At 40.8% G+C, this 144,179-nt stretch overlaps 2 protein-coding genes across 5 annotated transcripts in view; one reads left to right on the plus strand and one right to left on the minus strand.

Annotated features, from left to right (window-relative positions):
* The window catches only part of cdin1 (CDAN1 interacting nuclease 1), a gene marked incomplete at its 3' end in the record, with an annotated part of 53,950 nt that extends 32,021 nt beyond the window's left edge, over positions 1 to 21,929 (plus strand). Inside the window, exon 12 of the mRNA XM_079262625.1 lies at positions 21,761 to 21,929. Within this exon, the coding sequence (XP_079118751.1) occupies positions 21,761 to 21,929 (169 nt within the window). The remainder of the gene's footprint in view (positions 1 to 21,760) is intronic.
* A 14,912-nt stretch (positions 21,930 to 36,841) lies between these two features.
* meis2a (Meis homeobox 2a) lies at positions 36,842 to 111,482 on the minus strand. 4 transcript variants are annotated; one of them, XM_079262739.1, is made up of 13 exons: positions 110,887 to 111,482; positions 110,176 to 110,402; positions 108,593 to 108,734; positions 108,262 to 108,312; positions 107,881 to 107,931; positions 107,186 to 107,335; positions 99,259 to 99,373; positions 79,694 to 79,836; positions 59,523 to 59,599; positions 42,822 to 42,880; positions 41,013 to 41,123; positions 40,440 to 40,531; positions 37,210 to 37,349 (listed from the first exon to the last, which is right to left on the minus strand). In XM_079262739.1, exons 1-12 carry the CDS (start codon positions 110,896 to 110,898, stop codon positions 40,473 to 40,475), a joined length of 1,197 nt encoding a protein of 398 aa, XP_079118865.1. In that variant the 5' UTR covers positions 110,899 to 111,482; the 3' UTR covers positions 37,210 to 37,349; positions 40,440 to 40,472. The 4 variants fall into 4 exon arrangements, with proteins under 4 accessions (XP_079118867.1, XP_079118865.1, XP_079118866.1 ...); XM_079262740.1 differs by having other exon boundaries at positions 41,013 to 41,102; positions 79,694 to 79,839; XM_079262738.1 differs by having other exon boundaries at positions 79,694 to 79,839.
* Between the last annotated feature and the right edge of the window lie 32,697 nt (positions 111,483 to 144,179).

Raw genomic sequence — 144,179 nt, forward strand, 5'->3', positions numbered from 1 at the left:
AATGCAGTATCAATAAGGAAATCATAATTCTAAAGCCTCATCAGAATGTTCATGCAGCATCACTATGCTGCTTTCTGACAGATTGTCTAATAAATGGACAGAAATGAGACTTATGTGCTGTTTTTATATTAGTTGACACCATTGTAATTAGACATCCTCAGTTCTTTGTCAACTTTTTCCAATTATATCCAGAACTGTGTGCTGTAGATTTTACAGATGAAATTGCAGGGTAATTCTGTTGTAGTCTCAGGGTGTCAATCAGGTTTCAACATCAAATTAATTTTTTGATTCAAGATATTGTACATGGCTGTCCCTTTTTTTTTTTTTTAAATAGATGTGTCTATCACTTTTATTGAACCTTACAACAAAGCAATGACAGAAATATTTAATTAGAAGAGCATAATGATACAATGTGTTGAGGACGTCCCTTGTTGGATTAACATGACTGTACTTCTATAGTACGTTTGAGGAAAGAGCTAAACATTTAGTTTTCTTATTTCATCTCCAAGGGGCAGTTACTTTTCTGTCATTTGACCAATCAGAAGTTCCTGATTTCTTTCTTTATGTCAATATAACATTCCTATTGTGTGTCTGAGTGCTTGAAAATTGTCAGTTTATGGGGTTACATGTCATGCAGTGGCAGAATAAAAGTATTAAAAGCCTCAGCAGCAAAGACATCACAGAGCTGAAGCAGATAGGAGATGTCACCTGAGAGAGGGTGCCCACAGGCCGTGGCTGCTGCTGATACAATGTGGCTGGACATTACAGGGCCATCCCTGAGGACAGGTGCTGGCGCTTCTGGGATGACAGTGTGACACCTCCTAGACCTGTGCCCTACCTTGCTTTACCTCAGGTTCCTGTCAGAGATGTCCACAACAAAGAAAATTTCCATAAAACTACTTGCCTATAGAGAAGAGCTTGTGCTCACAAAAATCATGGTGACCTCATATTTGCTTAGTTGTGTACTTACAACTTACATATTTGATTTCTCAAAGTGAGTTGCTTCCTTCTGCCATTTGATGAGGTGTTCATTACAATAATTATTTAGTATTTTTTTTCTTTGTCTTATATACTTAAATCTATGCTGATTCCTTCCTTTTTAAAACCCAATATAATCTTTTTCCTGATAAAACATAAGTGCTTCTGACACAGTTTGCTGCCTATTTATAGTAATAGATGCCCCATGCAGTGTAGGAACGTGGCTTCTTTTATTGTTTCCTTTGTTATGACATCCTCCCATAGAATATTCCTCAACTAGAAAAATAGCTATGCACAGTGGTGGCTCCTTTAGGGCTTTGCAAGTGTTTGTTTTAGGGCACAGCAGCATACAGAAGTGCAATGCTGGCCCCCAAAGCACAAGCAACTTGGAATATTAATGGCAAATGACAAGCCAGCTCTGATGCTTCAAGGATTTCATGCTTTTAAGGATGCACATTTGGGTGCATTGTTTAAGGCGTCTGGGGTGTAATCCCCACTCTCAGGTCTGCAGCAGCCTCGGGATTCAGCTCAGGTTAAGCCTTCATGTCTCCTATTTATTTTAGTCGGATTGTATGTGTGCATTATCCAAATTTGTTATTTACCATTGAGTGTAAGAGCAGCTTTGACATGGCAGCTGTGTGTATAAGCGAGGAGCAGGACAGACGGCGGCACCCCAGCGATATATACCCCTCCTCCTGCCTCTCTGTTGCCTGTGACATTGTGAGATGGAGAGGAAAGCCTCAAGTAAAATGAGGTGCAAGCATGTCTACTTTGTGAATTCCTGCTTTGCCATGGAACTTTTTAAAGATGAACATACATTTTTTTGTCAGCTTTCATGATGTATGCCATCAGTGTTGCAGAGACCCCCCCCTTTCATTTTCTCAGTCTTGCTGCCTTTCCCCCTTTTTTTTCCCTCAACATTGACCTTCTGAGTTTTATTCCAGAGAGAAGTCGGCAGCATTTATCAAAAGCATGGCGAGGAATGGGCATGGAATAGAAAGACTTTTTGTTGGAGGCAGTCCAACAGAAGAATTTCAATGGTTCTCTGACCTCTAAAAGACATTCTGGTCTATAGTAACCTCAATGTGGTGTTAAACTTGCAGTAATATTTCCTTGACTTGGAGACAAATAGCTTTTGAACTCATTGCTGTGCATCAGACAATGGCCTGTATCTGTTGCTGAAATCTATTGCTGATTATCCCCATGGACACAATGAGAAATTGGTAATTAGAATTTTGTTCATTTATATCAAATATCATATATGAATTTACCTACTTATTTCAGGACAGAATGTGTTACATTTGTACCGTGCAAAATGTTTCACTATTAATACTTGTATAATGACCAAGGTTCCTAAATATGCTATCCTTTAGAAACAAAGAAAGCATCTCCTACAGCATCCTATCACATTTAGTTACTGGTCCCCTGTATCTTATATGATGATGTCCATGTTTAACATCTGACTAAATGCATAATTACATCCGGTGCATGTCTGAACTTTCAACGCTGTTTTTGTTTTTTCTACAATTGTCGTAAGGACTGGGGGATAACAATGCTTTACTACATCAGCTGCCATGTGAGGCCACAATTTTGAGAATATGTTGCAAAATGTTTGATACAGACCTTTGTCTTTTGTACTGCCCTCTCATTTTTATGCATCAGTTCTGTATATAAAGCTTACTAGAAAATAGTTAGATTCAACATAAAATTCATGGCTACAGTAAAAAAAAAAAAAGTTAAGTACTTAATTTCATGCAACTCCACACTTCTTCAAAAAGATCTTGATGCTATCTGCCCTGAAGGGCTTATTCGTGTCTTAACTTTACTGCTAAGGTTGATGATGGGGGCCAGGAGTTATTGGGCGATTCCTCTGATGTTTTCCAAAGGTCTCAGAAAAGCATTCAGACATGATTACAGTGTCTTGTGAAAGAGAATTAATACATTTAGTTGCAAAAATTACATTTGTTTTCCTGTGGAAGATAAAATCTGATAAACTAAATTAAGGAAGCATGGTCTTGACATTTGGAATGGTATTTTGTGCAGAAAAGGGCTTTGATTTTAATGTGTTACATATGTATAAGGTTATAAAATGCAGTTTAGTTCTGGATGTGTGACTTCATGACACAAGTGTTAAATATCCTTTTCCTGCTTTATTTTTTGTTTTGGATGAGGGTCTGAATTACTGATTTAACTTGTCTTTCTGTGAGTAACATTGGCCATTATATGCTGTAGGCCATGGATCCTCAATCTTATTCCACAAGGGCCGATATCCTGCAGGTTTTCCAAGTGTTCCTGCTGCAACACACCTGATTCATGTGTATTCAGCAGACACATTCAAAGCTTGTCTGAGTCAGGTGTGTTTCAGTAGGATCCCTGCTGTGGGTTATTCTGAATTAATATAGTTTGGCAATTAAATGTAAGCACTGCTTTGTTTTAAACCCCTGGAATATTTTCTATAACCTAGAATTTAATGAATCAGTCCAGGCAGTTTATCTTAGCTTCGGTTTATATGTCAGCAATGTCTGTGTGCTTGTGGGCACAAAAAGCAGTAAACTGTATTTCAGACCAAAAATAAATATTTTTACTGAAGCCAAGGAAACAATGCTTCATATTTCTGGCTTTGTCTTTAAAGAGCAGCTCTGTGTGTACCAGATAATGTGCTGCTACTCATGCTCTGTGGAGGCCCATCAGTCACAATGTGGAGCTGGTCGCTTGTGATAAGTGGCTCCTTACAGATAACTGAGACAGTAGGCTTCTTTTTATAGGTCCACTGTCCCGGTCACATAACCCTTTTTCTTTTGTTTGTTGTTGTTGTTTTTTTCCCCCTACTGATGCTTACTTCCTTTTCTTCCAATGCTTTTAGCTTTTGTTAAGATTTTCACCTTTTTGTTTGGCATCTAATGTTCTTTTAGTTTTGTTTTTGCAAATATTAATTTGATCAAACTGTACTGATCTGTTTATTTTTCCTCCGTTAATATAGGAAATATATTAATCCACACCTTTAAGAAAGTGTGGATGAATGCAAATATACTTTATGGCAAAAGCAGTAATGTGTATTTGTGTCTATTTCTTAAAATTGAAACCCATCATTCTTAGTGATGATGAGTGTGTCTGTATTTTTGTGCTTGAAATATGAAATCAAAACCTAGTTATATTAATCCTGAATTTTTAGTTTTGGTTTTAAATACTTGCATGATGCCACTGAGCAGTTGTTTTAATCCAAGTACTATAACTAATGTAAATACTGATGAATGAGTATCGGTTTCAGTAAAGTTTGTTTCATTTAACCATTTTAAATCACTAAACTACATTATTGCCAGAAACAGTGAATGAGATGGAAGCACATCTCAGTTTTTACCTGGCTTGGCATTTATTTAAGAGCTCGTCAGGACCCCCCCCAAAAAGCATCTTTGTTCCCAGGAAGGCCTCTCCCTCTCCTGTCTCTGGTTTGAGTTTCACGTCTTTCTGCAGTCTGATTGCCTGATAGCTTAAACATATCTGCCCGCCTGTCCTTTAATGGGACTGTGTAATCAAAGACACGTGAGGAGCCTGTGTCCAAGTAGTGACCTTCTGATTTTGCTCATCAGTTCTGGGGGTTAATTAAGACCCATTAGGTCAAGAGATTTGTCTCCTCAGGCTGTCAGCTTTCTAAACTATTAGAAGAAAAAATGCATTGAATCCCTTGAGCACTATTAAAGATTTACTGAGAGTAAATCTTTTTTCTACTTTTTTTTGTTTGATAAACTTGATTCATTTGTTTCTTATGTTTTTATTGACCTTTGGGGAGCAAACTTTGTGACAAGAGTTGAAAGAGTTAATGAAGTCATTAAATGATCCAAATTCCAACTGTGTTTGCGGTGGATGTAGCATTTCATCATGAGCATGACGTTTAAACAAACCCAAACCAACACTTTTCCTTTGGAATGATGAAAGATAACAGACACATACTGGTACATTTCATCAAGCAAAATATAAACTTTTCTGAATTCAAGGCTTTGACTGCTCCCTTTGAGTAGCCGACTAAGAGATGCCAGAGAAATGTTTTTCTCATTTTGAGTGACATCTGTATCAGCTGGCACATTTGCACCATGAATCCTCTGCCACATTAAAACCCAGAAACTGTCTCTTCAATGATGGTTGTGCACTTTAAATGACCACTCTTATTTTTTGTAAGGGGTGTGTATGTGTCATGAAGGTTACAAGGGAATGGGCAAGATAGAGCTGTCTGGTCAAAGGCCTCTGATAAAAAGTGCCACTTCCATTTGGGCGCAGCTGCAACTAAGCCTGGGCTGGCTCACTGTCTGATCCGACACTTCACATTCTCTTCTCCTGTCACTGGAATGGATGTGAAATCTATATTAGTTTCAGACAGAGTATTGGCCTGACTGTTCCTGCTCCCGCTTGGGTTATCTGGAATGATGACTTTCTAAGTCACAGTTTGCGTATTGTTTTTGTATTTTATGAAATTATTTGGGTGAAGGTAAGCACACCATTATGCACTTGCAACAAGTACTGGATATTTGTACACACGTGTAATATTAAATGAAATATGTACCTTTGGTATAATTTCTCCATCAAACATTTTGAGCTAGACAGACTAGACCTTTCCTAATGTGGGGAAATGTTGATGTCAGAACTGCAGAAAATCTTCAACCCTTTGAGTCTCTGCTAAGAACGGTGGTTAGAAAATATACTACTGGCTCTGTTTTAGATATTGGCTGTGGTTTTGAGTTAGAAAGGGGGGTGAATACTCTGAATAATGATCAGAAAACATTTAGCTTCAACTGCCTGGGTGAAACAAAACACACTTGAGAAAAACTTTGAACTAATCCCCCTTGGTCGCTTTATTTTCAAATTGGAGTACAGAGTTCATGGGAAACTCACTCTGAGGTTACCTGCGCCTCTGCAGAGTGATGGAAAAAAGGGATTACGTCTATAAGAATGTTTTTGCAGTTAGTTGAAATATTGCTAACCTTGTCAAATGTCATTTTGAATGCAAAAGCAAACCTATTTTAATCAGACTTTTAAAGGCAGGGCTTTTCAGACTGTGACTCTTAAAAGAAAGGGGTCAGCTAATTGCAACATTTGATGTCATGTTTTGTCTCTCTTCATTTTGACTGCCTGGAAGCACACTCTTCTTGAGCCATGCTCTTTGTGTTTCTCTCCCAGTGACACTCTCACACTTTGTCATATATAGTCAAATGAAAAACTATGAAAAGTTCTTAAGTTGTCAGTGCTGCAATCTTTATAAAGTTTTTGCCTCTACTTCCTGTCAGCCCCTCTTTCAACTTCAACCTCTGACCTCATTCTGTGTGCATCACTGAAAGTTTGGCCACTCCACACTGACTTGGCAGTCTGGAAGTTTAAAGATTTTATTTGGACTTTTTAACTGAATGTGTACACCATAGCAAAACCAGTTCCGTCTCAGTTCTTGGTCTCTGAATCTTCTTGATAAAATATGAGTTCCATTTGGACGATGAAAATTAGAAAAGCACTTCCTCTAATCTGTAACAGGTTAATCTCCCAAACTTGTTGTGCAAATTCTGTTTGGTTCTAATAATTACGATTTAACAGCAGCAGAGGGGGATGGGTTATACGTTGTAAATCATGTTTGACACGGTGGGGTTAGTGGTTTTGTTGTAGCTTGTCTTTAGTTATTACGCATACTTCCTCCTGCCATAGATAAGGTCTGCTGGTGAACATACCAAGGTAAACGCCGGCACAGGGTCCTTATCGCCAGCGTTGATTTAGTGCAAGAACTTAGTGACAGAGGTCATTGTGTAGTAAAGTTATCCATCATTCAAGTTTGATTTCTGCTCAGACTTGTCTCCAGGTTGTCTACAAAAGTTGGCAGCAGAAGGAGGCCAAAGGGTTTGACAGTGTTCAGTGGTTAAATATGGACGGTGGCTTTGAGAAGCTCTAGGAAAGGCTTATTGTGTACTTAGAAGATTCAAGAGTTAAATTTATTTATTTTTTAAAAATCTCTGTTGATGGGTTACTCTTTATGATCTTCTTTACTGGATTTGAATGTTTTTCCTTAAATATTTAGTTTATTTTGGTATCAAACTGGAGACTTCTTACCTCCAAATACACACTTGAACTCCTAGAGTACAACAAAGGTTCTCCTGAAGTTATTGTATGTTAGACTTTTGAAATTGTATGCGCTGAAACCTTAGAAAAAATGTACTTCTGTTGAACTGAAAGGTGTCTTAAGTTATGCTAAAATATCTAGAAAAGAATAGTGGTGATGTTCACCACCAAATCTGCCAGAGGATACCTTAAGTAGCTAATTACGCTTCCGTCTGTAATCAAACCTATGTCAGGTTGTCTGAGAACTTGGATTTGTATGGTGGATTTCAGTTTAATACGGGAGCAGCTTAAACATTTTATGGTTCTCTCCTCAAATTAAACTTTTTTCCCCCTCACAATCCCCTCTAAAATATGTCATATCCCATTACACAAATTTGGATATGGTAAATTAGTGAGAAGAGTGCTTAAGCTATGAATATGTTTGCTTTTTCATGTGGTGTGCAGGGGGTTAGTTTGCTGGGGGTTGGAAGCATACATACCTCTAAAAAGTTGTCTTAAATTTTTTCCCTTTGGAAAATGATGTATTTTTGCAATTCAAATATTTGCTCACTCTCCTTTCCATTGCAAAGCTTCCTTTGAAGCGGAAGAGTTCTATCAGGACCAATGACAGTGTGAGTGTGCAGCGTGACAGCGCAAGAGGCAGAGCTGGACTATTTCTAACTGCATATTTAAATAGCAAAGAAATCCAGAATCAGAAATATATGCAAATGATGGGATGTTTTGCATGCTGATGTTTTTACATTTTTGGGCTTGCATATTCAGGTGGTGCTCAGTATGTGCCCAGCTTTAGCAACATTAATCAAAATTACTTCATGTCTTCACTCCATCCTTGATCTTCTTCTCCACAAACATTTCTGGGGGTATGATGCCTGCAATGTGGTAGATCTACTTTAAATCAAAGCTTTGCTTAATGTTTTTCCCGACGGTTTTTGGTGGAAAGATTCACTAACGACTTTACAGGAAATTGTGTAACCATGAAATGCTCAACATTTAATTTTTAATAGGATTTCTCTGTTGTGCAGTATTGAAGTGCTAACAACTAGAATACCCTTTGATTCCTGCATATTTATAGATACAGTTCTATGTATAAATATATAGATAAGTGTATAGATATTTAGATGAAACATAGATATTTTTCTCCCCTTTTTTGGGAATGTAAACCACAAGACTATGTAGGTGCTTTGAAATGTAGCTGTTCATAAAATAAGTTACATATCAAGACTGTTACAAAATGGCCTGAGACCTGTCTGCAAAGGTAAAGAAAATACAGTGTATCATAATTAATTGAATTGTCATCTGTATGAACAGTTTTTGCTCTCTGCACCCTATAATTCCAACCTCTCTCCCACATCCCCTTGCCACATTTTTCAGTCTTTTTTTTTTCTAAACAGCAATTAATCTCATTTTTAGTCCAATTTCCAGCCCTCTGCTAGTGTCAGAGCGAGTCCCCTGTTTTGTTCCTATTTGGCTTGGTTCCTCTGCATAGTCATTAAGGGCCCAATTAATGTCACCCTTTAGCTGAAGAGTGCTCATTTTTATTGGGGAGCTGACAGTCACCGCCATGAGTGCCGCAGTGTAATATGCATTAATTGCCCCGTAACACTGGTAATTACCAGTTCTTCAAGCCTCTCAGTAAACTGTCATGCCCAGACACGACTGCTTTGAAATAGATTACTCATTAGGGGGACCTGCCCTGTTTTCCAATGGGGGCTCGCTGGGTTGGCATGAAGACTAAAAAAAAAAAATCTGGTGCTTGAACAAATAGTTGCCAAGAGCAATTTCCTATTACAACTTCCCTGTGACGGCTTTTCTTTTTTGTGTCTTCTTTTTTTCTTTTTTTTTTTTTCTTTTTGTTTCCTTAGATGGTTTTCTTGCCATCACTTGAGGTAAGGATCATAAGTACTGTTCGAGGTCCATCACAGATCTTGCTGATAGCAGTTGGCTTGTCTTTTTGTCCCAGTTTGACTCCTTGAATGAAACCATGCTTTGGGATTTCACCATTTAAAACGTAGCCTTGGCTTTAACTTTTTCTTCTGCGTTAAATGTATTTTGTTCATTTTATGTTGCCTTTATGATTATGAAGCAATGCTCTGGAGACCTTAGTGAAACTGTTACTTGAAGTGGGGCTTTCCAAGGCCTCTGTACATAAAATTGAGACTATGTCAGTAAGAAATTCTTATTCAAATATTGATGCTAAAGTTGTTTGTCCCTTGTAGTTGCGTATTGTACTGTAGTAACTTTGCTCTAAACATTTGCTTGTGATTACAATTTTCTAAAACGTGCTCTGCTTTCTAGATGAAATTGAAAGTAGTATCAAATGCAAAAGAAGGATTTTAAAGATGCATCTGGGTACAAGTGTCACCTTCGTTTTGTGATTGGATATTATAAACAGTAAAACAGAATAAAACTGTAGCAAATTATTGTGCACACAAAGGTGTCGGCCTGCTTAGTCACTTTCAAAATATTTAGATTTCTACAGCTTAGTAAATGCTCCAAGTGCATGCATGGCTGATAGCTTTCCAGTCCCTTTTAGCTTATCTTCCTTTTGTTTCTTCCAAAAGCGCTTTTGTGTCATTATCCATTTACCATAGAAAGGAGATGAACAGAATGTGAAGACCAGGGAAAATTCTCTCTTTCACAAAAGCGCACAAAAAGAAATAACATACATCTATGTGCACACTGAGATTCACAAAGGTGCTGCTTTTGTTTTATCTTCCTTATAGCACCTGCTTCAGGCAATCTGCTCCCGCTCGTCTCAAATGAATTTTGTCATGGCCTTTCAAATTCTCAGCCAGCAATGTGCTAATGAAAGGAGATGGTACAATTTGAACTGACCAGGTAGCAGCCAGCAGTGCACAGCTGAGAGCAAGGGATGGGGACACACCCCTCGTAGAAACGAAAGACAAGTCAACCGTCCACTGATATACCCATTACCCTTCTCATTAGTACCCTGCAGAGCTCAGTGTGTGATTGTGTGTCTCTGTGCTCTTGTGTAAGCATTTATCTGTTTGTGTTGGTTGAACACTTATTGAATTGTTTATGACAGGCCTAATTGGACTAATTGGAGACATTAAGATTACCTGTCAGCTGTGTGTATTCAGACTCGATGTCTGTCTGACAACTTCTGACAAGTGAGGGACCCCGTAGCATCCGTCATGATGGAGCATTCCCGGGCCATAATCGGGACGATAGGGGCCACTCTAATTTAATGTGGACAGCCTTTGCTGTGACTATCAGCCTTTGTGTATGTTTGATTGTGTGAGTGGGGGTGTATATGTTTGTTAAGTAAAAGTGAGAGTCAGCCAGGCTAATGGAGTCCCCTTTGGCAATGTGACAAAGCGATGAGGTAGTCTTAGGGGAAGAGTGAAAGAGGTCTTCAAGTGTTTATAGACATGAGAGGGAAGGTGCTCGAGGGTGACGGGCTTCACAAACTGAGTGACAAGAGAAGAGCACTGACATCTGTGTATCTGTGGGGGTTGTGGACAATTACAAGTAGTGCTTTGTCAGAGAGGCATTATATCTACATTATAATTGAAAGAACAAACACATATGTAGTCTTAATTTTCAGTTAAGGCAGGTTAGGCCTCACGTGACACCACTGAAATCAAAGGCAATGTAAGTGCTGTGTTTAATAAAATATTGAATTGTTTTAGCAAAACAAGTAAACAGGTTTAATCAAATGGTCCTTTTATCCTCTTGAATATTTTAAAGCAGCATGCAGGGCTATCTTTCTGAGCTTAAAGAATGTGCCTCTGCATATCTGTATCAGTTTACCCTCCCTCCTTTTCCCTTCCCTCTTGCCTCTCCTGTGTGGGCATTGTGTGGGGCTTTGCAGTGTCATCGCTATGACAGATCAACGCTGTCAGCCCAGGAGATCCCTCTGTTTGTTTGTTCTACTCCAAAAGGGGTTAAACTGTCAAGTTGACAACTCACGAGACCCTTAGACTCTGCCCTACTGCCTCTCCATGGCTCCTTCCCTCCCACCCACCTTCATCCCCAAACAAGTGAAAATCAATACCAGATTGCCTGAGGACCACTGTTTGGTGTGGGGCTGACCCCTGAATGTCCCCCACTCTGCTTCTTTCATTACATGTAGCCAAGTATTTAACTTCTATCCTGATCCCTCGCCTAATTAGTTTCGATAAGCTCTGACTCGTTTTCTCCTTCCCTCCATCTCTATCTCTGCGTCTCTCTTCTTCTCTGTTACACGTGTTCACACACACGAGCACCGCAAACACAAAGGACATTTTGCTTCCCTGCCCTTTGAAGAGATACTCTGGGCGGTGAGTAATAAGGAGACAAATCCCACCACACATCCACATAAGCCCTCAGTTAGTCTTGGGCAAGGATTATTGTTTTGTTTGTTTAGCAAATTTTTAAAAACTACAATGAAATTAGATTTGCACCCCAGATTGTAAGTGAAAACACTGGGGATATCCTGTGTTGTCCAAAACGAATTGTGCTCAGTGGTGGGCCTGTTAGTAAGGCTACACCCTTACATCTGTTGGGCCTTGTCGCTGTGTGTCTGTTTGGTTATTCAGTTACAGACAAAATAGCCTATTGGTATTATCTGTAAAACGTTAGTCTGACTCTAACGTTTCTGAATCTAAACTCAAGGTAAAAATTTTCTTACAAATTCTGATTACGCATAGATTCCAGCACTCTCGTTCCTGCAGGAGTTTCATGTTTATGTGTCAGTAATTGTGTATTTACCTACCACCCAGATGTCCAGGTGCCGCCACTGCGCCGGCTAGCCCGTCGAACACTGAAAAGCCACAACGACATGTCACCCCCCCTCCCCTGCTCTGCTCCGCTCAAGGGGCTAAAATTACCCTCAGGAATGTAAACAGACTGCCGAGTAAGCACAAAGATTTCTGCGGACCTTCGCCTTCGTCCGCCTCAAAACCTACCCCTTAAATTGGGGCAGTTTTACACCCAGAGGTTGATGGTGGTGGTGCTTTAACCAGCTCTGGCTGACTTGATGTAGTTGTGTTCAAGGAATTGAGTTAATACAGCTTGTCTGTTGACAATAACCAGATTTCTAAAAAAAAAAACAAAAAAAAAAAAAAAACCAAAATCCTTTTGATGTTCTTTATCTTTTAATTCTCTTATCTGCATTCTTTGTTTAGTTTTAGTAGACAGATATGCATTCACACCAATTCATTAGGTGTGCAAGGTAGCCCAAAGCAATGGAGTCTGGGTGAAGAAGTTCACTGTTCCGAGGCGCTGACATGTTGATTTAGTGGTGGTAACACGACTGCACTTCCAAAGGTGCTGACTTGGACGAAAGCCAGGCCTCTTTTTCTTTCAGCCAGACATTAGTGACCACACTCTAATTTTGGGGCAGAGTTGTTCTCATGGATGCAAGGGTCAGGAGGCCTACACAACAAACATTCACACCTGCCCTTCCAATGCTTTTGATTCAGACCTCACTGAGGTGGTTGCAGGATTTACAATGTGAGACTGAGTCCTGAAGCTCTTAGAAACATGAAACTAGTGAATAAAAGGTTGTTTTTTTTTGTTTGTTTGTTTTTTTTTTAATGAATGAACAGTTGAAGTACCTTAGAAAATTCACAACAGCAATCATTATTTTGTAAAAGCAGCATTTCATATTAAGCAGTTTATCTTTCAAACAATTCTTAAAAATATGAAATAAGAATATAATACTACACTTCTTTAACTTAATCATTTCTAAGTGTTTTTGGAAAAGATGGGCAAAAAACATTGAAACCATCCATTTTTCAAGAGAAATCATATTTGACTTTCATGAATTCTACTAGGGTTTTTGTTCAGTTAAGACATGTAAATTTGTATTTTAACTACACTTTGGAAACAGACAAAAGTATAAGGGACCCATCTTGTGACCTCATATACAAACATGATATCTATACATATACACTCTTACTCTGCTGGACACATCAGATTTGCAGGCGCCCGGTCAGGCTGATGCTGCCCCAGCAAGGCCAGATAGGGTTACAGTACAAACTGTTGTTGATTAGGGCCATGCCTGTAGTGGGGGGCCATCCTAAATTGAAAACACATTAGACACCAGGGTTAAGGGCAGGATTAGGACCAGGACTGTGCAGAAGCGGATACAAAATGGCCGTCCCTCTGCCTGCCTTTGACTATGTTTCCCCAGAGACAGGTGGCAATTATCAGCCAGGGCTGCTGGGAGTTCACAATAACAGGTTAAAGGAGCATGTATCCCCTTGACAATGTAGTCCTCCTCATCTGAACAACCTCTCAGCCCCCAGTCTGCAGGCTGTGGGGAGCTTCCTGTTTTGACACAGAACACATATAGGGCTTTTCGACCAAAGAACCGGTGCTGGTGCTAGCAAAGAACTGGTTTTGGTTTCAACCGAAAGAGTCTGGTCGGTGCTGCGTCATTGCCGGCCGGTCACCAAGAACAGAAATCAGGATCTGGAAATGTGGGTTTCTTTTGGGTCGTCCGATGCTGCTGCGCCCCAGCTCCTTTTTCTGGTCCCCAGAAATCTTCTGTAAAATTTGTTAAGCTAATTTGTTGTAATATTATTATTGTTATCATTACTGCATTACTCCATCACTGTACTTGATAAAATTATGACATATTGAGGATATTATTTTTATACAGGTATCACGAATATACTGGGTTGTTATTTTCATTGCATTGCTAATGGATTGCTATTGTTGTTGTTGATATCGCTTCATCACTGGGTGGGATTATGTATAAACGTATGCTTCTACCCACTCCTTTTGAAAGATTTGTCATATGTTTAATTTTCCTTTTTTTTTTTCTTTTCTTTTTTTTTCTTTTTTTTTTTTTGATTCATCATTATGTTTAAATGAACTTTCTTAACCAAAAAAAAAAACCTTCAAATCTCATATCTTGGCCAGGTAACTCCGCGACCAGCTGCTGACACACACAATGTTTGTTTGTTTGTTTATTCATTTGTTTCAAACCAAATTCACAATTTGCAAAAACAATTTTACAAAAACAATTTTACAAAAATTTTTTTACAATTTTGGTTTGAAAAGTGAAATGTGAAGCAGTTCCAAACTCTGGCCCAGCAAAGAGTTGGTACCAGGATAGAACCGGTTTTCAGAATCAGGAGCCGGTGCTTAGGCAGTCGAAAGCCAAAGAACCGGTGCTAATTCTGGCTCTGGCTCCGAACCAGCTCTGGAACCAGCTCGGTCGAAAAGCCCCCTTAGATATTGGTACTCATCAAAGCCAAATGAGACTATGTGGTCAGACGTCCAAATTATCAGTCAGCTATGTTTGAAAAGACACTTCTAAATCGCCTTTTTTATTACATTCAAAGTATCCAGGAATTATATTTTCTCATTTTTCTTTTCAATATCAAGTATAATTAAGGTCTTCCTAATGCACTACCTTATCTAAACTTGAAATGTATTTACACACATCCTAATTCACAGACTCAGTTGTTGCCTGCTCTCTATATTCAGAGCAGTACTTGGAGGGGAGAAACCATTTGCCGCCATCATAATAGAATTTAATAATATCAGCATCGAGTGTTAATGAATACCCACTCAGTGTGTCATAACTGAAGAGATCAAGCCACTTTCATGATCTAGAGGATCATTACAGAGAATGGGAAGTCAATATCTGAGAAAAGATCAGGTGTTCTCTGTCTGAAGGTTAACCTTTATTCAGCCAGGGCATTACTTTGGTTGTCTCCATATGAGAAATAAAAGCTCTACTGTTTTGTTTTTTTTTTTTGTTTTTAAGTAATGGTCACAAAGTTTTGGCTAAAAAAAAGCAAGTTTCCATAATTCCAAGCCAGCTTTATAATGAACTGTTTTGCTCATCACAGTTGTCATTGAAAGAATTGGTTGTGGCCCTTTTATTGCTTAGACAAACTTTTGAACACTGAAAAGACAAAGCCACACCACACCTTGTTTGGTTTCGCTCCACATCTAACACAGACCAAAGTGTGTCACAGCTTGTTTTACCATATTGCTGCAGATCTGAGGGGGCCAGCACATATTATGCACACACACTTGTCCTTCAGAGATAAGTGTGGTTAATGTGTTAGGCAACACGCTTAGTTAAAAGGCTGAACAAGTTCCAAACACTGATTAAGACACTCTTCTTCAGGAAGTTTGAGAGGAATGGTATCATACAACCAGTTCCTAATTTAAACTAAATGAGGCCATAATGTGATATTTTTAAGTTAACTATTTTGTTTCCAAAAAGAAAATAATCGGAATGTTTTTCAGCTCAATCACACTATCATGTATAACTCTAGTTATCAGAAAGCTGTCAGATTCTGTGTGTGTGTAAGGTGATAAGCTTTTGGTGAATGTCAGGGTGGTCGAGGTTTCGGAGGGGAGGTAAGGGTTGGAGAAAGTAATGCTGGCAGTTGGAGATAAAAAACTGATAAGTGATGTGTTAGAATGTGATGTTATCAATAAATTAGCTTGATAACTAGTCCCAATTTGGTCATGTGTAGTTGTTGTTTCTGTTACTGTACCAAAATTAAAGCTTTGATTAATTGGTAGTTGGTAGAAAGCTGGTTATAGATAATTTAACGGTTTCAAAGTGATTAAACCGAAAAAGCATATACTGGTATAACAGTTCCTAGTGCGGGAAGTTGGCGCATCTAAACACCTAAAAACACATGTTTGTTGTATGTTTGTTTGTTTTTTAACCTTAGTCCAATTACTAAAAGTTGTATTCATTAAGGCGACATTGACACAATAAAAACATTTTATAGGTTTTTGGTTTTTTGTTTTACTATCTTTGTACGACTATTTGTTTTTCTATAATCATCATGTTGTGCTTAGTTTGAATACATAATTTTAACTTCTTTTTTTTTATTTGAGTTTCATCTCATCAAAACAGGGGGAAAAATGTGTGTCTATCCACATTTGTCAATTATTATTCTTAATAATGTAAGAATAATATGGAGGGGGCTGTTGCTGTTTTTGGTTCTGAGATCTTTCAAATGGGAACATACTGTACATTAAATTAGCTCCTACTGTGACATATGGGTTACCACACACTCATGCTGCCACACCTATATATTGAACACAGTACCATGTAAACATAGATGTGTACTGTATAACCGACTCTGTAGTGGCAATAAATGTCTACTAAGTTTAGCACTCTGTTCAACTTAATTGCAATGCTTGTGCAAGCTAATGTAATGATAATGCACAAGTGTTCTTTTGTTGCCTGTGGTTTTTGTTTTTTCATATCTGAGCTAAACTGAAGTTGCTCAGAGAAACCAAGCAGGGGGTGGGACATGATAGGATAAAGGTGTTCTATTCTTTGCTCTAGTCACATTTATCTGCATGTAGGAGGTTAAATCTTATATTAATTTCCTGTTATCTATATCTATCATATTTTGCACAAAGACATATTTACTCCTTTTTGTAGGATGCTCCTCTCAGCAGTCAGCCTTTAAATATCTGATTTGTGCACTTCAGCTTTTTTTTTTCCCCAGAGGTGTCAATGTCAGATGGTCTGACTTTCTGCAAAGAGTGACTGCAAGGCCATTAAACTACACATGCTGGTGGATTTAAAGTAATCAGCTGCAAGGACGCATCACCTGGCATTCATTCCTTTTGTCATTGTATATTGTAACACATTCTATAATAATTGTCTGACCTTGTGATTAAACCTGCACTGGCTGAACTATAAGGCATTTGTCACTAATGCACATTTTTTCTGTCTTCAGCTAAGTACACAGTTATTTTGTCCTCAGCACAGAGACCTTTATTCATCTTTTTTTTTTTTCCTCCCAAGCCGTCTCAATGGTGTCTGTTTTAAAAGAAATTGAGCAGCTTCCATACCTGCATTTCAGAGAGAAGAGAAAAGACTGACTAAAGCTAATGTTTGGCAGTGCTTTAGTGGCCTTACCTCATGACCTCATGTATGGATGCCGAAAACAAAGAAGTCTTTATGTAAAGACCTCAGAGACTTAGAGTTCACCCTCAGGTGGAGGCTTGCACTGTCTAAACCGTTGCTGGGGCATTTGTTTAAAATGGCTCTGCGTGGTATGTAAAATGCAGTGAGGTTATTTTACAGTTGTAAATACATCTTTATTTTATTGATAATTCATCATGCTGTGTAATGTATTTGGCAGAGCTGTTGGCTCTCAGATTTAGTCATTTTTCTCACCAAATGTTAAAGATCAAATTAATCTTGATTTGTGATGCAGTTTAGAGAAAACACAAACAAATTTCTTCAGATGTTTTCTGCCTGACCTCTAGTGTCTTTTTCAGAAAGCAAAAGCACAATTTAGCAATAAAAATTCATCTTAAAGACACACTACAGATCTTTTGCCATTTTCTCCATCACGTGCGCCCTATCAACAGCTAATCCAGCATCCATCTTGCATCCTACTTGACCTGTTAGCTCTCTCCAGCCAGAAAAAGACGATCTTACGATAACTTTTTTTTGGTCCCGTTTTCTGTTTTAATTTTATTATGTTTCTTTGTTGAATCAGCAACGTTGCGTGTTCAAAACAGTTCCGTACTGTACCACAAAGCTAAACATCACATCGTATCCCAGATGTAGAAGTTCTATCGTACAATTTCTCAGCGTCAGGTTGCAGCAGTCTGGAACACAGAGATTTTCAGGTCAAAAAGTTACAGAATGTGTCTTTAACATATCATATAGAATTGTAAATGGACTTGTATTTATATAACGCTTTTCTAGTCATGTCAATCACTCAAACTGTTTTGAACTACATGTCAGTCACCTATTCACACACATACCCCGATGGAGGGTTCAGTGCCTTGCCCAAAGACACTTAGGCAAGTAGACAGGTGATTCCTGGAAATGATCCACCGAGTCAAGATTGTGTTGCACTGATTTTGGCCTTTGGAAATACAGCAAGATATTTAATCATCAAAAAAATGCAGATTCCTTATTGGGATTTATGATTGATGTAGAGCGATTTAGGGTTAAAAATGACAGGAGCCATCCAGTTGTCAATGGAAGCATGTTTTACTGCATGTGACATGAGCAATCTGCATATTTAGGCTGACACTATTATTAATAAATGGTCATATATCTGTTGTAGATCAACATTCACAGCAATCCAGTATTTTTCAGGAAGGAATTTTTCTGCAAAATGATGCCAAAACACATTTTGCACACATTACCTCACGATTGCTCTGGAAAGGAAGAGTTAAGGTGCTAATCTGGCCCACCTGCTGTCAATGCCTCTACTCTATTAAAGACATTTAGCTGTCTACTCTTCTTTTTATGATTGGAAGATTTTTGTTTTCAAAGCTAAATGTAGTAACCACTGGCTTTTTTTTTCTTCTTCTCCTTGTGTTTGAGCTGCATTTTTGTCCTGTGACAGGACTAGAAATGACTTTGCAGTAGTTGCAAGTATTTAATAGTTTTGACTTAAATCAACATTGAGGGGACCTCAAAATCTGAGTGCACAACTTGTGGAAGGAAACGGACAACATTGATTGATTTTTAGCTGACTGAAAGACAGCTTGCAGCTAATTCTCAATCATGTAGTGTGGACTGATTCTGTGATCCCGTCAAAAAATATAACTATCATTATTAACTCAAGCAGTAGTACTTATCACAAATAGCAGTCCACTTTTCTGCAGTAATGCTATTTCTCTGTGTTGTAATAGTGTATAAGTTTGTCTTCTGGGAGGCAAAATGTCACTGGATATAACTCCAGTTCTGTTTACTTTGCAACTTTCAGCACACTGAGGGTAAAAACACCACTACTGCTAAAGTGAAAGGATAAGTTGGCTTGATTTAGTGGGTGTAAAACAATTGATAAGGCACAATTATAAATATGTTTCTTATCCAAATTTTCTTCAACATGTTGCTGGCAACCAAATTTTAAATGAAGATGTATGTGTTGAAAAAAAAAATGGTGAAAATTCTCAGTTTTGATATATTGTCTTTGTTCTGTTCTTACTTACACATGGGGTTTAATTCATGTGAAAATCATTGAATTAAGTTTTATTTTGAATTTCATAAAGCGACATACTGTTTGGGAAAGCGATTGCAACAGCTTTAGTATTTATTTTTTCCATTTAAAGCCCAGTTCTGTATGGGGCATGTTTGTATCTGATGGGTTATGCATCTGAATGCTGACATTTGTGCTTAGCTCTGTGTGAGGTTTGGCGGCATGGTGCGCTGTGTGTGTACTGGCGGCTAATAACACTCCCTCTTCTCCATTCAGGGTTTTTTTTTTTGTTCCTTAGTGCCTTGTACTCATTAAGCTGCAGTAGTAAGCTGCTTGGCACCTGCTTAAAATGCAACCACCAGCCGCTCATTAACACTAACGAAAGTATGGTTGGCAGCCGCAATCCACGCCCAGGCTTGTCAAGTGGCCCTCTTACTGAAATTAGCTGCATTTCACAAACAATTTCACCAACTCGTTACGTAGTTAGGTGTTTATTGGAAGATGGCTGACTCTGACTTTGAGGTGGTGTGTGTAATAAGCTCATGCAAGGTTAATATGAGCCAGACAGCATAATAGGGCATTTGACTACAAATACAAAGTGAACCTCCATTTACTTTTCATGCACTACAACCAATGAACGTCAGCGGGGCTATATGCAGTAGTATTATATATATATATATAGCTACATACTTTTATAATTGCTTTTTGCAGTGCTTGGGTACTGGTTGGAACTTTTTCTCAGGAATCTCCTGCTGTAACCATCAGGTTAAATCTTCGCCCTCTGCCCTCCCTCTCTGTTATTGTTTCTATTCCCAGTCTTAGATTTTTACCTCAAGGTCCCTGTAGTATTGACTTGTATTAATGCTGAGTAGGTTTCAAAGTCCATTTATTTTCTTTACGGTATGGAAAGGCCTTGGTGACATGGCTCCCCAGTGTTTATAATTTTGCTAGTTTCAATTTGTACTTGGCCTTCCCTGACAGACCTGGGACATGATGTATAGTGCATCGCTGCCTTATCTGTTGATGTACAGTTTTAACCTTTTCAGAGAGTTGCCCCTCTTCACTTTGTGCAGACCAGCCAGCCTCCTCTCCCCATCCGGAGCACAGGAAATGCACACAACATGGCGGCTAAATGAAAAAAAGAGCTTAACCCCTCTTCCGAACTCATCTAATGTAAATGTTTAGGTTGAGTCGCCATAACATTTCCATATTAAGGATTGGACCATGGAAATGATGAGGGTTTTGGGTCTTGAGATTTGAGCAGTACTGAGAGGGTGAGCTTTGTGTTTGACACTGTGGTGAACTTGCAGTGTGCAGGCGTTCTGCTGGGCTCTTAACTTTGGCCTGCTTGCTCATGGATAGAGAACAGTAAATCACACACAGTACAGTGTAGAATGCAGCAGCATGTACTGCTGAAAGGGAGAGACACATAGCCACATATTTTCTTGTAAACGTGTCTCTCCATAGAAGTGCTGTGTGTTAAACATGCACCACCTCAAGGCCCAGTTAACACAGCACAGCAAAGGTTTAGCTAGCTACAATATGACACATCAGTGATTCATTCTTATTTCTAATTAATGTCACAAAACATTGTTTACAGTCTGCTGTTTTGACATTTATAAAAATCTGATCATTCTAGTACACAAAATGGTAAAGATTCACATCAAGACAATCAAAATAATAATGCAGTGTGTCAAAGTTTTATTAGGGAATGATTGATTACAGGTTCAACTTTTTATGTACTTTACCTTGGAACTGAACTTCCACTGCTCTCCATGGCCTTTTGGCTAGCTTCCTGTCTAGCTCTCCAGAGGCCCCGCAACATTGTTAACTGTCTGAGGATGGAGTATCTGGGACTGGAGCACTTTCGGCCTCCTGAATCTGGTCTTGCATTTGGGGGCTGAAGTACTCTCCAGTCAGAGTTCAACTGTGACATGTCTTTATGCATGGCAGCTAATGTTCAAAGAATAGGCATGATCTATATGAGCCAGAGAGGGGCCATAGGTGGCTCTTTGGGGCTTAATAAATAGCTTGACGGATGATTTATTCCCGTGCTGACGAGAAGTAGTGAAATAACGTTGCACATTCTCAGTGAAGATCGCAGATCCCAGCAAACTTTAAGTGGAATCAGTGTCTACAACATATGTAGTTATAGTTTTAAACTTATCATGACAGAACAGATTGCATAAATACAGAAGAAGAAGTAAATAATAAGAGTTGAGAACTTGCCAATTAAGACAAAATTGCTTCACTTTTTAAGTGCTTGTGAATCAAACAGCTGGACACAACTGCACTGGGAGACATTAACCACCAGATGCAGTGTTTAAGTCTCAGATTTTGTGTTGACCTCTGTGTGCTCTGTTTTGTGCCAAAGGCTTCTGATGACAGGATCCAGGGGCCTTGGTGCAGAGCTTTGTTATTTCTTAGATTATTGTTATTCCACTGCCATTGTAATGTGATCGAGTGTGTCAGCCTGTCAAAAAGATCTTTATCTTCCAAGTGGTGTTTGAGTTTGATTCAGTGCAAGTTTCCTGGATGGTGATCAAAGGAACATACCTTTGCAGCCTTATCTCTTATAGATTCATCTCACTTATGGCCCATTTTTCAATCTTTTTACTAATTAACCCGTTTTTTTTTTTTGGTTTTTTTTTTGGTTGATATTTGCTTTCCAAAGTCAACAGCCAAACAGATTTTGCAGACATGAATGTGAAAACATCTGTAAAACTCATTGTGAGCTACTCAATGACAGTGGTGATGTAGTGACAAAACACCAATTTTGTTTCTTTTGTTTTGTGCTGCAGGTTTGGTCCAGGACTTGTGATCTACTGGTATGGTTTCATAGGAGAGCTGGACTGCCAGAGGGACAGAGGTATACTACTAAAGGACTGCTTTCCTACAGACATAGTCATCCTGTGCCATACTGCCCAGCAGAATCAGTCACCAGAGAGCCAGACAAAAGACAAAGAGTGATAAAATATCAAAAGTGAAATTGAAATAGTTGAAAAGAAAATTAAAGATGAGGGGTTGAATGGGAGGAAAAGGGGAGGGCTGCTAGGAGGTGGGAAGGGTAGGAATACTGAACTATGCAGGGGCGGATACTTGGATCCGGGAGCAATTTGGGTTTCCTGCAGTGTAAATCTGCCCTGAACTCTAGCTGACCCTCTTTCTCTGTCTGTGTCTCTCCATCTTCCTCTCATTCACTGCTCCAAAGTAGCAGCATGTAAACACAACACAGCATTCTGTACATCTGACAGTACACGGCCAAATTATGCATGTGGTCAACACCTGGCCCTTGGATGGCCTCTCGCAGTGAACGACCATGGTGCTGGCCAGGGCCAAAGCAGGACGCAAGACCCTTCCTTATCACACCCAAAGCCCTGGCCTTTCTCACTCCTTCCTGCTCCTTTCCATAGGCAGATAAGTGAGGTCAGTCTAGATGCTGGGTGGACGTCTGTCTCACCTGCGTCACTCACTGCCCTCTCAGTCACTCTGAGGGGATAAACAGGATCATTTCTGATTAAGGATGACCCCGCAGTGACATTTAAAATCTGTCAGTTCATGCTGCAGCTGTTTCATGTCCAATTTTTATTTTTTGTAAAGTGGGCATTATTTTTTACATTGATTTAAAAATTCCAAGAATAAAATAATTACAAATATCAACATGTCTCAGCTTTCCACAAGGGTCTTGCTAATCTTGTATGTAAACTACAGGGTATATATTTATATTAATGTTTGGTATTAGATAACAATTATGTACTTCAAAGCTGTAAACTTGTTGTGATTACTTGATTAAACATTTGGTCTATAAAAGTAAGATCTTGGACACTGGCCACACCAGTTTGCCCTGAGGCCCTGACACCTTAAAATTATTTACAGCATGTGACAGCAGCCAAAGATATTTAGTGTTTTATGATTTTAAAAAAAAATGTTGCATCCCTGTGATTCATGACATGATTAGTTTTGCTTTTGCCAATGTATTGGATGCTGAGTCAGGTATTAAATTCGTAATTAATGCTCTGTTAACTCATGGCCCACTCATTGTTTAGTTCTTGCATATGTTCTCTGCATATTGTTTTTTTAAAGGCGGTCCATAGGGTGGGAAAAATAAGACGGGAAAGTAATAACAAACAAAAACAAAACAATGGTGTCATAAAAGGCTTACAAAAGACTTCATGATGTCTGAGGCCAAACAAGAAGAAAATCTTTTCTCCCACTGGAGTCAAACTTGGGTCTCCTTAACAAAGGTTCAATGATTTATGATGTTTTTCAATTACATGATTTAGAAAGGTATTGTTTCCTTTATTATTTTTTATTAATTATTTACATATTTATGTATAATTAGTTTTGCACTATAAGGTAGTAATGTAATTGATACCACCTGGTACTTTTTTTTTTCTTTTTTTTTTTCTTTTTTTTTTATAATATCTTTCCAAGCAAGCTGTACAGTGGCGTGGAAACAGGGCAAACCAACTGACCATGCAGTCAGCGATCTCTGCTCTGTCATCACATGGGGGCATTTTAACACATCTTTGCCAACACAAAGACTTACATCCTTGTTTATTGAAGCTGTTAGGAAGTCTGGCTTAAAATTTATAATGTAAATCGTGTATATTTAGTATGGGTTGCCAGTTGTGTGCATGACTAAAGAGTGCATGAGCGTGTTTATCAGTTCTGTAAATTTACAATCTATCTTTCTCTGCTGACAAAAGTGAACCTGTAGCTGTCAGCCATACCAAGTTCTACCGTACCATGTCATGGGAAATCACCATTTCCTCAACCTGGTATCCAAAATGAAATACAATTTTTTTGTTTCCTTCATGAAAATAGTAAAATAAATAAATAAAGCATTTTCAATCACATTTTAACTTCAACTGACTCCACCCCCCTCAAATATCTGTGTGAATAATCCCTCTTGTACTACATGACTTTGTACATCTGTCAACAAATAAAACTGTCATGAATGTTCTTGTCATGAGTATTAACACCATGCACTCATACTGCACTTCCTTGACCATTTGTGTGCCTACAGGTACATGGAAACACCTGATAACCATGGAAAGGTGTATCAGTACTTAGTGGTTGTCTGTTGCACATCTTTATAACCCCAGTCCATTTTATGAGCAGTTTCTAATGGAAGAAACACAGCTGAGCTCAGGGAACTAGAGGTGAACATAAAGTTGAGTGATGCTTTTAGAGGTAGATATGCACTGCCTATAGGGGGTCTCTGTCCTGTCCCCTTCTTTATGGCACACAAAATGATAAGAGGAAAGAAAGTGAAAGGGTGAAGAACCCCCTGTCACCTCTGAGACTGCATCTTGTAAAAGGAGAAACGTTTTATAACCGGCACAACTGGAACAAAGTGCTGAAAATTAGTTATTGTTTCCTGATGTAACTGTGGCTTCATGTCTGCAACGAATCTTACCTGTTGCAAGTGAAGCAAAACCCCTTGCACTTATTTCAGAGTAATAATCACTTAGTTTCTTGCCCTTTTTCTGTAACTGAAGAAAACTTCCCATGCAGGTCAAAAAGCAGTGTTTTTCGTTTTATTTTGCTAGTTTTTCTTTCTTTCTTTACTGCAGCCATGTACTGTTCATGCAGTTAGAGAGATATGGTATGTGGGGGTTAAATACCACTAAAGTGTTGCTTGATTTGTTACCCTTAAACCTCTAACCCTCAGCCGGCTCCCTCCTAGGCCTTGATCCCTCCATGAGGAGGCCACTGGGTCACAAAGAGGTCGCCAGGCGGCAATGGCTTCCTCTGTCAGCCCCCCCCCCACCTCCCTCCATGTGGTACAAAACAACTGTCCCCATGTGTCCTGTTAAACTGAACCTATTGCCTGGCCATGGTATGCCTAGGCATCAGTTTATGGCTCCTGTTGGACACAAAAAAGCAGAACTATTTTACTCTGTGAAGGAAAATTCTGCACTGAACAAGAGCAGAAAAAATGGAAAACAGCAGATTCAGTTCCTCTCAAGTTTCAAGCCTTCCTGCCATTGTTTTCCAAGATGGCTGTTGCACAAAAGAGGAGCCAGGGTCAACTCCTATAAATTTGGTTGTGCACACAATGTGGGCTAAATAGAGCTTTTTTTTAAATCCTACTTCAAAGGCTGGTGTTGGCATCACAGTCAGCTGACAAGATTTCCATGATGCAAATATTGAATAAAAATAGATTCTAGCTGATAAGCTTTTGGAGTCAGGGATATTTAGTTTGTGTTTTCCTAACCCCCGCCTCCCACCCCTTCTAGATTCATTGTTCTTGTCAAAACAATAACAATAACGTTCTTGACTGGTCTCCAAATAAGGCCAGTTTGAAGAGTCCACTTACTGGAGCCTGCAACGCCCATGATCAAGAGAAATTTGATTCTTAAAAGCAGGGTTACTCCTTCTGGTCCGACTAGAGCCGCAATCCAGCAGATCAGTAAGTCAGAACTTGATAGGCTGTCATCCCTTTTAATTTGCTTCAGGTGTGTTGAAGGAGGAATACAGTGAAAACCAGAATGAGTAACCCTGCTTAAGATGCATCCAGCAAAAACAAGTTACATAACTCAATCATCTGAGTGTGACAAAAACAATTAATGTTAATGTTCTTTCTGCTGCAATAAAACCAAGAAATGGCTCATACACACACACACACACACACACACACACACACACACACACACACACACACACACACACACACACACACACACACAGCAACATAGTCTCACATTTGGTTACAGTTCTTAAATCTGGGACTCCCGTGTCTCAGATTAGTTTGATCCTGTTCATAGTATCTACTCTGTCTGGCCGGGACCTGCAGGCTATTGAAAGTCTGCTATCCACTCAGATGTACATCTTGGCCCAGTCTCCTCCAGATCCTGCTGTTTTATACCTCTATGGCCAAGCTGTTAGATGGACCTCTGAGACACGGAATGAGAAAAGAAGGACAGAACCACAAACTGAAGGGTTGGTTCTATCCCTCCAGCAGACCACCAAATGGACTTCCTCCACGCTCCTGTGTTATTTATGTGAAGAGAGCTCTGGCCTGTTTCTGCCTCAGGCAGCATAGTGCTTTTAGTAAGGATCCTCTCACCCAGCAAGACATCACAGGGTGGGAATAAATAAAGGTCCTCCTGGAAGAGTCTGTGCAGCCAGATTTAATTCTTTTTTCCTTTTCTTTTCCTTTCCTTTTCTTTTAGAAACTTGGAGAATTAAATAACAGCGCTGGGAAAGATACGTGTCTTCTCTCTAGAGCATATATGAAAAAAATGCCATGTCAACTAATCAAATGGTTTTATGTAAAAACAGCAGTGGATCATGAGAAAAATGGTCAGAGGAGTTGGGATTGGAGATATCTAAGGAGCAGAAGTTGACTGACAGGATGAGGTACAGATGATATGTCAGGATGGCATAAATACTTTGAAAGGGGCAGCTGGATAGAGAAAGAATTTAGCTCATCTTTCCGTGACTTTTTTTTTTGGTTTTTTTTTTTTTTTGTATGAAATGAGCAGAGACATGGGCAAAAGCCTCAAAAATATAATAAAAATCAGTTTTGAACACCATGTAAAAAATGTCTAGTGACACTGATATGACATTGGACCACAAGCATCCAGGGTCTGGCAATTGAAATGACCCCTTTTGACAGCTTTAAATCAACAAACTGCTTTCTGAAATGAACTCCTTTGCAATGGAATCATGTTGGTACACTATGCTAAAGAGGAAGTTGTCTGCTTCTGGCTAACTGAGGTATCTTGTTTAGAGCCAACCCCCACATTTGTGAAAACAGTGGTGCTTTCCACATAACCCTACATTCATTAAAGATCCACAAAGACATATGTGGAGTCCTTTGGTGAGACTTGATGCCATGTCCGTGAAAGGCTGTCATTAAAAAACTTTATTTTACAGTGGCTACATTTGCCCAGGTTATATCCACTGCCATTTCTCTCAACATGTCATGAGGATGGAGGCAGAAAGTACTGCAAAAGGTGCATTTGTGGTTGGAACCACAGGGGTGACAACCCATGAGGCGGCTGCCTGCTTTAGCATTGGCTACCGGAAAGGTCAGCCCCATTGCATGGCATTTGGTCAGTGACAGAGGTGACCCAGAAACCTTGGCGTCTCCTGCTCACAGCAAGGTTTCAGAGGAGGCCTGGTAACGTCTACAAAATCAGGTACAGGCCAGCATACTGATGGGCTAGGGGGGGTGCGCGGAAACAGCAGGGTAGGAGAGGAAGAGACAGCAGAGGCAGCGGTGTTCACCAGTGACATTCTAAAGGATTATAAGTGTGTGGTAGGAAAATATGACTGAAGGTAGGGAGGGTGGGGAAAAGGTTGGTTGCAAGTGGCGGGAGACTCCATTGGACTCAGTAGAAACAAAGCGAGGCGTACCCTTTCCCCTGACCGCTACTGCAGAGCATGACGGCCTGTTGTGAATTTTCACAAGCTTGTCATTATGAAATAAGTGCACTAAGGAGGAAGTCGGGCTGCTGAACATGAAGAATGGTAGCCATGGAGATGAGCATAGCTGTTATGGGATGGATAGACCACACGCTCTGATTGGCTCTGAATGCGGAGCTTATATTTAGTCACTAATCCAGATGATAACAGTGGGCCTGGTCCTATGTACTGTGCCAACCCTGCTCTCATTCAGAAACACCCTAAACATTTGTCCAAACAAGTCTTCTGATCATTTATCATGCTGCAATAAATCCTGACTTGAAGTGCCGACGCACAGATGAGACCACTGTATGACGGCTTCTCCATTATGTACAGACTCTTCTTAATTTTGGGAAATTTGGAAAGAACAGATGCGAGTGGGTATTTTATTGACTTGTTGCTGTTGGCAACATAATATTTTTGCGCTGGGATATTGTGAATCTTGCAAGTTTGTTTCGCCAGTCTCGGGGAAAAAAACAAGCATCTGAGAGAGAGAGAAGAAACTGACTGGACTTAACTTTGTGTGTGTGTGTTTGATGTTTTCTGAGCATTTTTGTGCACCTAAGCAATTAACTTTTTGGAGTAAAGCTTTGTGCCAGCTCCTGAGAAATGTGGGCCATTTGTCATTTTTACAACTCATTTTCACACCAGAACTCCTGACTATGATGCTGGATACATCCTTGCTGCTGCCATGTCCTTGACTTCCTGGTGACAGGTAAATATACACTTCCATCCAAACATGTCCCACATCACCGACGTGTGACTTATGGGAGGTCAGCCTGCAAGGGATCGATGCTGCAGTTCATTTTTACAGGCCTGATGATGTCATGCCGCTGTGTGCCGGTTATGGTCCCACAAACCTGTTGCTGCAAGAAGGCAGCAATCACCGCAACTATTAAACACTGTGAAAATAGATGTGCTTGTGAGTTTTACACACACTTTGAGAGACATCTGAATGGACTGAATTCTGGTCCACTGTAACTTCAGCATATCACTCTACTGACAGCATCCCAATCCCGCAGGGATCATCATCAGGTCGCACAAGAGGAAAGAATGAATGGAGCGATGTGATGTTGTCATTCAAATGCAATGGATCACTTGAACTCCATTGCGTGCTTGTAATGACCCTGTGTAGGGACCTGTGATGTGGTTTTCCCATTGGGTTTGAGAGAAACTCAATGCCTGGCTATTCAGGTGCGCAATAAAGTGCTTTTCACTTTCTGAGGACTTCCTGTCTCCAGTGGCATTCTCCATTAACTCCTCACAGCCGGACAAGAGACATTCTATTGGCCCAGGCGCTGTTTATCGCGGCAGTTATTCCCCCCAGGTATGGCTACCTGGCCCTTAGATAAGATAGGAAGCCGGCTGCCTGTCATTATTAGCAGATGAAGGCTATCTGAATATTGACAAAGGTTTACACTCCTTGTTGAGAAACAAAGTTCGACTTGTGAGACTGTTGCAGACAGGGCTTTTCATTGTGTAGAGATATGAAAGCCCAGGTTCCCAGTGATCACACACCCAAATAGTCTTATGTCACAGCTTGCACCTCTCCCCTTCCCCCTCCTCCTCCTCCTCTTCAGCTGGCTACTATTTGTTCTATTTATTCTCACCAGCTGTAGTGACATGCTAAAAAAAAAAAAGTTCTTAACACCAGCTATTGCTTTTCATCACTGGAGCTTCGGACTGTTAACAGGAACCGAGCTGGCTTTTCCTGCCTCTCCCTTCTTGTAGCGGAATTCATCAGAGAAGGATGCTGCGCATGAGACCTTTCTAAGCTACAAATCTTCACATCATCAGTCCTTGACTTGGGCTTCTGGGATGTCAAACCGAAACCAGAGTAAATAAATAAATGATTCGGAATGGTTTAAAGAAGTATAGACCTTTCCCTGTTAAAATGCGAAATGTTTGTTTACAAAATAACGTCACGTTGGTCGGTACAAAAAATAAATAAGTAAACAGAACAAGTCGGGTTTTTTTTTTCTTTTATGTCTTTAAATAAAAGCTGATTTCTACTGCAGACTGTTAGTTTTAGTTGGCTTAAAAAAAGAAAGAAAAAAAAATCGTGTAAAAAATGAAGCGGTTGTATTTCAGAGAAACGTCGGACGTGTTTTTCTGAAAAAAAAAAAATGTAGCCAACAACGCTTTCATTTTTTTTAAATTATTATTGAAATGGAAAAAATAACGTGATTAATTTAACTCCAAACGAAAACTGGGATTATTATTGGATTAATTTTAACAAAAATGCAAGACAGATGGGCGTAGCTATAATAACTAAATATTATGGATATTAAAATAATCAAATGTGATGTTTTTATTATTATTATTATTATTATTATTAAAAACCGAATTATGCATGTTTGTTCTATTTATAATTATCGTTTCATTATGATGTTAATGCAGCTGAGATATGTGTCACCTCATTCCCTTCTTGAAATGTTAGTGTTGAACTCCAGTTACAACCGTCTCCTCTCCTCCACTCCCCTTCCCTTCTCCCTTTTTTCTTTTTTCGTATGCCATTACATTGTTTTGAAAAATAAGGAGAGGTTTTAACTGCCACCCGAGACGATAATGGTTACCGGTTCTATACTTTCAGTCATAATCTTCAAGTGGGTCGTGATTAATGATGGCAGTGTTAGCCGGGGTCCTTCAGGCCCCTGGCTGGATGACTTCAGTCCTGATGCCCAGCTCTTCAAACCCCCACTCACGTCTTTTACTTTTTTTTTTTTTAAAGCACAAACACAGAACATAGACCAGGCGCACGCCGCACTTGCAGAGATGTTGCGGTGCATATTATTAATTGCTCTTTCTGTATGTGTGTCACTTACACACACACACACACACACAGGAAGGAGGGAATCCGGCAACAAGTCCCCAGGTGCAAAGCATGATATTGACCCTCCAATCCATCTTTATAGATTTTACTATCAACGTGGCCTCCTAATACATGCATAAGAAGCTTTATACTTGTGAGTAAATATGAGATGAGGGTCTCTGGAGGTCATATTTACAGCAGCAGATTTTTGTGGCAGTCGTGGTAAAAACTGGGGGAAAAAAGTACAAATACTCTGCTTGAACTAGTAAAACAAAATATTTATAATAATCATAAACAAAGAATGGGATATCTGGCCAGAGATGATGGCGCTGTACAGGACAATGAAAGCAAAAGCTCCTCCGGAGCTGCTGTAAACACAAAGACAGGCCAGCCTCTCCCTGCTCTTCTGTTTCCATAAACAGATTTACTCTGGCCTCCAGAAGGGGTCGCCATCATGTAATAACAGTGCGCCCAAGGGTGTGGTGGTGGTGGTGGTGGTGATGGTGGGGGGTGGAGGGGTCTCCGGCGTTTTCTCTCTCTCGCTTCACCAACATCTACATTATAGGAGTTATTAATGAATGGATTTGAAACGCGCATCGTGCCAGTAGAAATGAGCACATTAATCAATAGCCCGGAGAATTTTCATATTTTAGGAAACTCACCGAGTGCGTCCATCTCTCTTTCTCTCTCTTTCTTCCTCCCTCCCTCTCTCTTTTTCTCTTAGTCCTCTTCTGTTATTTACAGTTCTTGTGAAATGTCTCACTTTGCTGCCCTCGGCTGCCCGCAAGATATGTCTAGGCTTTTCGGTTATTTTTTTTTTTTTTTTTTGGTTTTTTTTTAATCTTCCAAAATAACCCAAAGAAAATTAAGGGAAAAAAATCAACTCATAATGATAACCATTAAATGAAAGAAAGTGATATTTTGGAAGCTTACAGTAAAGGCCTCCGTCTCATAATGGAATATGGGCGGATTTATGTGTGAATCTTGAGGGTTCTCCAGCCATAAAGCGGGATTATTTCACCGGAAAAAGCGGTCAAATGTTGACAACCTTCAGGCCATTGTAACACAGCGCTGGATGAAGCAGTATAATGAGGAAAAACGGAGGCCTGAGGCTCGCCTAATTAAATCTTAACTGATTGAAATAAAGGTTTGAGTACCTCAAGGCTTGACTAAATTCCGGCTATTTCCCTTTTTATTGCGCTTTATTTATTCCGCCCTCTTCTCTGTATCTACAGCAGCTTCAGGACTGGCCACTGCAATTTTCAGCTTCTGCAAATTCCAACGCCCCGTAGCTATGTTATTTGACTCATTTTAATTGTATTTTTTTACATCATTAGGAATTATTTTTGTGGCGTGAGAGCGTGGAAGGGAGGGGTCACGGAGGGTGACAGTCACTCATTTTAAGAGGACAAGCTCAACTGAAGTGTGAAAAAAAAGCCAAATATTAGAGGCCGAATACAAACTTTCCTTAAAATCAATTAACATTTTGTAAAATAAATAAATAACAGTGCGCATTTTACATGACATTTACGAAACTTTTACATGTAAAAATTCTTATTGACATAGATATTGTGAGATGTTTGACTTCACATTTAGATCGTTTTCTGCTCAAATCTGAAGCGTTTGTTAAAGGCCATGCAGGAGTCAGCATGGAGAGCATCTGTAGGCGCGTTTCTCCCTCTTTTGTCTGAGGAAATACTATCATAAATGATAAATAGATAATGGAGCTGTCTCTTCCACGCGCGTTCATCAGCGGTAAATGGGAGCTGGCGCGGAGCACCACGGAGAATTAAGGCGAGAGAGTTTGCAACATTCCTGCAGGGGATAAGTTGTTGACAATTAAAGAACACACACACACACACACACACACACACACACACACACACACACACACACACACGCAAGGAAGCGAGGCAAAGAGAGCCTATAGGGGAGGGAAGAGAGGTCAAAAATACTTTTACTTGTCGTCTTTTTTGTGTTATTTATCTATTTTTTCCTATTCTTTTTATGTGTGATTTTTAAGACACTGGGATGATGTAACTTATTTCAATGTTTCATATTTTCCTTGTTTTCTCCATCAACATAAAAAGAATATGTCACAAAAAACTATCTCCAGGTTGCATTTTATCTTTTTTTTTTCATGTAAAATTAGCAACATGTGAATTTATTCTCCTTTTTTCTTTTTTTTTTTTTTATCATATTCGCAACATCCAAAATACGTCCAGACCAAGTTTTGCCTCACATGATTGTCTCTGCCTGTTTGGATCAACCCTGCCTCCTATTAAAAGAAAAAGAAAAGAAAAAAAAGTGAGAGAGAGAAAAAAAAACAACCCCTTCTTCCAGAAAGCCTTTTCGGTGGTGCTATAATAAACCATTTTCCCTGGGCTTTATTGATCAGTCACTCTGAGCTAATGTAATTATCCTCATCAATAGGGGGACTGCAGGGAGAATCATTATGCAGTTGACATTGATAAATGATCAGCCAAATGCGGCCCTTTTCTCCCAGGGACCCCCGCCTCTGACCCTCTCACACAGGCCTACATAACGTAGTCATAGAAACACCTTATGGCAAGAAGAGCGAAAACTGCTGAAATGTTTAAAAAAGAAAGGAGGGCAACACGCACACACACGCACACGCTAGCTGCAAACACAAAACCTACAAACTGTCCCCCTGAGCAAGCCATTTTGGGGAGAACCAGCTGCACAGCGAAGGACACTCAGCCCTTGCGTGAGCGCACATTTTATGACCACAATCCAAATCAGCACTGAAACAAAACACAAAGACAAAAGTTTGGTTTTCTCCCCCCTGCTGTGCGCAGATACGCGTCCGTATCTGCACATATATGTTTGCAGCTCCCTCTCACACATCATAAACTTTACTTAATTCTCTGCAAAAGAAAAAAAAAAAAGAAAGAAAGCTGGGAATGGAGAGACAATAACACATTATTGACGTTTTGCCTCTTTATAACAGACGCAACTGTTTTGTGTTTCCAGCAAGCAAACTGTGTGCGGACTTTTAATATCGCTGTGCGGGAGAAGAGGGTCTTCCTGAGGAACGGGCTGCATTGTGCAGCGGAGCAGAGGGAATATATTCCTTATTTTATTCCTGCAGCAGCAGCCCGGACTCGCTTTGACAGGGAGGAGATGAAGGGGAGGAGTTGTTTAGCTCGGCTGGATCATCCATCATCCCTGTCACACCGAATCGGCAAAAGGAAAGCAGCAGAGGCAATCTACCTTCTGTCTCATCGGGGAGGAGGTGGAGAGGGAGGGAGGGAGGGAGAGATGGAGGGGGGAGGGGGGGTTAAGAGAAAAAAACTATTAATATTAAAATCCTCTCCATCCACAGTAATCCTCGCGTTTTCTCTCGTTTTCATCTGATAATCTCCGCACAAAACGACGGGCTTCTTCCTTCCGTTTTACCCACTGAATGAAAGCCCAGAAGAAAAAAAAACAAAACAAAAGAGTCTTTAAGGTTATAAATAAAAGAAAAAAAAAGATACACGATTAACTAAACTCTGGGGTAAAACGAGGAGGAAACATTTCCCCCCGCTTGTTTAAGGCCTAACACCCCCTGTGTATGTCTATATGGAAAATGTATTAAAGTTACCCGTTAAAGTACTGGATCATGCAGTTTTTATAAAACAGTCGTTAACAGTCAACCTGCGACATACCATCACAATAATAATAAAATAAAACCATGGATGATATTGAGCAGCCTGACCTCATGAAATCTTAAAAAGATAAATTCTAAATTAACATTATTTTTTAGATTGTAAACAGACATCTCCAGCCGGAGATTTGTGGACGTTTTCCACGTGAAGTGGTCAGTTAAGAACCCTTTGTACAAAGAGGAAAACACAAAAACACATGAATAAAGCTGCAGCTGTTTACACACCTTTCGTTTTTTTTGTTTTTTTCTTGTTTTTTTTTTTTTTTTTAAGAAAAAAGAACATTTGATGATTGTTAGAAAAATATTGCAATTAATAAATATTAAAGACTTCGATCAGATCAAAATAATACAAACATAAAAAGCAGGAAGATCCACACAAGAATAATAATTAACTAAAATATTAAATTGTCATTATTACTTAAATTATTATTATTACTTTTATTATTATTATTATTACATATTAGTTTTATTAATAGAATTATTACTAGTAGTAGTATTGCTCATTTTTTACAAAGGCAGAGGCCAGTGATAAATTTAGGATTTAAAATTATAAGTAATAAAAGAAAGAAAAAAGAGGGGAAAATATCTAAAGATGAGACAGAATTCAGCTAATAGAAGATTAAACTTCTCTGCGAAGGACGAACAATATTTCAGCCAGAGTGATGCCGTCATTTGTGGTTTTAGGCTATGACTTGGATGGCCGCGGGCAAACACAGAAAGAAGAGAGATGGAGAAAAGATAGGAGATGGCCTATCAAAGCCCATCTGTGGAGTCCCTGTGTGACAGTTCCGGATTAGGCCGACAGGCGGCGCTGCAAAACGGCAGAAAGGAGCGAAGCACACATGGAGCGGCCCCATCCAAAGCTCAATTACTCTGGGCGCAAATACTTTCTCTGTTGTCTGAATGACCAGCGGAAGCTGTGATGCAGGAACCCTGATAAACTTGTTGAAAATGTTATTATGAATTTTACAGAGGTATGAATAATATATATTTTTTAAAGACATCTTTCTTTAGTACAAGCTGCAATGTGGTGAATAAAATGTCTTTAAAATAAATAAACTTTCAGTTTGTTTATTTTTGTATTTTTGCCTCTGAGGTTCATGATGCATTTGCAACATTCAGCCATTTACATATATCTTTATGTCACATCCGATAGTTTATCTTTTGGTTTAAAACTAAAATGGCTGGGTGGCAAATTTGCTGTGTAATTTGTACCCCTAATTTGCATTAGACAATTATTTATCATTGGGTGGGTACATTTGTGTGCCTAAATCAATTGCCACGGTGAGCTGTGTTTCCACTACATTTTCTTGTTGTCATTTTAAGAGGGCACTCCAAGATTAAATGGTTAGTCTCTTTAAAAAAAAAAAAAAGAAAAAGAAAAGCTATAGCAAACAGAGTGCAAGAAGAGAGAACTCATGTATTTTTATGGTCATGTGCAAAAATAAATTTAACATGCAACAATTTACCCAAACAATATTTAACCAATAACATGAGTTCGACTTAAATGGGGGGGGGGGGGGGGGGGGGGGGGGGGGGGGATTACGACTTTGTATGTAACAGTTAATCACACAAAAATCTAACAAAAATCAAAAATGAAATATTTATTACAGCATTTGTGACTGAACACCTTTTAAACATTACGTCACAGTCCTCTTACAAGTATTTAATGTATTTTTGACAAAGCTTAAGGGAGACGGCATTTTATCATCTAGTGAGGAACACGTGCTGAAAAAGGAAGGAATTCATGGACATACAATATCAATGCCACAGCAGATCTGAAACTAGCAAAAACATTCTTTTTCAATTGAGGTAAACACATAGAATATCTAACATGAAACAATTAATAGACTGAACTCTGTACGAAGTTTGTTACAATATTCTCTCAGCTTTTTTTTTTCTCCCAAAAGCATTGAGTTCATAATTTAAGTTTTTTTTTCTTTTTGCTTTTCTTTTTTTTTTTTTTTTTTTTTTTTTTCCTGGTTTAGGTTTTTTTTTTTCTTTTTTTTGGCGCATCAACCATCAAATGCTTCTCCAGTGCCACAGAATCAACCTTTGTTTTTAGTACTGTCCTTATGGCAAGTGTGTTGATCTGCAGATAGAGAAGCGCTGCAGGATGTTGCTTTTCCACAATTAAGCTTCCTTCAATCGGCTCTTGCCAATGAGAGTCCAGGGTACAAAAAGAAAAAAAGAAAAATGTATAAAACCAACACAATCCAGTGCTTGGGCAATTCAAAACAAGGAACTTTTTTTTCTCCTTTAAAACCTACAGGGCAAACATTCATTCATGAACCAAAAAAAAACAAAAAAAAAACGAGAGAGAACAGGAGGGGCATGACAAATGTTCAAACTGAATCTTCTGGAGAGATCCGGTGTCATTTAGCAGCCTTTTCCCATCATGCCCTGTTCTTACGGGGGGGGACAGGACCTGATTGCCCTCTGTGGTTTGAAGCCTTTTTGAGATGTTCCATCTTCTTATTGTTTTTTCTTTCTTTTTTTTTTCTTTATAGTGCTGTGCTGCGAGACAGTTTCTCCTCCAGGAAGGAGCACACACAGTGTGAGAAAAAAAGGTTTACCTTTAAATCTAAAACTAGCTCGGGAAACATAAACCATGTGATCCAAAAAAAAAAGAAAAATGCACAAGTTTTAACTTATTTATCTATACTTTTTATACTACAGTAGTTATAACTCTTGGAGTCTTTCTGTTGTTTCTTCTTCTTTTTCTTTTTTTTTTTTTTTTTTAAATCTTCCAGAGTGATATTACTTTAGAAGAGTGTGTCACATGAAAGTGTACTGAACATGTTCACGATGGAGTGTTGAGTGAGTGCGTAAAAAGTGTTTCATTGAGTGTACATCTGTCCATTCTTTGCAGATGTGTATGTCAAAGCATCCTCTGTTGATCTTTACCAAAAGCCCAAGACTTTACAAAGTGTTCTTGTCAGCTTGGTCCTCCGATTGGATGAAAGTAACAAAATTGACAAGTTTTAAAAAAAAAAGTATCACAGCTCACCTGGAATTCTATATCTTTAGTGTCAAATTCTGGTCAAAAGGTTTTGTTTGTATTCTTAAAAATAGTCTCAAAATAGGTGGGCTGCTTTTTTCTTTTCCATTTTTTGAACTTTTTTTTCCTTTTTTTTCTTTTTTTCTTTTTTTTGTCATAGCTGCTGTTGTCTTGGTAGCAAAGTTCCCTTATACTATTGGGCATGGATGTCCAGGCCTTGTCCTCCAGTACTGGGGTCAATGGGAGTGAGCAAAGGGGGTCTCTGTGCAGACATGGTCATTCCTGGGTGCGACGAAGGTCCTCCGTGCATCAGCATGGCGTGGTGAGGATGGTGGGGATGATCAGGTAGGTAAGTGTGAAAGGGAGGTCCATATCGGAGCTGAGAGGGGTGAGAGGTCATCTGATGAGGGTTGGCGTAAGTGTGTGGGGCCATGCTCATGCCCACAGGACTGCTCTGAGGTACATACTCCCCTGGCGTGCCTGGCAGACCTAAGAGAAAGACATAAACAGAGAGATGTATTCATTCAGTCTATAAAACAGCTCTGGCTGCAGCTTTGACATGCTCCTTCTCCATTAACAAGCCTTAATTCAATTTAAATTCAACTTCACCAACAAAGAGCTTAGCAGATTTTATGACATTGTGTGTGTGACTACAGAGCTTTTAGCTTCTGCAAGTAAAGAGAGACATTATTGCAGCAGGCTATTTTAGGCTATGGTGAGTGGTTTACAATGCCCAGTAGCGTTGTGGTCAGGTCTCAGGTTGGAAAATGATCCTCAGTCATCCACAGACACTGTAGTCCTGGAGGATATGAGGAAAACCAAGCAGGCGTATTGATGTGGAGAAGTGCTAATACTTTTACAAGTGGAACAGTCAATTCCCCAGCTGAGTTTAGTGACAAACCGAACAGGCATTCTCTCCCGGGGACGTGCTTCTGTGAACATATTTGATTTAGAATCCCTTTAAGAAGTTGTTAAATAATTGAGGACTCGGTTAGTTGTATCAGCAAGACGGTGAACATTAAAGGCTCATTTCCACCCCTGAATGAGAGCATTTTTAGCTCACTCTTAGATGCCTAGAGTGTGGGTTCTGGAAGAGGAGTAGGAAACAGCATCTAGATGGAGCAGCAAAGATAAAAGGAAGTCGAGAGAAAAAGAAGAAAAGGAAGGAGGTGGGGTATGGTGATGTTTCTTAAGATGGACTCCAATTCATATGTGTGGAAACTGCAGCATGCTGGCATCTCTCCTGCTGTGACAGCACCCAGGACACAGAGCTGCCTCAGCAGTGCCACTGTTTGGCTTTTCACATGACTGTTTGTTGTAATCAAAGAGAAAAAGAGTAAGATGTGGTGGGGGTCTTTTTCTGGAGCCTGGGACTAGAGTATGAGAATCTGGCTGGTTTAGAGGCCTGGACCTTGGGGAGAGACAAGTGAGCAGGAGGTCCCGCTGGAGCCAGGGGGCCTGGGTCTGGGATTGGGTCTGGGCTGGCCTGCTTTGTAATGTGAACCCCAGGGGGATTAGAAGCTGTAATAGGAGGTGGAGAGGTCGCTCTGAGGTCGCTAGGCATACTCACTCTCTGCATTCCTCCACCTTGGTACACTGCAATTAAGAAATTACACTGCAGGGCCTTGGTAAGAGGAAGAGGAGGAGGACAGAAAGGAGAGAGGGACAGCAAAGGCCAAGATTAATGACTAGTGTCACTAGTCGAAAGCTGTGCCATTTTCTAATACTCCCTCTCCACGTCAGTTCATTTGAAATGCAAGTGTTTGTCAGAGCAGGTCTCTTAAAATCTCACTACTGGGGTCATAAAATGAATAAATCATTCAGGGTGTTAGGGTATGATGGGTGCCCTCGCCTCCATATAACCTGGAGCAGCTCCTTTTAAAAAGCCCAGCAGATGTTTTTGACACTGTAAGCTGGTAATCTCTGGTCTTGTAAGCTGCAGTCATTCCATTAAGTAGATCTAAGAGCCTCTTCCCTTTCTTCTTTATTAACAAGAGTGGTAAAACCATCTGAAGACAATAACTGAGGACAGACTGGGCCTCTCTCCTGCCATCTCTGCATGCCTGCCTCCCTAGCTAGCTTTGCATTTCTGTTATGGCACAGTAGTCCTGCTCAATGGCTGGCCATAATTAAGTACCAAATATACCATATTGTGAGGCTGTGTAATCAAATCAAGAGAGGATAATATTCCTCTGTATTAAGCTATTAATGTAATTGGTCATGAAGCATAAAGTATGTTACATAATTAAATAGTCTCAAAATTATATAGCCCTATATTAAGAATTAGCCAACCTGAGCAAATGTTGTCTCTGTGTGGCTGTTTTAGGGAACATTGCTTCCTGATTTTCCTTTTTTTTTCTACTGCCATTAGGAGAGACAGGAGGGGATGAGAGCAAATGTGCGGGAGACAAAAAGTAAGGACTAGAGAGGTGAAATGATCTCTGTCAGAAGAATTGCCATTGTGACCCTTTGGAAAATTCAGTCTCCATTTACATATAAAGGGTTCTTTTAATCAAGGTAAGTGTTATTATACTGTGCGTCATTGGGCAAGGGAGTTTAGGTGTTAAATAAAATCTCCTCTGCCCTGCCGCCTTTAGGATGTGATATGTCTTGATTTTTCAAATGTCAGCACTGTGGCTCAATGGCCGGCTTAATCAGACTGCTGCCATTTAGCTGTATAGGTGGTTGTGTGTGGGTATGTATGTGTATGTGAGGCAGCAAAAACTGTGACACACGGAGACTTCATCTGTATGTGTGAAAGAGATCCCCTCCTTTTGGTCCCACCATGCATGCTTGTCTCTACAAGCTTATAAATTTATCTCAGTGTCTCCTGTCTGTTTGTCCCAGGTCAGGCTTGTCACTGGCCTCCACCCGCCTTTAAATCGTCTCCCTCCAGTAAAAAATAATCAAAACACACAGCCCCCCCATACACTAACCCAAACCCCCAGTGAGGGATCGGCCATGTCACCCACGGCCCGTATATCTAGCTCAGGGACCGTAATGTACTGCGGTGTTCCCGTCTTTGCATATAAGATAATTTGGGCATCAATCCTTCCCCAGACAGATTTATGTCACTCGGAGGACAGTTTCACTTCTCCTTCTTTATCGCTTCACTGGAGCCTGCTTAATTTCCCCCCTGTCAGCCCCTTCCCCAGGAGATGTTATTTTTTCCCTAAATGTCCAACATTTGCATTGGCTGTCCAGGATGGGGAGAGTGATGGCGCTGTTGTGATAAATAAATTTGTGCTTGCCATGCTAGCTTGTTTCTTCTCCCCCTCTATTTTCTGTTGTTGCTGTTGTCTGGCGCCACAAGTCGGGTCCTTTCTGTCCCAGGATGGTTCCCCATTTTCTCAAGTCTCCAATTCATCCTTGGCCCTCCCACCTCTACCCCTTAAAGCATCTTGCTCCAACAGCCCTGCAGGCTGTTGTTGCTGGGGGTTAGAACTTGCTGTAAAATTATTGCCAGAGTAAGAAAAGATTATACTACTGCAGTGTGAAAGGGAATTGAGGATGGAAAGGGTAAACACCTTAGCCCCAATGTAAAAAAAAAAAAAATCAAGGAAAGAGCCCAGTACTTACTTCCCCCTTTTTCTTTGCGTTACAAGATGGAGGTTACATGTAGTGCCATTGCCCATCCATGCCCATATTCATCCCCATTCCACTCATAGGCCCTAAAGAAAGGAGATAAATGCCAGAGAAGAGCAGGTCAGCAATAGTTAGAAATATAGCAAGGTTGGAGAAGACCCACTGACAGAAAAGGAGGAGTTTGTTAGCTTTAGATGGAAAACAAAGATGGAAGAGAAAAGAAGACATACAAATTTCACTAAGAATTTTTATTTTGCAATGCATCCCATAAGTCCTGCTGTTATGATTCCTGAGAAGTTTATCCAGATGTATTAGATTAGGTTTAAAAAATAAAGAAAGGGGGGGGGGGGGGGGGGGGTTTAAGGAGAAGTGTTATTGCGGTGCACTGTTAAGTCTGGATTTACGTGAGTGACTTTGGGTACTGCTCCATGCTGAGGTGACTTAATATCATGCCACAGACAAGAGGATCACTGCTGATCAGCTCCTTGATAACCAGCGGTGAAACTGGTAAAGCAAGCATAATAAAGGGAAGAGGGATGAAGAAAGACAGGAGGTGGTCAGACTTACCAGCTGGTCGGATCCCCATGTGCTGCTGACCATCCAGCACGAAGCTGCCCATTGGCTGGCCCTCTGGACTGTATGCTGCTCCTTGGCTCACTGAAGGATCAAGAAGAAAACCTGATTGTAGTCAAAACGTGGACATGAAAAAGGGAGTGGGGAGGGGGAGAAGAAGAGAGAACACACCAGACAATCAGCAATTGTCCCAGCTCCAGCCCAAACATACTGTAAGACATTGTGCTCATGTTTGTGGACCGCAATGGCTGACGCGTGGCATGCAAACACGCATACAGTAGGTCCTTATGCATGCAAGCGCACACACACTTGTGCGTACATGAAGCCTGTGTCATTCAAAACCACGCTCACAGGAGATACATTGTTCTCTAACCGCAGAAGAAAGCATGCAGTTTGACAGGATGAGAAGAATTTATGCCATAGCAGGCAATCATTACTCATGTAAGGAACCATAAACTGTATGTAGTATACAACTCTTCTCTTAAAGAAACAAAACATGCAATTAGGAAATAAGAATAAAATTCAAATTGCTAAATCATTTCTTATTAAGACTGATTTAATTGATTATCATGATACACAAGACAACAGCAATCAGTTTGATAAATTGCATGTATTTTTTCTTGTTATCAGGATTAACAAACTAATACGAACTGAAATCTGTAGAAAGCAGTGCATTCTAGTAGCACAACCGTATTATCTTGGATAATCTGTAATTCTTTAAGATTAGGGGGAGATGTTAGTCATTCCAGGTTTCTACAAATGGCCGATTGGCACACATTAACAGTTTATTGTCAAATATTCCCCCCAAAATGTGCAATAACTACAGAGAGTCCTCCACGTTTGCTAGTGCATCTCCTGTTAATCATGGCTCATGTGTCTTTGAATGATATCCATCCCACCCCAGAAGCAGAGATCATTTTAAGACGACAAGCTTGCTAATCAACAAAAAAAAACAACAACTTTTCCTTCCCTGAGACAAATTACTTGGCTTTGTTTTGGTAATGCCAAATAATAAGTAAAGCTTATGGTGACTGAATTATTCCACAAAATAACACAAGTATGTAGTTTTCTTATAAGAAATATCTAAGAGACAGACGTCAGGTTTTATTTAATCAATTAATCATATTAAACTCCGTCTAACCCAAAGGCTTTGTATTCACAACTGAAATAGGTTTCAGTTAAGTCAAAATTTTATTGAGCAGCCTTTTACATTACTTGATTCTTGAAATTTGCAGGATGCCTACTTCACATGAAAATTCAGAGTGATTCTTGATGGAGTGGAATAAAACTGCAGCAGAAAACATGGGGGCAATCCCCTCTTTAGCCCTAGACTGGGGGGAAAAAAAATCATTGAAAACAAAACAGAATTAAAAAGGAGATAACTCATAAATTGCTGCTAGCATTTCAGGCACTCCTCTTGTGTCCAATTAGTAATTCTGGTAATTCACAGAGAAAGTGCTAATACACTGTTCTCCCCACTTAGACTGGGAAATCTCCAATTAAAGTCAATCAGCAAACAGCTTGCAACACTGCTAAACATATCTCACAGAGAAAAGGAAAAAAGGGAATGAACGGCAGGAGAAAAAGGAAGGAGCAGAAGGTAATTTTTTACTGAAGTAGGCGTAGTGGCACCCTGTTAAAGAAAAAAAAAAGGTTCCAGGCATATTGTGTTTGCCAGTAAAGGATTCCGTGTCTTCACATAGGAAAAGGAGAAAAGGAAGCAACATATCTGTAGATTAAATGGATTTTTCTGTTTTTTTTCTATTCTTTTTTTTTTTTTCATATATATCATTATTATTTTACCTGCTCGATTTGACTGGTCGATCATGGGTTGTACTATTCTTCTCCTGGCATTAATAAACCTGGCAGAGAGGAAAAAAGAAAAAACAGAAAGAAGAGAAAAACAAACTTTAAATCACTCTGCATTCACACGCAGAAAGATTCATCACAAGGCTCCACAAAGACAAACAGTTTTGCATGACTTAATGGCAACATTTACCACTGAGTCCTTGAGAGGCACACACAACAAAACAGTAACAAACAAAAGGGCAATTGTGTGCTGACTTGGGAACCCAGTGAAGGATACATTTAATGTTCCATATGATCTATTCACCCCTCTTTTAATAAAGCTTTTGATTACGTTTGGTTGCTATGGGCACCAGGGAGACATTCCTCAAGTATTAAGTGCAGCTTGGGCACAGAAGCTTGGGCACATCCCTTTTTTCTTCCCTATTTCTCAATGAGTCCTGATGCCAGCTGCATAAAACACACAGTAACTCCATACATACACAGTTCTGCAATGTTATCATTCAATTCAATATTAAAGTGAGCTTTAAGTTAGAAAATGCAGGATACAATTGGTTCCTTTCATTGCACCATGCCACTCCACCCCCACCTCCACCGTCCCCCTGTATGGGACCCCCACTCTGCATGCATTGTAGGGGGTTTTGCTCCCCTTCCAGCTGTCTAGAAATGAGGACCAGGCATGGGCCACTCCATGCTTTCACAAGGTATTGTTATGTCAGTGAGCCCATCAATTAGGCTGTCTGAAGTTTTATCACCACCACAGCAGCGAATAAGTGCAGCTCCACAAAGCCTCCCCAGCCAGGCTTGCTCCTGCGGTTTTTCCAGTGTAGAGCCGGAGGTCACCAGGAGGTGAGTACCAGCCAGGGGCAACCTTTTTAACTTCGAATGGGGTGCCTTGGGCTGTGTCAAATGCAAGCTGACCACTTGGGCCAACCAAGTTCTCCACCTTTCTCTGTCTTTTATTTCCTCCTCCACCTTTTTTTTTTTCTAATTTTGCCTCTCTTTTATTCACTTCCAAAAACCTACAATCACAGCGCTACAGGTACTACCATATGGTTGATATTAAAGAGAGGTTTCAAATCGCCTTTGGAGCTGTCCAGCATGCAAGTTCCAAAAGGAGGAGAAAGGGTGAAAAAGAAAAAAAAAGACTTCATCTCCCTTTTCTAACATACGAGCCCACGGCACCATCAATACAACTAAAGAACTGGTCATTAGAAGGAAGGGAGAGCTGGAACCAATTTGGGCTCCTAATCCCCCATGAAGCCCTGATACCTGCCCTTACCTTCTCCAATGAACTTAAACGCCTGTAATCTGCCGAGCTCAAAGTGACATGGTTAAACGTACAAAATGCACGGCTGGGAAAAGAGAGGCGCGGTACTCATTTGCCAGGGGGCATCCAGAGTGCAGGTGCGCAAGGGTGCTGTGGGCCCCTGATAGAAAAAGATGAAACACAATCGTGGAAGAATAAGGGAGAATAAAAGAGGAGGATGAGAGGTAAATCAGAGTTGGATTGGAAATCGTATGATTGTTACACATGATTTGTGATTTAAAGGTAGATTGAGAATTGCATTCTATTACATGGAAAATAGTTTTTTTTTCTTTTTTTATTGTAAGAAGAAAGAGGAAAAAGTATTTCTAAGATAGTTGCGTTGTAAGAAATGGCTGCAAAGCTTAAGAGAGAAAGACCTTTCCAGCATCCAAACCAGCTGAGCAAGTAAACAGTAAGACATTCCTGGTACTGCACTCTCTTCAAGCAAAGAACATTGCCTGCCAAAATATATGTCTTGCATTCTCCCTTTCTAGATGCACCAAGGGGCTCAAAATCACAACCATGTGCATTCTTACCTATTGTGGGTCATAACCATAAACACATAATATTAGGAATGTTCTTCCCAGGTGCTAAATTTGACCATACGGTTTCCAGTGACGGCAGAGAGAATACTCTGGAGAGCATGTTCTGAGATGAAAAAGCCATTTTCAAGTTCTTTTTCTCTCTCTCTTTCACTGTTCATTTAAAAACTGTGTTTTCCATCCTCTGTTTTGAGCTTCTTAGAGGAAATGTTTAACTTAAAAGTGTACAGGAAAAGCTTACATGTTGCTCCCACTGAAGTGGTCATTTTTTCAAAGAAAACAAGAATGACATATGGATATTCAAATATATTTATCCAACATCCTGTTTATGAGATAAATCCGTTTTTTTTTTTACCATATCACACCACAAAGTCACAAAGACGCTCTTTTGTGCACTAAACAAGTTGCCACAGTAACCAACAGGCAATGAGGTGCACCGGAGTGAGCTTGGAGAGCGGGCGGGGGAACCAAGGGCCCCTCTCGTGGCCTCAGAGCACCTTTTATCAGTCTGAGTAAAGCCAATTGAGATTATCAGTGCCAGGCCTGATAAGAGTGTTTTCCCTCGACCCGTGAGCTGCTAATGGAGTGTGCTTAGAACAACAAAACCAGGAATCCTCCAGAGATGGAGCCCAGTCAGCTTGCATGGACAGTCAGATGGATGAACCCAAAATCCCAAGAGAGACACAGAGGTTGACCACAGGGACTGAGAATTCCTAAACCACTTGCTAAAACATACGTGAATGCAGTAAATCTACACATCACCACCGTGGACATGACCACAACCACCACCAGAGTGTCCGAAGGCTAACCAGAACACAGGAGGCTCACAGGGGACGCTAGCTAAAAACCTCTAACCCAAAGCCCATGTTTTATTATCTACATCTGGTGGTCTAGCTTATTATGGCCTGCCTCTGCTCAGTGTTAGTGCACAGAGAGACCAACACACACGCATACACAGTACACAGAGTACCTCTCAGCATGGGAACTCCATGCTGTCTTCAAACAAATAATTAAAGCCAGGGTTAGGGGGTCACGAGGAGGTCATTCATTGGGATATGGGCCAGAATGTGTACAATACCCCAGGAGAAAGCGTGTTGGTGTGGGTAGGGTGTAGGAAGCAGTCTACTGCTGTTTAATGAGAGCAGCTAATGTCATCCAACCAATAAGCCTTAAACACATTTTCATGTTTCATATCAAAAGCTACACATGCAGCACCAAGTGCACTTTAGATCATGCATGTGCAAGTATATGCACATGTCTGTCAGTGTGTGTGTGTATTGTGCATGTCAGCACATTCTTTACAGACTACTGCCAACTGGCTCACAGTAGCACTTCCAGCTGACATGCCCTGAAACGGTGTAAGGGATGCATGTGTGCAAACACACATTTGAGCAGATACAATATGCAACAACTGAGACTCTAGAGCCTTGATAATAATAAAGTGGTAGGTTTACGAGAGCTCTGACTCTTGAGGCTTTGCAGATCACAAAGGAAAATAACAGACAGATATGAATGATGGAGCCAGGGCAGCAGGAGTCCACTTGACACAGGGTCTCCACAAGGCTGGATCAACATAGCATCCATGGTTAATAATATCTGTCCTCACACAAGGGGGGGAGCTTTAGAGAGAGCCTCTTTAGGTGTTAAATACCCTGTCTAGCAAACAGCGCTATGTTATGAGCGTGTCAGAAGGATTGAAAGGTTAAAAATGTACATAATCTTAAACCACAATTTTATGTGACTCCTATTTAATGCAATAAACTGTAACTGCACTTTCATTTTTAAGTTGACAAATTCTATGAGAAGTTTGCAGATGTAATCACTGCAAACCAGTTAGTCTGAGTCAGGGCTTGTCTTTATTCTATTTTCACACTTCCTCATCTCAATCTGTCAGAAGGGCCTTGTTTCTGGTTAACTGACTTGCAGCCACACCTGGTAACTCGCTCCTGTTGTCAGCATTCCTTCCCTGAGAAATTGTCATGCCAAACCACCCTACCCTGGAGCACAGCCAAGAGACAGGGTGGGTGAGGGAGGGAGACGAGACAGAGAGAGCCTCGCTGCTTAGCTGGCCAATTGCTGTGAAGATCAGAGGAAACACGGCCAATCAGGAGTGGGGTCATTCGTTTGACGAGTTTGTGATGAAAGAAAGAAACTGACCCATAGCCAGAGTTAGTCCAAAGACAGTCAGAGAACCACCAAACATGTCTTTTCATAGAAACAGACCTTAGACTGCTCAAAAAATACAGTATATGAGCAAAAAGGGTAACTTTGAAATTGTTGACAGTTTATTACCTTTACTTCTGAATAGCATTTGTCCATTTTGAAAGCTCATATGCCAAGAAGAGGGAGGGGCAAGTTTCCATTCATCGTTCAAATGCCTGGGGCCCCTGTCTGTCTGCCTTTGTAGGAAGATTACATGCAACACAATCTGAACAAGAACGTGCTGATCTCAATCCATGATCACTGCTTGCAAACATGACTGTCCTCTGGTTCCTATTAAAGCTCATTGCTTCCATACTTCCGCTTCAGACAGAAATAAAGATTCCAAACCCCCAGCAATTGAGTCACAACTCACTGGAATTAAAAGATGGAATTTTTGGGGGTTTGATCTTCTCTCCCAAAAACAAAGAAAGAAAAGAATGAAATCACTCTCTGCACTTTGACCAGGAAGTGCATGCAAATCAAGCCCATGAGGTGGGTGTGTTTAGTATAAGCAAATACTAATTATGGTCTGGTCTGACAGTGGGGCAGTCTAAGGCAACTGAACCTCCAACACTGATCTATTGTGGTGTTGGCAACAGTGATTTAATCAGCTCAACCGGTCTAGCAAGGTCCCCTGTAATAGTTTATACATACAGTAGTTTGCCACCAGACTGAATCTACAATATCTGTAGATTTATTGTAAACTATCACAAAGGAGCCTTTCACAGGCTCCACTCTTCCAGGATGGAAATAAAGGACAGTGAGATAGGAAAAGAACGGGGAAGCTTCCTCAAACTCATCCTATCAGAGACAAAATTTCCCCTGCTTTTTTTTTTTTTTTTTAATCCCCACTTTCCGTCTCTAAGTCAAAACAGGAGTCAGGAGACATACGCTGGGCGAACATTACCTCACCCCCATGTTTGATTTAGTGCAGATGTGAAGCAGAGCAAGGCAGGATCGTTTTTTAGGAACGTCAGAGAGGGCCCACGTTTAGGGCAGCCACCGTGTTTACATAGTTTTACCTCTTTCTATCTCTCCCTCTTTCTCTCATCCAGAGTGCCTCCATACCCCCCCCCCACACACACTCTTTTGTCTGCCTCTGAAAGGGGGACTGTTTCACCTCTCCTCCATGGACTTTCACTGACCTGTTTTTCTTTCCCTTTTTATTACTCCATTCATTGCCCATTTGTGGCATCCCCCCTTCAACCCTATATGACTAACATTTGCATTGCTCTGTCAGTCTGGCTGCCGAAGTCATTTCTCTCTGAAACCCGGGGAGTACGTCATTAAGACTCCAGTGGAAAATCAGATGAAGAATTATATATTTGTGTTTCAAACTGACAAGATTTAACGAGGAGCTAATTAAAATAAATCAATAGCACTGCGGCATGCTTGCTGCCTGTCTCTGTTCTCTGTTGAGTACTGCAGTGTGATGTGCAATGCTAGGCTAATTATAATGGTTGAGCTGAGATTTGGCTTCCACTGTTACCTGCACAGATTATAATGAATGAATAAGAAATCACGAAGTCATCATAGTTAAAAACAAAACAGCTGGTAAACTTAGACATCTCCCCTGCTATTTACCCTCCCATCTAACACCTTCTCCCCACTACCCCCTGTCCAGCGAGGGCATGTCACCTCTGGGCCTTGCAGTCCAGCAGCCTGACCCCTACAGGGCGGGCTGTGCGGCCCCAGCTGCTGACTGTCCGTCAAACACCTCCAGAGCAACATCGGGCCAGGAAGACCACGCTTGTTGCCCCTTTGATCCGGCAAGCAGCAGCTGCTGCTCCACACAGCAGCACTTTGTTCCTCTGTCTCCTCACCACACTGTCCTACGGCACAAAAACACTGAATCCGGTACAGAAGTGGAGGGGGAGAAAGGAGAAGGGAGGAAAAAAATGTGGGGGTTAAGGGGGGGTGGGGGTTAAAAAAAAACAATTTTTTCCTTACTACAACACCAACAAGCTCTGACAACATCAGCAGGGGTTTTTCTTGGCCTCAACACAGCTTTCAGGCATCTCCTGCTTGACGCTTCACCCTCCCTTCTCTTTTAAGAGATATGATAGTTATTGTTCAAATCAGCCAGGGTGAATGGAATGGACTGAGGCCAAGCCTGCCCCAGGCGTCAACACACCTGTATGAAAGAGGCCTTATTGTAGCAACCCAGCATGGCTAATCTGCCTAGCTCTACCAGTTTTCTGATGCAAGGGAGGATATGATAATCTCTTCTTTCTCTTTCTGCAAGACAGCCTCTAATATTTCCTCAATTAACCTCCCTTTCCTCAGAGGTTGGCATCTCTACTCTGAAATATTTGCTTATTGCAATATTATTTCTAAGTATATCAACGACACAGAAGGGATTACAGGAAAAGTTGATCCAAATCTCATTTGCTGGCAGAGCCTATTCTTCCCATTCTTGCACCCCCTCCCTTAAGACAACACCTTATTAATGTGCATAGGTGCACAAAAGGTATTTTCTGCTTGCCCAGGAGCTAAGGGACCAACAGCTGTGTTTTCTGTTGTTTGAAGTTGTCTGAGAACTACTACATCAATATTAGCCTCTGTCAAAGGTTCCAGCACATCGCGCATGACAGAGGCCGTCATCGCTGGAAGGTAGTGCTCATTCCTCATAAGCCAATTTTCACCTCATGGGTGGATGAGGGCTTCCTGCTTTCATGCAGTTCCAGAAAGATACAAAACAGAGATGTACACACAGGCTGGCTCACACATACTCAAACTCAAGCAATGCTCAGAGGAGAGCAGAGAGGACTAGAAGGTTGTATCCACCGTTATCATTACCCAAGCCTAGCTATCAACCCTCCTGAGATAAGTGGGTGTGCTTCTAAGATCACCCCAATTTCTCAGTTGTGAAGAGTGCCACACTATTGCCCAGATGTTCCTCTTCCTCCCCATAGTGCAACCTTTGTATGTCTCTGTGGAGAGGGCAGATATAATCTCGGTTTTCATCCACTTTTCATTGCTATCGCACAAAATGTGGCTCTTTAAGCCTTTCCATCTCTCCTGTGTTATCTTTCCATCTCTGATTTCCTTCACCCTTTCTTTGTCTCCTGCTCCGTCATCTTCTGTTCCCTTTTATTCTCGACTCTTTTCTCCCTGTGCCTGGTAATCGAGTGAGAGAATCAGTGACTCTGTGACTCCCCCTTATTGTCAGATATCAAACAGGGTGGCTTTGTGGATTACCAGGGGAAGCTGATAATGACATGATAGAGGCGTGATATTTCAAACAAAATTGAGTGTCAATTGCCTGCATCGTCTAGGCAACACAAGTGTCTGTATCGCAGCAGCCAGGCAGGAAATAAGGCCAATCTATTTCCTTTGCATCATATCAAACGTCTCTTTACTCCCTTGTTTATGACTATAATGGGTTCAGCTCAAAGAGAAGAAGAGCCAAGAGCAACAGCTATCCTTGCATAGCTCACAAATGTGTTTCGGTACATTTGTGAGCATGCATGTTCTGCACATGTACCCCATGTGCTGCACATGTACCCCCCGCCAAATATAACAGAAAGCAGAACCAGTGGGAAATTATATCAAAAGTGCCCTCATTTATCACCCTATCCCCATTCATAAGTAGATATGCACTTTCTGTCCCACTCTTACTCCTTTTAACCCTTATCATGCTGGTGTGCTAATCACCATGAATTTAGGGCAGACAGAACTGAGAGTCCTGAAGACCCAGAAAACTCTGGAGTACAGACCTCTTGGTTAGTGTTGTATGTACTTATATACATGTGACTGTGCAGAAAGGGATTATCCATCCAACTGGGACATCATCACCATTTTATTATTGTCACTATGTCCTGCAAGAGATTTTTTTTTTTCCATTAAGCACATTTCCACAATGTGTCTATATGAGTTTGTGGCAACAACACATAAGTGACCACGAGATTCATCGGTTAAATGTTGTCAGCTTTCCTCTGAGTTCTCTGTTGAATAATTAATAATGAGTTTCAATTGCACATAACTGCTTTGACATACATACGCTTGAACACACAGTTTCACATACACACATACACATGTGCAGGGACGATCAGAAGATAAGTTTAGGGCTAAAAAGCTAAGCAGCAGGCTAGTGATATAAATAACTGTTGTTTGTGGAGAGTACTGCTGGCAGAAATGGCAGTGACACTGTGGAGCAGACCACAGGGACTCTGATGTGCCTGGTGGCCTGAAGCGAGCCCTCTGCCTCTCAGATCAGCTCTACCACTGACTGTGCACAGCTTTGACTGGCCTCCTTCATAAGTGACAGCCTTATACAAATACATCAAAGGCACAGTCAATTCAGCCTACACTGTGGAGTCTAGCTCTTAAATTTAGGCCTGTTAACTGTCATGTTTGAGTTTTAGTAGAATGATGTATTAATGGCTTTTATACAATTGTAAGATTTACTTTCACTTTGTTAAGATTAGAGAATCTCAAATAATTCAATCTTAACATCAAACATTGAGTTTAAGTTAAACTTAAATGAAGAGTCACATTTTTTTCAATTTAACTTCTTTAAGAACACTACTGTACATGTACACACTAAGTGTAAAAAGACAGCTTTAAATATGGGAGTAGGTGAGGGGCAACAAACATCCATCTACATCCATTAGGAAACAAATCAAACCCACTGCTGCTCTCACATACTCACTTCTTATGCACACACACTCCCAATTGAAACATCATCAATGATAATGGGAGGAATAAATATTCATAAGGCCGGGAAAAGAAAACCCCTAGATTAGGGGTAATATGCTCTTTATTGTCTTCCTCCTTTCCTTCTTTGTTTCTCGATCTTGTTATCTATGTTATGGTGTTGGTTAATTCCTCCTGCTAATTCTGAAAACCTCATCAAAGTGCACACGTGTGCCTCCATTTGCATGCAGAGAACATGACATTAAACTGCAATTTTTAATTCCTCACTTCTTCCAAATTACTAACAACCATGTTAGATATTGCAAAGAGTTTATGCCAGTATTTAAGATTTCACTCTTTTGTGATCTCCATCCCATTCTCTTCATGGTAAAAAACTATTATCCAGTCTTTGATTATGCACACACACACACACACACATACATCTACATATGGATTTTCAGAACCAAGTTAGGGGAAGATGATTGCTCATAGGCTCCCAGAGTGACTGAATCCTCATCTTTAACAGGCCTGAACTGAGGCAGACCGTAGCTTTAACTAACATAGGACTAGAGTCTTCCACGATAAACTTATTGGCCTACACCTTAGAGAGAGAGCATAGGTCCATTATTAACAGTTTCATATAAAACACACACACACACACACACAAACACATACAACAGGTATCAATAAGGCATTGCAGTGTTGTTAAGGGTGTGATTACAACATTTTATATCCCGAAACACTCATTATTATTGAAAAGGGAGGATGCAAAGTCACCAGAGGTTGTTATAAATGTGACACCACACAAACAAAGTGCAGATAAAAGATGGTGTTACTTGATAACAAAATACATAAATAAAGGGAATGTGAAGCGTCTAAGAGGGAGGTAAAGAAAAACAGTTAGTCATAGAAGGAGTGAGAGAATGAGCATGTCTGGACAGAGAGAAAATACCTGCTGGAGGTTCACAGAGTTGAAAGAGCTCAGCCAAAGAAGGAGCTCCTGTCCTCTTTGGCTCCAGCACACACAAACATCCACACATACCCTTAAGGCCATTCTGTTACACCTGGTCACCTTTATCCCTTTTAGTCCTGCAAACCCCACCCGTCCTCCCCAGCACATACACAGCATCCAGGCATCCCATTCACGTTGCTACCGAGGCAGCCCCTGGATAATGCACAGCTCCTCTGGCTATCTCCCTCAGCAGATAAAACTAATTATTCCAAATCTACTCTGTCAGGTTGTCTCATCCTCTGGGGCCTCAGTTTAATTCTCTTTTTCTCTGTTTGTCACATGGAGAATCTCTGGAAACTGACCTCCAAAGTAAAAGGATAAACAAAGTGAAGGGCCACAAAAGGCACATATAGCATTACAGCAGCTGAAACACATGACTTCCTTTGTGAAAACATGCCTTTCCTTACAACTGCCAAAACATTTCTATGATGCAAGACTACATCTAGTCTTAAAGGCACTACAATAAGAGGTGATCGAGCAAAGAAATCTTAACAACTCCCAAAAAAACAAACAAAAGAAGGGAAAAAGTGCATGACATCATCTAGCACATAATTCAAAGGACATATCCACCTATTCATAGGCACAGTCTCTCTATTGGCTCTAGCCGTTGGCACCCATGTCAGGTTTTAGGGCTAAATAACAAGCCAATATGCCCTGCTCTCCAACTGCACCCCCTTGAAAACCTGCAGAGAAACCATCCATCCCAATGAGCTCTAAAGGCAAATGGAAGCTCATAAACAGAGACTTGACTGTATAGACTTTGCATTTTATCTTTCAGCAGTTTCCCCCTTTATGAGCCAGGGACCTCTATAACTGGGGGAGGAAAGGATGGATGAGCAAGATGGGAGGATGGCAGAAAGATGGTGAGGATGACAGTAAGGATGTTAAAGAAAGAAGATGATGGCAGAAAGAGCGAAAGAATAAGAATGAGACAGAGGTTGGGGGAATGAGATAGAGGAGTGCTGGGGTCACAAATCTTGCTGCTATTCTAGTACGTGACATCTTCACTCGTTTGCGGCTGCTCATTAACAAACAATACTGCTGTGAAATTGGTTTAATGACAAAGTAATAAAATTGCTATTCTGCTCACAGATGGCCTCAGGCACGGGGAGATTCTAGCAGGCTTACTGTGGCTGCCCGTGCGCATTAAGCTGCTTGTTCACGAAAACAGCATCCCTACGCTTTCCTTCTCACTATCACCAACCTTTTTTTTTTTTTTTATCTTTTTAAGTTCTCTCTCTTCTTACAAATGAAATAAATTAACCTACTTTCATCCCTTGTATTCCCTTTGAATTCTCCCTCTCTTCCATTCTCACCCTCTTGCTCTCCTCGCTCTCTCTAGTGTATTCTCTCGATCTTTCACCAGTTCTCACCCCTAGTACAGAAATTACCATCTTAAAATAAAAAAAGGGAGGCCTGCCCACGCAAACGCAGCTCGACTTCATTTCAAACGCAGAGCCCTTGTTATTAAACGACCCACCAATAAAACCAAGCCGTTGAGGAATAAAAGAGCCAAAAGGAGCAGAGAAGTACAAAGACCTCCCTCCTCCCATCTCTCTCCATCTCCGTCTAATGCTCTCTGTGTAATGCCTCTCTCAGCTCCTCGCCTCTATCTCGCCTCGTCTGGCTTCGTTCTCCTTGCATGCCGTCTTAGCTGGGAGAATTCCACAGCCTTGGAGAGTCTGGAGCTTGTAATGGGAAAACAAGTAAAAAGGCATTCGTTTTTTGTGCATGATCGTCCAACATTGCCAGTTTTATTAAAGCGCCACCTGTTTTTCATAACTTTATACTTGCAAAAAGGTGGGCACAGGGTTGCTTCATAGCCTTGGTGGGTGTCCATGCCATGCTATGACCCCATGTGCCCCCAGTGCCTGATATAGTGGGAGTGGGCCTTGTTAATCACACTGAACATTTCAACAGGGCTCCTGCGCTCACACGCAACACATGCTTTATACTCTGAGTGCAGACATAAACACAGTGGCACACATTAGAATCAGCTGTTTAAGACTCCCTTGGCTTAGTCTGTGAGCAAGGCATGTGTCTAGATTGTGCTGCATGCAGATATTTGGATCTGTGACAACTGCTGCACAAACTTAAATGTAAAGCCAAACTTGTTACAACAGGTTTTCTTTTCTGTTCAACTCTGCCATGATGAGAATATGTTTATCCAAACGTGTTCCTCCCTCTAAAACTGTTAAAATGGGATTATTATTACAGCATCAAGGAAGCAGCCAGATCAAATGAACTTAGGGGGTGGAGGGTGTTGGTAGGGGGGCTGGCACTTGGGATCTGACAACAGAGTCAATTCTGCTAATTAACTGCCAATTAGCGGTCCCTAAATGAGAGGGATCATGATGCCGATGTTGGCAGCATCCTGATAGTCTCTCTTTTTAGTTAGAGACACATATACACTCATGGTAGCATACACAAACACACCGAGGAGAGAGAGAGTGAGGGAGATACACACATAGCCGCAACCTATCCACACTGCAGCTGTATATTTAGAAAGCCAGGGGCATGAGATGGCCACTGCTGGGAGTCCCTGGTTGCAGCCAAAAAAAGGCTTGACATTTCCATCTGGGTCAAAGTTGCACAGATAACCAGCAACTTCACTCAACTAGTCCAAACGAAAGGAAGCGACTGAAAAGTAAGTAAAATGCAAACATGTAGAGTTTGGCGTGAGGGGGAGGACCTCAGAAGCCCCAGTGTGAGATTCATGAGACTTAAAAACTTATGAAGAATGTGGAAAAACAGGCAGCTAGGCCAGTTTCATAACTTTATGTTACATTTGGAAAATATTAGTTATTATTTTGCATTTCATAATGGGCTCGTCTGCCAAACCACAGAATCATAAAAAAATTGTAAAAGAAATTGTTCCAAAGTGTCTCATTGGACATGGAAAAGGGCTGGAAAATGCTTTTTAAGTGGAGGAACAAATTGGATTTTTTTCCCCCTCTTTGTCTTGTTCTTACTTACTACAAACTGGTGTGCTTTATGATTAAAATTGTGCATGTGAACCTCCTCTATTGGAGCAGTTTAACAGTTTGGCAAATCTGGAGGGAGTGGAGAAGAGAGGGGATCTGAATGGGGATTGTTGTAAAGAAAACTGCACAACATTCAGTTTAGAGCCAACAAAACACAGCTTATCATAAGCTGTGCTATAGGTCCAGACAATCTGGAAGCAGAATAAAAATTCTAACTCTATGGGCTGATGATGGAATACATATGAATAATGTCATTTTCAAGATTTATCTTTGTTTTCATTTTGGCCAGATTTGACTTATTTCCCCCTATATAGAGGTGCTAATAGGTATAAATAGGAACACATAAAATGCTCTGACTGAATCTATGTTCATTTTCTTCACAGTTATGTTTTTCTGTCTGATCTGACAGCAACTGAAGGTAAAGTTTTTCCTATAGATATTTAAGAATAATAAAGTAAGAAAACCACCATGCACCATGCCCATCACTGAATGGCTACAGAGATTGAACCTATTTCATCTCTTCAGTAGGCACAGGCTGCTTGGCGCCGTCGTCTGGCGGATATCCTTCCCTTATCATGTGACCTGTGCTCCGACAGGGGGCAAAGGTTGGCTGCGATCCGCCCCTGTGTCTTAATAACTCACTCATTGTATTCCTTTCTGCCGCTAATTAGAGCCTCTCCCCTGTGCATGTCTGTATTTGTGTTGTGTGTGTGTGTGTGTGTGTGTGTGTGTGTGTGTGTGTGTGTGTGTGTGTGTGTGTGTGTGTGTGTGTGTGCATGTAGTCCCCCCTGGGCCGTAGAGAGAAGGCAGAGAAGTAAAAATAGTGTGTGGCTTAGTGCCCTCTTTATTGTTATTAGTGCTCCCGTGGCACAGCAGTCAGTCATCATAGATGCCAAGAACTGACATATTCGTTCTCTGACTTGTTCTGCCGCTCCCTCCGCCATGGAAATGACCAACTGGCTGCCTGTGAGATGAGGGAATAATGACGGGACGATTTCCTTCCTTTTTTTAGATGCTGTTTCTCTCAGTCATCTGTCATCACCATCATCTCCCAGGCTCATGTAATAACTCTCAGTGTATGTGTGTGTGAGAGTGTGTTAGTATTGCCGCAGTGGTAAATAATGGCAGGATAGTTGGTGTGTGTGTTTATAGCAGTGAGTGAGGGCACATCATGCTGGGTCTAAAGCTGAGACATGAAAGGATTCGGTCAGGCTCCATTTAGCCCAGACTGATAGCAGGACATCAGGAGCTGCTGAGGCAGGCAAATATGCTGCTAGATACTGTAAACTATTAACGCTTCTTTAGTGTGCAGACACCTGCGTCTGCCATTGCGCTATCCCACAATGCTGTGGGTGTAATTGCGCTCACCTTTTCCTGCAATCTTAAACAAATGCAATTACATATCAGATCACGCCCCAAATCTGTTAGCATGACTCCTGTTGTCTCAATGTAAGCACAGCAAACTGTATGTGTGTGTGTTTAAGTAAAGGGTGGGGTGGGGAGTCCATTTAGTTATAATGTACATTGTATGCACACATACAAATGAAGACTCTTGCAGACTATTAAAAAAAAATAATAGTCATTTCATCTGCAGATGCGCCAGTGCAGTGAGATTGTGGACTTTAACCTCTTCCCCTGCTTCTTATTAGTATTGAACACCTAATGGGGTGTGGGCTTCAAGCAGGTGAGGCTGTTAGCTAATGAGACAGTTTAGATATAGAGGCAGGTGGGTGTGTGTGCAAGTGGCACTGAAACAAACGGGTTTCGAATCATCTGGGTATTGTTTTCTGCGTATACAGGTGAGCTACAGGTAAACATAAAGGGAGGTGTCAGTTTGACGTTACAACTCTGGGAGGTTTGATGGGGCAAAAGGGGAGAGAGCAGGATGCACTGTCTATTGACTATTACACAGAGCACCGTTGTGCCCTCGCTGGGTTGCGATTGTGCCGGCGGACAAAGCCCTGATTCAGCACATCCTTTCCCCGAGGGAGAGCTCTGGAAACCAAAGACGGCGGCCATCCCCTCCCTTTCCCCCCACTCATCCTCCGCTTCTGTCTCTCCCTTCGTCTGTATCTGTCTCTCTCTGCTTCTCTCTGGCCGGTAACATGGCAGCAACTATGCATCAAAGGGAACTACAGAACAATGCGAGGGGCCAGCCAGGAATTTAAAGAGCTTTTTTTTTTTTTTTTTTTTTTCGAAAAAGCAGGAATTTCATGCAACTGCGTTCTGCCATGTCAGGAGTGAATCATCTCGGCTGTCAATAGAAGAAATAAATTTATTTATTTGGAATTCTTGAGCCTGGAGAGGGAAAGGTGGGGACCTTCATCCTGTCTGCTTCTAATCTCTCCTCCACTGTAAATGCAGCCGATAATCTGCTGACATCCTGTGTTGACAACATGTCAAGTACAGCACAGATAGACAGGCACAGAAACTTTCAGCAAAGTTATTTGTGAAAAGTGATTTGTGGAGTTTTTAATAAGATGGTTGGTATAAGTTAGGTACTCAGCTCAATTGACCATTGATGTGCTAGGACATGAACTTCACAAGGATGTGACGCAGCTCCATATTCTTACAGACCAAATGAATGGCCAAAGAGATGACAGGGAATCTTTCTATATCTATCTATGTCCCTGTCTGTTTCCCTTTCTTTCTCCTCCCAGGCTAGCTGAGTATTTCTGCATTAATCACCATGACACAGGCAAGGCAACTCAATTTTCTGCTCCTGTAGGTAAGGTGCACGGCATCCCGAAACGGTTGCATGAGGCATGAAACAGGCTAATCTTTGGTTACTGGTGTAATTGAAATGCTATCCACACTGTAGGGTGCATTAAAGTCTGATAACAGCGGTTCCTGTGGCCAATTTAAGTAGTTTGACTTCCCCTGGCTAGAAGGGAATAAAGCAAAGGGTGTGTGAGAGAGACAGAGTATTTCAGGTTGGAGGGGGGAGGACGAGGGAGGGGGGGGGTTGATAGATAAGGCTGACAAACCCAGCTAATTCTCCAGGCATGTTTCTCATTGTGATCCAGGAAAAATGAGAAAAAAATGAATCACAGAACCAAAAAAATCAATTGACCCTCGGGTGGCTTGTCAGGCTGTGAGTCTGATAAACCTAAAAGCTTCGTTAATGTCAGCCTGCCTGTATCCAACAGATAGAGCACTTTGTAAATGAACCTGCTTTGATAAATATATTAAGGAAAGCTGTGAATAAAAGGCACAGACTTGTCATTTGTAAATAGAACCCCCGCTACATGGAATTAGAATGATAAAATGGGGTTCCATATAATTAAGTTTGTGTAAGACCTGAAATCCGTGCAAATACCTTCCCGGAATTTTGAAAGGAAGCTGTCAGTTCAATTAATCTGAACATCACCCTGAGAATGTACTGAACAAAATTAAGCCGCAGATAAAACCTAGGCTAGTATTTTGATAAGTAATTCCTGTATCATTTCTTTGCTTCTGTGATCATTTTATTTAATCCACCACCCCCAGTTATGTGCTAAGCCATCTACAAAGGCCCTGCTGGCCAGGCCACCAAAACCTTAATCCACCATATAGCTTGTGTAAAATGGGGAGGAGGTGGAAAGCAGTTTTTTCCTGTTTGTGGGGGCATCAGTGGCAGTGCTAGGTATGGTTTTGGATGAAGGGGTGGGGTGGGTGTGGGGGTTGTAGGGGCAGCTTATGATTTCTGCCAGTCTCCCATAAATATATCCAACTGCATATATGCACATCAAACCACAAAGACTACTGACTTAGCTGCAAAAGACTCTCATGATAACACTGGAACATCCTGCTAGCTTACATATAATAATGTTCCAAAGGTTGTCTGTGTGTATATCTGTGTTCATCGCTGTGTGTCTATACAAGATGGGGAGGGATGTACATAAACGGTTTTCACACTTTAGGAGTATTAGCCGTCTTGGCTTGTGGGAAGAGGGGAGGTAAAGGCTTTTGAAAATAAAAGGCAGAGCAATGCTGGTGGTGGAGATAGGGCAAGCGGAAATCTTGACTCACCAGTTGTTTACTTGTAAGATGGTGAGACCTGTGTCTTGGGCTAGCTGCTTCTTCTGCTCTTCTGAAGGGTATGGGTGCTGGAGGAGCAAACAGAAAGGGAAAAAAAACCACACATGAGCTTCTTTGGCAAACAGATTAACATAAGTATTCATGAGCAAATCTAAAACGGAGAAGGGAGCACAAGTCATCTTCTTTGCTGTTACCTATGTTTCGTGTTCAATGTGTTTCTGTGTTTGTTGCATTGTGTAATCCAAGACTGCACCTTCTTGTGACCTCCACCCAACCCTGCCCCTCCCTTGAACAGTATAGACATTCACAGCATACATGTGGCCACCCACTCACACACAATCATACACAGAATTCAATGCTAAACCAGTCAGAGCTGGCCAAACAAGTTTTTCACAATTGTCAAATATAATAACGCCGTTCCCTATCCTAAGCCCGCATACACACAAATGACCTATAGCATATGCACCAATCATACGCAAACCAAAGAAAATACACTTTTGAGCACATACATGTTGACAAACAAGGCTCTCAGGTGGGCCTAACGCAGATATTGTGGTGTCTGAGAATCCTTTTATAATACTAGCAACAAAATGAGTGGGTGCAGATTTGCAGTAAATAGATTTATCTTTCCTTGAATGTTTGACATGTATCCTGGTGGTTGCTTTTTCATAGAGAGCAGCTTGAACACAGGCTGAATAGAGTGCTATGAAATCTCCTCCACTTCTTTGCCAAATTTTTTTACCTGAAAATGGAATTCTCCAACAAGGGGCTGCAATGATACTATTTGTGTCAGGTCCAATCTAAAGAACATTGGCTGATATAAATGGCAGACCTTGGGCTGCCTTGCTCCCTCTGGGCCTGCTATGAAGCATGACAAAACAGTGATCGCTGGTGACAGATGTCTTTAAGGGCCAGATTAGGAGTCGGGGCGCACGCAAACGAAACAAATGAGACACTATGTGTTTCATTCAGCCGCTCCAAACAGAGAGCATGCGTGCACACAGACTTAAATATGCACATGTGCGCATGTGCAAACAGAAATACGCACCGATACATAAAAACATTCACAAACATAACACCTGCAAAAACAACATGGAAAAATTCCTTTGTAAAGGTGATTTTTTAATATTCTTTTTTATTTTCAGAAGACGTCATGCTCCATTGACAGACATTCTTCACTGACTAAAGAAAATCCTCCACTTGTAAAAACTTTAACTTTACCATTTCAGTTTCATTCCCTCCTTATGCTCATTGAGAAAGCAAACTCCGTAGCTGGTAATGCTCGCATAGTTTCTGCTAATTGAATCCAATTTTAACATGAGGTGATAACAGTTGCTCAAGAAGCATTTTCTCATTTACTGTTGGAATAATTGGTGTAAGTTAGTATTCATATCAGCCGAAAGGAGGATTTCTCCTTTCAGGTAGCCCTGCCTGTTTAAATGTTTTAATTAAAGGAGAGATGAAAAAAGAGGTTTGAGGAATGTGCTCAATTAATAACAAACAAGGCTAAGATTGGACAAATAATGAGTCCCTGCTGCAGAGGGGGATTAATCTGATTTGTACTTGTGTATGCAGTCCCTTTTAATATGCTAAAATTATTAACAAAGGAAAGATGATAATGCTTGCATAGAAATACATTTTTTGATTGCCAGGTGCTGACATTTCCTTGGCTGGGATAGACAGACTTACTGTGTGTGTATGTGTATGCACAAATGAAACATATTCAAGTGCAGGCGAAGTGTGCAGAAAGTCCAAAGACAAACAATGTCTACATCTGCATGTGTTTTCAACCACATGCGCTCAACAACATTTACTGGGAGTGTACTTTCTTTCTTCCTCTTCCTTACACTCCTGGGCTTCTTTTGTGTTTTCACATGACCTTGGTCACTATCAAAATGCAGTTGCAAATGTAACAAAGCACACACTCCTTCCCACTATTTTAAGGTACACATATCACACAAACCTATAAAACATACTCAAATAATGCTCTGGCTAAAGATGATGTGGAATCAAAGGATAGGGACAGGAACAACTTAGATTGGATATGGGAGTGGGTCATTTACATTGTATTAAGGCTTCCTCAGCCTCTCAGGCCCAGACCTGGTCATCAATCGCCTACTGTCAGCCAGAGTGCGCTGTAGCTTGGTGATAAATACGCTGGCCAGTGGCACAGCTCGTCCAACAGCCACCAAGTAATGAATGGTTTGAACAAACAAGAAAGATGTCTCATCAAGGAGAGTGGGGCGTTAAAGCCCCCCTCACACGCAAAATCCCTGAGTAAGGAGATTTACTCTAACCACATAGACACCACACACCCACACACAAAATTTCACTTTGTTCAACTCATGCTTCTTGGAGCCCTCATCCATTCCCTTATTCCTTATCTCTCTGTATCTAATGATCACTCGACTGCACCCTAAAGACTTGTATGCACATATGCAGAGCCAAGTATGCTCACATAGTAAACACACATCCATATAAACATACAGCGAGGTTTGCCTGTATACAACCTTTCCTCATTCTGTCTTCATCTGTCCTCAACTGTTACATTTCTTACTGACCCTCTCTCTCCAACACACACATGCATATTTTTTATGGTTAAGGCTGCAGGCCACCCACCCAGACTTTACGTTGTGGCAGCTTTCCGGTGAGCATGGCACTCTGAAATCCCAGCTACAAAAACGGCTGTGCAGTGGCAGTTCAAACACACAGAGTGACATGAATAGCAAGCTGACATGGTGGGCCTGATGGTTACAAAGCTGCAGCCGCCATGAAATCGGAGAATCATTTTTCAGACTTCTGAGTGACCTCATAATGTCACTTAGAACTGTTTAAAAATGTTTCTAGGAAATTATTCAGAGTGCAAATGTGAAAAAAGTAAATCATAATTAGTAAAATATTTCAAAAGAGGAAGGGTATTATGGGTGGAGGAATAAAAATCTAACAAATTACATTGTCTGCCCTGCTTTTATGTGTTTTCCTTTCCTAAGTCCTGTTCTACCCTCAGGAGACAGTATGACATTGTTATTTAATGGAAGAAACACAAACACAGAGGAAGAACAAAGATGATATTGATAACCTCCAAAGTAGCTTTGGACCTGCTCAATATGTTCAGTTAAAAACACCAAGGCCAATATCCTTAAAAGAGGACTGACCACAAAATGTAAAAACAGTCTATAAATAATTACAGCAAGAAATGAACAATTTCAAACAGTTCAGCACCAGCCTTAAAATGACACAGCTCTTTTAATTATGATGAAACCTGTAAATACTATGAGGGGCAAACCATTATCATGTATATGTGTTGTCCAGTTCCTATAATCTGACCTGAGAAAGTGTAGCCACACTCGGACAAATGCACGTGATGTGGATCGCACTTTATCATTTGTCTAGAATCAAGCTGCATGTGCATGTTTGTATGTTTGACCGACTGCTGGCTAAATTTGATGGTTTGATGGCCTCTATGCTCTCTGATTGTGCTGAAAGTAATAGTCCCTGTGGTTGCTGATCATTACAAGCTGAGGTAGCTCTATCATCTGCTGTGTATAGTCCTTAAACTCCCCCTGAGCCCAGCTTGGCAATTCACCACATACAATAACCACATCTACTGCTGGACCATTCTAACTTTACAACACACCTTTTAACCACACTGACTCCAGTACATCCAGTTTGATGCATATGATAATTTCAGTCATCATCAAATCCCACAGCCAGATCATTATCCTGGCTGTTACACACACCCCCATCTTTCCAGCTCCCTGATGCTTCCTTTACACCCACTGAACCTGCAGCTTCTTGCATGAGCCACTAGTGAACCACATTGATTAATTACATCATCAGTGTGTGACATGAGTTATAGAGCTAGGTCACAAGGTTGCAGTGGCTTGCAAACCTATTCCATGCTAATGACTCCAAGGAAATCACAGGCCATTTGCTGTTTACTCCTAAAACCATGGCAACACAAAGGATTTGTTTATCTGATCACTGTGGGTTGATCCAATATTTATAAATATTATTTGTTTGACAGGGATTTCAGATAATCTATCTATATTTTACATGTAATTAAAATTTTTGCTCAACTCATAAATTAAACAGGTGTAATCTTATAACTTTATTTATTGTAATATCTTTAGGTGTTGCCATTGGTATTGATGGGCTTTATTGTGACTATTTTTTTTTTCTTTTAACTTTACAGACATATTGCACCACAATATTTCATTTCATATTTGCATCCAACACACTGATTGGAATCACATTTTTTAATCAAAGTGACTGGAGGATGATAATGATATTCACTGTCAAAAATAAATACAATCAAATAAAGGAATGACATTTTAATATGGATTGTCCGGGTAAGATTGGCACATTTTAAATATCAAGTTGCCATTGTTAATAATGCTGCAATTGGCTTCTTTGACAAATGACAATGAGATTGAATGCTTATCAGTATTACTGAGAGATCAAACAGATATGACAAATAAATCCAGTTGGAGTTTTTGAATCTGTAGTGTATGCTATAAAGAGGGCAAATCTACACCAAGCTTATTTCTGTTTCCACATTTCAACATTTAATAGTCCAAGAAAAAAATGCTTAAATACCTTATATTAGCAGGTTTTGTATGTAATTATAGAAAAACTGAGCTAAATTTAGCTAGTAATGATCCGCTTTAGGCATGTAAAACAAAAAATTTGACTGTTCTATTATATTCTAAACTAATACTGGGACGGTAACTGGAGTGGACTTAATGTTTGGACTGTGTATCAAAGCATGAAGTAAATGCTGAACAAATGCAATTACTGCCTTTACTTACTTTGCATCCATGTCCATTTTAGATTTTATGTTCGACTATATCTACTGTAAGTTCTCTTGTATCCTCCTCTATTGTGCAGATTTTCATGGATGCAGGTGGGAGGGAGTATGGGGTTATTTGGGTGTTTGTTGTATTTCATTTAGAACTACACTGCTTCCTGACAACAGTCTGAATGCAGGCAGGAATGCTGCATGAGTCAATGACTCAACCCTGTTGCTCTCTCTTTCTCTCTCTCTCGATTACACACATACAGATACCGCCAACTTATAAAGGGAACTCACATGATGCCAAACAACAAACTGCACACACTGCATGCCAACCTCTGATAACAGCAAATGTAAGTACATTCACTTCTGCACCTCATACAAACTGCATTCAGAACATACCCCAATGCCTCTCTCTCTCCTACTCCAAACTCCAAAGCTTTCACGCAAAGTAAGGGCTCTCAGTGGACTGCCCTTTGACAGTAAAACACTGATGATTGCAAATACAGGGCGGACTGACGAGGCTTGAAGCATCTATTATAGAGAGAAAGGGCCCCCAGTCTGTCTGTCTGCCTCTCTGACTGGCTGGCTGGTAGGCTGGTTGGCAGTGCATCAGTACTACCACCGCTGTTGCTGCCACGGCCTCCCACAACAATCACTGGCTGGGCTCCTGAAGCCAGTTCCTGGACCCCAGCCAGCAGCCTGTTTGCTCTACACCATTAATTTATGTTCTCTGGAGACAGTGCAAGGTTGTAGAGAGGCTCTATGGCATAACTGCCCTGCTTGCTTGCCAAGCTACAGCAAGAGTAAAAGTGGGTGAGGGGAGACAGAGAGAAGGGAGTGTGAATGAAGGGAGCGGGTGAGGAAGGAGCCTTGGAGGATGTTCAAGATATAGGCATTTGATTGTGCCATGCTTCATGAGGCTAAATGGCAATAACTTCCACACAATCCCAATGCACTTCTAGTCTTGGAAATGGAATGTTAAAGGAACATTTCCAATTGTTACCATGCATACTGGAATGAAAAGATATCACTTCTATGACAGACATTAAATTTGTTAAAATTGTACTCATGATCTACCTAAAAATATGTTAAAGACTTTCAAATAAATACTATCTGATGTTAACACATAGATTTATTGGAATTTGCCAATGGTTATGTCTATAACCTGTATTTGTTGTGGAGATTGGGTCCAATTTGTAGCCTGCAGCAACAGTGATGTGCCTATCTAATCATCAGATTGAATACATGGTTTCTCTTTCCAATATATTCAGCCTTTCTGCTCATAAGAAGATGAACAGAATGTTTCTATGTGGGACTCTGGTTTTCTCTATTTCTATCATTTTTGTCAATCTCTCCCTCCAAATTCAGCAGGCCCCAACATCAAGCCTTTCCTCACTACTAAACCCTCTGCCCTCGTCTCCTATCCTCTTCACTCCACCCCCTCCACTCTCCTCTCCTCTCCGCTCCACTCATCTCATCTCGTTCCCCTTTTTCAAAGTTTCCGCTCAAGCTTTAAGCCAGGTCCTAGAGGGCAGGAATTTGGCCTGGTTTTTCAGACCAGTCAGTTAGCTTTGTTGTGGTAACTGCCTGCTCAGGGGCACCCAGCTCTGTTCTGCTCTCTTCTCCAGCTTGCCTGATGTCAACACACAGCCACGCTCACTTCTTGCTTTCAAGACATCTTTAAAACATCATGTTGCAATGACTATAGCTGAGCCAAAGGATCATCCTCCCATAAATAGTTATGCTCCTTTTGAATTTTAATACATTTAAAGTCTTTGGCACATTTTGTTATGCTTCTCTCAAATGACTCGCCTGTTCTTTTTCTATGATGCGGCCAGTTGGAAGTGAGAAGTAATTGGTTTCTCGCCTTTGCAAGGTACTTTTAAGACCTATAAGCAGATCATTAGAGGCCTGGTGGGCTCGTCAAAGCAGAGGACCCTCCCTCTTTTTCCTCCATGGGACAACCCCATACTCACACCACTTGTTACTGTTGCCAGTCATAAAGTCATTGGAAGCACATGCAACAGCTAAAGCCTAGTAAGCCTCTGAATAAACATCTGTGCTGGTTTAATGACGTATGTACACATTGTAAAAAAGCAGCAACTTTTTCAGCTGACTAACTGAGAGTTCTAGGAAAACCTCTAACTCAACTACTTCCATTTAAACATCCTTGTATAACTCAATTAAACAAATTTATACTTAACTAATTAATTAAATATCAAAGTCTGGATTCAAATTAATGAAGCTTACAAACAGTCCTGACAAAACATGGAAAGCAGACAAGGAACGGAAAGTGTTTACAATCTAGTGCCTTTTGATAAAGGCTGCTGGAAAAAGTCCTGAAGATTACCATGTAGACTCTCTTTAAGTTTATCCTCTTTGCTTATTGTGTTTTAGACTTTGCTTAACTTCCAAAGTCAAAGCAAAGTGCAGCTGATCGTCAATTGAAACAGAAAACAGATTCATATGTGGATAGATACAGAGACTAATCAAGAGAAAAGGAAGACAGGGGGTTTGTTCACTCTTCAAATAGAAGTTTCTAAGAGTTTCCACTTGACCGTTTTCCCTCTCACTGAGCACTAACTTTATGAGAATAAGTATTCAAACACACAACCAGCACCTCTTTTAGCTCTGTTTCACTTTACTCCTGGTACATCCCTGTCTCTTTAAGAATGCACATTCTCCAGAAAAGGCCAGTACGTTCTAGTAGTGAGCCTCAGGATACAACAACAAGAGAACAGCCACTTACAGAGGACAAACAAGAAAGCCCCAGGGCCAACTATGGAATGTCAAGCCAATTTGGAAGATATCATAGGACATTTGTAATGTCAATTTTTGTTTGTAGGTCAAAAATCAAAGGCAAACATGGTGGATAACATTTGTCCATTACATTGCAGGCAGGAACTCCCCCTTCCCAGCCAAAAAAACAGCTGCAGGGGACACTTCCTGTTTGCTAATGATGCTAAATGTGTTCAAGTCAACCATGTCAAATTTCTCCCCTCTCTGAATGCACAGCTGGGGTGAAAGGCAACATTTTTCTTCTTCTCCTCCTCTGCCCCCTTTATTCACTATCCTCTGTTGAGGGAAGCTCTTATAGGTCCATTACTGACAAACACTGTCAGTGAGATGGGGTAACATAGCTGATGGTAACCAAAGGTGCAATCATCTATGATCACAAGCGCTTCCATGGCACAAAGCCAGCCAAGCCCTGATCAGTCATCACCCATCGTTACTTGTTGTGTCTGTCCTCTTTTACTGAACAGTTTTTGCCTTGAAGAAATTCTAGTTTTTATGGCTCTCCTTTCATTTAGGACTGTATGAGTCAAGGGGATATATCCTTACATTGCTCAACACCTAGAGGCAATTGGCTGCAGGGGGCTCAGTGGACTGACAAATGCCTTGAGGATCTTTTGCTTTCTTAATGTTACTCAGAGGACATGTGACATGTGACGGGAGTTAAAATGCCGAACAGAACAGAACAGAACAGAACAGAACAGAACAGAACAGAACAGAACAGAACAGAACAGAGCAGAGCAGAGCAGAACTCTTAAATAGCTTGTAGGCCTGGTTAATAGCATTGAATCTTTAAGTGCATTCTTCTATACTATCGCTCTCTCTCCCCTCGCAGTGGTCTTAGACTCAATCCTACCCGGAGGCCAAAGCGACCTTTGACCTGGCTGGCCTGCCTAGCTACAGCCCTCTCGTTTGTTAGGCACTTTATCCACTGACAAAGCAGGCAGGAAGTTGGCAGCAACCCAGCAGCCCCATGGGAGGATGACCATCAGCTAGCTCAGCTTACCGCTTATTACAGGATGGTGGGGAGCGTGTGCGTTTTTGTGTGTCTGACTATGTACTGGCATGTGTGTGATGTCCTTATGCCTCATGCATGTACTGTCTGTTTGCATGCATGTTTGTAAATGTGCTTGTGCATGTGCCTCTGCAAATATGTTCAGTTGTGCTTGCACATATCTGAAAGAGCAAAACATTAAAATGTGACTGACCTTTTTTATGAATGTGTTTGCAATTTTTCTTACAACGCTAGCTAATGACACGCAAAGAATAGGCCTGGAAGCTACAAACGTCCCCGTCTCTAAGCTAACCAGATCAGCTACGCATGTTAGCAACAATCAGGCAACCTTCCAGCCACTGGACTCATGGGACCCCAGCACACTTCAGTCTTTCTCTCTCTACTCTTTCTGTCCTCCTCCTCTCTGCAGTCTGCTCATCAGAGCGCTCAGAACAGCTCACCAAAGCATTATATCATAAGACACTCCAGTTTCACTCTCACCACTCTATAAAAGTCAGGTAATTCATACTTCATTTATATACCTTCCCATTAATAAAGCTGATGAACTTTTACTCCTTAAATCTAATGGGCCATTTTAGCACGGCTGCCGGCGCTGCCGTTTTCTTTTTCTCTCTCTGTCTGCTGCTGGTCTTCCTTGTATGACTTTGGAAGACAATCCACACAGACACACTCATCCGCTGCTCACGTACAGTTTTATATAGGTGAAGAGATAAAGAGAAGCTTTTGAGACTTTTGAGACTTTTGACAGACCCCTGCCACAGACAAGCAGTGACACGTACCTTATGGTGGTTTTTCTTTCCTCTCTCTTTACCTTTCTCTGTCTATGTGCAACAGAAGGTCATTGACCTACAGGCCTAACGCAAGGCATGATGGCTCCCAAGCTCAGAGGCTGTTGACAACCGACTGTGTTCTTTTCAACAACTCGTTGAACCACCCCTACACTCCTACCCCCCACCCCCTTCCCTTCTCAGGAATGTAACATAACCGCTCACTGAGGTAACCCAAGGCCCTCCCCTCTCCCATGCTTCCTTTACAGAGAGAGAGAGAGAGAGAGAGACCAACTGGGGGTGTGAGACAGATGTCCCCCATCTCCCCATCTCACTCTTGCTCCCTCTCTATTTCTCCTCCTCTCTTTAGATTTGCTGCTAGCCCATTGCCTGTGGAATAATTAATGATGCAATTGAGCCGAGGAGAGGACTCTGACCAGCAGGGGCCATTCCTGAATGCCTGGGTAGTCGTTTTATGGAGGACTGGAAAATACAAACAGAGAAAAGCATGACAGAAAAGATAGGCAGAGCTTGAGAACGATATAAAACAGTCAGTAAGAGGAAGAGATTGTTAATACTCTGTTACCCAGCAGTAATTCTTTCTGTTTTTGTCCCCTCAAGTCTAAATCCTCCATCTCCCATCCCCCTTCTTCTTTCGTCTGTCCTCATGACAGGATTGGGGGGCCTGACCTGTCTGGTGATTGATGGTAATGTCTCAGGAAGTCATTTTCCCCGACAGCACCCTGCCGCCTTTCACCAGGCCTGGTGCAGAGGTGAGCCCATCACATGGACGCTTTTAACTCTTTGCTCACTAACCTCCTAGGTCTCATGCTCCCATCTATCTCACACACCATAACCCCACTCCATCTTCTGCCTCAGCAAGACAGACCCAACCACTGCTCTTAAGTAATCTACTTCTGACATTACATGGCCATCATGCTTCAAATGAAGTCTGTGAGAAAAAGTAAATTTAAGCAGGTTTATGGAAGAGAGAAAACAAGTCTATTTTGACAAAAAAAAAAAAAAAGGCCATCTTGAAGTGGATCTCCCAAGTAGCCCCTAATTCAGGTTGCTGGGGAAGGATCCCCATGACTCTATTATTGTCAGCGCTTACCACCTCCATTATGGCAATTAGGAAAGGGTTCTAACACTAGGAATGCTTTGCTATGTTGTAGAATTGCTAACATCTGCCACGTCTCAGCTCCATGTGTCAGATTGAAGTTGTAGTTTCTTAAACACACATTTTTTTTTTTTTACAGTCACTCTTTTTTTCTTGTCTTTTTGCTTCTTCAACACTGCTCTCCACATTTATTTTCTTAATTCGACTCTAACTGTGCCTTAAAGAGATTCCTCTCTGTTTGAGCCCAAATAACCTAAAATGATCCGTGAAGAAACTCGTGGTTCTCGTTTTCAATAGGCTTCATTAGTTTTTAATATCTAGCCAAGGAGAGGAGGAAAAAATGGCATGGAGATAATCAATGGAAAGGGGCTGGTAGCCTATTAATCTCCCCCAAAGGATTGTGGGTTAATACACGCTCTTGCATAGGCAAACATGGCTGTGTGGTGAACACATCTGTCTGCCTGGATGGCCTACTTAATGAAACAGCCAGCGTTTTGCTACTGAGATGGATGTCATTCCCCCAGTGAAAAATGAGTTCCTCTCCCACTATGCTGAGGCTGTGCTACACTTGATAGGGCTCCATTCAATTCACTAGAGACTTGACTGTGTCCCTATGTGAGAGCAGCTTAAACAATAAAGGTGCCGGGCAGGACAGGCAACGCATGGCCACTAGAGCAAATCTTCATGAAGATCATATCAGGGTATCCTAATGTGAACAAGACTCAGAGTGATCTAGGAGTGAAAAAAGATGCTGAAAGACTAGATGAGTAGTTCAGTAGGTAGATATAGAACAAGGGAGGAAAGATGAAGAATGACCCAGCTGCAACAAATGATTAGGCTCAATGTGCTCATGTATTTAAACTTTGCATCTATGCAATAGCAAACCTGTTTTCTTATCTGCCAGCAGCTATGTGCATGTTTCTGTGTATTCTGACAGCGTCGGAGATGACCCCTGGTCAGGGAGTCCTGTAACAGGAGCTCACCTCCGGTTCTACGAGCTCTCCTCTCAGTGTGCTAAACAGCCACCTGAAGACAGGATTAGCCATTGTGACCCTGGCCCTGAGGTAACTGAGATACACCTCCGGGGACAGACATGAAACACACACTGTCACGTGTTGCAGAGAGACAGCCAGGTGGAGAGAGATAGACACAGAGTGAGATTGAGGTTTAATACGAAGAGGAGTGGAAGAATTAAGACAGGTGGTGGCAGGGATTGTTAAGTGCAAACAGGACACTTATAAGAGGATGAATGCAAGTAAGGTACAGTATAATGTTGAGCAAGCTAAAGTGAAGGTGTCAGTGGTGTTTGCTGTTGTCTAACAAAAACAAAACATCAGAGCATAAGAGGATTGGATGGCCTTACTCTGAGCCTTGGGGCTGCTGAGATTTGTGCCTGTATGGAAATTGATGCCTGTCAGCCTGTCTATGACTCAACTCTGACAATATGCATGCATGTCTGTTTCTGTGAGCATGCTGTGCTATGACAAATGAGTAGTGCTTAATTTGTGACTGATTATGCAGGCTGTGGGTGCCCTAAACCCCTTTGAACTTGTAATTGCCCCTGGTTTCCGTAATGAACATTAAGGAGGATTCAGAAATGTGTGGCTAATTACACATTTGCACCCCCCCCCCCCTTTTTTTTTTAATTTTTAATTTTTTATTTTTCTATCTTCATGAGAAACAGGGAGAGGCGGAGCAGGAGTGGTAGTAGGTGTATGAGAATCAAGGAGGAGGTTCTAGGTTGGGAGGCATACCCTGCTGTTGTCACCCTCTTTATCTAAATAATTGTACAAGCTGGTTTATGGGCTTTATAGAGGTGCTTTGTGTGTCAGCTGCTGCAGCCCTGGGGATATGGGAGACTAGCTTTCCCCACGATCAATATTCAGAGAGATTCACATCTGGAGCCAAGACCTGCTTTGCTCAGATTTGGATTTATATATTTATTTTTCCTTTTTATTTGATTTTTCATTGGCTCCCCTCTTACTTGATCCATCTGCTTTTTCTTATCAGCTCGTGGAATAGCTATTTTTGCTATCTATCACACATGCTCATTTGTGTAGCATTACATGAGCTTAGGAAGCATGTGACCACAGTGAAATCCAGAGGTCTGAAGTGAACTAGGTTTACTCTATATGGAGAAGAGACACTGAGGAAAATTGACTCAGTAATATACAGTATCAGTCTAAAGTTTGGACACACTTTTCCATCACATTAAATAGGAAAGTGTGTCCAAACTTTTAACTGGTCCCACTCATTATGGTCAGAAATGCTTTAGGATTGAAGTATTCTGGGTAAATGGTCACAGTGCAGTGAGAACTGTAGTTGTTGAAGAAGGAAGAGCTGGGAAAGGAGCAACAAATTGACCCGTTCAGGCTCAGACTTTGATGTGGACTAGGTTCTCTCTTAAAAACCAGTCCATATGTTCAGAAAGGGGAAAAGAGAGGATATCAATGGGGAAGAAATGAAAAGGTGAGGAAGTGGGGGGAAGAGGTGAGAACAAGAGACATGGCTCCCAGTTATAAGGACCCCACTGTGCAGGAATCCCACTGCCTGCCTCTGGACTGAGCATTGGGCAAAACAAAAGCTTGCATTTGAGAAGAGTTGAGGGGAGGGGAGAAAAATCACACAAAATAGCAGGAGTGGGATTTGGTGCAGCTATACGGTCCCATGACAAACCAAACACTGAAACACATACATGTCTGTTTTTGATTTCTACTCAGTGCCTCCATCCCTCAACCTTTCCTCTCTTCTGGCTCCCTTCCCTCTTTAGCCTGGTTTGCTGTTTCCATATTTGTGCTGCTCTTTTCCCTTTTGCATTTTCCTTCTCCTGGTATGAGATGAATATCAAAGAGAGGCTGGGGCAGCGAAGAAGCCTGCAGCAGAATCTCCATGGTCCCCAGCAAGCTGCAGCCACTGCTCGAACAGTTCTTGCCACAACCTCGCAATCAAGCACAGGGGCAATGAGACTAGCCCACAGGGCGGAACCCCAGGAAGGGTAAGGGGTAATTTAAGGGAACTGGCTCAAAGATATGAAACCAAAATCTTCTTATAGATTTTGTTATGAGTAAGGTGACCCCAAAAATGTAGAAAAGGGTGAAGTAGAACATAATCAACAAGCACCATATTAATAACCCTGTTTTTTGTTTTTTTTTTCGTCTTTTTCTCACGAGTGGTATGTAGTTCTATCACTGAATACCACATCCTTATTGGAAATTATATCGTTCTATCCTATTTCCTATACAGTAACCTCAGCCAGGTCCTAGTCTGGATCAGTGTTGTGACTACAGAAACAACTGCTGAAAGCAGGGAAATGTTCCTAAGCTGGGGTCTATTCTCAGTGGAGCATTAGGCATTAAAAAGTCTTGTCAGCCTTGCGCATGTGTGTTCTTAAAAGAGTCTCTCCCTGCTCAAAGCTGTGAGTTTATAAATCTCACTGCACTCCACAGGCCTTGCTCTGTTTGTAGTTTGATGTGGTCAGGGCATGTGCATCCACCTCTGCAGGGGCCAGTTAAAGTCACACTGTGTTTCTTCTCTACAATAAGGACACCCCTTTGTAAAACCATTATTTAAAGGAGTGGATATTGCATCACATTTCGTGGAGGATTATCCTTTTTGTATTGTTTTCTTATCAAATCATGGTTTGCAGGTTTTTCTATTTTTGCTTGCAAACACTGGGGATTTTCACACGGCTTAATCACCCCCACACAGTGCAAATGTGTCGTAAACAGTCCCTGGGCGAAAGCACTCATCTCTGCTACTTCATTAAACAACCTGCGTTAAGATGCAAACAGCAGGAATGAAAATGAACAGGAGGCGATGGAAATTAGAGGAAGCATGGGGAGGAGAAGTGGTGGAGCTATCCATGTATCCCAAAATTTACAAAAGCACAACAGCATGATGCTAATTTTCAATAAGCACACCAATAGGACTGAGAAGTTAAAAGCAAAGTAAACAAAAATCATGGCAATGTGTAAGAACTTTTCTCACATCCATGGCACGCTGTATGCAAGGTTAATGTGGCATGCTTTATATGTGAGTGGATTCCATGTGGGGTTAGTTGGCTTTGAAGTGGAACTGTGACAGATCTGGATTAGGGGGCAAAGTGTAAAGGTCTGATGTCGGAGCATGAAACGAATTAGAGCTTATTACATTCAAATGCAGCACTAAATCTCCGGAACAGCTACCATCCATGAAAAAGCACACTGTAAACAAGGGTTTTGTCAGTCATAGTGCTCTGACCCACCAACACTTGGAAGTTACAGCAGAGCTCCTTTGCAATGAGACGGCAAACTTGATGCAGCTCATATAACTGCATAGCCTGAGAAAATTGGAAGTCACTGGATATGCCTTCTAAGATCCCATTCTGCTCTCTGCTTTCTTCTCGCTTAAAAAAAAAAAAAAAAAGAAAACATGTTGACATCTTGTGATAAGGCAGATGAAATTCTTGAGTCAAATAAAGAATCATTTCACTGCATTTCAAAGCAGTGACCCTGCAAGGGTCTGTCACTGCTGTGGTAGCCCCACTTTGGTGGACTGGCTGGGGAAGAACAGATGGCAGACAGAGGTGGCTTGTGTCTCTGTTTTCCAGGGTCGCTGAGCAGCCGACATTAGAACATAGCGACTAGACAATAGCTAGGCACCAAACCACGACCCCCTCAAAGATATCCTCCACTCTCATTACCAGTGACTTTCTGTGATAAACATGACAAAACTATGTCATTTTGTCACTAACATCTGTTTTGCAAACACTCACACGGCAGCTGGTATTGTCACAGTGGCAATGTGATGACTCTTTTTCCTACGTCTTCTACTGATAGTCACACATTTGGGTAGTGGCAGTGAACCAAACCGTCGCCTGGGTTGCTACGGGTGACTGAAGAACTGACTTTTGAGCTCCTGAGGCAAACAAGCACATGACAGATTAGTGTGTGGGCCTCCTCCAGGCTCCCACCTCTGTGACCCTTAGGAGCCCCCTCTTTACCCCCTCCCCACCCCTCATCTTATCCCAAAACCCACTCTCTGCCGCTCCTTTGTCTTTGTACTCTCTTTATTCAAACTCAAAACTACCTAAGGATGTGGAAAAGCAAACTGATTCTCAATCACTGACATACAGACAAAAGTAAATTTCTCACTTTCAGAAGTAGCACTGTTCAGTCAAAATATACAAATAAATGTAAATGCACTAGATGAGATAAAACTGAAGTGTGTTTCTGTTAAAAACAATAACTAGATGACGAGCTATGTATACTGGAAAGACAAAAATGGCAACAACAAATATGAAATAAACATCTTTCAACAGTTCTGTGTAAAATGAGAAAAGGCTTGGTTATTTCAAACTATTTGCAGATGTGCGTCTCCACCAGTTAAATACTGCTTGTAACAGAACAACACACAAGGATTAAACTTAAAGAGGATTTAACTGGGGGTACTACAGGACTGACTGTTTAGTCTACACAAACATCATGCCCTCTTCTATGTTTTAGGGATGGACTAGTACCCTTGTTTATCGCATGGAACAAACATCCGTTGCCAGGGTTTGGCCTTGCCTGGGCCCATGTCTTGTGAATGACCCTTGCTGGCTCTTTTATGTGTGTCTATAAAGGGTGGCAGGGAGAGCAGCTCCCACAGGAGGGCTCGACCTGACGATGACACCCTGTTGTCATGGAGACTAATGCTATGTTGGGCTTGGGTTGAGAGTATGTGTATGTGTTGGGGGGTTAGAGGGGTGGAGCACTGTCACTAGTGTATCTAATGATGTTTGCAGCACAATGCACTAAACTCCTCAAAGGTCCTCACTTTTGTGATTGCTGGTATTATCGCGGTTTCTGTGGCTTCCAAAGCATCTTTGAGCTGCAACGCAAGTGTTCTTCATATTACACAAAAAGAGTGTCACAATTTCTCTTTCCACAATTTTCACAACTACAGCAATAGCTCAAGAATCAATGTCAGGGAATATAAGAAGATAAATGTAAATGATGTTTTATACTAATCAAATTTAAACATTTCTCATATGGGCATTCAGTTCAAATTCATAGACTAAAGACTCTCTAAATGACCAAAGGATATATCACTTCCCTTTCAAGGAGCCCGAGGGACCAATACACCTGGCTTAGCAGCTTAACAGCATTTCCCAAAACACCCAGGCCAAAGGGTGGCCCAGCACAGAACCTGAGACGCTTGATGCTTGAAAGAGCTACCTACTTACTCATCTGACTGACCACTCTGCCTATGTCACACAGTTCTTCCCTTCCTCCCTCTACTTCACACATACACAGAAACTTTCAGATGGTCTGCCTTGCTCCTGAGGTCCTCTAGTTATTTTCATAGGTATCTGAAGGTTTACACTAGTCAAAAGACAAGGCCAGCGCTCAGAGTGGTATCTTTGTATCTGAGTGCTTCCTGTTTTCATTGCAAGGCCGACCCTTGTCTTTACAGGGGTGAGTAAGGGCTAGCGGGGGGTGAGAGGGAAGGAAAGGCCAAGGGCGTCAAGGGGCTAATTGTAAATTTTAGAGTTTGCTTTTGCCAAACACAAAAGGGCATTACTTTGGGAGCAGTTGCAAAACCTCCGATTGCTGCATCTTGTTTTGCCTCTCTTTTCTCTCTCTTCTTCTATCTTCTACCTATGTTCCAATTTCTTCTATTATTTTCCTTCAATCTATGTATGCAGTGCATTCCTAATTCTGTTTGGTTGTCTTTGTGTTTAAAGTGCAGCAGAACATTTTACCCCTAACAGTGAAGTTTACCTTTCTGATAACATAATCTCCCTGTAGTATTGAAAAGCTTATACCAACAGTCTGGGATTTCCCTTCCCCTAATGTGGCTGGAAGACATCCAGAAACACATAGAGAGAGAGAGAGAGAGAGAGGGAGAGAGAGAAAGAGAGAGAGGTGGGGGTGGCATTAGAGAGAAAGAGTGGGAGGGAGGATAGAAGAAGGGAGTGGAGAGACAGTCTGACCCTCTTCTGCCAGCCAACACCAGCTGATCTGTCCAGCCGTTTGCCAATTACATGTGGGACTTTAAAGGCTGCCAGCTCACGTGCTCTCTAGTGCATGTGCATATGGCCTCAACATAAAAGAAGTCAGGGATATCGCCACCTCTCCAAGGTCTTTTCATGTGTTGAACAAACAATACCGTGCAAAAAAACGGAACTTTTCTCTCAGCTGTAACACTGGCACGATGTGGTAAATTTGAAGTGAAATAAGTTTTCCTTCTATTTGTTATCATCATGAAGAAAATCACTCAGGGATTTCTCCCAAGAGAGTGTGGGGTCAAAGTGAAGCCTTGCAGGCTGGGAGGGGAGAGCGAGAGGGCAATTTTGTTATACTGAATCTAAAAGCCAACAGTTGTTACTATTGGCCCATGTTGTTTTTTTGTGTGTGAAGGGGGGTCATGTCCTTTTGAGCTTTTCAGAAGATGTGACAATGGCTGGATGTTGAGAACATATGTAGGGAGACCCCTGTGGCTCGTGGAAGAGGAGCTCCATGCTGGCCCCTCAGTTTGAGAAAATACGAGCCGCTCCTTTCACTCCTCACTCCTCAGTTAATGAATGCGTGAATGACAGAATGCCGCTATAGGCCATTCAGGGGCCAAAGTCCCCAAGAATTCATCCTTGGACAAACGCATCCAGCTATGGCAAATACATTTGCTTAACAAATTAAAAGAAAGGAGAATGGTTAATCGGTGTGTGTATGTGTGAGAGAGAGTTTATGGGTGGGAGAACTGGATGGCGAGAAGAGAAGGGGGATAATTCAATTAGTCCTCTTCCTCAGGAGAGAAATGAAGGCAGGTTAAAAGGGAGGGATTATAATTTGTACAAGACTAGCCAGGGCTTTGCACAAAAGAAACAAATAAAGATTGGAGAACATCCACAAGCAGGGGACGTGATAAAGAAAAGAGGGCAGAAAAAAAGAGCTTGAAAGCTCTGCTCTTTCTGAATTCACCAGGTTTTTGAAAGATGTGCCCAATACTGGGATTTCCCCTTTCATTCCTACCCACTCTTTCAATGTTAAAACAATTCTAAAGAAAATAGTTGGCAACTCTATCTGAGTGTCTGCACAGAAGGGAATACTGAAGCTGTGTGAGGAAAACTGCAAATCAGTAAGAAATTTATAGTGTAAACACAAGGTGCGTTTATTTACCTCACGCATGCATATGTGAACGGACAATAAATCCAGCCTCAATAAAGAAATTAAGTTTTTTTTATTTAGTCCCACCCACTCATGCAGGTCATTCCAAGCAGATTTGTGCTCAAATGAGGGAAAACGGTCATATAATATAATTAAATCTTTCCAAGATAATAGTTAATAATGATGAAAGTTTAGCTTTACTTCTGCCTTCAAGCATCTGAATGAAGCTTGTTCTATACAGTTTGGCGAGAGGTCTCCAGTCAGGGAGCGATGGAGCTGTGAACAGCTGTGAAGTCATTTTGATAATGATGAGAATAATAAGCGTGCAGACTGGCGTGGTGGAGCCGCTAAGGCCTGCGAGGCTCGGGGCTTTGCTGTTGCAGCTTCACTGCTCCTGAATAGATAAAAGTGATTAAAGCACTCCTGATTATCCCTGACCAATATGTAATGGATTTACAGCCCTTTCAATTAGGCTGTATTTGCTGGCTGCTTATTACTTGGGCTTTTGGTTAGGTAATCAGGGTAGAGGGGGCTTTGAGCTGGGAGTGGGCATTTTGGTGGTGGTGATGAGGGTGAAGGGATACAGGGTGCACAGGGTGCACCTGGCCCTCTTATACATAAGGATGATCTGTAGGACGACAGCTCTATATGAATTCTCTTCTACTCTCTCTCTCTCTTTTTTTTTTTAAACTTGGCCCATCCCCCTATATCATCCCTCCATCTCTGGGACAGGGATGCACAAGCTCAGGCAGCTTATGTGTCCCGGCATGGCCACCTCCTTCTGAAATCTGACCTATGTAGCAAAATCAATACTGCCTGATGTTCTGATAATGCCTTGACATTAGAAAGGGTGAGGGGACATGTTGACGACCCCATTTTAGAAAGACACAGGCAGACACACAGAAAATTTAGACTAAACTGGACATTAATTTACTAGGTGTCTTAAAAAGACAGTGGTATTTAATTCTTAATCCAAGAATGACAGCAGTCTGTCTGCTCACACTGTTTGGCAAAAAAAACAATTTCTCCACAGCCACAAGGAACAAATGCATTATTATGAGTTCATTAGACTTAAAACTGTGAAACTGATCAAGAGATGATTAGACAAAATGTTTCATTAAAAAAGACCTTTTATCTTAAATCAAGCTGCTATGGCAACTGTGTCCTGTGTCTTTACACTCATGGTTGATGTCCATTCACTATTACTCTTTGATTATCTGCTGAGAAACTTTCTTGAGGCCAGTCAGTGCATTTCATACTGTCGTAAATGTCAAGGATGTTGGGCTTTTTCCTGATCATCCAGCGTGTGCTGAGCAAAGCAAACAGTCCAGACTGATTAGATTGACCTGGTCACTGTGTCCCTCTGACAGGCAGCTGACAGGTGAACATCACAACGCTGCCATCAATCTTTCACTTGCTCCCACTGCAACTACTGTGTGACAGTTGTGTGTGCTTATTTATGCTTTTTAAAAATGTGTGTGTGCCTCTAAATGGGCTACATTCATGCATGTGTGCATCTTCAGCATGTAATAGCTTTGCTTACCGTGAGATGTTGAAACAGCCACGCCCTCATGATGTTTGTGGCCACCTTAGGGAAAATGCCACGCTTTTTCTGCCTCTTCTTATCCTTGTCTGGATCATCATCATCCCCTGTGCCAGGGGATGCAACGCTGTTGTCTAAGCCATCTCCTGGACGGAAACCAAACCCAGAGTTAAATAACATCTCAGACCACATCATAGACTGATGCAATATAATGTTCAAAGCTCAAATAGAGTCAAAGCTGACTTTAAGGCTCATGAAAAATGGATAAATGGACAAATACCACAGATACAGATCAAGTAATTCAAAAGTAGTGCACTATGGCTGAAAGGCTTGCCGTAGCAAGGCTGGTATTGTGCAGTGAAGATGTAGAGGTAGCGGGGATTTAGATGGCCTTAGAAGAAGGCCTGTACAGAGGGTGAGGGGTTTACACACACAGGTCTAATAGAGCTGCCCTATACCTCAGAGCAGAAGAAAAAAGAGATAGTGGTTGATGGCTTTTATGGTTAGACTCGAAAAAGACCGTGTTCCTCATTCCTTGACTAGAGTCATGAACTACAGTAAAAAGAATGAGAGACAAAAGAAATGGTCAAGGGGCCTTCAAGTACAGTACAGACTAGGACTCATGTCATTAATTCAATTAAATTTGCATGCTTGACAGAACATAGAGCATTTTTCCCATCCTTTGAAGAGAGCCAAAGGGGACAGAATGGAGTTATGCAGATATGTACAGTAATGCACATTCATGAATTCACGACATCCAATTGAGGTGCATGACCATTGATATGTGATTTGGGGAGGTTCATTGTTGCACTTCGATGCACATAATGAACTCGTTGTCTGCTTCTCTCACTCTCCTCAAACCTTAAACCCCACCCCCTTCCGCTATAAGATTAGCAGGCCGGCGGCAGCTTTGCTTGCATTAATGTCCATCAGCGTTTGATTTTGTGAGGAAAACATAAACATACGCCGGCACGATTTCTCCTTCAAATAGAAGTTTCCATCTTTGTCGCTGGCTTTTTTCTTGTTCCTCTTCCCCAGCATTAATTGTGCATTAGCAAAAATGATTTACTTTTAACAGTCATGGTTATTTTTTCTTGCCCCCGGGCACAAATGCCTTGAAAGCCTTCCTTGAGGGCATCTAAATTATGTATCTGAAAAACTCCTCCACTAAGGAAGAAAAGGACACTGACATTCTCCAAATTCAGACGCACATGTCCTCCTGTTTTTAGGGAGGCATCAATCACAACTACCTATACAAGCCTTAATCTTGCATAAATATTTGAACTAATAACATTAAAAAGGAGGAAAGAAAAAGGATCCGACTGGTAGCGTAATCAAATGCAAAATAAATGAAGAATACATGGCCAGCAGGGGCCCTGCACTTCTAACTCTTTCCTCTTTCTTTTCCTTTTTCTGCCCCCTGTTTTTTCCTTCTTTTTCTTCTGTCTCTTTTCTGTCTGTGCAGTGTTTTCCTTCCACATCATTAGTGCAGAGCCACACGAAAGAGGAAAACAGAGAAGTGCCGACTTTGCGCTCCCTGTCTGAAGTTAAAGAAGCAACGGCCCTCACGAAGGACATATGGGAATAGGGACACAGACAAGGGGTGTTGTAATTGTAGAATAGGCATTCATTAGTGGCAAATGCCATAAATCCCAGGCTAAGTACGAATCCTTGTTCAGGAAAGCCTAAAACAATAAACTTTGGTCTGGCCGTAGCCCTACCCTGACTGCGAGGGGCTTCCTGAGAAATGCGACCCAGACGGAAGCTGAGTCTAACTCCCCCAGTTTGTTTCCAAACTTCAATAAAAACACAACTAGTGAGCTGTGAATTTTAACCACCTCCCCCTTTGTTTCTCTGCTTTTGAGGCTCGCTGAATAATGTTGATACACAGTTTGGTGTTTGTTTGTATGCCGCTAGGTTTTGTGTTGATTTTCGAGCTTGTCTCCAAATCCCTTTCCTGCTGTGAGCAGTCAGGCTCATCCAATAGAACCACACAGTGGCCAAAAGGCTGGCAGATTAATTTTATTGACGTTTCCATTTTCACTGCAATGCGATAGCCTTCCCCCTGGCCAGGGCCAGTGTGACCCGTGCGTATTTACAGACTGACCTGTCACTTCATTACCCAGCATGCTTGCTGCCTCCTGCCCCAGCTCGCAAGAATGAAACCAGACTCCACTGCCTTTCAGATCCTCTCTAGCTTACATGCACATGGATACTGGTGTGTGTCCACAGATCAGGCATGCGGCATTCAAGCATCAGTTTTTTTTTATAGTTTTATAGTTTTATAGTTGTTTTTCAATCTCTTTTTACACGCAGATGCATATGCATTCTTACAATAAAAGGGAGAAAAACAAGATGTGCGGATATAAAAAAAAAAGAAAGAAAGAAAGAAGAGAAACAAGATGAAGCAGGAGCAATGAAGAAGGATAAGAAATAGAATAAAGAAGATCCAACTTGCTCAACCTCATTACATCTAAAGGAGAGCTGGTGCTTTGCATCCACCCCCACTCCTTTCTTATGAGCAAGAGAAGGAACGCTGCAGGGCAAATTGTCCCAAACGCTAATGGCTTCTGACTGTTCCCTGGCAACTCTGCCATTCTAACCTGCGTGGATGTGCACTCTGAAAAAAAAATTGGGTGAGGAAAAAAAAAAGTGCAGGGCAGAGCAGAGGGAAGCGTCCCATCATCTGCCCATGTGACACAGATGGGGGTTGGCTATTAGGAGGCAGTCGAAAGGCCTAGGGGAGCCGAGGTGCTGGAGTGTAGCCCCAGGCACTTTTGGAAAAGCAGTGCCCTTGGAGACAGAAAAAAGGCACCCCCCCACCCCACCTACACCCCTACAACCCACTCTCCCCTCTCTTTTTATTTTCCTTCAACCTTTATCCCTTTCGCCTTCTTGCACCCTCTATCAAGATCTTGACTTAAAGTGCTTGCAATGAAAGTTTCGGTGCATATTTTCATATGCACGGAAGCCGAGACAGTGTAATCAGGCAAGATGGAAGACAATGACCGGACGCAATGAGGGTAAGAGAGAGTGAATGAGCGCACAGGCGAACAAACAAGCGTGAGTCCAAGAGCACATTACACTCACATACATTCTCTCTCTCATCACCAGTGGGTGGTTATTAAAAATGCATTCAGATATATCTCCTTGTGAGTAAATTGGTCTCAGGGCTGAGCTCATTATCGGGCTGGGAAAGGACTGTAAACACATTGCAACTCTGCTTATCTAATGTTGGCACATTCAGGGTCGCTTCAGGAGCTCTTATACAAAAAAAAATGTGTTCGTACAAAGTGTGCTACAGTTTCTCCTGAAAGTAGAGGGAGTTCTAATGACATCGGAGCCTATGCTTTATGCGTAGAAGGTACCCTGTCCCTGAGGGAGCCACTGTGGTCTAGCCAGACCTGGAAGTATTATAGATATCACCACAGCTAACACATATTACAGCTATCAGTACACCAAAGTGATCTTCCTCTCTTGCTCTTTGATTTGTACATGTACATACATGAATAACTGAAAACCACATTCAAACCTATTTATGGTTAGTTGAGAAGTAATACTCCAGATTAGTCTGTATAACTTTAATATATTTACTGAAAAGACTGTGGACAAGCTTTAGATATTGTGTGTGTCTCACTCTAAAGGCTGTGCAGTAATTTTGCACTGGGAGGCCCCATCATTTGTTTCAGGGTAATGAAGCAGGAGTGTGGAAGCAGTGGCTTATGGAAGCTATGGTTAAAGTGACTAATTACAACAGACCCCCCCCCATGCCCCCTGTCAGCCTAAACTAGTCAGGCTTGTTCACCCAAGCTCACCCAAATAAGGAGAGGAGAAAAACTCACGGGTAGAGTTAAAAGTGAAGGAGAAGTAGATCGAGAACAGAAACTAAGAGGTTTGTTTTTTTATGCGGGAGCTTCTTTGGATTCTCTACCTTAGCATGCCATTCTGACCGAGCCTTCCACCTCTCCCTCCAACACCCTCTTATTACACCACCTCTATCCCTGCAGGCTTGGCTACAGAGAATGAGGAGAAAAGAAGAAGGGGGATTTAGAGCCTCCTTTTTCCCTCTTTTTCTCCTCAACTTTTCAGCCAACATAAGCGCCGTTTAGCACATTCAGTCTCCCAAATGGCAGCAAATGAGAGAAGCAGTGGGGGCTCCTCTTTTGTCCGTCTGGTTACCCCTTTTATTTACTCTGGATTTACGAAGGGGTCTTTGCCGGCTCTGGGACCACATGCTTTTGACACACACAAAATCTCTCTCACATAAGCACATGCACAAACGTGTAGAGGCTCTATTCACTCTAGTGGAACAGCTAGCCCTCTGTTGCTCTGTGCTGACTGGGGATTACAGATCTTCTTGCTATAACCACATGCTAACGATATGTTTCGTACTCATATGACATAGACAAGTATCAACAAATAGAACAAAATCCCTTCAATGATAAAACACATCCTTAACCATCCACTCTATATGTAAGCACTGAGTGTGATGTTTGTGTCTGTGTGAACGTGCCATATGGTTTACTGAACTCAGTCAGATGCATACAGTAGATGAGGGCTCTGAACAGAACAGTTTTAGTGCGGCTGCGCTACTGCAGCCAGTGTTTTACGCTGATTATTTCCTGATCTGTGCTTAAACAAGCAGCAGCCCCTTGCACTGGACCATAAAACAACAGCTTAGTAAACAGCAAGCATGCTGACAAATTGGTGGCGCTCAGGCCGGAGTCATTAACAGCCTTAAAACCTGTCAGAGCAATTACAACAAACCCTCTCCTTCAGCAAGTCTCCCTGCCAAACTCAAATGTCACCATTCACCTCCTGTCTGCTAACCCCTTTACCACCAGGACACTGGCTGAAGGTGAATGAGGACACACATTTCTTTTTTCTTCACCTACAACAACCATGACACCCTTGTGAAATAAAAGCAAACCTCTGTCCACAACACAGCTGTATCTGAATCCTGGCGGCTAAAACTGAGTGGTTTCTTTAGCACGAGAAATAATGTGTAGTTGTCGCCCCACAAAAATACATCATTAAGTGTTCCCTTAAATGAAGTGGAATAAGAGCTTCTAAGTAGATGTTTTTTTTCTATGTGCGAGGCAGTCAGGCAGCAAGTAAGCACGGAGGGAAGGAAGGAGGGGAGGTGTGGAACGGGTGCAGCAGTTGCTCAGCTACTCCTGTACTTCTTATCCTCCCTCCCTTCTCCGCCCTTTCTCTAAGCCCCCTAACCCTGCCATCAGGCAGATATCTCTCTGTCATCCCTGGAATGCAGGAGATAACTATCGCCTCTCCACCGATACAAGGCCTCTCACAGGCACAGCGCTGACCCTACTGTGCACATCCCCGCCATAGAGGGCGAGGTCGAAGTAGAGGGAACAGAGTCAGAAACAGAGGGGAGGTGGGTGAGAGTGTAGGGTTGGAGGTAAAACATGTTTTTAACAGCCAGTTAGACCATTTTACCTTATAACCCAAAATATGGGCTGGAGCAAAGCCACCCTTCTCTTTCAGCTTCTCCCCTGGAGCCAAAGAAGAGTGAGTCCAGAAACAAAAGAGGGAGGGATTGAGGCACGTTGTATGACTGAAGTCTGTTTTTTATTTATTTTTATTATTTATTTTTTTATTTTTTTTACAAGTAACTGCTTTCAACTTTGTGGATCTTTTAGTAAAATTATGACCTACTAAGAGCAGATTATATAAAATAGTAATTAACCTCCAACTTGCAACAAAAATGACAAGAAAATTGGAACTTTGATGGGCAATATGCCTTTTGGTTTTAATTTTATTCCTACTTACCTCCACTTCTGCACAATGCCAGTCAGAAGTTTGGACACGCTTTCCCATTACAGTCATTTGGACAGTGTGTCCAAACCTTTGATTAGTACAGTATGCATTTAAAAATATGATAAAGTGCAGTTTTTACTCAGATGTAGATTACATATAAAAGAATGCATGTCAGCTGCAACAAGGCTCTGCCAGCTAAAGCGGGCTTTATTTGGGGAGAAAAAAAAAGGCTCCAAAGAAAAGACATTGAATAAAGATGTATAAAAGAAAGGGAGGCAGGCTGTTGCAGATGTCAGGACCCAATTTGCATGAATGGCAAAGGGCTAAATTGCAGGGGATGGGGGAGCAACCCTCCACCCCCTCACCCTGCTTTTTTGGGGAGCAAACTAAAAGGGAGTTGTGATGCCCATGACTGCCCCTCACTCAGCAGACAGGGATCAGTGGCTAATGAAGGGCTTTGGGTCTCCACCAGACATTTCACACTCTCTGCCTCCCTGACAACTCCACCCCACTCCCCCTGTCTTCTACACCGCAGTAAAAGCTGCTGCTGCTCCTCCCATACATTCAAAATCGAATGGGGTTAATTGGTCTCACAGGTAATCTCAGTTCATCACTTGTTTCTTCATAAACAAATTTACAAACTTGTTAGTGTACGAGTGAAATGTTTCTTGTATCTACCAACAATTTGTAGGCCTGTTTCTTTCTTCTTCTTTTTTTTTACCATAATGTTAAACAATGGGGCTATTCTAACTGGATAAAAGCACATCAACACTACTCACTCTATAATTTATAATTGTTACAATACAAAACAAAGCTGGGTGTACCAACAGAAGCATATCCAAATCCTATGATTTGATGGTGCATTAAATATTCAAGAACAGGTATTTCCCTAAAGTAATTTGGTCTTTATTGAACTGAAACAAGCATAATCGTTAGTTTTTTTTAAAGAAAAAAACAAAAAAAGAAGAAAAGAAAAGAAAAAGCTCTTCCCGAGCTTGTGCTTGCAAAAAAATTCAAAGTTGCCTTACTTTGGATTGATAACATCATGAAAGCTGAAAATAGAGAAAACAAATCATGAGAAAAAGGAAGAAAAGAACAGAATCATCATATGGATGCAACTAGTAGAGAAGACACGGTTTTATAATTCTGTCTGAGAATTTCTTTATGTCACTCCTCCACTTAAACCAGAGAGAGGAGTTGTGGGCTAGCTGCCAGTTTTCTCTGCAGTTAGTTCTTTATTCAGAGCAGGTTCCACCGTCTGACACAATGAGAAAAACACATCAGGAGTGACTACATCTAAAACCAAACAAACTTGTTTTGTATTTAAAGAGGATGAAAACTTGGATTTATTATGGACGCCTGATGTAGTGTCACCAGAGCAAGGTTTAACAGTTATGGAGTGGCTCTGCATAGAGCTAGAAGGTTAAAAGAGTAAATGAATTAAAAGGTTTATAAATCAACAAGTCAACCATCAGATTGTAGCCTCTGCTTAGCAGCCCAACAGCCCTCTCATCAGCCAAATGCCATGAAGTTTTTTTTTCTCTTCTCTCCGCTCTCTTTTTTTTCCACACAAATGTCCTGGAGGCAGGGAACAAAGCGAGCAGAACTGATTACTGCACTGTTGCTCCGCTCCGCCAGTCTAAACTCTGTTTGGCTTCCTAATGAGCTCACTAAAAACCCAATTCATCACCCATAACCCCTTCTCAACCTGCCTTGAAATCCCCCATTATGGGAAGTCAAGGACAGTCCGTTTACAGGCTTTGGGCTGGGGTCAAGGGCTCTGGGAGGTGGATGGCATTGGCCGTGACAACACCGCAACCGTGGCTATTTTGTCACGGATGCTTCCAGCATGGCTTGTCTGCAGCTCACCAGAAACCATATATTTTATTCCAACTTCTTCTGTATTAACTGTTACACTCCTTAAAAAAAACACAAATGCATACTTTTCATCTAAGTATGGAAGGCTGCTTCATGAGCATTAAAATAACCCCCTCCCCAACTTTTACACTTGTTTTGCAAAACCAGCAGTATCCCAGCCTAAGCAAAGGAATGTCCAGCTTGATGGCTGCAGCAGCAGGAATGTCCCGTACTAGTCAGCTTTCGCACCAGAGATTTCAAGTTTAATACTCTTGCGTCCCATCCCTGCAAAGACAGGAATTTGGTGGGAATGCGGTTGGGTGAGTGGGGTAGGGGGGGTAAAAGAGTGTAATACAGTCAATCGGTTATAAATAGGGCAAGGAGAAGTGTGAAATAGACTAAACACCGCAGGTGTATAACAATCAGAGGAGAATGTGGGAAATGAGATAAAAAAATAAAAGTGACTGCATTGGTTGGAGGGAGGGTTCAGAAACAGAGAGGGAAGGAGGAGGAGGACAGTCGAGGGTTGGGGTAAACTCCCACAGTTCCTCATTACATGGAGCTGAAATGATCCTCCTGACACCTGGCTGTAACCAAGAGATTACAGAATTGATGAATCCTTGGTTTAAAATGCAGCTGTTTTATTCTGCTTTAGTAATTAATTCTTTTTCCAATAATGTATTGATTAAGCGTAGCCCCTGATAAAGTTCAAACTGAGAGAGATCCCTTGAGGGCTTTGGATTGGCCTGTTCTAGAGACTCAAAGAAAACTTCCTCCCTTCACCTGCATCTGTCTCTCTCTGTCAGTGCAGTTTACCCTCATAAATTAGTAAGATCTGTTAGAAGTGAGAATCTCTCTTGGCTGATGGCTGCTTATATATTTCTGTTATTTTCATGTAGTCGCATTTACACAAATACAGATTGCCTTTTTGACAAGTCCATCTCACATAATTCCCGAAAATACTCATCTGATGAGTTCTGTCCACTAACATATCATATGTACTCATGGACGGAGCACTTTCACCTTACCACTGACTTATTTTCTCCCTTTTGCTCCTCCTTCACTCTTATTCTCATCCTAGCAGGGGGTCGTGTCAAACAGAACGACAGAATCTTGTTTTATGAAACTACGCTTTAATTCTTTTTAATCACTGCATTTTTCTAAACAGCTATGAATAAGAGTCTGATCAACAGAGAGAGTGGATCTCTCTGGGGAGCCAACTAGCAGAGAAATCAGATACAGCTTTACAAGAGAGTCAGCTGCTCATGTCTTGTCAAGACCCCTCACCTACGGGCTCCTTTACAAGTCAATAACCAGGGACCAGTGTCCTCCATAGGGCCTTGGCACACATTTACTTCTTCTTATAGAAAGCAGAGGCAAGAGAGAACTGAGAGTTTTTGATTCCGCGTACAATCCTTTAAACTATCATTTTGTATGGAATCATTAATAAATTGTTACATTTCTGCTGTAAAAAGAAACCTTTCTGGAGACATATTTCCACCATCCTAGCAGGGCTACACTGCATTTAATTGCATATAAAGCATGGACTCTTTTGACATTCTCCTAATACACAGTGACAAATAACTGGTGACCCAACGAAGGCTGAAGAGTCAGTTAAAAGCCTTCTTCAATATTAAAAACTAATAAAAGAGTGAATGAATTATGAAGGGAGAGGGGAAAAATATAATTAGAAGGTGGAAGTAGTGCTTAATACATTTACTCGACACTATTTCCTTTCGTTAATGGGACTGCAGCATGCAGAGACATGGATTTGACAAGGCTAGTATTGACTGTCTGCCTCGCTCCTTAAGGTAAATCCAGCAGGTCATTTCATTAAGGCCCAATTCCATGACGCTAATTTTGATTTTAGGAGCTTGACAGCAGTTGGCATGTGGAGATTGCAATAGCAGGATCAGTGGGAGAATAGCCTATTACAGCATTAAAAAATACAAATTGTGAAGCCTTGTTTCAGATTACTGTCACTCCATCTTGCTGACCCACCAAAACTTGTTTTTTCATCTTGGCCACAGACTTTTTCTTTTCATTAATTTCATGAAAAAAGGGAGACACCCTTTAAATAAATCAGAATGTTTATTTGAGTGATGTACAAGCTCCACAAAAGGTCAACAAAATATGAGAATATTCTTTTAGGTACAGCCAGTAGTGTAATGCTGTGTGCTTTCTGTTCTTTCAGGTTTTCTTATTCGTTCTATAACAAGTCATTACTTGTAGCTTAGTCGTGTATGAGACTAAGATTCCTGGAAACTTATGCAAGATTTTGTTTGTTTTCATTTTCTAGAGACATTACCAATTTTAAGGCATTACCTCTCCTTCATAAAAAATCTGGTCTGGCAGTGAAACAGACCTGACTCACAGTATTTGCTCTTAATCATCCTGCCTTGCAAGTTAATATGGAGCATTAAATTTCCAGAAGGAAGAAAAAAATCCCTTCTGATGCTATTAATTAGAAGCGTTCTATAGCTCTCAGCTTTCTGAAGCTCTCCGTCTCCTTTTGTTTCACCTATTTTTTTTATACGGCCTTTGCTATTGACTTTTCAATTTTACCCTCACATCCACCCCCCCGTACTAGCACTTGCACCAGTTCTTTTACCACGGAACCAAGCTCAACAATACCCCCAAGCCCACTCTCTGAGACGCTGGCTGGGGAGTCCTGAGAGCTGGGCCAGCCCTACAGCTCCCACCAGCCCAACACTCACTCCCCACGAGACCAAAAATCAAAGGAAAAGGCCCTTAAAATCTAACCATGGGTATAATGAGGATACTCCAAAGAACAATAAGCATATACACCAAAGGATTGTTGAAGTACAAAGGAAAAAGAGAGAAAACTATAGGAATGTTGGCCTGAAAGTAAGAACGGAACAACAGAGTGGATGAGGAAAAAATATATATATACTGTGGGAGAGAGGGCAAAGGGCCACAGCCAGTGGTGATGGTAGCCGGGGCCATGCATCTATCCAATCACATATCTGAACCCAAAACAACAAGGGGGTCTGCCACATGCCTCTGGAGTCGAAGGGAGCCAAAGGGAGCACGACTAATTTCTGCACAACAATGGGCCTGGATGAGCGCCCACACAATGGCAGGTGCTTTGAATAGCAGCAGGATCCTTGCAGTAGGGATCTTCTCCCCTCGCATTCTAAGGGCTTGGGCTATGGTTGTGTAACCTTTGATTTTTAACCAGGCTTCCTTTTGACTCATAATGGATGAAAATGATCTCAAGCAGGGGGCGGGGGACAACAACTAAGAGATAGTCAAGCATGTGAGGCATAATTCCACCCAAGCCTGTTTATGTTTTCTGGTATAAATATTCTTGCCTCCACTTTTTTCCACCTGTTTATTTTTTGCTTCTTTTTAATCACTTTCTTTCTTTTCACACAATGTCCTTATTTGTTTGCCTGCCTAACGTGAAGCCTATTTTTTCTGCCTATCTCTCTTAACTGACTGTTAGTTTTCTGCAACATTTGTGTTTGTTGTGCTGCTACTGGGTTGTCCTGTAGGCCATGATGCAGTGGAAAAGGCAGTTTTCCCCCCACCTTAAGAGCATTCTTTCCGGGGGTCAACAGGTCAGGCTTCACAGATGTCTCCTGCAGACACTCAGTTGTCTAAGGACTGCATCCCTGGGAGTAAGTTTTTGTATGAAACAATGCATCCATTGCTATCACTTTTAAAAATATGTAAAATGTTCTTTTTTTCTTTTTCCGTTTTTTTTTCTTTTCCCTTTTTGTTTTCATTGATTTATTTTTCAATGAAGCAACACAGTGAGTGCAGTTTTTCCAAGGTGGAGGTTTTTTTGTGTTGAGATAATAAAAGAAAGCACTGGTTATCACAAGATAGTGGTGTTTTCTGGCTGCTTTCATTCCTTTAAACACTCCCCGTCTCCACAAGTTTCCTCCAATTGTTCAAATGGGGCCTTAGTCATTCTTGCCCAATGGTGGAGGGAAAGATGCTTTAAAAGGTCTTTCTCCTTCTTATTATGTGTTGCCAGGAGAAAAAAATGAAAACATGTAGTAACTGTCCTGAAATCCACTCTAAGAGACCGATACAAAAACCCTTAAGTAAGCAGGGCTGAAGTCAAACAAAGAGTAAACCTAAATGAACAGAAAGGCAATATTTGAACTGGAGTATCTCTGTGTAGCCTCAATCTCAACAAAAATTGTAGAGAACAGAATGCCTGAGCCAAACGGCTTTCAATAAAGGGTAATCGGCTTTTGCTCTGTTAGAAGGCGGAGCGTAACACTGGTAACAGAGAAGATATTACACTATTTAACATGCAACTTCTGCCTCAGTACATGGAAAAGTGTGTAATTGGAACAATATTTTAAAAATCCACGCACTGAATATCTTACTCCTTTTCATCTTGCTTTTCCTTGTTTCTTTTCCTTTTTCCTCGTTTGATATGGTGCTCTTGCTTCCCCCTCCAAACATCTCCTCTGTATTCTGCAAATTGATAACCCTCTAAATGAATTATGGTAAATGCATAATGAAGGTTTTCTTAGCTTCAGCCCTGCAGCCAGCCAGGATGGAGGATCTCGTTTGGCATGTTTGATTCGTTTTGTTGCGCATTTAGCCCCAGTGCTCCTTCAGAGTGTTCACTGCTTGGGGGATGTAAATAAGAAATTATCCTTGCTGACTAACATGGCTAATACCTCCTCTGGGGTAATCAAAAATTATTAGTCGCTTGCTTCCAATAAACATTAGGGCTCATGGCACTAACCACTGTCAAATCGCTCACCTCTGCCTGCTCCCCAATAGCCATAAAATGGGAGAACAAAAGTGATCAGGTGTGGAAAAAGCGTCCTGGCTACATAGAAACTGAGAGACCGCGGGACTCCTATTATGCCTAAAAAAGCAGCCCTTGGCTTTAAGAGTCATTAAAGCATGTACTAGAGTGGGAATCAGACTAGAAAATGAGCTTATCTTGCATAATGCCCTCAAAAGCTTTGCATAAACGTGAAAAATGAGCGCGTGAAAATCAGCAGCAGAGAGGAAGGACCTGGATTGTAACACATTTCCTTTATCATCCTCCCACTCTCTTGGATGGTGGCAGCCTGCTAAAGCACTACCTGTAGGGTACAGCTGCTTTGCTTGGTTCCAAATATGCTTGAGTGTGTAAACCCTGGTTTACACAAGAGAAAACCACACAGCAAGTGAACAAGCTGTAGCTAGCCTCACTAAGCCAGTCTCCTTAACTCTGTGCTGTTTCTTGGACGGACCTTTGCCATGATCTGGGGTTCGGACATTAGGAGGAGGAGAATTGGGAGGGTGGGGGTGGTGGAAGAGATTAAAGAGCCAAGGGAGGCACAGGAAAGAAAGGAGAGTAAAAGAGCATAAGGCCCATTGGTCAAACACAAAGGGGAAGAGAAGGCAAGGACATTTGAAGTCAGGGTTACACTCCAAATAAGTACACCTTAAACAGCCCTGCGTAAGCTGGCAATCAGGATTTTCGGAGTTTCCCTGCAGGTGTGCCTTTGACAGACTTAGCCTCCATAACCTCTGTGATCAAGAAGGGGGTCCAGGATTGAACACAGAAACCAGTAGCATCTTGCTGTCAGTGCCTTTCATTCAGTGTCTATTGCATGCACCCACATGCACACACACACACGCACACACACACACATGCTTACATTCTCTGTAATCACACACACCAAGACACTGCCAGACAAGAGGAAAACAAATCTGGTGAAGGCTAGAGCAATTGGATTATCACCTCTTAAGGGTGACTTCTTGGCTGACCCCCTTCAGGCTAGCCTGCTGAAACAAGACAAAAAATTCCAGGGAAAACACTCTCTCCCTTTAAAGAACCAAAGCACTGTCATCCTCGTGAAAATGCAATGACGGCAGCATTAATGGACATGGAAATGCCCTTTGGGGCAAGTGCTCAAATCCCTTTTAGCCATATTACATCAGACCCCTGTGCACTCATCATCACCACATGCACTGGTGTAATCAGCAATGGAACATGGGTGTGTAAACCCACTGTATAATGAACTGATACAACAACATTGCACTCTGTCCTTGTTTCTGGCCAAAGCCTGTGGGTAAAAGAAAATAGAGTCAGCCTTTCCCTCTACTATAGTTCAGACTTGACTGCAGCCCTGCAACACTGTTTCCTCTCACTCATCCTGAGATAAGATGTTGTTTCATCCACTTCTCAGAGGAAGACAGAAAGAGAAGAAGAAGAGCAAAAACAAACGTTTCTCACAAGCTCTCCCTTAATGGTACACAACAGACATTCTCCTCAACTTCTGTCACAACAATCTGGGTAATTTTTTCCCTGTGTTTTTCAAATATTAGTTTGCACATTAGGCTGACCCAGTAAATGTGCTTTTCCTGCTGTGTAGGACCACCAGTTCTGGCCAAGCTAGGCCAGACTAGCCAGGTCATGCAAACAGTCCATTCATGATTATGGACCAGAGGGACCAGACCTCATCTAGCACTGAAGCAAAGAGAAAAGGACAGAAGATGACTGGAAGTGGGAGAGTTTGAACTGCTGTGTGAATGGAGGGACAAGGGGTGATGGTCTTGGTCATGTTGTGGGAAGGCTTCAATCCAGTCAACATTATACAGAATATCTTCTCTCATTGTTTTACAGCTGTAGAACAGACTGAGAAGAAAGACTGAAAAAAGGAAAAGAGAGCAGGAGGGAGGAAGGAAAGAGGGAGCTGAGGGAGCTGATCATTCTCTTTAATCACATTTTGGATGAGGGCCAGGTAGTCTGTAGCACTGAGGGCAAGACAGAGAAGGGTGAGAGAGGAGAGGAGCGTGAGGGAAACGGTATGAGAGAAGGACGAAAGAGAAAAAAACTGAGAGATGGAAGAACAAATAGAAAAAGGGAGAGTGAGGATGGGGAAAGGACTTATGATTAGACAAAAAAAAGGAGGATGAGCTGGAGAGCCAAGCCCCTTGAAACAGCTTGAAGTGCAGCCGTGCTTAAGCTCGTGTGCCTATATACCCATACGCACCAAGTCCCTGTGTGTGTGTGTGTTGGTGTGTGTGTGCAAAAGAGAGTGACAGCCATTCCCGTAAATGCCCGCGAATGCTGAATCTAGCAAGAATCTGGTGTTAGAGCAGAGGCAGAGATCCATTTTAAAACTATATGCATTAACTATACTTTTCCCCATAGATTAAGCACTCCACATGAATAATTTAGCCTCTTTTATGCTAATGGGATCATGAAAGTATCCCCTCCACAGTGTGTTTTCTACCCCTCCACAGCAACTCCTCTCAGCTTTCAACAATAGCCCTGCCCCTTCCCAACAAACCATCAGACAGACATATGGCACTGTTTCTACAGTGTATATCTGACATAAGAGCAACATGTACTGACAAGGCTAAAGTTGCACACAGTGGCATATCCCAAAACACTATGGCAATGTTATCTTTAGTAAGCCAGCCAATTTTCAGCTTGTTTTCCATGGAGTGCTGTTGTACTTGCTGCTACTTAGTAAGATATGGCAAGTTATAAGTTGAATGCACCTCATGGCGCACTTGGTTTAATGTTTATGTGAAATCTGTTGAGCTGGTTTTGTAAATGGCTAAAGAGGCAAACTACTCTTCTTACACATTGTTTCACTGTGATGCTTTGTGTGTCGTTTAAGAGGAAAGGGGATATATACTGAAAGTTTATGTTTTTTTTTTTTTTTTTAGCCCTTTTCTCTTTCACCTTCTCCCATCACTGACTAAGACACACACTCATGCATACATGTACGACTAGTACACACTCTTGTTGCTTCAGCATTGTGTTGTGGTGAGGTGGGGGCACAGTGTAAAAATTATCAGTGCTCCAACAGCTGGGAGTAAGGACCATGAAACAGCAGGGCTTAGGTCTGCTTTATTGTTTATCTGTTGTTTATGGGCTAGTGTTCAGCTTTAATTACTACACTAAATTAAACTCTAACAGGCACTTAGAAAGAACCGGCTAACGTATGCACATGTGTGCCCACAGACACACACACACAAACACACAAACCATATATTTTAGATACAAAGACACACCTCACCAATCACTCAAGAACTATAGTATGTGCTACTAAAATGCAACAAGGCTTCCATCTTGTGTTTAGCAGATATTGTGGTGTTATTTCTGTTGTGGTAACATGTTTGTTTTTGTGTTTTGTTTTTTGTCTTTTATTGTTGTTGTTGGTTTTTCTGGCTTTTTCAACATTTTTGGGACATTTTAAGTCCAGAGCATAGCTGTTAAAATACAAAGCCAAAGGTCCTGAAAATGCAGACCTCAACTAGCCTTGCTCATGCTGGGAATACCACGAGTCGTGTCCCCACTAGGAATGACCCCCTTCTCTAGTAAGCACAACCACAAAGACCTTGTTGAGTGGGGCCCCTAGCCAGGGCCAAGAGGGCTCACCACACTCCCCACACATACGCACACACGCAAATGTACCAAAACACCATCAAGCACAGCATGCTCCCTTGGAGCTGAATGCTCAAGCTCTCTCTCTCTGTGCCTTCCCTCCCTTTCTTTCCATCTCCGCCTCTCCCAGTCTCTCTGGGGAGTCTGTCTATCCACAGAGCATGGGGATTGTTCAATTGCTGAGAAAATGTACAAAATGCTTTTTCCTCTCTTCTGTAGAGCCTTTCCATCTACAGTAGAATCTGGGAATTGTACAGAAAGCCCCTTTGCTGAACACTCAAGATGTCATCATGGATTTGGTCTTCATGCATAGCTAATAATTACAAGTGCGGACTGGAAGGGAGGCAGTCCCACACTCAGACTTACACATACACATACAGCAAGAGAGGAAAAAATACACTACCTACCATGCTAAATCTGTATTGGGGATTTACAGTTTATGACTGAACGCATTTGACTTTACTGTGTTTGGTGTGTGTAGATGTACAGAGTATTTCTTCACACTGCTTCATCACTCTTTGAGTGCTTAGCACATTGCAGACACCTGCTTGGAAACCAGTTCTATCTTAAGGCATGCACATTCATCAAGTTTAACTCCCTGCAACTGATGTCTCTGATGTTTCTAGATAAGCTTGGAGGAGCTCCAAAGGCCTGTTAATCATAATGATGAGCATGCAACGAGACACTGAAGTTATTGTGCATTATTCTCTGACCCATCTCCCCTTAACGGCTGATACTTGTTTACCTAATAAGAACATAGGGAGTCACTTGCTAAAATCAGTAAGTGAGATGGCAGAATAAGTTCTGAGTGTGATCAGTCAAGTTTTCTTTCTTTTTTTTTTTTTTTTTTTTTTTTAAAGAAACTTTGAGAAAAGTTGTTTCCTTCCTTGTTTTATTTCTTGATGAAAATCTTTTCTGAACGAGGATAGGACATATTTGCAAATGTGATAAATCTCTTTTTAGGTTCTGGCTCAAAATGATGTTCACTACAGAGTATCAGAAAATTCTTTAAAATAATAAATAAAAAAAAGAAATTTAATCCAATGTACATCCAAATTAGCCAAATGCAGATAGAGAAACAAAAATGAATAAATAAATAAATAAATAAATAAATAAAAAAGAAATTTGAATCTGCTCACTGTTAGATATGTCTCAGCAATTTGAGGGAGGAGTAGACAGGAGTCTTACATTCAGGGATGCTTCTTGGTTGATTTTTAAGCTTAATATTTGTCAAGCCACAGACACACATAAAGCACACTTTTCAAGGTGGTAAAGTTTTTTTTCTTGCCAGCTGGAACTCAGAAGCACTGTGGGTCTCGTGCAATCTTTCACTCCCTCCTCGTTCACTTTCACCCATCTATTCTGTCTTCCTCAACTGATCCACATTGTCACCCCTTTTAACAGGGGCCAAGCTGTTAAAGACCCCATTACTGAAGTGAAGCGCACATTTCACATTTTCTCAGTGGACTCGAGAGTGCGGACTACAAATTTTATGTTGAAATGTATCGAGAAAGGAGACAAGTTCATGCGTGGAGTGGAGTGGAGTGGAGAAGGGGGTGAGGAAGGGAAGGCTCTGTCAGAATGGAAGGGCCAGATTCGGGAGTCAGCGAGCGCTTCAAGCGTTAACGTAATTGCAAGAATGTGAAAAATGAGGCGGCAGGGCTCCCGAGCGGAGCGAAAGGTCAGAGCATGCCTCACACAAAACAACTGGCTAGAGGACGGCCTCATTAGACCACTAAATCAGTTGCTCTTGGTTTTTTGCCTTTTTTCTATCCTTCTCTGTTCCCACTTTTTCACCTTCTCGACTCTTTAACCTCTGTACTTAAATGACTCTTCCTCCACCATCTTTAAATCTCGGTATCTGTTCTAAGCTACTTACTTAGTTTGTATCAAGAAACATTATGAGCTGCTGGATGTTGCATTTAGCATGATCCAGTGTAGGTCTACATTGGCCCAGTGCATGGTGCTGTACCGTAACTGTCTTTGGCCTGTATTGATCTGCTGTTACTGGATACGGTGGGGAATGGAGTCGATAAGTGCTCTGTGGATTACAGGTCACTTGTACTTATGTGTGTAAGATAATCAATAGGCAGTGCATTTCTTTCTCTTGTCGGCCCCCCACCCCCCTTTTCCCTATTATGTTTTTGGCTTCTCTTTATTCACCATGTATTAGCACTTGCAAATGGTAAGACAAAAACTATTCTTGTACGTTATTTGATACTCCTCTGATTTGTCGGATTTTGTTGTTGCTTTTCCGCGTTTTTGCATTTGCCCAGGTGTCCTTTGTGCTCTGCGTGACAACTCAATGTGACCTGCATTTATTGCCCAACATCTGTCAATGCACTGTCATGAAAGAAAGCGAGAGGAAAATCCTCTAGCTAGGAGTGTCAAATTATTATTAACCAAGTCTCTTTATAATTGATTAAGTAACCTGATTAGTTATCACTGTCTTCCTCTTTCTAACTAGCTTGAGAACAGCCTGGGATTTCTTACATAGCCAACCACAAAAATTTATTGTTGTCCTCAGTCTGTGGTCACTATTAGCTAAAACCCTGAATCGGCTGCTTCTGTCAAGAGAGATGATTTAAATCATGCTCCACAGAGGACGCAGTCCATCAATACGTTTGATTGCTTATTGGCGAAACGATGGCCTTGAACAGACACAACAGTCATCCTCACACAGCGAGTTGGAAGAAGTGTGTACTTGAGCGGGTTCGTGTGTGTCGAAAGTGTGATGAAATTCCATGAAAAACTCTGGACATTGCCAGAGGGTGTATAAAGAAAGAGACACAAAAAAAACACACTCTGCCGTCAGTGGAAGGAAACTGCTCGTGCATTCAAAGCAAGGCGAGGACAGGAAAACAGAAGTCAGGTGCACATTTTAAGCAACATGCCAGTGTTTTCTTTTTTTTTTTTTTTGTTTGTTTGTCTGTTTACAATTTTATATCTGATAATGAGGCAACAATGTAAGCCAGATTGTTGTGGCTTAAACACACTGTATTTAATCTGTAATAATTCAAATACATTTCTCTTTAGGTAGGCCAAGTGCAAGATAACACAAGCTTCAACGAGACATGATCATGGGCTGTTGTGCAAGCAAAGTTGATATGGTTTAAATTCAAGTGAGAACTGGTAGAAATATACTATTAATCACCAGCTTTTGTTCAGCTCTCTAAATAGCAATGTCTTGGAAAGCCTTTCACAAGATCAGTGTATTACAGGGTTGTTAGGTTAGCTGTTGCATGTGTCTGTGGTTGAGTGTTATAGTGGATAAGCATGTTCATTTTTAGGTGTGATTGTGTTAACATAGATTCTGGTCAAAAAAAAAAGAAAGGAAAGGAGCCTCCGAAGGAACGTCTGTGACATGTAAAGAGACATTTATTCACTATAGATTTCACATCAGACACAGTAAAGTGAAGTGTTGGCACCTCATTCCATGCATGAGGATTAATGTCCTACATGGATGTATGTATGTTTACGTGTTTGTGCTTGAGCGCACAGGGACACTGTATGCTCTTGTGTGAGTGAGCATGCTCACCTTGTTCACTGCTGTTGTCACCGCTCTGTGAAGCGTGTCCCCCGCTGGAGGGCCCTGGTGTGCCGGCTGAGTGTGTTGAGGTGGCGTCATCGTGGTCTCTCCAGGAAGCTGGGTTCTTTGGTTTAAAAATGGAGAACGCAAGCGTGGGATCCATCCATCCATCAGTGCATCCAACCGCATTCCCCAGCCAAGCCACAAGCAGGAGCAGAGGAGAAGGTGGAAGAGAAGCACAGAAGCACAGAAAGTCCATTTGAGTGTACTGGAAACATGAGACTGACATCTCTAAGTGTCTACTGTGAGGAACTGTGAGTTTCCTTGGCCTGTTTACATTCTCCTGGCAAGGCGAAGAGCCCTACTGCTTAGTTCTAAGCTAGCAGACAATCAAATAAGCTAAAATAATCATATATGAATGGAAAGAAAATGATGCTCTAATGCAGCTGGCTATGAGTCAAAACACTGTAATCAAAGTGTTTCATTAATGCATGAGAGCAAAATACAGTACAGTTAATGTGGCAGTTGATTTTGAGAGCTGCAAGAAAGAGCACTTGTGAGTAATCGTCTAAACACATATGGCAGAGCCCAGTGGTGTTCATTTATACCATACCCAACTGAGACTTCCGTGTCAAGTGAGAAATATAGAGGTAAAAAGTCTAAACACACCACAGCTGCCATTAATCATTACCACTGTCAGAAGTGAAAATAAGATATGACAGTGATTCTCCTGCTAATCTGCCAAAAATGTGTTCACGCCTACACTGACATATACACACACCCACAAAGGCTTTCAGGAATATGCTTATACTCACATGCTAATGACATAATAGAGCAAGAAGTATAAACACACATGTATGTACACTCACTTTTATATATACAAAGATATTCTGAAAAATGTGTGAAATCTCTTCTAGCTAACTTCAAGAAAAGATCCATAAACAAATTCAGGGCTTCTAAGGAAACTTATTCTTCTGTCCTTCCATCTGACTACCCCCCCCCCCCCCTTTCCCTCTCTTTTCAGGGCATTCCCACTGCCCTGTCAGTGCACATGGGGAAACAGGATTTTCTACTGTACAGGAAAGGCTTTATCAGTGCCACATGAAGGCAGGCTAGAGGTGGAATTTCCTCTACCATTCACGGAATAGAGGCAGACTAGTCACGTCATTTAATACGTTTGTACACACAGACGCACCAGCTCAATCAAATACACACAGAGCTGATACAGCCACATAGCTCATGCAACCCTAGCTAGTCTTTCCCAATTTAACATGTCACCTTAGCATGATGACAAAATGTTGGCAAATGTGAGGCCTAATGTTGTCTGCGGCCCGAGAGAAGCAGCCCCTTGAGCAGAACCCAAGCCAAACAAACACAGGCCTTCACGAAGGCTTCCCACAAACCTCAACCCACTTCTCAGTTCCTGCTATGTGTTTTTTCTTTCTCCCTCAAACACACATAAACACAAATACATTCATGTAAAAGTAGAGGGGGTATGTACCCAACACAGAACATTCCAAGGAAAAGACCTTTTTTTTTTTACCATTTTCTCCAATCTGAGTTCTTGATGAATTTCTTTTCCCTCATTCCCCGCCATAGAGGAATCCGCCTGCCTGCCTGCTTTGGTACCCCAGTCAGAGTGAGCTGTACTGGAGGAGGACAGACAGGAAAGAGCCTGGAGACTAATGGAGGTTCGAAGGGAAATAAAGGCTATAAGACAAGCCGCTGCCGAGCTCCCCTGGGCACACAGTCCTGATGTGCTGCTGCTTGTTCTGCTGTGGAGGCGAGGTTGTTTCTATGCCTGTGAGCGAGGCCCTTTTATCTGCTAAGTTTTTTGGGGAAGGCGGGCTGTTTTTTCAAACAGCTTGGAGCTGAAAACAGCAGACAGAAACACACAAAACCCTTCAGACCTAGCGCTCCACTCAAGGCCCTCTCAGCGTCAGCTGTTCACCGGATGGCAATCAGATAAAGAGCTTGGAGAATTACTCAGAAGAGGGGTAAGAAGACAGGGTGAACAATAGCCCATGCGTGGGTTTTAGCCTTCTATAGTGAGCCATGGGAGAAGTGTCCCTGCTCTGAAAGAGATAGGTGATTGCAATGTTTTCATTCTCTGGGCCACTGATCAACACATGGGAACTGGGTCTGTTGTTATAGTAATTTTCTGTTATTCTCAGCACAGCATGCTTAGTAAAATCGCTAATGTGGGAAAAGCCCATCAGTGCCCTTGTCTTTGTCATATGCAGCACCACGGCAAGAAAGGGGGAGAGGTAAGAATCCCAGAATGCATTATGTATTTAAGCAGAGCTAAGTTATACACTCTCAGAAGGAGCTGCTGTTGATATAAGAGAAGTAAATGACTGGGTTTCATTTCCTCATGATGAGACACCCAGTTCAGGCAAGGCTTCAGACAAACCTGAAACGCTATACTGGCTGCTCTCTACACACTCTCTTAGCTGCGGCCACAGCATGGTTTTAATGCAAAAGTGGAATCGATAAGAATTAATTTAGCTATCATTGCAGAGTAATGTGTCATTTTTAATGGTGTTGCACTAAATTAAATTCAAAGACACCTCAGCTAATGGTGTGAAAGGCAATGATATTTTTGCTATGATTTGCTACCCTTTGGATTTAATGTACCTATATGTTGGAATAAGAGATTTTTTTCGTTTGGCTCTTAAAGAGCAAAAAGAGGACTGCAGCGCTTAATATGACCTAATAATAACAATAATAATAATATTAATAATGGTATTGTAAATTGTACAACCAGAGCGCATGCTCCTTTTTCAAATACCTATAAGTCACCGCTCATTCATTACCTTGTCTGCAAAACAAAACAGGGAATATCAAAACAACAGTTTTAACTTTCCATGCTACACAAGACGACAAAAGCAACAGCCTTTCCTCTGTATGAATAATTTAGAGCGACTCTCTGAGCTATGGCGGGCACATCATCAGACACTGTGCAACACAAACACACACAACCATTTTGTCAGAACCCCCATGGGTCTGATAAAGTTCAAACAAGTTGTAGAAGAAAAAAAATCCTGTCATCCAAACAGTCTTCTTCAATCTACACAAGGAGTCCTCAAAGAAGAATAGAGGAAAAAGCAAAAGAGGAAAAAAAGAGAGGCCTCAAGCTCATGTGACTATTCCCCCAAAGCTGGGCATAATTAGGAGTCAAACATGGTTCACTCCATGCTCTTCACTAATTGTGTTAAAGAGCAGTGTTACCAAGAGGAGGAGGAGGGAAATGCTAGCAAGCAAACGTGCATTTATGTGCAGGCGAGAACACACACACATACACGAATGTGCACAATAGGACAAGATGGAGAGTAAGATACTAAAGAAGCACGGTCTCTTGGGGCACCCTTTTCTATTTGCTGGGGTTAGCAACTGGCGGCTGATAATACAAGTTGTAATTAATATAAAAGCAGGAGACAATATGGGAAGGATTGCCTGTAGTGCAGCCAGGCCACAAGAGAGCGAGAGAATGCTGCTGTCTCTTTTGCTCCTGTCCCCTGTTTCTCATTTACAAACACCTGCCCAGCACAATCTTACCTCCCTTACTGCACTCTGTCTACATCCCTAGGAATTTCAAATAAAATTGATTTAGCAGCATCATTGAATTTCCCTCAAATTCCCTTGAAACCCAGGGGGAAAGGGGGGAAATCTGTCTGCACAGGAGCAGCATAAGGTAGACTGAGACAGACCAATCTCATGAGTGTGTGTTTGTGTTGTACAACCAGTGTGAGGAGCAGCTACAGGGATCCCGTGTTGAACATGTACAGAATTGCTGACACACCAGAAACACACAGGACCATAAATCATGAAGCAAACTGACATTTCAAGACACATCTTGCCGCATGGCACAAAGAAAGAAAAAAACTCCTCACACACTTTTTTTTTTTTGTTTTTTTTTTGAGTTGAGTTAAGTTCATAATTATATGCAAAGCCCGTGGAAAAAAGAAAGTGTAGGTGAACATCTATTGAACACTTGAGTATTTACAACACCCTCAATTATCCAGAATATAAAGAGTCCTTAATTCAGCAGCTAATAATTCTCCACAGCGTGTTTTAACAGATAGGAAGGATAAACTGATTGCATTTATGCCTGAAAACTTTCTCTGAGGCAAAAATAATAGTCCCTGCTGAGGAGTCACATTACATGTGCAAAATGCTTTTAGAAAAAAGTTTTTCAAAATAAAATCTAAATTCATGGGTTTTACATACATCAAAAGGAATTTTCTTTAAGAAGAAAAAGAAATAATGAAACTGACAGTTCATTACGGATAATTCTGCTTTCATTTATCCCTTGTAACACATAACAGGTTTTTCACATTAGCATGTAAATTTATGCAACTTTGATCATTGTCTGTATATATTGTAGTTAAATCTAAGCAAATGTATAAGGATCTCATGATCCTGAAATGACTGGTGAACAACTATTTATTACAGGTTTTTTATAGCGTGTGGGAGATGCAACAAGTGAGCAGAGCGTCTCTTCAGCCACAGCAGTAATGATTAGACGTGCCTGCCAACGGGCCCCTGTTTCTGAACACTAATCAAATAGGAAATGTAAGGCCAGACAGCCAAACTTCACAAAACAATCGTACGGAATAGACAGAGCAGCTCAAGTCAGCACTGCACTGTTTTCATGAGGTCCAAACACAGTCATCCCCTGAGGAGAACAAAGCTTGTAGAATTAGACCACCTCAAAAACGGAGAATTTCCACGGTTCAATGGGCCAGCCCGGCCCGAGGGCTCACTGTCCGAACAGAAATAGGACAGGACATTACGAAGCACCTACCCTCACTGATACATAGTAAATCACAGCAGAAGACTGAACTTTTGATGTCACCACATCTGCCCATATATCTGGTACAGTGCCACAAACCTGTACCAGAGAATAAGATCTAAACAGAAAGGGCTTGTTTTCCTTTTTTTCCACTTCTAGTCAAACACTTTCAACATAAGCTGCACCATAACTATGGAAACTAGTGGAACTCCCTGAAGAAAGCTCTCAAAAACAAATCATTTGGGGGGCCTGCAAATACAGCACAGTTTCCATATGAAAAATCTGGAGTCATGCAGAAATTCAAATAGTCTCGTCAACGTGATGCATATGCACAAAGGAAATGAAAAAGCCCTCTGCTAAGATTGACTGAGGAAGCAGCACAATGGCACAAGAAGGCGCAAAGGCTAATTTATTAGAACAGATAATACTCAGACATTGTTAATTCTATTTGTCTGCCTAATTGGATGTAGCACGGAAGAGACAGAAATTTTATTCATTAATTAAAAGACAAGAGCACAAACCGTTCACAAGTACACACAGTCATTTATGAAACTACACGGCTGTTTCTTTTTTTCTTTCCACATATTTCATTTTGTGTGCAACTCAACATCTTTTTCCCTCCGTTCATATAGACGGGGTCGATGTGAGGAGGGGTGATGAGTTCGGAAGCCTTGGGTGGGCTACATGGTTGAGATAGTCACCGCCAGAGAATAAAGGAAATCAACAGTGTCAGCAAGGCCTCATCTTGCTCTCACTATACCATAATCCAATCATCTGCAAGACAGTGCTGCATTCAAGTGTAAATAAAACTGTGCTCATTATGCTCTGCCATCAGGTATGGGGGGTAGGAGGGCAGAAAAGGAAAAAGACATACATAAAAACAAGCTTAACGGGCTGCCTCCTTCTCAGTGAACAGCCTCATCATCTCCAGAAAAACCAACTTTCTCCAAACGAGATGTAGCCCCGGGCTATATATTAAAAATGCATATCAAAGCAAAGAAAAATGGACGTGAGAGAGTCTAACTAAATAAATTAGCATATCTAACTATCAAACTGCCTTCCTTTCCTCAATGAGACAAGGACAGAAATAAATAATAAAACAGAGCCAAAGATAACTGAATAAATAAAAATGTAAAAAAGAAAAAAAACATATATTGCACTTTTGCGGCTAAATGTATCACTGTGTGTTGTTGTTAGACTGCTGTGAATTAGCTTTTATAATTTACTCAATGTACATATTTTCATTTCATGTTATACTTTGTGCAAATACTATAGTAAAGTGCGTGCACTGTTACACATGATATTGTACTTTATTTTGAAAAGATAGCTATTAAACTGCAGTATGAATGTTTCCATGAGGTGCAATGATCATTAAAATCCCTTCTCATTTCAAACATGGCTCCAAAAGTAAACAAGTGGAGGGAGAAGAAGAAAAAACAAACAAACAAAACAACTCTTCTGCTTTGGAAAAATTCCGCCCAGCAGTTACGTGTAATAAAAAGTTCAATGGTGCCACAAAAGTGAAATAAATCCCTCAAACCTTAAATGCCTAATGAGGTGGTCAGTCCAAACGACTCAAAGATAAATAGCCTGTCACGCAACCTGCTTTGTTTATTGCTGCTCCTTATTTTGCTTTATTGGCATATTTAATTTTTCTAATTATAATAATATTTCCTACAAGTGGAGCGATGACAAAGCTGATGTCTGAGCATTGGAGGCTCCATCGGAAATTGGCTTGAGTATCAACCATCTGCCATGAAACTAAACAGGCCAGTTTATCTAATCTCTCCAATATAAACAACAGCATGCCTCATTTCTACACTTGTGTTGGAGGATCACACTGTTACCGCTTTTCTTTTTTAACCTTCTATCTGAAACTCGTCATAGTCCTGTTCGGTGTAACTAAAGCTTAGTTCACCTGGTGCAGCGCGCGCTGAATCCCCTGTGAAGGCGATGGGCAATCCACTGCTGTTAGGCCTATAGCCAGACCCAACAGATGTAGCACTGAGACTTTGCATAACACTTAAATCTGCTTTTAATTCCTAATAGGCTTGGCCTTGTGCTGCACAGATATTAACCAGTCACTTTGTTACACTATAGTCGCTCATTTTTACTCCCCCACCAAAAACATTGGCTTTATCACAGCCATGCAAGGCACCGTCATTCACAGATATCCACTCAATATTACATTGTCAGCTCAACTCACACTGCAGGGAGAATATTCTGTGTTTATTACAACAACAAAAATAATGCGTGATTTCAAGTAGGGGGAATCGATCTTGAAATTTAAAGCTACTGTACTTCAGGTGCATATAATTGAATTCAGCGTTATGGAGCCTCCGGCCATAAAACGGGGGAGCAGAGGAGAAACCAACTCCAGTACAAACCACACGGCAATCAATAGGAAACAATTAAACACATTAACATCAACAGCAATGGGAAGCCTCCAGACGAACCATCATATAGCTTGTGAACTTGACATTGATGGTAAGCCTTCAGCTCTGAGATCTCACACCACTTTCTCCACCTCTGCAGCAAAATCCACAGCTTTACGCGCAGACCATATCCAGGCTCCTAACGCACAACCCAAACATAAAGCCCTTTTCTTTTTCTTTTTTTTTAAATATTGGCCTAAAGCAAAAGCTTATACGACTGATACCCTGCTTTAACGTTAAACCTGCGTAAAAGATAATTGCCTCACTTTTTTTTTTCCTTATTCCATCAGCGTGCATTTGTTCCAAAATGCGGGGCAGCGATGTAACACACGTCCCCTCTAACACGCATACACACACACACAAGCTCATTCAATTACTCAACACGCACGCGCCAGCACCAACGCATTATGCACACATGACTGCTCCTAATCAAAAGACTAAAACAATAACTCGGCCTATTGTATCACATGTAGCTTTTGACCTTAGAACGTCGATCGGCAGATTTTCCTTGCAGAACAGAGCATGCTCTATTTACTGACGGCACAGCAGGGTCACACGCTGAAGTAGCCTCAAAGTTGGCCATGTGACAAAGTGATTATTTTAGAAAGTAGCCGATTTGTCGCGTGCATTAAAAAGAACATGCACCCTGCAACAGATATTGCAACAGCACGTCTACGAATAAATAACAGCGACGCTTGTTACTTACGTGATCTGCAAGGTTAGTTGACGATCCCGAAAGTTCTTCGTGATCTGATTTTGAGCTGCCATCCCGTTCGTCAATAACTAGATCTATTGGCATTTTTCCTTTCAAACAGCTGATGTACCGGTGGCAAAAATTGTCGCAGAGCTCGTGCACCTATAAGAAAAGAGGAAGGAAAGAAAAATACACCTTTTTTTCAGGATGGGGAAACGCTCCAGTCAGTCCAAGAATAACTCCAATTAAGGGGCATTATCGGCGGCGAGGAAACAATAGTGAAATTGTTGCAGTGCTTATTATTCTCCTGAGAGCAGAGCAACAAGTTGAACGACAAAAAATAAACAGCATGCCGTAAGCTGGCGAGATAATGAGCGACTGAAACCAAATCTGCGGATCAATAGCAATGTGCAGCACTGGCACAGAGGCTCTGACATAATTCATCAATAGTCACTGCAGCTGCATCAATTATTGGCTTCATAAAACAGCATTTTTTATTATTAAAAAAAAAATTAAAATCTTCCAACTTTTCTTTCTCATTGTTTTCCGGTGTTCTTTCAGATATCAATAACAGCACTGCGCTGAATCTTGCTGCAGGTTTGATCATATCTCTCATATTTAAGCTTTTTGAGCAGGTGACGTGTTTAGTTTATTTAATTTAAAAATAAAAATTAAAAGGAAAAAATGTATCTATTTCTGAAACGTACCTTTTCTAATTCCAAGAGGTGAAACCGTAATACTTGTATGGCTTGTATCATCTGAAATAAATAAAAAATTAGACACAATTAATATGACCTTATGAGCAGTTTTTTTCCCCTTAAACTCGTGCAGAGCTATAAAAATGCTACTAGGAGTAAGAAGTGCACAACAGCTAACTGTAAAAGTTGCATGTCCCAGTCTAATAAGTAATTAAACACTGGTGAGCTGGGGTTTAGATAAGAAGTCTGAACCAAGACAGTAAAGCCTCAAATGGTCTCGTAGCTTCACTTCAACGCAGAACTGGGATCTGTGCGAAAGTTGGAATCCTATGTTCACATATTTATACTGCTGGGACATTTTAAGATCGTATGCACAGAAAATGCGCTTACCAAATTGTCCAACTCTGGATTTGATGAAAATAAAGGTTTTTCTGCTCGGACCTAAAGTAAAACAGCAAATGTAAAAGTTACTTAATCGTGAAATGAAATAAAGTGATACTTTTTCTTCTTACCGTAACCAGTACAAAAAAAAAAAAAAAAAAGAAAAAAAGAAAAAAAGAAACATTTATATGTCTTAAATTAAACTTGCAGCAATGTTTATATATTGTAATTATGGAGGCAGTTTTTCTGTTTTCCTCTGCATATATATAATCAGAAAACCTGAAGCCTGAAAGCAGCTGTAATATCCAGTATATGTATTTTTTCATTGTGCAAAATTGACCTGTTTGGCAAAGACTGCAATGTCCTCATTGAAGGAGTCTGAAGAGCAGACATCGCCGCCTGCTACGCCGGGCTCCCTCGGAGTACACGTCGCCAACTCGCACTTCTCGAAAACCAGTGCGAGCAATGGGAATAAAGGGTGACTGCAAGAGGGGAAACACAGCCTGAGTACAAGCAACACACCGGCTCCACACTGCAAAAAATGTCCTATCAACCTGTATTTGTGTCCGTTCTTAATTTTTCTCATCGCAACTTTAAATGAAAATCTGCCACACGTCAATTAAATATATATTTGTTTACAGACTTTTAGCCTTTTAGCATTTCACCTTGAACCAGCAGCAACATTTTAAGATAAGACAGACAAAAAAAACATATCTGGTATCAGATCAATTCTTTAGCTGTTAACTGTTTTGTATTAAAATAAATCAGAATACACATCTGGGATATTATAACTCAAAGTCTAAGAACCATTTAGGCTGGATATATTATTTGACTTGTTGAAACTGACATTTCTTGCAGTGCAAAGAAAAGGAAAGCAGACTGAGAAGTCAAGAAAACTAAGAGGGGAAAAAAAACAACAGCGATGTCTTTAGAATAAAATTATATCGATCTATACGGTTTGCTATAAATCTTGAAATGATATATTTCTGCTACGACACGTCTGTGATTCGCTGAGGAATTAAATAGTTTACACAAAACAGGCCTACAGCTTTTATAGAGTTAAAACATAACTTAAAATTATTCAACATCCAGAGACAATCAAAAATATTTTTATAGGTTATAGTTTAAGACAAAATTTAATTTTATATCATGCATAAATTTGATAAACGCCCGGCTTTAGAATATTTATTTCTGTCGTTTTGATACGAGGGGGTATAAAAATGAAGGTAAACTCGATTCCGTATACATAAAAACGTAAGTACAAGAGATGAGATGGATTTACTCAACACTACAGCCCAGATTATATCAGTGGATTATAGCACTTTCTGTGGACGTATCACTGAACAAAAGCTGTAATCATATTTTCAGTTTTGTATTCATCCATAAGTGTTTCGGCGTGTGGGATTAATCTTTTGAAAGTATGTTTAAGAAGATGGTGCGTCGCAATGCAATGTGTGTGTCTATGTGTGTGTGTTTATGTTTTTTTATATAACATTTAAGACAAGAGCAAAGGTATTTAAGTCGCTGACATTTTTTTTTATAACTGGCAGTTATTTTTAAGGGAGTTTGTTAGTAAAGGTGTTTTTTTTCCCCTTTTGTGTTTCAAACTATTTCCTTGGAGTGTGCGACTTCCGAGATTGGTCTCCTGAGCTTCCATATTTTACAAGCTCGGGGCTCATATTTTTATTTACTGCGGGCTTGACGATGCTTTATACAATTAGTGTAAAGTTACGCATTAACGAAACTCCCCAAACCAACAATAGAAGTCCAAACTGCGGATAGACTTACACAAAACTCAATTAAAGTTGAAAGCAGGAGTGAAGCAAAAGTTTTAAAAAAATTAATAAAAAAAAAAAACAAAAAAAAAAACCTGAAAACTTTGAAAAAAAAAAAGGACGCAAATTTAGTTTGTGCAAACCTTACCCATAAATTTGATCTTTATCCCTCTTTAAAACGTCGTTGACAGCAGAGCCCATGCTCGTGGGCATAACGTTTGGATGAGGAGCGTGGGCTCCGTAGTGCTGGCTGGCGTGCAGCGGCGGTCCGTGGTTCAGGTGGTGGACCTGGGGAAGCGGCCGGGGAGCATGCGGGTCCCCGTACATCGACGCCGGGACTCCATCCATCCCACCGTAATGGGCCAGCTCATCGTACTGGGAATAAAATTAAAGTAAAAGTGAGCGCAATTCCCGGTTACTTTTGAAACAAATGTGGAGAAAAAAGTACAAAAAAAAGCACGTCGTCTCATTCTGAACACACGCAACGGATAAACTACTAAGCTGTTGGATGTGAGAACACGATGCAGCCACGGCGGAAAAGTGTAATATATTCAAATCTGCTATATTGTTTGCCATTACCAGAAACATAATAACTTTGGTGCTCCCCTCTGCACGCAGAGTTTGGTGGGTGAAAAGAGCGAATTAGTTTGGCGTCTCCAGTGAAACTGCTCCACGACTGTCGTGGAGGCTGTCGGTAAAAGCAGAGGCTGTCACTTCGCTTCAAGAGTGAGAACGCTGCAAAAATGTCAAATATAGGGGCTTTGATATGGATACTTTGTAAATTTGCCAGCACACGACAAGAGGGTAGCGATCTCTACAGAGGATTTGAACAGGTAAGTGTAGGAGATTTAAAACCTACCCTTTGCGCCATCAGGCTGCGCTCCAATAAACTCCTGAATCTGTCCGTATATTTAATATCCCAGTCCCGGTTAGAAAAGTGATTTAGAGGCAAGATTCCTCGTTCAACCAACTTTGCGAATTGTCCTATTCGCCACTGTGGTTCAGTTTAATTCGTAGCATTGGAGAGTTTTGCAATTTTTCTTGTTTTCCCTTCTTTCCTTGAAAAAAAAAAAAAAGAAAAAATGCGCCAAAGTGAAGGTTACAATCGGCCCATCAACAACCTGCATGTAACTAAACTGTCGTGTCTCATGGCTTTTTGCCACTCCAGCTGTCAATCAAAGCCAGAGGTTGTCAAGGTAATGAATGAATGACGGTTGGTGATGATGTTCAAGAGAAGGACGAATCTTTTTAGTCCATTTTCATCCCGCAAGTCCGCGTCTCCTTTGATGCCTCCAGATCGCTATCTTGTTTTATTATCACTGTAAGAAAAAAAAAAAAAAAGGGAAGAAAAAGCTGCAGAAATTAAGAGATTGCGATTCGGATCTCTCCTTTCTTTTCCCCCCGTAGGTATTTCGTCTATCTGGCGAGACTGAGATGAGTGAGTGTCAGCGAGTGTTGGCAGGTTGGCTGCTAGCTTGCTTATAGAAACAGAGTCAGTTCGCAGCGCTGAGCGGTGGGCGAATGAAATGACGGATCCCGGAAGTGGTGGTGGCCATAGCCAGTCCTACAGCAGCTCCACACAAGAGAGAGGAGAGACCAAATCTTGTGATATGCAGAGTATATGCGAGGCACAGGGAAAGCTTCAACTCCACACTGGAGGCGAAATAGCTGAAAGCAACACAACCTCCTACTCCTTGTTTTGGCGAGAAGAGTCCTAAAAGAGAAAGCAAAAAAAAAAAAAAAGAGTTTTGAATGAGAGAGCGTGTACTCAGACTGCTTCGAGCTGAATTAAACAAAATACTGACTGAACTTGAGCGTATGAATGATCATCTCCTAGGGGGTGAAGTTAATTTAAAAGAAGAATCAACTGCGTACTCAAACGTTTATGCTCTGGAAAATATCATTTGTACAAAAGGCACGTAATTATAAAGTATTTGATCTTGCACCCATGCACACAGAAAAACAAAGACTTTTAAGTGATCAAATCCCATGAATTGTGAGTTTAATGTATGATCATGGCGCTTACTCGTTATCTATTTTGTGGTTATAAACCAGCGTGCATACTTAATATCTCCGTAATGCCTCCTAATCTTGCTGATAATTATTTCTCTGCCCTTTATTTTAGTAAATTAAGCGACACCCCCTCTAAGCCCAGAATGAACTTTTCCAAGAAGAAAAAATCTTTTGTGGGGAAAGTAATTTTGTATTTTTCTTTCGTCCAATCCCCTCTCTTGATAGAAACCCGTGCCTTACCTCAGAGTAGTCAATTATCAAAGCTCCCCAAGATCATCAATCATGCGAAGAGATTGAAGTTTAGAGGAGGAGCAACGCTCCGGCCATCGATTGCAGTGAAGCCCCTTTTGGAGCCTGAGCACTTTTACGCATCAAATAGAAGCAGGCCATCTATCCCCTTTAATATTTGGCTTCATCAATGCTAATATGCTATCATGGCAGTATTGATAGGTTCTCACATAAAGGCTCCATTTGTAGTTCCGTGGCATTTTTGATGCTTGAAATTAATTATTCACAGGTTAGGATTAAGTTAGACACACGCTCAGGGAGATGGGCTGTGGCTACTGTTGGAGGGTCAATAAACTCTCCCAACAAACAAAATACCATGCAGCGTTGCTCGGGGTCTGTTACAGAGAGAGCATTTTCCCCTCTCTCTTTAAAGGAAAAAAGATTTAATAAATGAAACCTTGACAACAGTTATGTTTGTTGGCATAAAGGGGGGTGGGAAGTGTAGGACTGCAGGGTTTGACAAACGGCTGTGTGGACATTTCAACGCGCAATACCCCGGGAAGGACTAGCAGAGCTGTGCGCAGAGAGAGCCAAGGCATTCACCGTCTCCATGTCTCTCTCTTAACTCTGTAAACACATGGCAGCCCTGCAGACTCTGCTATTGAAGACTGATATTTTCATAAGCTAAATACTGACGTTCACGTTGATTTGTGCTCTAACGCTTGACTTTTATTTCATCCTCCTCCTCTGGACAACCACGGTAAGTAGCACAACCCTTATGCTGTATCCAAACCTTTGTTGTGAACGCGCGTTCTCTCACGGCGCAATAAGTTTTGGAGGCTGGACTATTTAAAAAAATGCGGACAAAATGATTATATTTTTCTAAGCGTGGCAGATCTCTTGTGCAGCGTTGTGAAAAAATCCAGATGTTCCGCTGGATTTAAAAAAAAAAAAAAAAAAAAGAAAAACGTTTACATTCTTCTAGATCTTGCGATTGCACCGGCATTTCCCCGCATTTATTGTAGAAATATGCGATTTGCCCCAAAGGAGAGTGATGTAAACACCCGAGGAGCGTGTGAAAACAGAAGAGGCTAATTATGCGAGCCCGATGTAAGACTGCACAGAAATACATCTATTCCTATGCAAAATCTCCAACAATAGCTCATAAATAGACTAAATTTAAAGCAATTTTGTTTTGGGAAATATTTATCTGAGTAATTAATAGAAGACATAAACACACGACTTCATTGTTGCCAGTGTTTAGGTTGTGTAATCGGTTAAACCCGCTTAATTACTGTTTTTATGAAAGGTTGCACAAATCGTTTCATTTCCTTATTTCATATAAACCATAATTCACTCAATAAGTAATTAAAATAAAGTTTTCCTCATAAACAAGACGTGTGCCAACTTAAACTCCCCTGCTTAAACCTGACCGCGTTTACAAGCCTGATCATTGTTGGAGAGCACCGTCCCTCCCTCCTCCAACCCCCCCATACACAATTAAACTTTTTAGGTAGTTTTATATCTACGCTTTGCGGCTCTTTTCAGGTGTACGTATGAAAAAAATCAGTAGATGGCATTAACAGGCGGTAAAATTTCATCTGCTGGTGTCAAATTGAGGTCAGTTTAGGGTTAAAGCGCTCGGTGTCCGTGTGGGACATGGCCAGCTGCGTTTGGATTCATTAGGGGGGGTAGAAGAGGATCCATTTCAAGGAAAACACTACTGGGACAGTCACCAGGCTAAAAAACCGCTGCATGTCACATCCTAAAGGTGCACCATCGCCTGCATGTGAGCGAGCTCCAGCACTGAACTTCCACTCTTCTGTTTACTCTTCGCGGGACTTACAATCCCTCTCCCTCCTTCTGTTGCCCTGCGGGGCTCGGTTGTTCACACACACACACACACACACACACACACACACACACACACACACACACACACACACACACACACACACACACACACACACACAAGCCTGTTGCTAAATATGGAGAGAAATGCTTTGTTGATTTAATTCCCTCAAAAAGATCACTGATATGAAACGTGCTTCAAATCCTCTTAGTGACCTTAAACACTCCTGGAGAAACAATTGGCGCTCAACCGCAGGAACAAATAAAATCGCCTTAATCTTGTTTGTAACTTTGTTCTTCTTTGGCCTTCTTCAGTGTTTGAGATTATGCAAATTAGCAAAGCTAATGTATAGAGAGGCTGAGATAAGGGTGGATCATACACTCACTGCAGAAGAGACGCGGACAGTGAAAACCCTCATTTTTTTCCGCATTTTATTCAGTTCTAAATAAAGGAAAAAAGGCATTTATACATATTTAAGCTTAAAACATTAAAAAAAATATCAAAGTTAAAAACTTTAGTTGTCCTGTAGTTGCAGTAATTTACACACACACACACACACACACACACACACACACACACACACACACACACACACACACACACATATATATATATATATATATATATATATATATATATATATATATATATATATATATATATATATATACACACACACCTTCTTATAACACCTTTTTTCTAAACTAGGCTACAACATTTTATGTCAGTGGTTGACACACTATTTTAGATTATTTCTAATTTGTTCATATGCAAATATTTTGGCTGCGCGTTGTTTTCTTGCATAAAACATTACTACAGCCCTCTGCATCTGAACTCGCTTTGACCCTGGACTGAAATGTGACTATAGGGTTTCAGAAAGTGGACTGCGCAACTCAAATACTTGTAAAAGTTTCGCGACTAACTGTAAATTCTTCAGCTCCAAAGCCTCATTTTCCCCTCCACCGATTCTCAGAGTCTGGTGTCAGAGGGTTAGTAAAAGGGAGGAGGGAGAGACACGCAGAGAAAGAGAGAGGAGGCCAATACAAAATGTAACTGTGGCTTTTCCATTTCTACACGCCGACAAGAAATATGCGGCCCTCTAGCGACACCTCGCGGCCGCCGCGGAGGGGAAGCTGCAGGGAGCTGCGACGCAAATGACTAAAAAGGCCCACAAAATGTACTGGACTCTAATGTCTAATCCAAAGGGGGTTTTATGATATTTAGAAACAGAGATGTAATTTAAAAATTAATGCTATAAAATTAAGATTTAGTACCATCTATCAGATATGGATATCCCCTAATTTCTTTCTTTTTTTTTTTTTCTTTTAAAGGATATTAATTCGGTTTAACTATTGACACCGTTCACAGTTAGTCCGTAAAAATAAATAATTTTGTTCCGAAAACTATAGAGGACCAAACACAGTTGAGTCGAAAGATTGTTTTTTACTGCTGTAAAAAGACTTTTTCTGATTCACAATTATACGATTAAGAAAAGATTAAGTCCTCGTGCAACTCTAGTTACAACTAGATAAAAGTGAAAAACAAAGTGGAAAAATAGTTTATAAATCATGACTATTTCAAAGCTTGTGTATCTGGGCCTCTTTTGCAATAATCATAAGAGCTACTACAGAATGCAATTAAATATATAATTTAAATAGGGCCTTTTAAAGACACAACTACTAACTTACTCACGTGTGGATTTAGGAAAGAGCACATTACCATACGCTAATAATAATAATAATAATAATAATAATAATAATAATAATAATGTTGCTGAAAAATAATTTCGGCAATATTTTAATTTTAAAATAAAAATTTCAGGTGAAAAAGCAGCTCGAGTTTTATTTTGCCAAACGAATTTAAATCCCAGCTACATTTTTCTAAAATCTAAAATAAATAAATAAATAAATAAATAAATAAAATACAACAAATATTTTTCCTCCTAACTAAAACAGCTGATGTCTTTATAGTCTGAGCCTGTGTGCAAAGTATGAGCTCTGCTGGGCTGTGACACAGTTTGAGCAGGTCACCGCTGAGATTAGAGCCCATCGTTAACTCCTGCTCGGATACACCAAATGCTGATTTAATGAGCTTGTATTGGCTGTTTGTCCCAGAATACCTGGTGTGCATGTGTTAGTAACACCACCGACTGTAATCCCTGTGTTTCCTCTTAACACTTGGCTTTGAGGACAGCTTAAGCAGTGTACAGATATGTCCGCGATTTCTGCTTTTTCATTCTTGTTATTTCAGTTTGATTGAACAAATCCAAACCTATCCAACCACATTAACAGTTGTAATTGAGAGAAGTTTAAGTGCAGGCCGGGAAAGCGAGGAGTTAATAGTGGTGACCCTCTGGCTGTGCCTCTGTCGCTCATCATTTATCAGGCTTAAGGGACTTAAACAGGCAGCACAGTCCCACCTTTTATTACATATCAAACCCTCTCTCCCTTATCTACAATATAGGAAATACATGCATCATTGGCTGTTATGCGGATTTGGAAATAGAAACATGTCCTATAAAGTCGCGCTCCTCCGCTGATCAGAGAAAATATGCCTTTAGTCGCAGCAGAGACAAGCCAGTGCTTTAAGCCCTTATTAAATTGTCTTAATTCCTCTCAGCACTTTGAAGCGAACTCAAACGTCGTTGTGCTGCTGTTTGTCCGGCGCAAAACGCGGGAAATGGAAGTGCGGAGGTCTTCATGCTTTCAATATGATTAGGAAGCGGATAAAATCGCACCAGAGGAAACGAAGGAGGCTGTCTCACAGGGCTTCCGTCCTTATACCCGCATTAGAAACCGCCGCGTGTATTTAGGGTGCCTGGGAAAAAAAAAAAGCAAAAATAAAACCCACAAAAAACCAGCAAAGAGGATGAAAAGTGTGCTGAGAATATTTATATCAAAATGATCTGAACATATGGAAGCTGCGTCATTCAAAATCAATTAAAGGTGAGAAGAAGAGATCAAAACTTGCTTGTGAAATGACGGGATATATTTAGACTGACTCGTGTGACTGCCGTCATTCTTCTTTATAAATAGTAAGCTTTAATGAACCAGGCAAACTCAAGGCAGCTGCTTTCGGAGTCTTATAAACAAAAGATTATTTTCTTTTTCTTTTTTTTTCTTACCCAGTTTAAATATACTGTTCAAGTGAACTTTTGTACTAAGAAGATTCATTTTTGATATTTGCATACAGGAGATAGATAGATTTTTTATAAAAGCTGATACACTCAGGGAGTGTTAACTTCAGGTCCATGCCTCAGTTGTCTGTTGGTTCCCTCCAAGCAGAGCTCAGTGAAGTGAGCCTGAACGCAGCTGCACTCACGTGGATCGACGCATCTTGATATTCTAGTCACACAAGGGAGTAAACACTGCCCTCCTGTTCAATAAACATCATTGATAAAGTTCCACATCCAGCTATTTGAAATACTGAAGTTAATGTCAAGGATGCAACATTTTTTTTTAAATCTTTTGTAAATAAATTAAATTGCCTGTTATTTTTCGTTTTGTTTTTGTTTTGTGTATAAATATGCAGTTCGGAATATCTTTCAGTTTGTATTAGAAGCACAATGGGAAAAAATAAATTTTTATGTCTGAAAAATAAATGTAAATTTGGAAATTCTTGTGATTTGTTTTTTATTGCTTTAATGCAAATACAATAAAAAAAAATTGACAAATGACTGATTTCTTCTCTAGTTTATTCTTTTACACGCACATATTTTTTATTGTACCCTTTTGCTTTCTCACACTCATGTCAACTGATGAGACTCTTGAATTATGTGCACCAGCTCCTTTCACTTACAGTCATTTCGGTAACTTTCCCTGTGTGACCTCATGTTTTCTCCCTTCACAGCATGGTGCTGTCCCACAAGAAAAACCACTGTCGAACACTATAAAAACACACTCGACTTGATAAACAAAACTCTGTATGACGTACTCATGACTCCCCTTGTTTGCAATACTGACTGAAGACAATGCAGTTAAACAAATGCAGATAGTTTCTGTTTGCCCCCCCCCCCCCCCCCCACACACACACGCTTTCTCCCCCCTGTGTTTATGTTTTCCCATTTCCACCTCCTATCGTATACCCCCCACCCCATCCACAGCCTACACCGCCACCCTTCACTCTCTCTGTTCCTCCCTCCCTCCTTCCTCTCTGGTTCTGCTGGAGTTCACATGATCAAGCATGGTACCCAGGTAATTACCTGGCATTGTCAAATAAAGCGACCACTGATTCAAATGAGGAGTGAAATATCAAAGAACAGCATTGCCTTTGCAGCCAGTACTTATCCACACAGGAGACAGAGAGGAGATCTGAGAGCTCGGGGACCTGCAGGGAGGCAACAACAACAAGCAGCCTTCCTATCCTAGATAAATATCGCCAATGAGCTCAACAGAGCCAAACATGCCCGGGTTCACCAGTAACAGCATATTTGTTTGCATTACATATCTGACTTTTCCTTTATTAACTTATGCATCCTTTAAAGAGGCCACTGTGCGCTGCTCACAAGAGCAGTTTTGCAATCTTACCAGAGTCGACGGAGTCTCTTCAAAAGGTCAAAGGTTGGAAATATGTGAATGTGATTGTACTCTGGCAGTGCGGTCATGCTATGACTCAAGTCTTCCGCAACAGCATTTATTCTGAATTCTTGGATTAGATACAAAGACAGAAATGAAGAGAATCCATTCAGTATGATTAGAACTAAGGAGTGCATTAATGTTCAGAAGCTTAGCCAAATTAGCTGCACAACCACATAATCATTTATAATGTGCAATGTTTGTCTTTGATTTTCCCCTTGTTGAAAGTTGTGCAGTCTCACATTAGCTATGTGAACAAGCACGACTCCTCTTCCTCACACAGCACTGATTCTGCTTTCACAACATAATCTAACGTGTTGTGTAATTTCTTCTGTGTAATGGCCTCTCGATTGCCGCAAAGAATCAAGACAACAAGACCTTTGACACTTTGACACACTAAGTGGAGGGTGATCTCAATGAAAAATGTCACTGCACTCGAAACAAAACCTACAAAAAGAAAAAAAAAAACCAACATTTGCGATCCCTTCATGTTCAGACTAGACAAGGTGCGTCCTGGGATTTCACCTCAGTATAAAAAGAGTACCTATAATTTGACTTGCCACTTCTCAGTGGAAGTTGAATAGGTTACATTGAGCAACAACAAATAAAATGCAAGCAATGCTTTAGTGAGTGTTTTTCATGGTTGGAGGCAAAACAGGGTTGCTGACAATATTTGAGTGTTTAATTCTATAAACACACAGACACTCCCTCCCTCTGGCATATGGATGGCTCCCAGGGACACTTTGCATGTAAATATTCATGGTGATGGGGTGGGATATTAATTATTAAGCACAGTAAGGATATGTAATATTTCAACATTAACACATGACTGTTTTTTATTTGCTGAGTTGCACATGAACTTTTTGAGGTTAAATGAGTAATACTGTATAGAATGATGTTAATCATAAAGATGAAAAACTGAGAATGACACTGTTGCTGAATTTTAAGAAATAAAGTAGATTTATTATGAAACAGAATATGTTCAGTGAGGATGAATATACATAGTTAATGTGAACCAAAAAGCAAAGAAAGTCAGTGATCACCTTGAGCGTAAAATCAATAGTGAGATGTAATATTTAAGTCCCCATTTTCCTTTTGTTTATCATTTAGTGGAAGTTTGGGGATTTTCTTAACTTTCCAGGTAGACTGCAAAAACACATATTGTTGCAGCTTTTTTTCTTTGCACAGATTTGCGGCCTGTGGCTTGTGACAGACTGACATGCTGTGATGGAGCTTGACTGGAACCACCAGCAAGAGGTGGTTAGAAGTCCATACCTGAGTTTCACACAGCAGACATATGACAAGTCAGAAGACAACTTTTATAAGACCATGAGCTAGAGAAAGAGACAGTCAAATGATGAAAAAGTCAAACTTCATAGACCCGGTATTTACTGATGAATGAGGTAATATTTAATTTATTTCACTACGAAGACTACAGGAGATATGACTGTAAAGATATGACCGACTTTTCAATAATGAGTACAACAGAAGACGTCTTTGAGAATTGACACGCTATTGTGCCACTGACAGAAATGAACCCATGATCCATATCTTTTGTGTTGACACAAGTCAAAATCAAAAAGGACACTACAAGTTCCCTGCATCTTGCTATTCAGTCCATTTGTACCATGAATACTCAGAATCATCTCAGTGAAATTGAATTAACAATTTCCCTTGCTGATTTGGTCTTTTAAAACCCTCATTACGCACAAGCATTGTATATATTATCAAGTCCCTTGGAGGAATATTGAATGAAAACACTACATTCATCCCATCATCACCAAAGATGTAATATTATAATCAATTAGCATGGATGAACTAATTGTCCAATCCCTCCCTGGATAATTAACCCTGGAAATATAAACGGGACAAACTAATGCATCATATTTTAAGAGGATGTGCAAATAGATCAGCTCATGCTTTGGGTTACATGGTTGGATTCTTCAGCAGGTTCCTCAATATGTATGAGCTACATCAAAGCACTGAGCTAAAAAATGGGGCCTGTACAAAAGCGGAACACATTTAAGATCCAGAAAATGCAAATGCATTGGTTCTTGTTCCACTCTGGTGTTTGCATAACATCAGTTGACACAGTCTATGAGAGCTTTTCTGTGCCACTTGTGTACAGAGTACAAAACACACTGTCCTTTGGGACATTTTACTTTAAAAGGAGCACTCAGGAACTCGGTGCATTTTTAATCCATGTGATAACATAGTTCTCATTTTCAAGCTGCAGCAGAATAAATGTGTCTGAACGGACACAACTGGATGTAAAACAGCCTACAATTTTCATACAAGATAATAATCCCTTGATCATGTGACTGTCATACAGCCGGTGATGTTTGTCATGCAGCGGTTTTATATTCTGCCAAGAAAAAATGGCTACTGGTGCTACTGGTTATTGCAGAGCACAAGTTCACAGTGACTGCAGACAACAACTGAATACTGAACTGAGGAAACTGCGTAACTGTACACTCATGTTTCCAGGGACTTGCCCTTAGCTAGCTTGCAATATGAACTCAAGAAACAATAAGCCTTCTGTATTGTACATAGAAGCACAACAAAACTGGCTTTATTTAAGAAAAGCATTATCAACAAAAATATTTTATAATCCTGAAACACTGAGATTATGTATTAGGCTACCCGTATTTAATAAAAACCACATAATGACTTTAAAAAAAAAAGTCACACATCAGCTTGACTGCTTTTTGCTTATTTATGAAGGAAGGAAATAAATAATGGGTACCAAAATGGAAAAAAATTTTATTTTATTTTTTTCAATATTCCTTTGTTCTGTACTGTTGTCAAATTTGAAATTTAATACTATTTTTACCTGACTCCATCTGCAGGAAAGATATCCCACATCCTCTTTTAATATTCACTGGTGGTTAATTATTAAAGGTATGTATTTGAATTATAAATATACTAGTTATACAGAAGTAGGCAAAGCAGGCATATAGCCCGAGGCTAAATTCCTCCATTACCCATTATTTTCCAGTCTGCCGTCTCCATATGCCTTCCTCCTATTCCTATGTCATCTCCAAAAAGGCATTCCTTTGTACTTATACCCCTCCCTACTTTGGCCACCCCAAAAATCTCCCCCCTCTACCTCCCCACCTCCATACATATGTGTGCTGCTTCCTTGAAGTAGGATGTCACACTTGTCTTAAATATAATGAATCACTATCTTCAAGGCATCCCTGGATCCCAAACACTCCCCACAGAAACCTGCCGAGTCCTCCCCCGTTCCGATCCTTCCTACATGTCACAAATCATCCGTTGTGGAGGGCTCTCCACTAAATCATTAACATTGTCAGAAATGACTGGGCCAAGAGTAGGAAGAGCCCAGAGATGCAGCAGAGGCGTATGTGTGAGAGATGGGGAATATAGAATGATAAACAAAAATGCAACCTTACACTCTGTCTTCCAGTTTCCTTGCCTTTCCCTCATGCCGCCTCTTTGTTTTTTCCTCCTCTCTTTCTCTCTTCCATGGGATTTCCGAAACAAAAAAAAGTACTGTACAAGAAAAAGTAAAGAAACTGTCAAAGAAGTGTTAAAAACTCACATGAAATTCTTCAGCTGCACTTTCTAAACTGTTGTGGAGATCTCCCTTAGAGTTTTTCCTAAAAGCCCTTTGTTGTAAATATTGTAAAGAAAGTGTGTATATATATATATATATATATATATATATATATATATATATATATATATATATATATATATATATATATATATATATATATGTATATATATATATATGTATATAGGAGTCCACAGCTGGAAGTATGATTAAAAAAGAATCCAAAACATGGTAGCTTGTTGTCACTGAATTATAATACTGTTGTACAGCATTATAGTCTTGTTCAAATGTGTGGTATATTCTGAAATATATCCTTGTCTGATGCAGCTTATCAGCAGACTTCCATTTAATGCTAAAACCATACTTATCTAATGTACACTCCTTCCTATGCCATCATCCATCAAAAGGATTACTAATTTTCCTTCAATTTCCGTTGCTCTCTTAAGAATCCAAAGGATGATTGATAATCGTTAAAGGAAAAGCACAGTGGTACTGTTTTTAACCTTGCTCAAGTCATTAATCTGCTTTATACCCATGAAGGTAGTAAAGGAGACAATGAATTAGTCATTAAAGCGCAGGTCAGTTTATTAGAATTCCTGATTGAACTGTAAAACGACTTCTCCCCAGAAACCTGTGCATAAGGAAGAATCTGCAAATGTAAGGAGGAAAAGAAAAGAAGCCGAGGGAAGCGGTCATAGGAGGCACTCGAGTGTGTTTTCTTGTGAAGAAAATGACAGCAGGGTGTACCAGTAGCCAGTTGACCAGATAAAACAATGGACAATGAACCCACAGAGAAAATACTTAAGTATAAATTAGATATCCGAATAAAGGTGGAGGTAAATCGAAACATAATAAACCCAAAACCTCTAGCAACCACGCCATTGGCTGAACTTCCTTCATGTCTTTTTTATCACGTAATGTCGGCAGTGTGAGTGCTGGCTTATGTTTGTCACCATTTATTAAGCCATGTGGTTGCTGGCTTGGCTCCACAGGAAAAGTTCAGAGGGCCTCGGATGTTTGGTGCTCCCTAAAAACGAGTAATGATCTAATGACTGCTAAAGGGGTTACATATGAGCATGTAATGGATAGGATGAAAGGAAAATATGGTGCAACATTTCCACTAAAGTCTGCATGTCTTAATTTTCTGGACTGTGTTGACTGCATAGGTTTTGTTTGAGAAAAGAAAGAGACAAAAGAAATCCAGTTTTGTTTTTTGTTATTTGCAAACTTCTTTGAATTTATAGGTGTATTATATTTCAATATCATATCATGGAAAAAAAAAACTTTCATATTCATATGCTAAAAATATGTTACGTACACATAATTACAGTGAGAACTGTGGCATAGTGATGGGATATGAGAAACTACAACACAATATAATGAGATATGAATCAACATGCATGTAAACATCTTACTCCATTAAATGGAGATTTTTTTCAGCCTATGTAAACTCTGTTTCCATAGCTGCAAACACAACAGTGTTTACTCATGTCAACAAGCTTGTTTGTGAATTGGATATGAAGATCAATATAAACAATCTGTCCTAAATGAGCTAAACAGGACTGAGCTGTTGTAAAAAAATATTGTTATCATCATCCATCACTGGAACACTGCAGGACAAGTTTTAAATTCCATAAACACTATTTATTTTATCCCCCGCTGAAACTGTGAAGCTGTTGGCTTCATTTGAAGGCTTTCAACAGCTGATTGCATGCTAACCAGGAAGACCACTTATCACAGTGGTGGACTTCACAAGCACTGGGAGAGATGGGACTCTCCTCTTAATATTTTAGCTATTACAAAAGAAGTGAACTTCACCTTTAAAACAGCTTCAGCAGGTGCTTTAAGCTTGTGGGCACACCGGCTTGACTTTCTCTGCAGTGATTCCTTGTTTACAGTCGTGTCTACAGACTGTCATCTCAGTCTGTCTCACTCTCTAACTAAATGGAACTTTCATTTCCTGGTTTTGTAAATGAGCCTCTCCCCCTGCTTTTGTTTGATATTTATTTATTCAGTTTACGTGACAGGAGAAATGCACATTAATCAACATCTCAGCTTTCACATCACTGCAAACGTGTCAGCCCCTCTCCCCCTTTACCCCCTCCCTCTCAGTCATGCTCTCCTCTCCTTCTCTCACAGTGCAGTAGCCTCAGAGTAACTCCAATCAGCAAATCAGCACCGTAACTCTAATGAGCAAAATTGCTTATGAGGGGAATCTGTTTCCGATGGTGGGCCTGATGATAAATGTGCACTGACAACATGTCTTTCCTCGAGGAGCGTTGCTGGGTTATGGCAGATGTGTGACGCCACCTCTCAAAGATGGCCTGCTCGTCCTCTGAAAGGCTGACATCCCAAAGGGAGAGAGATAGAGCAGAGATACTTCTGAGGACATGCTAAAGGAATCATGGAAGCTCAAGCATTCAGGAAAGCCCAGCTCTGACTGCTGAAAATAGGAACATTTTGACCTTATTTTGCTTTCTGTAAATGAATAATATGGCAGTACATATCATGTAAAATGCGATGCCCAGCAGTCAGCAGCAAGCAGCAAACAGGTTAAACGAATAAAATTCACCAAAAATAGACAAGCAAGCAAACAAATAAAAAACATTTTACAGTCCCCAGCAGGATGACACGCATCATGTCAAATCACAAAAACTGCTGCTGTACAACATACCTCCAGAAGCTCAACTTTAGCTTGTTGTCCCTCAGTTTCTTCAGTTCAACCACAGTTATGTGGAAAACAAAGATGTTCTCAGATTGATCCCTTATCAAACATTGATTTGTCTATTGGCAACCATGCCATGTTGTCCTTCCTTTATATTAAGATTAAATGTAAGCCTGACCCGAATTTTTCTAAAATGTTGACATGCTGTCTAATCTCATGTACCATGGCTTTCTCCTTCAGCGCTCTAGGTGTGCCTGGATGAACATTAAACACTAAATCCAACAAGACGAAGGTGGACAGCTACATGGTGCTTAAAGATTATATAGTTTCAGATGTAAATATTCCTTATTTTCTGTAGTAACTTGGGTGAGGGAAAAATTACCAGGCCAAGTGGTTTACAAATAAGAATACACTCATAAAACAGCACCAGCAGCTTTCCTTAGTTATAGATTATCAGTCACAAGTTGTGCACTTCTCCAAATCAGTTGCATTGGCCTGTTTGTTAGTTTACATTGACACAGCCTGCTTATAATCACAATTCTATATTTCTTCAATCTGTTTTACAAATTTTTATGTTTTATCTTGTAAATTTAGAACATCCAAGTGTTAATGAAAAGGAAGCAGATCCATAGCAAATTTATTAATGTATTTGCATTTGTACTGCAGCATGTTGAACACAATCTGAAACTTGTCTTCTGCCCCATAAAAGATAACAGGAAAAAGAAAATTACACTTTCATAATTTTTACATTTAACATGGTAAAAAATGGTATATATCACCAAAAAAAAAAAAAAAATTAATTTGTTGGGTCTTATCAAAGGCATAATGTGTACTAAATATATACCTAATGTCCAAATGGCTTGTTTCTGATTAACTGGGATGGTATTTAATGCAAAACTGCTTAATTTTTCCTGATCTTTGCCTATTTTTGTCTTAATCTTAACCAGGTATTACAATTTTTTTAACTTAATCAAATGGCTCTAGTGTGCAAGTTAAACCAAAGGAAAAATAGAAAGGAATAGTACTCATTAGTGAGTTTGAGTCAACTGCAAACCTACCGACAAGCGCAGCCAGTTTGATAACGCTATACATCTGTTGTGAAGACAGGAATGTGAGGAATGTAGGTTTTTACAGTTTGTGTCTCCTTTCATGTTTAATATTTTTACTGTTCAAACAACATGGAAAATGTTCAAATGAATTTAAGACATAAAGATCAATGCTCTGTGTTGCAGTCATTATAGTTTATGGAACTGCATTCTTGCAAAAATGCTCAATTTAGTGCAACTTTAGTTGTAGCAAGTTGCACAATAGAGGTTAATGTATGGATGATGGTGTTACTGAGTACTAATAAGAAGTGTCACTTGGCACTTGTTTCAAATGAGGCAAAGCTGGTGGCTACACTTTTCTTCCTTCAGCTGCTCAGCTGCTAGCATTTCATCAGGGGTCTACATTTCATCAAGCTCCTGTTCATGCTGAAAGATTGCTCACAACTAATGGACATCTATGAATTCCTTATTAATGCTACATGCTTCAGTCATTTCTTCAGATAATGGTTTTAAACAAACAAGGTGACAGCACTAACAAGTACACTCTGCTATCAGCTGTGTTAGGCCTGTGTTAGGCCTGCAGATGAAAAAGATACGTTTAGCTCCATATTGTCTGCAATAGAGGTGCTTTGGAGATATTTGGTTCTATCTGAGCTATAATAAATGTGTATTGGCTATGCGACATGTGACATCATTAGATTAGCATGAAAGTAGTCATCTCCACACTTCACACCTCAGGAAAATTTCTTCTCTGCCATAACCATTCCTTAAATTACATTTCCCAGACCTTCAAGCACTTATCTCTAGTTTGTAAGAGTCTAATGTAACATGCGTCATTATCAAAGAATTTCAACCTAACGACCCAACTATCCTGAACACTATTTTCTTCATTTCAAGCATGCAGATGAGATGAAACCCCACTGAGCCAATGAACTTCGACAAAACAGACTTGATCGCCAGGGATTTAGCGTCAATGATCCCAGAATAACAAGGAGCATATTGTACCATCAGCACAGGGCTGCACAGCCAGGCCCGTTCCAGGTTAACAGGCTCTCAGATGCCTGGGCTCAGTGATGGAGGTAATGATCTCATGATATGGCAATACAGCTGAATAGGTAGTCATGTGGGTGGAGTGGATTAGAGCGAAGAAAGAAAACTGCAGAATAGAACAACTGGACATCTTAGGCATTTAGATGATGTGTAAAGGTGCATTTTTATTAGCAAAGGTTGAAATTAGGACTAAACTATCGAAACTATTGACTAACCTCAGCAAACACTGGAAATGGACCCTCCACCACTGCTGAGGTGGCATTTCTGTGCATGTCGGGGCAGAACAGATGAGAATCAGACTTTTTTGACATCGTCAAGGAAATCTGGAAGGTTGGTATATTGCTTGGCTGTTGGAACGGTAGAGGCAAACTTTAAAAAAAAAACTTGATGAAAAGAACACAGAGCATGACTTCATGAAGTTTACCACTGTATTTCTGTCTGTGTGACACTGAGGGGGGCAGTGGTTGAGACTGTTTGTCTGCTGATGGCTGTGTGTTCATTGGGCTGGAACACCGAACATACAGAGAACAGAGGAGAAATGGCACACTATCTTGGTAGAAGAAATGCTAGATTTTATTCCCAACAACAAACGCACTGTAAATTTGAGTGAATAGTTGTTAAGCTGACACCTAATTGTATGTATCCATGTTGTTGTCCAGTTTAACATGACACAAAATCAGGCAGATCAACTGTAGTTTCAACTACTTTTCATTCAGTTTTTCACACATTTTCACATTGAAAGGGTCATGTGGACTTTTTCTTCCAATAATATGTCATTTTTTAATATGGGATTATATAGACCTTTACTGAAAGTAAAGTTTGTGACCAGAATTACTGATTACATGGTCTGTTATCCCTCAGAGGACCAAAAGGTTGCAAACAACTTATTTAATCATTAAAGTGTTTCACTTTAAACATCAGTAAATGTAGCAGAGATTCTAATACAGTATTTACCTTTCAAATGTGACTGACCTGAAGCAATTGAGATATTGTTTTCTGCCACTGCTTATGTGTCTAAAAGAAACTGCATACTAAGGTGTATATGTAATTACATGCTCACATGGATCTGTATGTGGTTCATATTTCTACCTGGATTGATGCTGATGCAAAAGCAAGGCAACATTATCGATGCTTTACATATCTATCTGTCTGTTACCACCACTCAAGAGCTTAGTCCCTGTCGCTAACTGCCTGGGGAGTTCAGATAATGTTCCTTGGCTGGCAGAAGACAGGTTGATCGCTGTCAGGGACAGAAACAAAATAGATGACAGGATTTCATTGGGGCACCTCTAAGGCGCATTAGGGACCTCAGGATCCCAATCCCCAAACACGGGATGAAGAATCATTTTGTCACAAAGGCACGAGGTCGCCCATCACTGTCTAATGCATGCCTTGATTAATCGCAGGGACGGATCAACATTATGTCCTATTCAGGGAGATGCTTAATTGCCTCTGCCATCCAACTCATCCATTGCTCTAATGATTGTGTGTCTGCCTCCCTGGACACATGGTTAGTGTGGCGGACAGTAGCTTAGCAGGACAGGACCCCCTTGAACATCATTGCCAACTGAGAGCTTACCCTCTACAGACACCTTTACCCCCCCCCTCACTGCAACCATGTGGATAAATGGGGGTGGCTCCATCACCCGTAAACCCTGTGTTTATATTCTCGGCAGAATGTCTGCAAGTGTTAATGTATGTAGATTTCATTTCTGATGAGTGATTATTTGACTGCTCATTTTGCCTGAGATTTATGGCATCCTCTCTATCTCCTGACTGCAGTGCCAGTCTTATCTTTAATAAAAGAGATGAGGACATTAATCAGGTTTTGTTGGCGGCCCTTACTAAGACATTAAATGTATTGTATGGGGTAAGTAAACACGCTTCACATCCTTCTCTCTCTCACAGCAGAGAGAGAGTGAAGGAGGGAGATTGAGGGACCGAAAGAGGCAGGCGAAGAAGAAAAGAAAAAAAACCCACTAATTATATTTATCATAATTTCACATCTGCTGTTTTTGAAGCAATGTACCATGAGCCCATAAAGTGTATTACAACTGGGCATAAATTCAACTGATTTGTGGCTGGAGTAGCTAATTCTTTGAGTACATTTTAGAAAAACAAGCACTGAGCCCTGAAATTGCAATTTCATAAAGGCTTTAAATTACTGAGTACAGAATCAAGAACTTGCTTGATGTGCTGCGCATGGTGACCATGTTATAGGGGAAAGCAGCACTCCCAAGATAGAGACAATAAAACCTGAGATGAGTGAGCCATATACTCAAACAAAATAGAGGAAAAGAAGATGGGCCGGAAACACGATGAGGGGAAGTGACTATCATACTACTGCATCTCATTTTACCCTTTTAACCATGAGGATGCATTTGAGAGGGCACATTTGGTTTTCTTACACCATAATATCTATTTCTCCATACATCCATGTAAACCCATCTCAGAAGCAGGAAATTATATTATAGGAATATTATTAGTACAAAAAGATTTTCACATGCTTAAAAACTCCTGGGGTCAATCCTTGTTTTTTTTTTGTTTGTTTTTTTAAAGTGGCTATTTATATATTATCACAATCTTTTGAATATTGCGTTTAAATTGAGAGCTGTCTTTTTTTTCATATATTGTGTCTTTTATTTTTATTATGCAGAAAATATTCTAGCACATAAAAATTTACATAGGTATAACGGCAATTTTCATATTGTGAGACCCTCAACTGTGTTATTAAGCATGCATAAACATGACTGACTTCTATGGCCTGGCAATAATTTCTCATCAAATCAGTTATAGTGTAGTGTTCGCATTTGAAACAAAGTCCCTGTTTTGTTATCATGCAAACTCTAGTTACATCAGCTCATATTGTATTAATATTTCATACCATTCTCCCCTATCTGTCCCTCACACACTTCCATCTTATCAACTCCTCTTCCCACTTCTGCTGTCTCTTACCTCCCACTTTCTTCCTCTTCTATCTAGAGTCATTTGGGATGAGTATGAACAAGATTTTCATATCAGGTAAATGAATATCTTTATCGCAGAGGCAGGAGCTGGGATGCTCAGGGAGCTAGAGAGAATAATCACAGAGCAAACAGTCTTGGGGAAACAGCGAGGCACTCAGTAATAACAGCCTCTCACAGTCTCTCACATTGCCCTGTGTGTACATCTAAATAGCCTGCTTTCTGTGGTGGATGCTGCAGGATCAATGGCTTTGCTGTGGCTTACCACTGACCTGAGGTCTTTGATGAGCACGTGACGAAAAAGGCCTTGAGCAAAGTTATTACATGTGCTCTGACATTATTTTTGATCTACTAATAAACAAAGATAAATAAAAAAATAAATAGAATTTTTTTTTACAATGAAGACATGCTCAATACATTTAGAGCCACTTGGACAATTTGTAAACTGAAAAATCTGAACAGTTACTGGAAGAAATGCTGTTAATATTTTGCACAGACATTCACATTCCCCAGAGAGTAAACCCTTTGACATGTTTCATTTACCACGAACATGATGCCTTTTTTTTTTTCTAAGTAAAATACCTCAACAACTATTGCGCCAATTGCAAATTCATTTTATGCAGACTTTCATGGATCCCTAGGGACACCTAATATTCACCACAGTGACTAAAAGCAAGCAGCCGCACAAAAAGTACTAGCACCGCTGCATTCTTACCTTGTTTGAGTAATGCTTTTAGAAGATGTAATTAAAATATATAGGACAGGCTAAAATTTATCTCACCATGGAAGTGACTGCAATAATTTGCATGTGCAATAAAAAATAGAACTGAACTAATATTCTGATGACTGACTTAAAACAAAGCATATTCATAGTAATGTTTAAGAGCACTAATCATCAACCACTGAAATACTAAAACCTTTTATTAACTGTGTGTAATGTTAGTAAGCACTGTGCAGGTTGGTTGACATTTCATTTACCTGTGCAAAAATTGGCCACAATTCATTCTTTTTTTTTTTTAATGTAGAGTGCAGAATAAAAAGCAGCCATCTCTCTTTATTGCAATGCCCAATAATAGTTGATTTAATGGCCATAAAATGTGTTCATTAGAAGGTTACAGTTAAGAAATATTGAAAGTATACCTAAAAGTGTCACTTTTATAGTGAATGAACAGGATAATATAATCTAAAAAGGGAGTGATTATACTCAAGTCCTCCAGCATTATCTCGCAGCTCATAAAGAGATGAAATTTAATATGATGCTTTCAGTCAGTTTAATTGAATTTTAATTGCCACTTTGGACATAAGGTTTAGATCTAATCAATAAAATATTAAACTTTTGGAGCTTTGACGAGGAATGTTCTCCAGTCACCCCCTGTTCAATGCAGCCTAGGACGTGTGGGTACAAAAAGACTGTTTATGAGCTAAAGAAGTGGAACCAACACCTAGCTGCTTTGTACAGCATTTCAACAGAATGCAGTGGATAAATAACACAAGGCGAACAAGCTGGGATTCTATTAATTACACTGGTGTGGAAGAGTGGTCGGTCACCTTCAAAGGAAGGCCTTTAATGTGCCAGAGCTATAAATATTTTGAAATGTCACACATTTGGAAGACAGCATCAGGCCAGGGCTGTGACCATAAATCAGAGCCTGAGAAGAACCTGGAAAGAAAAGATGGCTCTTTGGTATTTTAGAAATAATTACTAATACAAAACGGGTAATGAATGAAGCTATAAATTACATTGAAACAGACCATTATGAGAGAATTAGTTTATAAAACTTGTTATTACCCTCTCAGAATAGCACCTATTTCACTCTATTCATAACTCAAGGCAAAAACATCCATGCATAATATTACCAACACACTTGATTGATGCAAAATTAATTGATTTTTATTCCGCTGCTTTTAAACAGGAAGACTGTTCTTATCAAGATGCCACACATGACATCATCATAACAGTTCAGTATTACTAATATAACGCCAAAGTAATAATGCCCATGGCCAACTTTTATGGCAGCTATTAAAATCTGCAATGAATCTGTGCACCTTTTGTAGAGTTCTATACAAGTTGGAGCAGGTTTGCTCAGGGTTAGAGCAGGTTCTGACCCAGACAGAGACCTGTATGCTCTGTGCTGCATGTAGGCCACTAATTGTGCACCACCATCATCACCGGCACTACATACAGTTATAAATCAAAGGGATCCATGGTTAGGCTGCTGCATGGATGGAAGGAATTTATCCTCCATCTCTATAGAGATAGCCAAGGAGAGAAAAATGACATGGCCCATCCTCTAAGGCTCATAAAAGTCTAAATTAAATATCAAATGGAACCACTGATGGATAGCGTCCCTTCCACAGATCCCCGGCACTGCCTCAACCTCCACTCGCTGACACGACAGGTACTGCTCACATGACTGGAGACCCAGACAACTTTGTTAGCAGGATTATTCTCGGTTCCATGTAAAGTGTGTATGTACAAAGTGAGGAAAGTAAGGAAGTAACACCTCGGGTTGTTGCCATGGCTGGATCTTCCCATTCCTTCAAACCATTCTTTAAATCTATCCTGTACATGTGAGACTGAATGACAATCTTTCATTGAAACAACTTATAAGTGCAATTTGTCATCTGAATTACAGAATATGAGTTTCTCTGTATCCATATTTATACATTCATGATTCTCCCATCATCAGCAGAGCATTTCCAAAGATTGCTGTTGGACATGCACAACTCACCAGGAAATACTGTGATACTAGTGCTCACCACAAAAGCTGGTGATATCGCAGGGCTAAAACTGTACATTATGAATCATCAATTGTCGTCCTGCTTTGTATTATCCCCAGAGAAAATCCCAATCTGGGCTTGAGCCCACGGCTGATGGACACCCCATTATTCACCAGCGCTTCTTCAGCTCTGAGACAGGAGAGGGGATAGGCAGTAAAACGATGGCCTTAAGATTAATCCTCTGCTCTTTTTCCTACTTCCCAATTCACGGTGAAATATAAGATTCCCTTCCCTTAATCAAAAAGTTTTTATCGCACCCCTTCCCTCAACTCAGGATGTGGAGACAATGCTCATTCCATTGACTGTCCCATGAATGGAGGTGGGTGATGAGAAGGATCTGTTATTGCTGTCTTTTGTACTGTAACAAGTGAGGACTATTTGGACAAGTGGGTATTGGTTGATGAGTACATGTATTATCTCCTGCACAGTGAACCATACAAGTCTTTATAAAAGGGTTAGAAATCCTACAAAGCTGGCACCTCCATCATAGGGTGGCCTTCAAATTTAAGATAATAAACAAAGCAGAGACAGTCCTGCTGTGTGATGTGGTAGTGTGCAATGGTTTTGAGAAAATGAATCAATCTGCCTCAGGTTTACTTGCAGTTATTTGCAAGATGGAAAAACCCAATTTTACCAACCAGCAGAAACATTCCACTTCCCCCTTTTACTTAAAAGGAGGAAAAGTGTGGCAGAAAGTGAGATGTGATTTGATTCTCACATAGATCACAAGCATCAGGTGAACTGTGAAGTTGTGGCTGTAGTCACATAGGTCCCACCTCACACAGTCAGTTTCACCAAAGCCTCAATACCTTCAAGCCTTGGCCCACATCACTTAGCAGAGGGGTGCAAATTTGTTTTCACCCAGGCGTTAATGAACTGAGGGCTTTGTGGTCTTAATGAGAGTACTCCTCTATTGAGCAAAGGTACCTAGGAGGATAATAAGAGATTGCAATTCACAAACTTTTCCCTTGGCACTGCTCAGAAAATGTTTCAACAAAGGGTCTGTTGAAGGCAGCTGATGCAGTTCGTTTCTGACCTGCCAAATCAGCTGCAAGAGGAAATAAGACTCTAGGAGTATTCGTCATCCATCAAGAACATGCGTTTTTGTGCAACAGCTTCTGGCTTCTCGCCAGGTCCAAAGCGACTCATTGTACAGCAGCCAAAAGACAAAGGCAGCACCCCCTCTGCTCTGTGAGAGCAGTGCGTGGAGGTGTGGGTGGTTATGCAGATCACTAATTGTACAGGCCACCGGGGAAAGAGAGAACGGAATGGCAGCCTCTCTGCAAGACATGCTGAGGGAGGGGAGAAACGGACTGGCGTGAGCCACCCTCCCTTATCTTTTCCTTCTCTTTCTCTTTCACTCTCTCTGCCCTAAATTGGCAGCTGGCAGGCAAATGAATGCAGTGTGAAGTGAGCCCACTGAAGTGCAGGGTCCTGCTGTTCAGGCAACAAAGGAGCTCCATGCGAGACATCTGCTGTTCAGTTATCAGAATACATTTAGTCACGTGCCTCCCTTTCCTTGCTCTTTCTCCATTGCTCTTCCACCACAGCATCCATTCTGTCAACCAGGACCTGAGCCTATTTCACCCCACTTTTCTGTAACGGCATTCTTCGTTAGATCACTCCTCCCCATCCCTCTCTCATTCTCTTATTTGCCTCCCTAATCCCACTCTCTACCTTTTTTTTTTTCTCTGCCTCTATTTAAACAGTTTAGGCCTGGCAGATAACCTCAGAGTGCTTCCTATCTAGTACAAAATGTGTGAACCCTGCATGAACGATCACAAAGACGGCCTGAGGAAACAGCAGACTGAATCTTAATGAGCCAGGCTTGCACAAGCAAAAGTAAATTGAGCTTACCAACATGATAAATTAAGCTAATGAATGCAATTGTTTTGTGGCATGCTAGCTTGGGCTGGTGCCAGATGGTCAATACTTAGTGCTGAGTTTTGTGGTTGTTGTGTCACTTTTTCCAGAAAAGGTGGGGGGGGAGTACACGCAAAATAAAATGCTAATTGTTTATTGCTGACTTAATTTTTCTGTGTTTTATCAAGTTTTCATTTTTGTGATTTCTCAGTTTAATCTCTGAATATTTAAATGAATATTGAACCTTTATCTATAAATATTTGCACCACTGACCAGGGATTTCCAGCTAAGGTGAACAAGAAATATTGGTGACATGTTCAGGGTCTGCACAGGACACACTGGCGCAGATTTCTCCCCATTTCCTGACCTAACTCACGATATCCGTGTTTACCTTAACATTTAATCCCTGTAAACTGTTTCAATTGGTTTACGCGCTCTTCACTCTCCACTTTGTCCTCCATCCTTTCCCAGTGGTGCAAGCTAGCATGAAGGTTGCACATCCAGGAAGGGACAAACCCCCTCCTGCACTGCGTGTAAACTAGATGGCTTCCTCTAGGCAGGTGGCACATATCCAGATGTTCTTTCAATTTCCTCTGTGTGCGTCTGGTGTTGTGTATGCGTGCATGTATTACTTGACACACCCCGAGATGGTGACCTCTCCGCTCCCTCCACAGCATCACCACTGGAGCAGTTTACACCATAATGACTTGTATTGCCCGAGGCCCCACCACATCTGTGGCTCCCTTCCTCCATCTCTGTCTCCCAGTCTTTCCCTCTATCTGTCTGCTTTCCTCCATGTGTCTACACTTCCATCACACACACAATTTCCATAATTCACCTGTTCATCCTTTATTTCATATAGTTTTGTCATTTTCTGTAGTCTGTCATAAACTTTCCAAACAACTGCATCTTCACTTTGGTCAACAGCACTATTACTGGAGACAAAAACTGCAAAGCTCACTTTGCAAGGACTTAATGCATGTCTAACATGACACCTATCTGCCATGATAAACAAACACATCATTCAATGTCAACAAGCTTCAAAAGGTAAATGCAGCTGGGCCTGCATTGGAAAGGCCTGGTGTCCAATATATAAAGCACTAGGTCAGCTCCAGCTCCACTGACTGAGTCTAATGTCACATGGAATGGCGTATGCTCCACCAGCAACAGCTCAGCTCATTACACACCCAGGAGGGCAGAGAGGGAAAATGGTGCATCCAAAATGTGACCGTGTGCTGACCAGGCATTCAGACCTCGTTCCTTCCCCCGCGGCTGTATATGGAGAGCAATGACCTCTCACTTAGACAGTGCGCTGTTCGATCGATCACACGTGACATTTGTGACATTGCATGCATCCTAGATATGCATCTCTGTGGTGTCAAGTTATCAGTCAAGTCGTCTCACAGGCAGGACACACATATCACAATACATGTTTAGCAATTCTTGTGTTGCAGCGGGAAATCTGCGTGTGGTTTGAGTAATACTTTTGCAGTCTCACGCAAGGTATGGGATGTCTTTGTAAATGTAGCTGGGTGCTTGTGCTGGTGCCAGTTACATCTTAACAGCTGAGAAAAGTCCTAAATCCAAAACATAACAGGCCCCATCATCGTAACACATGAGGGCCATTTCTCACAGGACACAAATCTAAAATCATTTAAGATATACTGAACCAGTGCCAACTCCAAGCGGCTGTACTGTACCAATCTGGATTTACACAAGCACACACTTAGAGACACACACATACTCCCCTCACCACACACAGTGTCTTGTTTTCAGGTTCATTAAGCCCCAGTGTTACCCAGAGTGGCTGACAGGATGAGGAACAGTACAGAAATCTCCCCCTGCAGGTATCCATTCACATTATCATTGGGAAAAAGCCTTTCTCGTCAGTGCCCTTGTTACGGCTCGAGGGGGGACCACTAATTAGAGAGACAAGAACTGCTTGTGAATAAGTCCATTACATCCATGTGGACCCAAAAGCTTAAAATACCTGGAATATCGGCAAAACTCCCAGCATCCCCTCCAATCACTCTTCCTCTGCCAAGGGCATCTTTTGAAATATGGAAACATGATTAAAAAAAAAATCATAATAGAAAAGTTGTAGAGATGGACAGGAATGGAGGAATTACCAGCTGTTTGAAAGGCTTTAAGGAAATTATCTTCCAATTAGAGGTGATGATCAAATCAGACACGAGCTGAGCTCTTGAGTTTGAGATGATTCCTCCAGCTCTCTCTCTCTATCTCTCTCTCTCTCTCTATCTCTCACTCCATGTAAAACTCTGTATAGGAGCGAGTGTGTGTGTGTGTCCAGAGATCAGATGAACTCATGAAAGAAAATGTGGTTAGTTTTCTCATCACCGGTAATGATACTTGTAGCAGCGGAAATGCCTGCATCAAGGTGCACGAGCTACATCTGGCATCTCATTATTGGGATACATTAGTTGTTCTGAATTATCAACTCCACGGCCACATGAAAAGCAGTACACAGGGTATTTCATTGGTAACTAAACTATAGGTACATATGAGGAACATATGTATATTTTAATGCTGTTTTAAACTATTTCTAATACACTTTTGCAATAAATACAAGTTAAGGTTTATTGGATAATTGTTTATTTTCCCTTTTACTCCATTTATCTGACAGCTGTGGACTTGTTTATAGATTAATCATCTATATAACTGCATTCACTGTCAAATTCCCTGTCTTAAGAGTACCAAAATCCTCCAGGGTACAGAGATAATTTCATTCTTCTTCCCACAATAGTCATACAATTCCAGTTACCATTCATTTAATAAAAGTGTTGTTTTCCAGGGGAAATTAAAACAACAAAAGCCAACATGTTTGAATGTCTGTTGTAATATTATTTTAGATGAAGTACTGCTTTTTATAGTATAGAGCGACTTTATTTAACCTTCAATGTCTGTGCAGGTACATAAAGTAATACAGGGAAAGCTACTTAGTTCTGATTAACTTCATTCCTTTTTTGTTTTGATTTGACAAATTATACATTAGTTTGAATGGAAGTTTTAGGAAGGCAGGTGAATTGAGGATGCAGTTGGCAGTATTTATGCAAGTTGATTTAACTGCTGGATAGGGTCCTCTTGTGAAACATGAGTCAGTTCCAGCATTTAACCTCACCATGCTAATTTATGCACCGTGGCATAGGGTACTTTATCATCTGCTCTTTGGGGAGACAGTCATCTCATTAGGCAGGATTTAATGAAATGCAAGGATACACTTCTTAATTCCATAGATGGCTGCAACAAGAATCCAGTGTAAATCCTGCGCTCCTCCGTGGCTGAATACATTGTAGCAGTAGGGAAGAAATGCAAAGGATATGGGGGAGGGAATGTCCATAGAGTTAAGGTGAAAGAGAAGGAGGATCAGAGTTAATAGTATAAGTCTCTGTAATTACAAATAATCATAGTCACTCTGTCCACTTTATTGTTATATCAAGATTTCTAGTGTCAAATCAGCTCACAGAGTTGAATTAGTTTACAAGTACAGACAGTAGACACTGAAAAATTAGGCAGCACTGGTTACTGTTCTTGGCAAATGTGCATGTTCTCCTTCTTGCCTGGCCTGTAGATAAGAGCCACCAGACAGGGCACACGCCAGCATATCATCAACAGCCCGACACAGAACATTAACACCATAATTTACATTAAATTACTTACATACTGGTGTAGAATTTAATTTGTTTGACCAATACAGTGCAACTGCATGAAATAGATTCATACAGGCAGAATGGGGGAGCTCTGATTACTCTTCCACGTGGCTAACCCTCTCACATAACATTATAGGACAAAGTAGAGACACTGTAGAAAACTTGATGCCATTAATAAGTCCTTACATCCCTATCCAGGCAGATGCAAGACCTCATATGGGTGTGCAAAAGCAGACACGTAACTGGATTTAATGACGTATCATGACGTAATGACATAATTGGTAATCACCACAAGATGAGGGGTGAGCATTGTACCGTGCTTATCATAACATATACAGTGAGATCTTTTTCATGTGCTTAGATTTCAGCCCACAGTAACATGTGGGTCATGATGCTAAGATAATATATTTGCAGAGCTGGCACACTAAAGAGTGTTGCTTTTTCTAATAGACCAGTTTCTCACGAGAGCCATATTAAATTAAATGTTTTGGATTTGCCCTTCCAGTACAACGTCCAATAGTCATGACTTTAATTAGCTCATTTTCAAACAACTACAACTGAAAACATTCATCCATTTTACATATTAACCTGCTAATTGTTGGAATAGGCTTCAGTCCCCCCATGACCCTGGATTGGATTAAGCAGTATAGAAGATGAATGAATGAATAAATGTAAATATATTAAAAGAAATTTGGGAATTTATTTTCAAATTTCACTCAGTGGTCAACTAACAAAGATTAATCTGAGAGCAAGGTGTCATATGTTCTTTTAGTTCATAGGACCAAGAAGTCCTTGTAAACAAATTAGGAGTCTTTAACACTGGCTAACATTATTGTTCAGGATCCACCATCAAGACCATATTCAACAATAATACTGTTACTACCAAGGCTGACAAGAGTAATGTAGTGTTCTCCAAAACAAACTGATGCCTGTTTCATAGAAAAAACAAAAAAAAAAAATCTATGAAGAGAAAAAAGTTTGCTAATACCTGAGACCAAATTTTACATGTATATAAGCTGTGTTGTGTTTGGCTAAAAGAAAAACACTGCATTCTCTATGATCCTTTTTTCATATGTTCAACTTTGTTGTGGTACCATGTGGTACCCTATCATTTATTCAGTTTTAGGACATCTATAGACCAAGATGTCATAATGGCACATTCCTAAAAATTTTAAGCCAAGGATTGAAAATAATGCAGATTTATTTCTAATTTTGTAAGCAGTCAAGCATGATGCTTATTGTTTTGCGGCTGCACTTAGAGTTAAGCAAACAGAAAGACCTGTAAAAAAGTTACTGTTATTTGTAACACTAAGGACTAACAAGTTAAGCCAAACATAAGGAAAAGAAAAGGAGTTGATTTACTAAAATGGGTGAGTAACGATGGTGGTTGGCAAAAAGAACCTGGGAAGGCAGTCTGAATGCATGGGGAAGAGTCTTACCCCAGGACAGCTGAAATCTGGGTTCTGAAAACACTCCAACAGTTAGGCCATGAATCTGACAGATGCACAGTCGATAAAAGAGGAAAGCAGACATCAGGATACTACGCCAAGGGGGTAGGTGAGAATCAGTTGTCATGGATCAGAGAGGGAGGTCAATGTCCAGATAATCACAATGTGGATTGTGCATTGCAGGCAAGGAGAAGGTAACCCAAAGGGATAAATCAGCAACTAGAAAAACAAACAGGGTATGGAAGAAACCATTTGGACTTTAACTAGCACAACACCGTTGATGATCAGAAAGTAGATACCGAAGTGGGCTTCAAAAGTGTTGTGGATAGGTGTGACTGCGAACAATCAGGGAAGCCATAGGTGGGCAGAATAATGCTAATAGCAGAACAATCCCCACAGGCATGGTAGAAACATGAACCATGACACTAATTGATTTTCTCACATCTTTAACTGACAACTGCAAACTCACAATTTCTGCAGCGTTCCTACAAAGTTACTGTTTGGGTCATGCTTGAAATCATAACTTTGAATATGTCTGAAAAAAGGTTGTAACTTTCATCATTTCAACATAATGATGATGATTTGTGTATATACACATACATAACTATGTGTGTGTGTGTGTGTGTTCCTGTGTGTATAGTCAATAGTCAGTGAACATGAAACATTAAAAACTTTAATCAAATCCGTTCATAACTGTGAACTCTGCCAATTGATATAATCATATCAATCAAGATGTTTGTCCATCTCTGTATCTTACAGTCCTCAGTTAATATGAGACACTCCCAGACTGTTTCTGGGTTTTCCTTCTTTAACTGCTTCTAGTTTGTCTGTTTATCAATCATATATTTTAATTCCATCATTCAATTTTATCTCTCTTTTTTCTTTCCTTTCTTCATTTGTTGTAATGAAATAACTTTGAAACAAGGAGATGTGTGAAAGAACACAACACTTTGCATCTCCAGCCTTTTTTTTTTTGACTATAGGAGAAAATTACAGAAGCCTTTATTCAACGCCAACCGTGCTTAACCTGACAGGAGAGCTGTTACCTTCCTGTACACCCAACTGCTGTTAGCTTCAATGTAAGTCATCATCATCATGTCAGAAAAAAAAAATCCTTGCCACCACTTCCATAGAAAAGAACTTAATGTCCTATTCACCCCTCCGCCCTGCACCGTTTTGAAAATTGCTCAATCTTTCTTGTACTCCTGTCCTTGTGACATATTATTATACATTGTTTCTGAGGAAAAGCATTTCTATTATTTCCATTAGAAGTATGAAAGTTTAAGGAAAAAAGAGCATAGCATGTAGGATGTGGATCATTTGGGTAAGAGAGGTGAAGGAAAAAAGCGATTGAAAGGCTGTAATTATTTGAAATAGTCTGCTAATGTGTATTATCATGTCATTAAATGTAAATGAGATTGAGCTAAAAGACCCAATGCAGAAGGCTTGTTCTATCAAGAGAGAGGGAAAGGAAAAGGGAAAAAAAAAAAAAAAAATCTGAGAAGAAAAAAAAAGAAGAACGCCACTTTGCTCCTTTACATTTATGGGGCAACAAACATTAAAAAAGCTAACTAATCTATAACTCCGAACTAGAACATCATCACATGAAGCTGCAATACATTTCCAAACAGTCAATGCAACTTACTAAACCTTTGAGGCTGTTACTGCCACACTGAAAAAGAGAGGGTGGATAGTGGGAGCGATTTAGTGGGAAGATCCTGATGCTGTCTGAAGTCCCAAAGACAACTGCCTTGACTGTGAGTGGGTGTGTGTACTGTATGTGTGTGTGCATGCATTCATGTTTACTCTTGCATTTGATCCCTGATGTGAGCAAGCATCATTCCACTCCAGCTGCTTAATAAGGCTGTCTGGACCAGCCGTTCCTCATGGCCCCCAGCCCTGTTATCAGAAACATTAAGCTGAATATTAATGGCCCGGCCCGAGACGCATGCCATTAAGCTTGGTTGGTCATTTCTCTCTGTCTTTTCCCTACCACTGTACAGGAATTAATGAATCGTGGATAAAACAGGGTACACAAAAGAACAAGAGGGATCGAAAGAGGGAAAGAGAAATGGAGAGTTTGTTTGGTGCCTATTCCTCAAATGCAAAAGATAAATATGTGCAGAAATGTAGCATGTCATGTGCGGACAAAGGAAAAAGAGGAGAAAAAAGGAATAAGGTGGAAAGATATCTAAAAATAAACTCCTAGTTGTAGTTCTCTTTTTTTCACTACATTTATAACACACCCATGACAGGCCTTTGTGTCTTGCTCAAAGAAAGAAACAATGAAAATTATTTGGTAATGATTTGTTCATCTCTATTTCCTCCGGCTGAGCAGACACACAGGCTTACATTCGAAATGGAATGTAGGGAGAGGAAAGCACTTATTACTCCCTAAGTGCTGTGCTGTTGCAGCCTAAGCAAAGTGAGCTGTTAACGGATATAATTTGTGCAGAATAGCTAGGGGAGAGCTTTTGATATGCAGAAGAGCTGACCTCTGGACTGCCACTTTAATTGGGTTTTTAATTTTCCAGGCCATCTGACAGTATCAAACATGATCCCTGAGCTTTGCCCCATTGATTGGAACCACCGTGACAAGAGGAGCCTGACGTTCCCCTTGCTTTTCTTGCGAGGGAGGACAGCAGAAAGAAAAAGCGAGAAAGAAGCGAGAGTAGAGAAATAAAAGCATGCGAGCCAAAGAAGATTGGAGGGCTTGGAATGGAAATTTGCCTTAATAGTGAGGACCTGAGCGTAGTATTGTGTGGGGCTGAGACCGAGACTGTGGTGGTGATGGGATACCACCCTCAGAGACAGGGAGGAAAAGTGCAGGCTGCTGAAATATAGGCTGTCACTTCTGACTAGCGACAGCACACAAAAGACCAAACCAGACTTTGCCACTTACAGAGGTGCAGCAGTTCCAAGAGAGCAGGCAGGTTATTAGTGTCTTGTGAGAACTCAAGAGTTTTGACAAATTTATGTATACAATGTTTCTTCTTTTTATTCATTCCCTCTCTGATGGTTAATAGATTAAAATGGGTGGATGTAATGTATATGTATTCATGAGTGGAGTTGTCCAAATACTCTTCCTTACTCTGCGGGAAGACTTTAGCGCTCATCTGAAAACATTACATCATGGAGCAGAATTGCTTTCAAATGAGGCAACGTCGTCAGATCTTAACATGACCCATCAACACACCAACCACCACAATTATCACCTGCGCCAGTCCATCTGGCTCACTGTCGGCACACAGACAAGAGTCTGCCTTGTGGTTTTTGGACAGGGTTTCCTACTGGTGACTGTTTGCTCAATCTGCAAGACCACACAAAGAGTTTCAGCCCTCTAATCTCCTAACCAAACAAGACAGCAATTACACAGGCAGATAACTAGGGGACATTTTCATCTGCAGTGACAGTACTGGCACGGAAGTGTGTCTGTTGTAGACAGAAGAAGAGACTGAGGGAGAGCGAAGGAGACTGTTGTCCTGTTTGAAGAAAAAAGAGGTTCACCTGCCAGTCAGAATACACAACTCTGACACCCACTGTACTCATTAATGGACAGTTATCTCAAGGAGTACTGGAGGAGGTTGAGCAGAAACCTGCCACAGGCATGTGAAACGTATTGACTGACATATTTAGCAATGCAATACAATGTATTTGACGTAAAACTCAGAGTGCATCTTAATTGGATTTTCTTGTCTGAGCCTAAAACAGTGGCGGTAAAAACTTCTTGTACAAGTAACCGCTGATATAAAACTTAACATTTAATAGTTAAAAGAAAATGACTCATGTCCTTGGTGGGAGCGAGAATGTGAATGAAATCGGTGGAAAGGGTCATCATTCAGAGTTTAGTCAGTTCCATGACAAGCATTAGACAAATGTAGCTATTTTTCACAAGTAGTAGAATACATTACAGTTGGGAATGAGAGTAATGTACCTTTCTTGGCGCCACCGAGATTTTCAACCTTAAGTCATTAAAAAGTGGGAACTTTTCCACCTTTTCCTTAAAGTTCATGTTCTCATTGAAGCTAAATTACTCTGTCCTAAGATACTCGTAAAAAACCTGCAATGACAAAACCCTTTTAACGTGTCATGAAATGTAGCGCTGGTTATATATTTGTATGTGTGAGCTGCATGCCTGCTAACCCACACCATGCAGCCAAATCTGCGTGCATAAGCACATGCGCACAGCAGACACACTTGAACGGGGCTTCATAAAGACACACGTGCATAGACTGAAATCTCATTAGAGCCTTTGTTAATTGCAGCAGACAAATGCTAATGGTTCAGGCAACAAAGCAGCTGTGTGTATGAAAAATGAGAATCCACAAAGTAATTATTACATCCAATATTAATTTAATTATACCGTTTTATGCGATACAGTAATTTAGGGAGTGTGTGTGTGTGTGTGTGTGTGTGTGTGG

Source organism: Telmatherina bonti (assembly GCF_933228915.1).
Source record: "Telmatherina bonti genome assembly, chromosome: 22".
NCBI lineage: Eukaryota > Metazoa > Chordata > Actinopteri > Atheriniformes > Telmatherinidae > Telmatherina > Telmatherina bonti.

Excerpts from the sequence above, each read along its gene's own strand:
- meis2a (XM_079262741.1), bottom strand. Across the intron at positions 107,336-107,880 it reads ACCTCTTGGAATTAGAAAAG|GTGCACGAGCTCTGCGACAA; the intron begins GTACGTTTCAGA and ends CTTTTCTTATAG. Across the intron at positions 37,350-41,012 it reads CATGGGGATCCGACCAGCTG|GTCTGCCAGGCACGCCAGGG; the intron begins GTAAGTCTGACC and ends TCTTTCTCTTAG.